General features: G+C 38.4%; 3 protein-coding genes and 1 non-coding gene across 6 annotated transcripts; 3 read left to right on the forward strand and 1 right to left on the reverse strand.

Moving 5' to 3' along the window:
• Nucleotides 1–10084: 10084 nt before the first annotated feature.
• ches1 (checkpoint suppressor 1) lies at nt 10085–48683 on the forward strand. Of its 2 annotated transcripts, none has more exons than XM_039693521.2 (6): nt 10085–10274; nt 28204–28754; nt 36340–36488; nt 38785–38843; nt 41947–42055; nt 43162–48683. In XM_039693521.2, the coding sequence occupies exons 2-6, from the start codon at nt 28218–28220 to the stop codon at nt 43658–43660; spliced, it is 1353 nt and encodes a 450-aa protein (XP_039549455.1). In that variant the 5' UTR covers nt 10085–10274; nt 28204–28217; the 3' UTR covers nt 43661–48683. The 2 variants fall into 2 exon arrangements, with proteins under 2 accessions (XP_039549455.1, XP_039549456.1); XM_039693522.2 differs by lacking the exon at nt 10085–10274 and adding an exon at nt 10504–10663.
• A 2009-nt stretch (nt 48684–50692) lies between these two features.
• Nucleotides 50693–63252, forward strand: gtf2a1 (general transcription factor IIA, 1). Of its 2 annotated transcripts, none has more exons than XM_039693524.2 (10): nt 50693–50941; nt 53354–53455; nt 53538–53694; nt 53825–53889; nt 56655–56730; nt 58963–59096; nt 60053–60154; nt 60229–60492; nt 60587–60676; nt 61669–63252. In XM_039693524.2, exons 1-10 carry the CDS (start codon nt 50912–50914, stop codon nt 61774–61776), a joined length of 1128 nt encoding a protein of 375 aa, XP_039549458.2. In that variant the 5' UTR covers nt 50693–50911; the 3' UTR covers nt 61777–63252. The 2 variants fall into 2 exon arrangements, with proteins under 2 accessions (XP_039549458.2, XP_039549459.2); XM_039693525.2 differs by lacking the exon at nt 50693–50941 and adding an exon at nt 51776–53229.
• A 7441-nt stretch (nt 63253–70693) lies between these two features.
• On the reverse strand, nt 70694–70809 carry LOC120494313 (U5 spliceosomal RNA). Its single transcript, XR_005625831.1, has one exon. It is a non-coding gene; the product is annotated as a U5 spliceosomal RNA (small nuclear RNA).
• An 8537-nt stretch (nt 70810–79346) lies between these two features.
• lrrc52 (leucine rich repeat containing 52) lies at nt 79347–121045 on the forward strand. Its single transcript, XM_039693528.2, has 2 exons — nt 79347–80387; nt 119842–121045. The coding sequence occupies exons 1-2, from the start codon at nt 79739–79741 to the stop codon at nt 120198–120200; spliced, it is 1008 nt and encodes a 335-aa protein (XP_039549462.2). The 5' UTR covers nt 79347–79738; the 3' UTR covers nt 120201–121045.
• Nucleotides 121046–121896: the final 851 nt, after the last annotated feature.

Genomic DNA, 121896 nt, shown 5'->3' on the forward strand with positions numbered 1-121896 from the left:
AGATCGTACTCACGCTCAGTCAGGATGTGCAGGTCCTCAGGTGACCCAGACCGTGTGCTCTATGCCTGTACGTTTGCTCAGTTTGATCTGGACGGTGTTATCTGATGTCTCTGTCATACATAGGCCTTTGCAACATTTTGTTGTTTAGGTGGCCGTTAAGGTGGTGGATCCTCATTGGGAAAATCTGAAAGAAAGATGTACATTTTTTTTTTCTAAGGTCAGCATGAGTATTGCTGTTGCTCATTCGTATGATTTGAACAAAAACAGACCAATTTTTTTAATGTCACCTTAAATCTTTTGGCTATTTTTCTTTCCCATGGAAACCATCCAGTACCCCTTAGTATCATGGCGGTGAGTTTATGCACACATTTTTTTTATTATTCATCATAGTAACTGAAACAAAACACAAAATCAGAGTGGAAAAAAAAAGAGGTTGATTGGAACTGGAATGAAACATTATATTGCGACAACATTATTGACCTTTGAATGGCTGGAACATCCAGTTGAGTTTAATTCACAACGTCATTCAAAATTCAAAGACTCGTGGTGACATTCATTACTAGTATTGCTTCAAATATGAAATGAGATAAACAACCGTATTGTTTTGACCTTATGTTGTCCTTGTGAAGCCAAGTCAAACCATGCATAAGAATTTCGCAGTGGTTCTCCTTTGAAAAGTTTTTTTTTTTTTTTTTGGCATTTGAATAATGTATCATTTTCAACGCTGAAAAAGCTATGTTTGCGCTTTTCCCCCTCCATTCTCCTCCTTCCCTCAAAATAGCATACAGAAGAGGGTTGTTGCTATGGTGATACATCCACTGGCTTTTGCAAGACATTTATAGCCATGCAATCCATGGGGGATTTAGCTCCCTGTAACTTTCTGTAATTTCCAATCTAATTATATCCCGCTGCTGTGGCTGGGCTGGAACATTGCATGGGTGAACTGGGATTGAGCTTTTGGCTTGCTTCTCCCCATATGGTGACAGTGCAGTGTGCCGTTACCCATGAAAGCAAAGGCTTCGGCATGAAATATCATTTACTCGCATGCATATGAAGATGATATCATGTCAGGGCCCTTTGCGAGTGTTTCATTGCCGTTGCAGATGGCAGATCATTCATGTAGTACAGAAAAGTCTTGAATGGTATTCGACTTTAACCCTTTCAGAGCCAGACAATAAATGTATTTTAAACATTCGGTTTTAAAAGCAACATCAAACCAAAATCCATGTAGTTTTAGTGTTATTTCAGTATTATGTATATAGTGTTTATTATATCTTTATTTGCTTTCTTTATTTTAGGTTCTTGTCATTTTTTTAATGTTTACAATTTGGTTTCAGTTTAGTTAACAATAACAATACCTGTGTTTTAGTGTATTTTATGGATGCTGTGATTATTCAAATTCTGACTGATTTTCTGACAACTTTGTAAAATCACAGTTTGTTGTAATCAAAAAGGTAGCCGTAACTCTCTAAATGAGTATGTCAAAACATAACCAACACCACCTGATCAACTTTTCTCTTTGTTCATCAGTGTGAGTTTTTGACAGTTAAAACTCAGATACAACAGCCAAACAAAATCTAATGTTAAAAGTTTAAGATAATGGTGTCTTAAATTAGATTTTCTCCTTCAGTGATTCTGCTTGTTAACATCAGGTGTCTTCAATAATGGTGAATCATCACTCAATGAATCACTTAATTAGCTCATTAACTTTAACACACTTGAACACAGGAGAGTTCATTTAACACTTCGTTTTTTGAGTTTTTGTTTTGTACCTTAACCTTTAAAAGAAAGATATATGTACCTTTTAATGAATGGGAACATATAGTATATGTACCTTTTTGACCCTCATTGTCCAAAACCACAACATTTTACATGTGTCCAGGTTACTGTAAACCCACTTAATTTTCTATATATAATTGTAATATTAGTTGTAGGATTAAATTCTCATTCAGCACTATTGCCTTTAATAACGCTCGAAGGAATTTGTACAAAAAACAACCTAGTTCGGCAAGTAAGATGTTTTATAACATTTTCACTGTCATTTTCTGCTTCATGCAAGCCACAGATATTCATTTAATATGACTCCTCCATGAGCAGCTGTGTCTCCACAAACTCATTATCACTGCCGGCCACCAATGATCAGAAGAGCTGACTCGGATCCAAACGCCTGTCTTCAGGGTTTAGTTGCATGAGTGATGCGACATGTTGTAATACAATCACGTTAGACATGACATATGAGTAACACTGGACATTAAGCTCTGATGCAGGTGATTACAGAAGTTACAGTATGGATGTGTGAGCAGACGATCGTCAAATGCAAATCCTGGCCAAATACTTCTAAATTTCCTTTTTCGGGCAACTTTGTTCATGTTGAGGACAATGTGAATAAATCTAAGTTTAAATTCAAAGAGACGAGATAGTCTATGCATGACCTGTAATTTTATTTTTATCCAAAATGAGGCGATACTCGAAAGCCGGAGGGCGCTCTCTCAGAAGGTCCAAACCCCATTCTTTGCTTTGACTGATGAAACCTGAAGACTATAAACACACGATTGTGACAGTATATGGTTTATGTATGCTTTTCAAGCAATCTCAAGGTATTTATTGACAATGAAGTGACTGAATATCTCAACAGAAATCGAGACTCATCAGACCAGGCAACATTTTTTCCAGTCTTCAACTGTCCAATTTTGGTGAGCTCTTGCAAATTGTAGCCTCTTTTTCCTATTTGTAGTGGAGATGAGTGGTACCCGGTGGGGTCTTCTGCTGTTGTAGCCCATCTGCCCCAAGATTGTCCGTGTTGTGGCTTCACAAATGCTTTGCTGCATCCCTCGGTTGTAACGAGTGGTTATTTCAGTCAAAGTTGCTCTTCTATCAGCTTGAATCAGTCGGCCCATTCTTCTCTGACCTCTAGCATCAACAAGGCATTTTCACCCACAGGACTGCCGCATATTGGATGTTTTTCCCTTTTCACACCATTCTTTGTAAACACTAGAAATGGTTGTACGTGAAGATCCCAGTTACTGAGCAGATTGTGAAATACTCAGACCGTCTGGCACCAACAACCATGCCACTCTCAAAATTGCTTAAATCAAATTTCTTTCCCATTCGGACATTCAGTTTGGAGTTCAGGAGATTGTCTTGACCAGGATCACACCCCTAAATGCATTGAAGCAACTGGCATGTGATTGGTTGATTTAAATTGAAGAGTTCAGGTGCAAAAGCCTCTAAATGCCATTTGAAATTTTCTTCTTTAATGATGATTTTTTATTATAAATTATGATTTATTATACTTGTATATTTAAGTTCAGTAATTTCACTTAAATAACAATTAATAGGTAATTATCATTGCCATTTAAGTGAAATTACTGAACTTAAATATACAAGCTTGACATAAATCATCATTAAAGAAGAAAATTTCAAATGGCATTTAGAGGCTTTTGCATCTGAACTCTTCAATTGCATTAAAGAGAAATTGAACTGGTGTTCCTAATTATCCTGAGTGTATACATGTATGCTATACTGTATGTATATTTATAGGCTATATCTTAATCTTTATATATGCCTGCTCAAAAATGTTCATTTTTTGAAAGTCTTGCTTCAGTTTAGAGTATGAGTAATAAACTGCATTTAATTACGGCTCTCGTTGAAACTGTTCTGATGAAGGATCTCATTTAAACTTGAACGATATTTAATTAGTGGCGTAAATAGCAGCGATGCTTCTGCCAGAGGGTGATGTCATTCCCACACAGGGAGAAGAAGAAGAAGAGGCAGAGGGAAGCATCTTTTATTTATACAGTTACAACCTAACATTTTTGTTAGTTGATGATCTTCCAACTTTTGATAGTAATTTGATTGCAATTAACACCAGCTGAGAGGGTGGGGGGGCAAACAAACACACAAACAAACAAACAGCAGATGAAGTCAAGCTCCTCAATTATATGTTGGTGACCAGATTGGCTTGTTCATTACTTCTGCAATGCCCATCTCAGCAGATGGAAGTCATCATTACTGAAACTTCTGCTCGAAGACTGCCATCACACACACACACACACACACACACACACACACACACACACACACGTTTCTTCCCTTCGCAAGCTCTGTTTGCTTTTCCTACCTCATTGACTTTGTTTATTGTTTGTCTCTCGGCACTGGGAGGCCTTTTTTAACGCACAATGCTGGAGCGCTCCAAATTGTTCTATTAAGTGGGTCATCATTTCCTATGGTCTCCTGAAAGACAAAAGAGCTTTTGTGCATCTCTTCCTGCAAGGCAAAAGCCCCCTGCCTCCATTCTCCTGTTGTAAAAGCGTTTCTGGAAAACAATCTAATGTCTAGGATTAATAAAGGAAGATTGTGAGGGGATTTGAATACAGGGAGCGCACATGATGAAGTGTTTCATGAATCGGATGGAAATTTTTGGGCACGGGCCCAGCTTGTCTGTACGCCACGATGAATAAAGTCACATTCTGAGTGCGATCTGGTTTGAAGGTCTGAGTGTTTAAAATGGACATTTTTGCCCTGGAGCTTGAGTCTATGCCAGTGACTCAGCCCTGTAACTAATAAATAACGTAGGATGCATGTGCTATGCAGGACACTTCTCTTTAGAGCAAGGAATGAAACGCAATTTGTGAATTTTCTCGCTTGCTTTCGAAGATACTACGACTGGAACTGCATGAGTGTTATGGCTATTTAAGCATGTAAGATCAACAACTTGTCCTGGAACAACATTGCTAACATTAACTAATCCCATCTTTTGGGTTAAGTTTATGCTTAGGAATCTTAGGATTTCCATCAAATATGCATTGTAAATGTATGCACAGATTTTAAAGGTAGCTAATGGGTCTGTTTAAGATGGCTAAATTGCATTGATCAGCAAAATGTACTCCAGCTTTGTCTGATATTTCACACCATAACTTTTATTTTTGCTAACAAAATGTTCTGCACACATCTTTGGGACAGTGCAGGATTGGTTTAAAGAAGTACATGCTGCATGCAAAAAATAATGACAACGCTGATAAACGGTAGCTAAGCATCTGATCGTAGCGATGTGGATGTTTGCACCGTCTGCAATTCAGCACTCCAGTTTAGTCAACGTCACATTTATTTATATAGCACTTTGTTCAATAGTTTAAAAGCAAGCAGCTTTACATTATTTAACATGAAAAACAGTGTTGGTGTCTCTTTTAATTAGAATTACAATTTAATTTTCTTCCATAAAGCAACTCTCCAGTGTGTTCATGTTTTTAATTGTGGACGTCCAACCTCGACGAACTGAACAGAAGAAATAAACTGGAGATGATTTCCATGTCAAAGAAGGCGGAGCCTCAGAGCCACACCTACCTATGACATCATCGCCACAGACCAATGGTAGTTCGAAGGAGTTTATGAGTAGGAGAATCTTCCTGGAAAGTGTGCTTTGGCAAGCTGTTTCGGACTCATGAAATGAACTTCTTTTTGGCTTGATTTTGTTCAAAATAATGTCACACTAGTTACATGTATAAAATTTGAGAGAGAAACGAAATGCATTTTTTATTATTATGTATTTTTAGGAACATCTGAGTTAACTAAAACCTTTTCTGTAATGAAATCAACCTTGAAAGAAAAGTTCCAAAAAAATGTGTTTTCAGTTTTCTGGATTCATTTTGAATGGTTTGATTAACTTTTAATAATCAAAAAGCATGTCTAAAATTAGTTAAATTCTTAAAAACAACAGTTTTAATTATTATTATTTTTTTAATTTTAATTTCTATATTGTTGTTTTTTTTTCTCACAAATTCTGTGTTGTGTGTTGTCTGGTAATCAAATCAAGACTTTTTTATAATTAATTAAAAAATTCAGTTTTGATAATAATTTACTTTAATTATTATTAGTGTTTAAGTATTATTATTACATTGAGATGTATATAAATTCTACTGTAAGGTAACGGTATATATTTCCGTCCAGTTAAACCGAACTTTTATTTTGACTGGTTGCAGTTAAGACCTTTGAACTTCTGTGTGTTTTATGACATTTTATGAAGGTAAAATGCTGAAGTGACTTTCAGAGCGGCTCTGGAGATGAAGTTCATGCATTCATGTTCTCATATAGCGAGGCGGCTGAGGGTAAAAAAATAAACACAGCGAGCGTCACGTGTAGCCTACTTCAGTGTGGTAGACCAAACCGTGTGTCTGCACCATTCATTCACACAAGCAGAATATGCAGGATTCATATTTAAATAGTATTTTTGCCGTTTAATTTTCACAGACACTGATATCGCGATTTTTTTTAAAAATTTAAGTTTACCTGCTTTGTGTTCATTCATCAGAAATTTGACAAATTTCGTGAAATTTTGTGTTATACAGTTAATTCCGGATTTATAACTAGATTCTGCAAGTCTGTCCGCGTTTTCTGCTTCGCGGAAATCATACAGGGCCTAAAACACATTTCAAAAGACAGAGGGATGGATTTCTTCAAGTCAGGTGAGTGAAATTAAGCCTATATGTATATTGTCTTGCTGTGTATAAAAGCATATGCTTTTTATGCATTGGATTATCATATTTGTTATACTATTCCTCAAAAGGTTTGAAAATTGTTGGATAATTTTTGTCTTTTCAAAATTCTGAATGCCATGCGTGTGAGAAAATGATGACAGATTTTTCATTTTTGAGTGAGCTTTCCCTTTAAGGCTCTTGCCTTTTTAAAGACCTTGATTTGTCCTACAGTCCATGAAACCATTTCATGGGGTCTTTAAATCAAGCCCACATTCCCTGCATCGCTCTATCTACAGTATTTCTCCAATAAATGTGTTAGGAAGCAACACATAATTTGAACCTCTGTAATGGTCTGAGTGAGAGCTTTCAAAAACTTATGTCACACCGGCATGTAAAGCTTTGGTCATGCCTGTGAGTGTGGCTCTATTACATTACATGATAAATTCTACTTTGCCGTTCTATTTATACACAGTGCTTAAAAGATAAAAATCAAGTCAGTTTCCCCCAAGGACCGGTCACTCTCTACCAGATAACCTGATTACTTCTGCGTCCTGTGTGTTTTCAGATGGTTGGCTTTCAATAGCACGCGTCGGGTGAGGAGGAGCCGTGCTGCCCAGAGGGTGTGTGGGCTAAGACTACAGTAAGTCAGTGATGTGTGTCCGCTGTGTGGTATGTGGACAGGCATGTGGGCATTGACACTGTGGTTCCTCCCCTCCATCTGATTAATGGCTCTGTGAGAAAGCAGCCACCCTTTCAGGCCTCTGACTTTCCAAAATAAACAACTCCTGCTCTCCGGATTACTATCGATCTGAGCCGCCGCCGATCTCTTTCCCCCTCTTTTTGCTTTCCCTGTAATCTTCCTTTCTCTCAGTTTATCTCCAACCTTTCAATCAATCACTCAGACAATCGTCTTGTCTTTCACCCTGCAATTGTGGCTCACCTGGAGTTGACGTCTTTATATATTTTTTTGTGTATGTGTGGAGGTAACCCTTTTATTTACCTGACGTACGTTGTGCTTAACTACTGTAAAAGAAGTATGACTGCCAGAGGAGGGATAATGTTATTAATGTCAGAGATCTACAGTGCCCTTGGTATCTTCTCAGCAGATTGGTATTTCGTCTTCTGCTGAAGCCTGTTATTACAGTCTCCTGAGAAACGCAGAAATGCACAGAGAGGCCTATTTCATGCACGGCGTTCAAAATATGCAGTGTTTTTCTACCCATTCCTTGCATATTTTCCCCCAGCCAGTGTCTGAGTGGTCAGTTGCCTGCCATCGTCTCGCATAGACGGGTTTTTGACAGTCTGCGTGAGGTCTGGTTCACTTTGCAGCTTACTCTGGCCTCCCACTTAAACTAGAAATGGTATATAATGCAAACCAGTAACAGTTTGTTACGATTTTATGTGCCAGTTAGTGACTGGTAAGATTGAAAAACCCTATACAATTTAAATGATGGTGCAAGTTGTAGATTTGCTAGCTAGAAAACAGTTATTTTACAGCTGTCCCGATGAAAGTGAATTGTGAAAATAGATGTAAAGTTTTGATTGCGGCATTACATTTAGATCTTCTCTGCATCACATTTCTTTTTAATTGTTTTTGTCTACTACAGTCAGGATTTACTAAAGACAGTGAAATATTTGTGCTGAAGGTGTGGGCAGGGTTATTTGAGGCTGATCTAAGGGTGCTTTCCTGGCTCATTTAAGCCCCTTTCACACAGCACGTTGATCCCGGGAAATTGCCGGGAAATTGCCAGAACGCCTACTGTGTGAACGCAAACACGACCCGGGATTGATACCGGCATCGATGCTGGGTTGGGGACCTAGTAACATTGCCAGAATCAGTCCCGGAGCGCTGTACGAACAAAAGCCAGGACCAATGCCGTAAGGGGTTTGTCATAGTGATGACGCTCGTGCCATTGCACGAAAGTTTGTGTTCGTCATCAACAAAGAAAGGACGAACAAATGTCTGCAAACTGGAACAAAGCAGAGACCAGGAGCTCCTCACTATCTGCACTGAAGCGGAGATCGTTCACCAGCGCTGTGGAACTGGGCGTGTACATGTTTTCGACGCGTACGTTACACGTCTCATCCTGACGTCATGTGTCTTTCCGGGATCTTTACGGGTTGTGTGTGAACACACTCAGAGATCCCGGCAAATCACTGGCAGTGTGAATGAACCAAAATCAAACAATCCCGAAACAAATGCCGGGTCACATTATCCGTGTATTTTCCGGAATCTGTGTGAAAGGGGCTTGGTTGAATCACACTAGAGATCGTTGTCCCCCTTGGTTCGGTTCGTTTGGGCAGGTGTGAATGCAGCAATCGCACTCAGGTGCGCACCAAAAGCGGACGCAACAAGCAGACCGAGAGACCCCCTCGAAGAGGTGGCCCCATTGAAGAGGTCTCACTACGCTTTCAAACGGACTCTGGAGTGGTTTGTTTGTGGTGAGAAATTGATCAGTCCTCGAACAGACCCAACTGCAAAAGAATTGCGCATTTTTGGACTAAACCAGCTGCCATAGTGCATTATGAGATGAGGACTAATGTTTGTTGACAGTTTGCACTTTTTGCATGGCAGCTCACGGACAAACTTTTTGCATGGCAGCTCACGGACAAAGAGTTGTGAGGAGGTGCGGAGCCTTGGTCTGATGACCATATTAGGTCCAAACTTTCAAGAACTCACAAGCACAGCAAAATCTTCGCTTTGTTTAGCAAACAGCTCAGGGAAATGGGTTTCATAGATGTGTGGAATTTTCCCACGTGTTAATTCAAACCAATCAAAGTGCAGTTATGGAAATACGTTCAAGACAAATCTGGCCAAGTGAATGTTGTCACGTGACTGCATTTTGGTTCCCATCATCAACTAATTCAACCAAAACAATCAGTGTGGTGTGAAAAGGAACCAAAATGCCTGAAAAAAGCTACAAAGTATAATTTTTCGCCCTTGGTCTGGACCAAATGAACCGAACTCCACCCTTATTGCATGTGCATTTGTAGGGGTTTCCCTCTCAGATGCTAAATTTATGGGAGGAGAGTATTTAAATGAATCGCGCAGGGTAATTTACTAAGTTTTACGCTTAGGGTGAGGCTTCCTCTGTGTTCTTTGAATTGCGTTTCGTCAGTAGATCACGCACAGAACTTTCCACTCCTGCGCTTTTTTTGGAGTTGCGCTCTCACGCTAATTTGCCCTGTGTAGTTAATCTGCCCCAAAGATGTGTTTTCAATGTAGACCGGGGATAGGCAACTTTGGTCCTCGAGATCCATTTTCATTTAGCTCCAGCCCTGATCAAACTCCCCTGCCTATATTGCTTTCCAGCAATCCGGAAGATCTCGATTATCTTGTTCAAGTGGGTTTCTTTGGGGAGGAGCTTAAAAAAAAAGGATCTCATGGGTCAGAGATGCCTTCCCTTGGTTTAGACCTAGCCTAATCGTCCTCAAGTTGTACTCGAATCCCCCTGTCCTGGTACGCTAATGGTTGTGCCACCTGCAGCCTCTGTAGCGAGCAGGGCTTCCCCCTGAGCCACAGTCAATGGCATCTTTGAGTCCATACAATGAGCACTAGGACCCAGAGAGCGCTGCATTTTCTTCCAGGGGTTGCCTAAGCCTCAGCGCACACACCCCTGCTTAGGAAAACTGAGATAGGAAAAGAGAGGGTGGGTGAGACTAGAGGAACGCAGCTCTGTTGTTGTGGTCACTCCGAGAACACTGCTCTGGCAGAAATGAAGTGCAGGAACTGACCCGCTGCCGTCGGGAGGAGAGGAATACATGTGGAAGGGCTTATTCAGAGTGGATCGGGATTAAAAGGTGACTCAATTTGTTGATCTGTAGGGCATGCACGCGAGTGTGTGAATGCAGGCGCGCACGCTTTTATGAGTGTGTTTATGGTAGAGGCTTCAACAAAAGGAGGCTGGAGTGTGTTTGGGAGTGTAGGGATGATCTTCAGAAGGATCGTGAAAATGAGTCATCGCTGTGCACGAGGGAAATACTTGTGTGTGTGTGTACGTGTGTACGTGTTTGGAGTGCTTTTCCTGTCTGGGAGGAAAGACAGCACTGGTTTTAGGGGGGAAAGTGCGCAAGGCTGATCCGTTCCATGCACAATATGGAGAGAATGACATGAGACAAAAGTTTGCTGTGGATTTGAGAGGAAACGCCACAGCCTCGTCATTAACTTCTCATCTGTTTTGGAAGCCCAGGTTTGTATCTGGAGCGTTTCTGCGGGGAAGACAGGTTTACCACATACCGCTTGTGATCTCTGCGATAGCCCGGACAGATGGTGGTAGGCGTGTGTGTGCATGCGTGTATGTGTGGTGTGTTGTGTCTGTCAGGCGGAAAACTAGTTAAGAGAGGCAGATCTGATGAGGACCACAGCAACAGCAGAGAGACGCCTCAGTGTGACTGGCTCAACACAGCTGATTGTACACATGAACGCGGCTCGCTTTTAATCGCGCTGCCACGTGTGCGTGCAATGCATTTGCGTTTGAGTTGAGTGTATTAATCTGCGCGCGAGTGTGTGGAGTCTGTTTACACACCGAGTTCAGCACATTTGTATTCTTGGGTGACTGTATCACAGTGCTATCTGAATGTTTTTCCATTTTTGGTTTTACGTCTATTTTGTGGTAATCTTTTTGAAATGTATGAGTGAAATGAAAAGTGTGTGTGTGTTTGGGTCAAATCTCCCTACAAGGACAGTATAACCTGACATCAGCTACAATGTGAGGACTAGTCAGCAGTCACACGAGAACTATGGCTTAATTAACCGACTTGAAGGGATAGTTCAGCCATAAATTAACATTTTTATCATCATGTACTCTCTTTCGTGTCTTTCCCAAACCTGCATGACTGACTTACTTCTGCAGAACACAAATATATTTTTGAAGAATGTTTGTAAACAAACCATGTTTTATACCATTGACTTTTTAAGTGCATGAAAAATACGTTTCTCAATCTTCAGTGTAGAAACCACAGAAGAAGAGAAACCTAATTTACCATTGTTGTCCTATGTATTTCAAATGACAAAAAAAAAAACAAACAAACAAAAAAACAAACAAAACTTATCTCAACTTTTGGAAGTGTTTGAAACTCAAAAAAGGTAATGCAATATAATATGATTTTTTTTTTTTTTTTTTTTACTGTGTAGAGTGAGAGAAAACAGATTTTCCAGTTTTTAAAAACCTTCAAAAAAGATTTTGCTTCAGGCAAAATCTCTGCTTCCACTCTTTATCACTCACATATTTTCAATCCATTGACAGTTTTACAAAATAACACCACTCTTGGACCACCAAACAAATACAATTAATTAATAAATAAATATATGTGGGTCCATGTGTATAGTTATTTTATATTTATAAATACACACATGCTTGTATATATTTAAGAAATATTTTCATATATGCTGTATATACATTTATATATAATTTATGTTATATATAAATATTTTATATATAAATAATATTTTTTTTCTTAAATATACATGCATGTATGTGTATTTTTACACACACACATACACACACACACACACACACACACACACACATATATATATATATATATACAGTGGACCCACATAATGTAAACACAAACTTTTATTTTGGATGCGATTAATCACGATTAATTGTTTAACAGCCGTAAAATAAACTAGAGATTTAACTAAAAATATAATAGTATCAATCACACTAAAATAACACTGATCTGTATTTTTGTCTTGTTTTCCCATCAAAATATCTAAACATCCTTAAGCAACATGCATTTATTTGACATAAAATAAATCTTTAATTAATTCAAGCATTTATAGCATTGAAATTTGTATTCATGTTTTAATCATATAATACCAATGCATATAATCATGTAACTGTGTCTTGATGCACTATTTTTCTTGATTGAAAGAAAATTAAACAGGAAACAAATCAATTTATACGCTATACAATTCAATAAACCTTTACAATGCAGTATACAACACTATGTGCATATAAAACAAGGTGTAAAGTCCCATCATGGTGAAGATCAGTACTGCTATGCGAGTCCAGTTTATCTAAAGACACTAAAAAATGAGTGTGACTGTGCTGATTATGATGTCATGCTCCATATAATGAGTCTGTGGACAAAAAATCGTCCGCACTAATGTGAGAACAGCCAGAACACTCTGTTTTCTTCTCTGTGTCCTTGAACTTGTTTCAGAGAAAAGAGCAAAGCGAGGATCGAGTGGGGTGTTTAGTTTCAGGGGCTGATGTCATGACTCATGATGTCATGCTGTAGTCTGACTGATTGCTCTGCAGCTCTGCCTCTGATTGGTCCATGGCCGCTTTTGGCCGTGTGAGTCAGTGACTTGATTTTATTTTTATTTTTCATAAATATTTACTGGCCGGTTGCCGGTGAAAGCGGATGGCACTGTGTTGGTCTTTGTGTAGTAAGGCAGCTGTGTATTTTAAGCATGTGGAGCACTGTGTGTAACATCCAAGCGAACCCTCAGTCAGCAGGAGATTGTAATGATTAGCTGTGGTTATCTTTACTACTGAACATGCAGCAGTAAAAGCCCAGATTTCATGTGCTTTTAGCCTCTCTGAGTGATGATGTCATGCCTTTGTGACTCATAAGAGATTGATCATCTTCACCAATGGGCTATGTCATTTTCTAAAATGGTATAAACAAGTTATTTAAATCAAGTTATTAGTGGTGCTTGCTTAGGCCATTATTATTATCGCTGTATGTGTTTGTGTTATTTATATACTACTATAGTATTTATTCATACTTGAATTATAGCTTTTAATAAATAAATTAGCGTTTATTTATTCACTTTATTTCAATTTGTACTAAAGTTTTAGTTCTCAATGACAACATTGGCTTATATGTGACCTTGAAACAGAACTTGCGTGTGCTTTACCGCCACAATAATTGGCCTCATATTTTAGATTTATGTGCTTGTATTATTGTCCTGGAAACCATATGAAAGCTGAAAAATGACTTCACTGCATTCTTTCTCTCTTCCTCCACTTTTTCCCCTCTTCCGTCTCTTGTGCACTGTAAAATTGAAAGTGTCAGCTCACTTACAGAAGGGGTCTGGATGATCCTTCAGACTAGAAGAAACCTCATGGGTCAAAGAACAGCCTGAGCTGAACATTTTTGATTTAAGATCTTATATTATTTAAGCTGAAGTGTCGTTTTTTTTTTCCTTTCATCAAGCTATTCATAGAAGAATTTCTCTGAAAAGTCAAATGTTTACTTTACCATTTGGTAATGGTGCGAAAATTTGCCATTTTTTCATCTCTGTAATTTGACGTATTTCTAAGTGATACGTCATGGACAAATGTACAATTTAATTTTACCCATCATGAATTTATTGCTTTTATCATGCTAAATTGCCTAAGCCATTTTGCTCACATGATGACGTCAGCGAATGTTTGTTGAGTGAGGGGGAAAAAAGCAAAAATTATAATATATATATTAAAAAATAGTACATAAAACACACTAACACTCGCTCTTCTGTTTGGGTGAGTTACTTTTAAAAGTAATGAGTTACAATATTGTGTTACTCCTTTAAAAGTAAGTAATTGAGTTACTTTTTATGGAAAGTATATGTACTTTTGCGTTTCTTTTTCTCAACTGGGAAAAAGTTCTGTTTTTGGCAAATGTAAAGGCCCATTCACACCAAAAGTGAAATTGATGAGTCTCAACCTGAAGGAAATGCAAATTCACAATTTGTACTGTAAAGAGCTAATATTTCAGCTGTGCTGCCATTCTGGATTGCAGAATAATCTTCATAACACTCTTCAGCAATAAAAACAACAACAACAACAAAAAAACAACTGTGCTATAATTTTTGCTTATTATTATGGTTGAATTTTTGAATTGGATCATTGAAGGTCAGCAGCAAAGACATTGGTTAATATATTGAGATTAAATACATAAAGAATATACGTGTTATTTAGCATTTTATTATTGCAGGGTTGCATTTGCATTTCACTACCATTTTTAGGAATACTGAATCTGTTTTTGTGCAAATGGGATGAGTAAATGCATGCTTACATTTAGTTTATAATGCTCACAAAGCGCACACTTTTCATGGTTTCCTAAATAACTTACGAAAATCGCCGCAGGTTAACGTGAGATCTTTTGCTTATCAGATAGACATCAGATAAGAGAAATTAGAGAGTTCCAGTAGCCTAACATTCATTGTGTGTTCAGCTGTACTAGTAATACATGCTGTGCAGTCACAGTGACTTAAGTTGCTTTATAGGAATGTATAGGGGTAATGTGAAGTAATCTGCAGTCATGGGATTCATTCATGCTTTTTGATGTCAGCTTCTGGTTATACGCTGTTCTGTCATTGAGCCTTGGCCACCCTATGTATGCAACTCTAGATCCCCCACTGACTCTCATCGATCTTTTACTGTAGGACAGTTAGTCCGTTATTTTATCTCAGGTGCACTCTGATTATTTCCAGCACAAACTTTGACACAAGAACAATCATTTTCTTTCTGGGTCAAAGCGGTTTCGGTCGCAAATAAAATCAAACCTGACTTTTCTCCTCCTTGCACTGTAAAAAATAAAACAGTAATTTTTACGGTAAAAAAACGGCAGCTATGGTTGCCGAACTTTACTGTTAAAAATACGGTAGGAACGTTAATGGTTTTACAGACTTAACTTAAAATTTACAGTAATAAACCGCATATCATTTTCTGATAAAATGTTAATTTACCAACCTTTTGAAAAACTAATATCTGTTTTGAACCATTGTAAGACACTTACAATCAACAAACATCACTGCAGTGATGAGAGTCACATGATCAATCAAAGCTTATCACCAGTCTTCCATTAGAATATTAATACTTGTATTAAGAAGCTGCACAGTTTGAACAAAAACATTAAACACCATCATGGTAACACACATGAAATAAAAAAATGCAATAAACATTAATTTAACAACATTAAAAGTAACATAAAACCCTAATGAACATAACTGATTAGAAAAAAAACAAGAAAACTACGAGGAACTTAGTTATTGCAACACAAATTCATAAAATGTGAAGCGTCACATTTACGTTTTTTCGCTTGTAAATTATACGAGTTGTTCTTTTTTACTTTCAAAAACTGTATTTTACAGTAAAATTATATCACAGTTATTTAGCGTATATAGTACGGAAACTTTGTTAACCAATTTACAGTTTTTTCTGTAGCATTTTTACAGTCTTTTACCGCTAAAATCACGGTTATTTTTTACAGTGAAGATGTCTATCACAGTTATTTACTGTATAGTACGGAAACCTTCTGTCAACCAATTAACAGTTTTGCACTGTTACCGTTAAAATTATGATTATTTTTTTACAGTGATTGCCAATGCACTGATTCCATTACTGGGTAGAGCATATCCAGGTTTATATATCCATTTCCCAGATCTCCATATCTCAAGCAAGAAGGGCCATCTTTCAGATCTCACATGTGGACATCTATCCAGTCACGTTTTCATGAGCTTGTCCCTCTGCACTTGAGCGTCTCCCTCCGCTCTGTCTGGACCATGCGTGGGCCTGTTCTTTGGCAATGCAAAGGGGAAAAATACCTTCCTGTATGATGTCAGGGCTTAAACACCAGAGCAAAGCATAACACAGTCTGAGAGAGGCTCTAAACTCACTCCCTACGAACAACAGCAGGAATGAGGATCATCTTTTTTTTCAATGTCGCCACTTAAGAGCAGCTCGGCGTTCATACCTTAATAGTCCTTTCGGCCGAGGCTGTGGCCGCTCCATTCATAGCGCTGGTCATCTGAGAACTGGCTTCTGATCGGGCCTGAACGAGCAGCTGGTGGTCACGAGTGCACTGTGGGTCTAGTTTCTCCTGTCTGAAATGTTACGGAAAGGTCCGCGCGCACATGCAGTAGAAACATAGCATGGCCGTAGCCTAGTATTTTGTGTATTTAATGAATAATTGAGTGAATCTACATTCAGACTTATTTCTTAGCTGGCGTTAACCGACTTACAAGAAAGTACTTTTAGAGTGTTGTGACAAGTTGTCAAGAGTTCGGAGAGAGGTTATTATAGTGACAGCAAGAATGTAGTGGCGTTTGTAGACCATGAAACTTAGCTTATGGTGTGCTGGTGCACAGTTTTATTTGGTGTGGGGATTCTGTGTTATGAGAAACATTACTTGTATGCTATAGGCTCCGGTTATAGACAATAATCTGTTTAATAGGGACAGTAATATATATATATATATATATATATATATATATATATATATATATATATATATATATATATATATATATTTATATATATTGACCTTGAATGTTTTGATATATATATATATATATATTACTGTCCCTATTTTTATATTTTATATATATTTTATATAAATATATATAACACAAAACATTGACCTTGAATGTTTATATATATATATAGTGTATATATATATATATATATATATATATATATATATAGTAAGATTTTCTTTTTAGATCAGTAAGATTTTTTTGTGTTTTTAAATGTCTCTTCTGCTCACCAAGGCTGCTTTATTTGATGAAAAAAAATGACAAACAGTAATATTGTGAAATATTGTGACAATTTAAAATGACTGTTTTCTATTTTAATATACTTTAAAATGTAATTTGAAAGCTGAATTTTCAACATCTTTACTGTTGCTGATTACACATCAGTTTTCAGTGTCACATGATCCTTCAGAAATCATTCTAATATGCTGATTGTTTTGCTCAAAAAACATAAATTATTATTTTCAATGTTGAAAACAGTCATGTACCATTTTTCCCCCAAAAATTCGATGATGAATAGAAAGTTCAAAAGAACAGCATTTATTTAAAATATAATCTTTTCTAACATACTGTAACTTTTGATCAATTTAACTCATCCTTGATAAATAAAAGTATTGATTTATTTGTATTTATTTCCCCCCAAAAAATTAAATATAATGTTTAATGTTACAAAATCTTTCTATATCAGATACATGGCTGTTCTTTTGAACTTTCTATTCATCAAATAATCCTGAAATAAAAAAGCTGAAAGTTCATCTTTGATTACAGGAATAAATTACACTTTTATATATATATATATATATTCACATAGAAAACTGCTGTTTTAAACTAATAATATTTCACAATATTACTTATACAATATATACACAACATACTTTTTTATAAAAATAAATGCAGCCTTGGTGAGCAGAAGAGACTTCTTTTTTTTAAAAACTTACCTTGGACTGGTAGTGTGTATGTCAAAGTGGTGTTTTTAATGTGATTTAAGACAAACCCAGTGTAAATTCATCAGTCAGCACCTTTGTATTGCTCCTTAAACCTGCAGTAAATATATATATATATATATATATATATATATATAAAATGGTGTAATTTTGCAGAATCCCTAAAGCAGTCATTTTTCAGATGCTTTTAGCTAAATTGTCTTGAAGTGCACTTAAAACAATCCCTCTGGACAATAGTGATGGGTCAGGGGTCACACTCAAGGGTTCAAAGTTCGCTTACTTAGCACTTGCAGTAACCTTCAGCTGGTTGATGCTGTAACGATTCCATTATGGAAGGAGAAAGCATCTTTTTCTATTGATGACCATTCAAAGGTATTTCAAGTCACTTACTCCGAGGGCTGAGCAGCTTCCCTTGAGGTAGATGGGAATGCTAATGCATATCTCTTTGCATGTATCCTAGACCTCCTCGGCCTTGATCCCAACTCTGAACTTTTATTCTTGGACACAATAACGGGTCAATTATTCTCGAGAAGCTGTTATTGAAGGAAAGCTCCTCTTTTGTCCCCTTATCGTGATGATTAAGTGCCCAAGGCTATTATGTGAGGGACCCTTATGAAGAAGAGCGGACGCGGAGTAGGAAGTGGCGAGCTGAGATTGTGTTCTGTGGTGGGACGCAGACATGCTGACTCCTCTGATTCATGCTCTGAATACACTCAGAGGAATCAAGTATTCACAAAAGTGTGCAGCTCACTCTCTGAACATCTGAGTTGATTTATCACCATACCCAATATTATAAATATGGCAAAACGGCTGCGTCATAGTCTAGTTCTCTGTGATGTAAATCAGTATATTGCAGATAATAGTTCAGGAACTAGCAAGGGCCTTAATCCAGTTACCCCCAACCAAAAAAAAACTAGAAATAACTAAATTAGAAACATGCTATTCAAAGGGAATGTTCATGCTATTCCCTTACAACAACATCTGTACAACACACCATGACCGATATCGTTCTGATAACATTTGTTTATTGTCCATCATCTTGTAGCACTTAAATCCATTCCCTGGAAAGTGCACTAGCGTACTGAACTAGTAAGTGGACTGAAACGCAGTGCTGGTGGATGCGAACGGGTTTGCTTGAACAAACTGACACGACAAGGACGCCAGGGACTGCGGTCGTCTTGCGGAAGCGGGCAAATTTGATGAACCGCAGAAGTGTATGGTGTCTCGAGTTCGGCAGATCACAAAGGGCACGGTTTGATGAATATGTATCTGGTGCTAGACTGTCAGCTCTCACGGTCCCCGTCTCATCTTCCTCTTCCACTCCTCCTCCTGTCCTTTAAGCTCAGATCTGTGGATGCACGGTCTCTCCCTAGAGCTTCTGTCTAATCATGGTACCATCATCCCTCAGTCACGTTACCCTAGCAGTGCCTGTCAAACAGCATACGCTGGAGGACGCGTTGACTTTGAAATGCTGCTAATGACTAGAGGATGTTCTTTTTTTCTCTCTCTCTGTCCTGATGGTCAAGGGCCAGTTGGGTAACAACGCTGGGTTGCTAGTCCTCGGTGGCAACTGCAGGGACAAACTTCAGGCTGATGGCGAGCAGCCCGTCCTCCTGTTTGCTGGAGATAAGTGGTGATGCCACGGGGCTGAAGTTTTTGTGGGTAGTGTCTTTTCAAACACCGCCTGCTTCAGGTTTTTTAAACCACCCCAAATTCAAATATCAGACTTGGAATGGAAAGCTTAGTGGTTTTGTAAACACTTACACTTCCTCTGCCCCTATTATGCTATTTTAAAGGTTCCTATTTTTGTCTTAGAGGTCTCCTGTAGGTTAACATGTATCCACGGTCGGAAACACTTTAATTTTCTCCCATTTTAAATAATGGGTGTACATTATTTCTAATAATTTGTCAATTATTCCGCTTTCTAAGGTTGCCACCTTAAGACGTTGATCAGATGTTGTATGTCAAGATATTTGTCAGTTTTTTGTCCTTAAAACGCTCTTGTGTATTGTACTAATTTCTTACGCATCTAAACCCAAACCGCCATTGCTAATTCCAAAACGTTGTTTCAGAGTTAGTAATGGAGACTTGAGAGAGAGACCGAGACCTTTTTTTTATCCTATTGTTTACTATATTTATTTTCTCGGTCAGGATCGTTGTGGGTTTTGGTTATTTTGCAGTGGAAGTCTGTAAGGACCTTTTGAAATAACTGAAATTATTTGGCGAAGTGAAATGGAACTGTAATGCGGTCAAGACCTGCCTGGAACTACTTTAGCCTAGCCAGGAGGCCAGCCCGAACCCCGCCCACAACATTTTTTGGTCGGGAAGTTTGGTCTGGACTCGATCCATTGAAGAGTAATTGATCAGGCAAGAAATGAACGGGCCAATCAAATTGCCAGGGCGGGCTTCATACGATGATGGACAGGTGATCTGCAGGGACGTAATCATCACGCTATCAAAGAGCGCTTAACTGGTTTCCCTCAAAGATGACTGCAGCTGGAGAATTGAGATGTATAGATTCCGCTGTCGCGTCAGTTGTAAAATAAATCGACAGTGCATTAATTTTAATAGACGAACAGAAAACTGCAATCATGGCATTTGTCGATCGGAACGATATTTTTGGCGTCCTTCCAACGTGATTAGGGAAAAGTGTAACTTATCAGCTGGCTCTGACGGTCGCTAAGAAGATGGGACGTAATGAAAAGCCTGTCGCACTCATGGACAAGTAAGTAAAAGAAGCAACAATTGTTATTTAACTTCTAATCTAAAATAAGTAAGTTCTGTAATTGAAAACTACGCTATGCAAAGGAGTTGACTTACTGCGTTGCTCTGATTGGTTGTAGTTCTACCGACTATCCAATTGAGTGCAGAGGTTTTTTTAATTCCTGGTTCGGTTAAGACACGCCTCACAATAAAAGCCCAACGGAGCGGTATCAGACTCATTTTCTTATTCGAAAATTAGAAAATGAGTATGACGAAGTCAGGCTAACTTTAGCCGTGTGTTTCTCTGAAAATAATCGCACACCTTAGAACGCTCGTCAACCAATCAGATTCAAGCATTCAGCAGCCCCATTGTATCATAGTACCGTAGTAACTTCTTTCATTATGGAAGAATGAATTTCATTTGATCTTTAAAACTTTGCAGACATTTTCACTTCTCACGAGTGAAGTGACGTGAAGGCCATGTATGATAACCCATACTCGGAAATTGTCCTCCCCATCCAAGTACAGTGGGCCGCCTTTCACTGCAGTGCCCGGGAAGCGATTGGGGTTATCGATCCCATGACCTTCAGGTTACAAGTCTGACTCTCTAACCATTAGGCCACAACTGCCCCAAATGAAAGGAATGAAAGGTAATATCTGAATAAGAATAGTAATGTCGTTATACCTTGGGTGTGGGGAATCTTTAAAGAGTAACTAAACCCTAAATCAACTTTTTTTAGTTAATGATCTGTAAGAATGGATCTTTATTACCAGTCATTGATTCGAGTAACTTTTTGACATTTGTGTATAAAGTGTTTTATTTCCACAATATATGGTGTAAAAAAGTCTTAGTGCTGCCCTCTTCAGGTTGAACGGTGGCTACCATTCAAGAGCTACGCCCTTGGCAGTATAAAAACCAGCTTGTTTCGTCAAAACCACTGTAGCGAGTCAGGAATTGGAATTGCGAGTATTGAAAACGATCAGGATAGAGTGTTTTAGCATCTATTTCGTCCCCTCTATCTCCGCTGGGGTCCGCCCACTTTTTCAGCATTTTTCAAATATTGCCAGTGGGCGGAGTCAGGCTCTGACCAGGGGTTTATTTACCCTTTAAAGGAATTTGAGGTTTAATAAAAACCCTATTGACAGCATCTGTGATCTTCTGATGATTACCATAGAAAATCAGTTCCACATGTCCCTCAGTTTCTAAAAATAAGTAATGAACTACAGTTGAAGTATTTGGGCCGTTGGATAGCACTGGAAATTAACATTAAAGATACAAAGTTAACACACTGTTTCCACACTTAAAAATCATGTGTTCGAAGGAGACCAACTTAATGGAATCACTGACCAACCTTGTCTGTCACAGTATACAATCTTTCATTTCTTGTCATAATCATAAATATCCAGTAAATTCTATACATTTTGCGTGTTAGATGTAAAGGAAAGTGACGTAACTATCTGTAAAACACAGTAAGAAGTTCAACCAAAAAGTGCCCACATCTAAATGACAATTTAGACCACTTGAAAGCGTTTTTTGCCGAATAATTAATCTAAGACTATTAATGTAAAGCATTAAATTACTTGCTCAATAACTTATTTTTAACTAGGAATATTGTATTAAAGTCAAATATTTTGTTAACCAGCCAACTACCAGGAATTGCTCACTCTTTTGCAGTATCATCTAAATGCTCTATTCATGCTTTGATGTAATGATAGAAATGATGGTATGCTGTTATTAAGTCACTCTGGATATAAAAGCTGAGAGGAAAGTCTTTTGGCTTCCATGCTCTTTGCCGATTGCTCCTTTCCCATCAGTTTGTAGTTCAGGTTAATAACAAAGGCCGTGTAATCGAGAGAAAAGCAGAGTGTAAGAAAGAAAGAAAGCGAGGGATCCCTCCGCAAAAGCGTCTCTTAGCATGCTGTCAGTGTATGCTGTGAATGCAGGGGCCCGGGGCCAGTGCTGTTTTAAGCCTGACTTCTGAGAGTAGAGGTCTCCTCTCTGCACCAAACTTTACTGGAAGACCCTCGGGCTGAGTGCGGTCAGGTCACCTTCACTAAGCTCAGATCAGACAAGGGAGCGGGGGAACAGGGGAGCAGGGGACTAAAGCAAATGAGTGCTGTAACTCTTCCAATGGTTAGTGCCTGTGGGTGAGAGAGGTTCATATGGAGCAGAGAAAGTTCTCGCCCGGAGTCTATTGCATTGTGACCCCCATAGGGAGAACTGTGCGCTCCGGCCCCTTTGGACAACGGACCTTCACCTTTTTTGCCATTGCTTATGGACTTTTCTGATGTTTCTGGCAGAAAGGATGGAGCGTATTCTTTGATCTGTGGACGGGTTGGCTGATTGGTTGGCTGTATGTACATGCCCTGGTGTGCCCTAACACTGTTGTCATGGGAACTGAGGAAATGGAAACTAAACAAGTCTTCTTTTTTTTGGTGCTGGAAAGGAGGGGGAAACTCCGATGTCTTTCTGTGCTGGTGTTGACATCAAGACAAAGGTCTATTATTTGTACTCTACGCACCAGAACTGAAATCTCATAAGCGAGATGTACCTCAGGGTTATGTGAATGCAGTTTATTGTTGGCTTTTTTGAAGGATTTGTTTAGCGGGTTTTGTGGGATTTAAATATTTTGAATGAACTCGAGTCCATTGAGACATTCGCTTTGCTTGGTTTGAATTAACTCACGAGAAGCCTTGCGCCACCTGTCATAATTGACGGCCTTTCATGTTTATCGTTTGTGATGCGTGCGTTAATGTTAAAACAAATATATTTTTGACAGTTTTCTTTGGTTTGGTGCTTGTTTTGTGCTTTGTTTTCTTTGGTTCTTGTTTTTTGCCGCTTATGTTTTGTTTGATTCTTGTTTGTTTGTTTTGCCTTTTGTGTTTCGTTTTTTGGCTTGGCCTGTCTGGTTCTTGTTTTTGTTATGCCTTTTTGTGTTTTTGTTGTTGTTGTTGTTGCTGTTGATTTTTTTTTTTTTTTTTTTTTTTTTTTTTTGCTTTGGCAGGTTCTTGTTTTTTGTGTTTTGCCTTTTGTTGTTTTTTTGTTTTGGTTTGTTTGGTGCTTGTTTTTTTTAATTTTAACTTTTTTGGCTTGATTTGTTGTTGTCCTTTTGTTTTGCCTGATGCGTTTTGTTTTGCTTTTTTTGGCTTGGTTTGTTCTTGTTCTTTTTTTTTTCTTTTCTTTCTTTGGCTCTTGTTTTCTTTGGTCTTTTATGTTTTTGTTGTTTGACGTTTGTTTTGTTTTGATTCTTGTTTGTTTGTTTCGCCTTTTATGTTTTGTTTTTTCGCTTGGTCTGTTTGGTTCTTGTTATGCCTTTGTGTTTTTTGTTTGTTTGTTTGTTGTTGTTTGTTTTTTTGCTTTGGCTGTTTTTGTTTTTTGTTTTGTTTTTTTGTGTTTTGCCCTTTATGTTGTTTTTGTTTTGGTTTGTTTGGTTCTTGTTTTTTTAGTTTTACATTTTTTTTTTGGCTTGTTCTTTTGTTCTTTTTTTGCTGCTTTGTTTGGTTCTTGTTTTGTTTGGCCTTTTTTGTTGTTTTTTGGTTCTTTTTCTTTCTTTTTTTTGCCTTTTTATGTTTTATTTTGGTTCTTGTTTTTTTATTTTGTCTTACCAAGTTAAGCATTAGTGCAAGTAGCAGTGCAAAAAAAAAGCTGACAACAAATTAAATGCAGATCAAGTCAAATTGTGTGTGTGTGTGTGTGTGTATATATATATATATATATATAAAACCATGAGCTTTAATGGAAGAAACCTGTACTGAATCATTTGTTTAATCCATGGTTATATTGAATAAATAAATGAAGAGTTCAGATGCAAAAGCCTCTAAGTGCCATTTTAAATTTTCTTCTAGAATGATAATTTTTATCAAGCTTGTATACTTAAGTTCCGTGATTTCACTTAAATGGCAATGATAATTACCTATTAATTGTTATTTAAGTGAAATTACTGAACTTAAATATACAAGTTTGATAAAAATTATCATTAAAGAAGAAAATTTCCAATGGCATTTAGAGGCTTTTGCATCTGAACTCTTCAAATCAAAAGTCAAATTACCCAATATGATTTATAATAATGTTAAGCTTTAATAGGAGAACGCTTTAACTGAATGATTTAAATTTGAGTTTATTTGAATATACCATATATTATATTATATCCATATAATTCATACCATACTATATATTTAATTGGTATCCAAGGTATGTCAAAAAACACCATAAGATGCTATGGTATTTCTTGTTCATTTGTTGTAACTGTATAGCGTGAGAGAGCTTGCAGTATATAGCAGATGCTGAGTTTTAACGTTTCCTTTGTTTACACTGAGCCAAAATTCCCCTAATGTTTACATTAGATTGAGGCACTAATGGGCATTTGGGCGAGCTGTTGTTGCTCCCATATTTCTGAGGGGTTATTAAGAGCTCAAACAAAAACCTCTTTCAAACTTTGTGATCGGTAAGATGTAATTGATTCTTGAGCGCAAGGGAAGTTCACTGGCAGCCCCAATGGTACCCTGTTCGAGGAGTTTGTTGTCATAGCAACAGTAAAATTAGCTGGCCCTTTTCTGTCAGATGTAACGTTTTGTGGCAGCGCAACTATGGATACATAAAAAGCAAAACTGTATAACGTGTGTGTATATGTGCATGTATATGAAAACACCTTCATGCTGTTACCTTCATAATAACTGACCCGCCAGCCCACTGCTTTTCTTACGGATTTATTTTTTTGGCTTTCATATTTTGGACAATTTGATACAGATTGATCATGATTTTATTTTATTTTTTTCAATAATAGCCTATATATTTTTGGAGAATATAATCAAAATAAATGAAGTACATTGGAACAACATGCAAATGCTGTTTTCTTACAATAACAAAGTGCACTGACAAAAATTTAGCGTAGAAACAATTTTTACTTAGAAATGCTAGTAAATTAAAGAAATGCAAAATTTAAATAGAAAAAACTGAAAAAGCAGATTCTTGTAAAACATACACAAATAATCTATATTTGCCATTTCAAAAAATCCTATTCATCAGATACCATCATTCTACCAAAAAACAAAACAAAAACATTTTATTAGTATTTTTTCTCTCTCTTAATTTGACATAAATTTCAATTATAGGCTAAACCATTTTTTGTATTTTTGTGAAACGGATTTTAGTTTTTCACAGTTTTTGTTAATAACATGCAGTTGATTCTAGCTGAGACCTCGGATGTGATGTGGATGTGATGCCGTCCGCATTTGTATAATCTGCCTTATAAACGCAGCCGTGGCTTGACTGACCCCAGGGAATCTCTGCTCCAGATTGCGAGGATGGATAATATTCTCGCTCTGTTGCCGTGGAGACAGATGCTGTATTAGCAATGCAGCGCTAGCTGTCAGCTGTCAATCAAAGCGAGGGAAGAGAGCTGCTGCTTTGACATGTAAACGCGAGTGTCAAAAGCAGCCCTGAGGCGTGACTGTGCATTTTCCAAGCAGTGCTCCGCTGCATATGCTGATATTGACTGATCGAAAGGCCTTATCAGGGGGCGCTGCCCCTGGCACATCCGTTGACATGTTAGTACGGCATATGTATAATTGTGTGTGGGTACGTGTTGGCATGGGTGTCAGAGAGAGAGAGGGTTAAAAGTGATGGGTAACGCTGTAGGGAGAGATTAACTGGATTACCTACTGTGACTTGGGCAGTGTGTGATAAGTTCGTATTTAGATTTTATGCATCTGGAGATAGTGTCAGGCTTCCTTGTACTACAATCCAACCTCGTGCTAAGCTTACCTCCTAGAAACCTCACAAAACAGGCTGCTGTCACGAGAACACTTTATCAGATTTTCCATTGTAATACGGTTGCATCCTTGTTGTAACGTGATTTTGTATGGAAAAGGTAATTGTTGCTTTAGATCTAATAATTGCGACTTCTCATAATTCTAGGAAATAATTCACAATTTTCTATATCTCGCAATTGTTGCTTTATTTCGCGCATTTACTTTTCCAAACTTTAGAATTTGTTTCTCTTTATTACATTTCTCTTTTTCATTTGCTCAAATCTTTCTCATTATGATTTTTTGACTCATAATGCAACTGTATTTATTTTATCTCAGTTGTCTGTTTATTTTTTACTCTTCTCGAGACAGAAAAAGCTGCCTTTTGAAGCTTGTTTCCCAAACAAAATAAAACAAAAAATTGAAAAAGGTAATTGCGACCTTTTTGCAATTCTGACTTTCATTTCTCTCTCGCAAGGTGGACTTTTTTTTTCTCAATTTCGCGATATAATCTCAAAATTGCCAGGAAAAAGGTGAGAATTGAGCAATTCTGAGAAATAAATAAAAATTCTGAAATTTGACAGTCAAACCCTTTTTAAATTTTGTAACCCTTTAAATTTTGTTAGCATTTACTTATCCTCATTTCATGCTGACCCCCTATTGTTTTTTTCTTCTGTGAAACATTATATATATATATATATATATATATATATATATATATATATATATATATATGAAGAGTTCAGATGCAAAAGCCTCTAAATGCCATTTGAAATTTTCTTCTTTAATGATGATTTTTGTCGAACTTGTATATTTAAGTTCAGTAATTTCACTTAAATAACAATTAATAGGTAATTATCATTGCCATTTAAGTGAAATCACTGAACTTAAATATACAAGCTTGACAAAAATCATCATTAAAGAAGAAAATTTCAAATGGCATTTAGAGGCTTTTGCATCTGAACTCTTCATATATATATGGAGAGATTAATATGTTTTAAATGTTCATTTGTACTGCCAATCTCCTAAAAGAACAGAAAGCACCTAAAGTATCAAAAAGTATCCAAAAGGTATCCAAAAAAGCACCTAAAGTATCATATTTCAAGTCTTCTGAAGCTTTTGAATGGGGCCAGACCCAAATTTAGCCATTATTCTTCTCTGTTGGACCCTTAAAAATCTAATGTTTGTGTTAAAAGCAGCTTTTTTTTTTAGTGGTTAAAAATTGCTACTAATTTAACTTGTGAGTTTAGCTGAAGTAGCTTGTTTGGAATTTGACTATTCATCATGAATAAACTGCATTTGTTCAGTGTGTCAACTCAGTCTTCTTCATGTTTGCTGATCTCACTTCTGAAATATGGAAGTGGTTGCCAGTTCTCACGCTGATTTCTAGTCTCATTTCTCTCTGGAGTACATGTTGGTTTTGAGGGAATATCTACAGATATAAGAGATTAAAGTAAATGTAACAAGCATTGATTTTAGCCTCATGTATTTGTTAACAATACAAGTCGGCACCATTATGACTAAAAAGTTTGCGAAGAAGTATTTCCTACTGAAGCAAGGCAGTATTTGACTCTGGCAAGCATATCCACAGCCGACTGGTTGGAGTGGCAGCATGCCCAGTGCATTATGGGTGTTGGACGTTTTCCTACCTAGCTGGCAAAAGGGAAGACAACAGCCTTTTTCCCCACCTTTCGAGTTTTATTGAAACCCCATTTTGCCAGCTTTGTAGTATCCCCTTTAAAAAGTTGAAATTATGGCACAAGTCCTAAATATGACAAATATTCAACTCATTATGACTTAGTATGTCATAATGGCAAATATATATTTACATACATTAATTTATATACTAAGTAATTTAGATTTTTAAATCTTAGTATGTCATAATTCTTTGATTTTAGTTTTTTTGTCATCATTTTTTACTTTCATTTACCAAAGCATGATTTTTTTGTTCTTATGTGGTGAAAATGGCCTTCCATACCAAAAGATTCAGCTTATATAAGAGTTCCAGTTAAGCCTTTTCACGAATTCTTGGTTAATAAGAAAATTGTCATTTTAAAGTGTGCTTCTTGTGTCTTTGCAGGAGCCGAGGGCTGCATGGGTCCAGTGGTCATGCCCCCAGGGAAGAAGGCCGAGGGCCCCAGCAGTGGGAGCGTGGCGCGGGGTCTGAGTCAGCTCTACCAGGACACCGAGGCCGCTGACCTCTCTCTGGCCCTCTCCGCCTCCCTCAGCCGGGCCGAGGACGAGGAGCTGACCAGCCTCAGCTGGTTGCACGAGAGCACGGATCTGCTGACCAGTCTGGGCCACTCCGGCCTGCGTAGCGTCAGCCCCCTGCAGGACGCTAACGGTGGCCGCGAGCCCTCGACCTCGCCGTCGTCCTCCCCCGAGCCCAGCGAGCCGCCCTACCACCTGTCCACGGGGCCCAGCCGCAAACCTCCATACTCCTTCAGCTGCCTCATCTTCATGGCAATAGAGGACGCTCCCTCTAAGAGACTCCCTGTCAAAGACATCTACGGCTGGATACTGGAGCACTTCCCTTACTTCGCTAGCGCCCCCACTGGCTGGAAGAATTCAGTGCGTCATAATCTGTCGCTAAACAAATGCTTCAAGAAGGTGGATAAGGATCGCAGTCAGGTGAGGGCTTGTGTTTCACTGAGCTTTACTCTGGCTTAAAGGGATAGTTCACTTTGAAATACATGTTTGGTATGTTTTAGCGTACCTCAAGGACATCCAAGATGTAGGTGTCTTTGTTTCCACAGTATTTTCGATTTTTAGGTCAAACCCTTCTTGTCTGTCAGTCATATAATGGAGGTATATGGGGTCCACCTCAAAGAGCATGCACAGAGAAGTCCAAATTAAACATGATTTAATGACTCGTAAATGTAAGTACACATTGATGGCCTAAGACACGAAAGGAGCGGTTTGTGTGAGAAAAAGAACAGTATTTATATAATTTTTACCTCGTGTAACCACAACCAAGTGATCTGAGGGCGCGGGGGCTTCGGTCTAAAACATACCAAAAATTAATTTCAAAGTGAGCTATCCTTTTAAGGTGTAAAAGAGCCGGTTAGTTTTTTTTAGCATTCATACTCTCATCTTTCCGATTGATTTTCCCATCCATAATTCTTTGGTCTGATAGATTTTAAATACTTTAACCAGATGTATGCACATGTTCTTTAACGCTTTTTTTTTTGTTGTTGCTTTTTTACATTTCCTACATCTATCTTTGTGCTGTCATTTTTTACCATTATTTTTTGGAGCAGTTGGTGTCCACGATTAAAAAAACTTTTATGGCAATTTTACATTTTAAGTATTTGAAATGTGTCATGTTGTACAGTGGTCAAGTAAAAAGACATATCTCTAACTTGTCAGGTTTAAGGATTTTTTTGTTTTGTTTCAAGAGATAATAATAAGACCCAAACTACTTAATGATGCCAAAAATCATACCACACAAATCAATAATAATTTGTTTTAAAAAAGTCAGACTTTTTTCATTATGTTTGTATCATCCTGACATTTTTATGTTGTTAATGTAAGGTACGACAGGAAAAAAAATCTCATTGACTCATTATTGCAATATTAACCTTAAATCAAAGTCCACAGTGACTTTATGGGAGATTAGTTTCCAGTTAGTCAACAACGAGACTAAAGAGATTTTTTTAAAGAGATTTTATGAATGTGGGCTGTGGATATGAAAACATGTCCATAATTATAATTAAAATGTAGTATGATTTATTATCAAAGCACAACTACAAACAAAATGTAATCATTGTGACGAATAATGATAAAGTCGCAGACTGACATCAACGCAGATGAGAAAATATTAATAACACCTTTTGCTCTGGGAGAGTGAGTTTGCATTGTTGTGTGTGTGTGTGTTTGTACCTGTCTAAGTCGTCGTGTTGTCTTATGGTTCTTAACTACGGCCAAAAGAGTTCGCCTTGTATATGTATTCCCATGACAACCGAGCTGTAGTTGACATGAAAGCATGCAGTTTCTGTAGCAACTGCAAAACTGATTGGCTGCGTTGCTATGTGTGTGAGTCGGTCTGTATATGTGTGTGTGTGTGGGGGTAAAATATGGGAACATTTCAGGGAAGTGGTATGAAGCACAGTGATGTTGATGATGGTGGCTAAAGTTCAGGTTACTTGGCCAGATGTATCACATTTCACTAAGTACAAAATAATCAAAGTAAGTCTCTGGCAGAATACCAAACTAATCTGCTGAAATTGACATGTTCATTGAACCCGTCTAATATGGGCTGTGAATTAACTGAATTAAATGTGAATGCATGCATTTCATTTAGTTTAATTTCCTACAGTGTTTGGAATGTTTTTTATATTATTATTATTTCTCAAATTTTTCACTGCGTGTCTAGTAAATTTTGACAGTAGTTTTTTAATGCCAAAATAGCATTACACTGGTGCAAACTAGTAAATCTGGCCCCAAGTATAATAATTCACAGTGTGTTACTCAAAAGCAGATTTGAAGACACTAAATAGTGTAGATCAGTCTCACCTTTCAGTAACACTTTACTTGAAGGGGTGTGCATAAGACTGACATGACACCTTCATAAATATGTTATGAATATGAAGGAAGTTTTATGCACGTTTATGACAACTGTCATTAAGTGTCATTCGCTCAATTATGACATTTTTAATGCAAATATGACATTGTTTGAGATGTCTTTATGACACCTTGACATAAACCAATACATCATAACCTGTCAGTGTCTTTGTCATGACAACTTGACATTAGTAAGACAACACAACCTGTCATAAACATGACATAGCAGATTAATTATAAAACTTAAGAAACCATTTAGCTTTATTGGTTAACATTACATTAAACTGTCAGGTGGTTGGTTTTCACATTGGCTGTCATGAAGCCATTATAACTCTTTAATGACAAATTCAATTAGTACCACTATAGTTGAGGTCATGAAAAATATTCATGACAAAGTTATAATGGCCTCATGACAGCCAATGTCAAAGCCAACCACATGACAGTTTAACTTAATTGTATGTCATGTTGTCATGACAAAGACACTGACAGGTTATGATGTATTGGTTTATGTCAAGATGTCATAACAAAGACATCTTAAGCAATGTCATATTTGCATTCAAAATGTCATAACTGAGCGAATGACACTTAATGACAGTTGTCATAAACATGCATAAACCCTACTTCATATTCAAGACATATGTCATGTCATGGTTATTAAGGTGTCATGTCAGTCTTATGCACACTCCTTCAAGTAAAGTGTTACCCAGCTTTCTTACAGGCCTCCAAACTTCCAGCCAAGACGCACAGGTGAAAGGTAACAAATGTGCCCGCGCTCTATTTTCTGCTTCGGTGTACTAATCAAATGCAATTTTCAGTGCAGTGTGTGTCTGTGTTTTAAATGGATAAAATGCTGAAAAACTTTATTAGCACTTTATTGTTTCCCTCTGCTGAAATCCACTAATAATGTTAGTCAAGGTAGCTTTTGCGAAAAGCTTATTTAGTTTTACATGACCATTTTTACCCTCTGTCTGACACTTGAATTTAAGTGATTTTTTTTACTTCTGTACCTTTAAGTCTTCTGCATGCAAATGCTATGGGGATCCATTATACATCTTGTTAATGTTTCCAATGATTTTAGTTGCTTAGCTGGGCACACGACCCTCCAAAAACAGGCTCATGGAAACTCATTTCCACATCTAGGTTTGTTTTAACCAAATAGCGTGTGTCATAAATGCCATGTGACTAATATATTTTTTAATGACGCTGATGGAACAAAAAAAAAACCATACACGTTCCCATACCCTTCAAGAAGCGATGGTTCATTTCATGCTTTTAAAGAGCTCTCCAAAAATATCTACTATCATATAATGAATAATTTATGATTTTCTGTTTGGTCAGAATATGTAGCAACATTTTAATCATGGTAGAGTGAGATTTGGTGTACTTACAGCTTCCACCAGGAGAGACTAACTTGACTATTCTACCAGACAACCCTTGGGCTAAACTCTTTGCGCAGGCGTACTTCCTATTAGTGTTCCAGTTTTCCATGATATGACCCTTTTAATATTCATGAAAATAAGGTTATACTTTATAAGCCATAAGTAGAAACCTTCTCCTCTAAGCATAGGCAATCATGTATCCTGGCTCTCTCAGCGTAGAGTCTGTGGCAGAAATCTGCTTTCCTCATTTACCACGGTTGGGAAAGATTAGCACATGGGTCTGGGCTGGTTTTAAAGCGCCATCATTGTCTCCATGTAGACTGGGAATCTGCTGCCAAACCTTCCGACCAGACAACCAGCCATCCCTCTCTTCTACTTGTTGCCTTGGAGACCAGTGAAACCACAGGTGCTTGTCGTCTGCTCCTCCTCTATCTCCTGTAGCGAGGGGTCGTGTGGTTCTGGCAGGCAGGTGAGCTGGAGCCATACCCGGATGCCGTGCCGGAGCTTGTGAATGATGTGCGTCAGTCTGTGATGTTGTTTTGCAGGCGTGTTGATAGCTAATTGAGGGCAGATGGAAGACTGGTAGGGGAAGTTATGAATGAAGTCATGGGGAGTGTATTTGAATTACCCTGCACCCCGGGTGGAAACGGCACGCTGGGCCGATGGCTCCTTGAGCACTGTGAAAAACACAAAAATACACTCAAACGGGAAATAAAGTTGCTTCCCCCAACCATTTGGCAATTACAAGCTTGTCGGCCTGTTTAATCAAACCTACCCCTAATTGCCGTGAGTGGTGTGTCGGCAAACACTGTCAATCACCGCAATGGCGACTGTTCTGTAACTACGATAATATCAGAGCGCTTTCATCATCCCGTCTCACTTATTTTTGTGCTTAATACGAGAGCCGAGATCAAAGACACACGGGTTCAATTTCATGCCTTGTGCGAGTTGTGTTTTTTGGTAAAGTGAAATGTGGCTCTGGAAGCCCCTGATGGAGGGCAGACAGCTTAATTAGGTGGAGAATGGCTTCTTTGATCTAAAAATATATGCCAGTGTTGCCTGTTGAGGCAGTTTTAAAGGTGCCTCGGTGTTCACTAGACAGCGAGGGTCTCGAGTGCAAGGTCTAATCCTCCACCTTGCTGTTCAGTTTCCTCAGTGCTTTGCAGATGTGTCGTCATTGATCATATACAATATGTTCCAATATACGCATGCCATGGGGGATGGGGGAAGGGGGGGGGACATGTCCCCCCCACTATTTCCCCATGTATTTCCTATGGAGATTCACAGACCGCATGCGAATGGGTCCGAAACGATCCGACCGAGTGCGGTGCGAAGAAAATCGTGTCCGTTTGTCATCCGGATGCGTTCAAAAATTTGAACTCGTGTGAAAAGCTACGGACTGTTCCTATCCGACAATTCCAGCGGAAGTTGAGCGTTGCTATGGTACTGATAAACAAACCTGAATTATTAACTTTTAATAAAATAAATAATGATTTTATAACGATAAGTTGTCATGTCATTTTTTATTTTCATGACTTTCTAACGTTTATAAGGGCAGTTAATACAATTAAATTGAAGGTAGACATTGAACTATTGACCACTATATCACATTTTTTAGCCGACCTGACATGTCAACGTCCTGAGCAACTTTCCTCACGCAGCATAACCCTCATCAGAGAGATCATACAGAACTGACAGAATCAATCTTTAATCTCTCCGCTATTTTTGTTCTACCCGCATCCGACGCTTTTCATTGTGTAGTACGACGTTTTTTTCAAACCAAAAAAACGAACCCGAGGCGTTTTTTTAAAAATGATGCTTTTACGCGTGGCGTTTTTCGCGTCGGTGTGAACACTTACATTGGCGCCCATTGTTTAGTCACGAGGCGTTAAACGTCGACAAATTGCGCGCGCGAAATTCGTCCCGGTGTGAACAGGCCTTAAATAACCACAATAACTTAGAAACGCATCTAAAGGCTGCAAACAGGTACTTGCATTGGTTTTGGTCCAGATGCAGGATATTCTTGAGATTCTTAATGATTCAGGAGTGCACTGAAGCATTCGTTTGGGTTCTTGGGGTGGTCCAAGTTGAATCCAAAGAAGTTAACTTGAAGATGATGTTGCCGGAAGGAGGAGGAGGAGGATGGTCATGAGCTTGATCTGACATAATCAGATACTTTTAAGGGTCCTTTTAGTTCACATCCCTTTGGTGAGGTGACCAATCTAAGATGAACTGGAGAAAGGCTTTGTTAATCTTATCTCCATTTGCATGTTCATGGTGGAATGGAGATTTTGTGCAGTCTTTACACAAAAGTATGGAAACAAATATCCTGATACAATTTCTCATTGTACAACATTGATTGTAATATCAAAAGAGGTTTCTTTTGATACCAAGAAAGAGGGGATTCGAAGACATTAAAGCTGTGATGCATCATCTTTGGATATGAACATTGGAAGTTACTCTAACCATAACTAAAGAATCATAACTAGTCATTACTAATAAAACATGCATAAAACAATGGAGAAATACTATAAACATATGGAAAGATTGTGTATCAATGGAGTACGTGTCCTTGTTTATTGGAAGTTTATCTCTATAGTCTTTGACCAAAAGGCTAGTGTTGTCTGGTCTTCTGTGCTGTCTTTGAGGGTTGCAGACACAGTCTCTTGCTGAGACCGTTCAGTGGAGCACAGGTGATAACAGCCTTTGGTGAGAAGTGATAATAGGGCCGATGACACCAGGGGAGAGGGAATGTTTTCTGGGGACTATGGCATTGATTAATTTGATTAAGGCCATTCGCTACATATGCTTCTAACTACCGCTCAAGAGCTCAAACCACACACATTTGCGATCTATGCCTTCGGGAAAGGCCAAATCGTTCAACTATGTCGGTAACAACAGAGCTTGCGACCATAGTTGCATAACGATGCTTTTGGAGAATGCACCCGTTGCTATTTCAAGTCACCCTGAATATTTTGATTAACTGGTTCAGGTTTGATTAGGTTGAGTTGGAGTTAAACTCAGACAGTAGCCCCCAAAGAGTAGGGTTGGCTACCCCTAGTTCAGAGGTATGATTCTTTCTTGGGCTCTGTAAAGTCGTAGTTTCCTATCCCGGACGAGCCCCCAATTTAAAGTGTTCCTGTACAGCAGGGCTGGTCTGCTTTAGCCTTCGAGGTCCCCTCTTCTGCAGAATTTAGACCACATCCACACGAAGCCAAAGCTTCCCCTATCCAATGTTGTTTTTTTCTCATTTTAAAAAAAGTCCGTAAACACGGTGGCGTTTCAAAAAATATCTGCGTACACACGAAACCACTGAAACGGACTGAAAACAATGTAGTATACATCCCAGACCAGTATGTGGCACTGTAATTCTGCCATAAAGATACACTAAAAATGCGAGAAGAAGACTTAGAGCATGCGCATAAAACCTTGCTTGCGTGCTGTAAGCAATACAGTAAAATAAATACTAGGATATGCAATAAAATTAGGCACCGTTTCTTTTTTTATGTTTTTCTTTTTTACCAAGAACTTTATCGAACAATTATAAATTGCCTGGTACAAAATAGGGAGTCAACATATTTGTGATTAGTTAGCAGACTCAGAAAGCTTGCCACAAAGAACCGGCAAAAGTAACGAATGTGTCAAATATAGACATTTTAATTGTTTATTAATAAACTAGTGTTTTCTGTGTCATTCTTGACTGAAAAGATGAAGCTGACGATGCTGACTCGCCACTTCGCAGTTTTGTGAACGCGCCTAAGGATGTAGCCTAGGCTAATGCACTTCATACGAATTAGGCTATAAGAGAGTTCTGTTTCTTTTCGTCTTGAATTGTTGTTGGATGTTGTTTAAATGTAGACATTTCAAGCTTTCTAATACTTTCTAATACTTTTTTTTCCAATACGACAAAAAATGTTATGTATACAGCTAAACATGTCTCTAAACGTGTGGATGGGGCCTTAGTTCAACCCTGATCAAACTCAGACCTGCAGACCTTGATTAGCTTGTTTAGGTGTGTTTGATTAGGATTGGAGCATGCAGAGTTGCCCAGCACTACAGTTACCCCCTTTTGGGATATAGGCTTTCAACCTTGTTCCAGGTGTAACCCGTCTTCTTGCTTTCCTCTTTCCCTTTTTCTTTGAGGACTTCAGGTCAGCGCTTTCCTGGTGATGTTTGATGCAGGCTTCCCGCTGTACAGTACCTTGGAATATTTTTAATCTTAATAAAGATACTGTGTAACATGAGCATAATTTGTCCTTTTTTTTGTATTTTAGAGCATAGGAAAGGGTTCTCTCTGGTCGATTGATCCTGACTACAGACACAATCTGATCCAGGCGCTAAAGAAGACTCCATATCATCCGTATTCCCCTCGGCTTCCAAAACCACCTACCTCCCCATCTGCCTCTCCTCAGCAATACCACAGGTAACGCCTCAATTTCTCACTCAGTTTTTTGGGTTTTTTTTTTTTTTTTTTTTGGCTGTCCATTTCTTTTTCTTTTTCCTTTCTGTTGTTTTCCTCTGCAACTACCAGTTATGGCTTTTCCCCCTCTTCATTGGTTTTCTTCTAGTACTTACATTCACACTTTCCATTTTGTGTGGCCCTGAAAATCCTAGTCCAGACTTTTCCGTCTCCAAAGAAAGAGCTTGGGCACAAAAACCTGTCTTGGTGTGGAATGACTGAGTGGATGTTAACTTTACCACTCTAAAAATAATTTTGATTGTTAAACAGTCTTCAATTAAATCAAACCTCAAGAAAGAGAAAGGAAGACTGATGGAAGCTCATATATACACCTTTATTTGTTGGCCTCTCTTATGACCTTCCTGTGAAGAACACATCGATTCACTGTCTGGGGGTTTTGGGTCAGTTCCTTGACTCGTTCCTGTGCTCTTCGTCAGCAACTGGACATGGTCCTCTGGGGAATCTGTGGGATGTAAAGAAGCGGCACACGCTTGCCCTTCCTGAGTCGTTTCTTCTCCTCTGCTGTTGCTGTGACGACCAGAGCACCTCCATGGCAACATATGTATGAGACAGGTGTAATAGAAGCACAAAGCTATTTGTCTGGCAAAAGAAGAAAAAAAACATAGATAGGACAGACAGTTAGTGCTAAGAAAAACAATATAGGCTTAGCAACACTAAACTCCATAGCAACAGCAGATGCTGGCTCCTGTTTTCTTGCTCTTGTGGGATGAGGGGGCTGCTCTCAGTAGCTTGTGGTCTCTTCTCTTTTGGGAAATTGGAAAAGTAAGTTACTGTGTAAACAATTTTCATCAGTTGAAGAACCAAACAATTCAATTGTAGTACTCAAAGCAAATATGTTACCACTACACCAAATCATAATTATATATTAACATTAGTTCTGTCAAATCGATTAATCACATCTAATACTGAACCATGCATTTATCAGCTGACCTAAAAAAATCCCTGGAATAACAGAGGCAGACGTAAAATGAAATCAATGTATTAATGTAAACATTTCCAAACCACTAAAAGGCTATGTTGAATTGTAATCGAAATTATATTAAAGGGTTAGTTCACCCAAAAATGAAAATTCTGTCAGTATTTACTCACCCTCATGTTGTTCCAACCACGTAAGACCTTCGTTCATCTTCGGAACACAAATTAAGATATTTAAGATATTAAGATCGCTCCTGCATACAGTCCATAGGCTTCTTGAGGGACTGGCTCTTGCTGTCCTCGAAAAGTCATTAAAGACATCGTTAAAATAGTCCAAGTGACTACAGGGGCTCAATCTTAAGTTTATCAAACGACGAGAACACTTTTGTGCGCAAAAAAACAACAAAAATAACGACTTTATTTCAACTATTCGTTTATTTCTCCCTCTGTGCGAGTCAGGTTACTAGTTTAAGAGCGTAAGCTTCTGTTATTGTACGTCACACGCATCACACACACATGACCAGCGTCGGCCAATAGCTCTACGCAATCACACTACGTTAACTGACTTACAGGCTCATGGAGAAGGAAGTGAATAGTTGAAATAAAGTCGTTATTTTTGTTGTTTTTTTGCGCACAAAAGTGTTCTCGTCGTTTGATAAACTTAAGATTGAGCCCCTGTAGTCACTTGGACTATTTTAACGATGTCTTTAATGACTTTTCGGGGACAGCAAGAGCCAGTCTCTCAAGAAGCCTATGGACTGTATGCAGGAGTGATCTTAATATCTTAAATATCTTAATTTGTGTTCCGAAGATGAACGAAGGTCTTACGGGGTTGGAACAACATGAGGGTGAGTAAATACTGACAGAATTTTCATTTTTGGGTGAACTAACCCTTTAATGAGATTAGATGAATGTCATCTGTGAACCCCCAACACACCCAACTCTCCCTATCACTTTAAAAAGTGATGCTCATGGTGTGTTTTGAGGTTTCAAAACTAAAGGAGTGTGAGTCAGACTAAATGTAGGGATGGTATTGACTGTTATTGAAAATAGAAGCCATTTGGATACATTGCTTTACACTGTCTATAACAAGTAATCAAATAATTGGATTTCCAAGCTTCGCCGGGATGTCTGTACTTGTTCAATTAGATTCTTTTGCCATACCTTGAATTTGCATTCCACCCAATCAGATTCTCATTCTCTTGAATTTCCTCCCCTCTGCCTTTATCTGTCTTTGACTAGGATTTCGGAAGTTCATAATTCAAAGGTTGTTTTGTTTTTGTTAGTTTATTTTTCATTATGTGATTGTGTTTATATCTTTTAGTCCTCCACTATGGCCAGGAAGTCCACTCTTCAGAAAAAATGGAGGAGTGCTCTTACAAGGTAATATCCCTTTTCTCTTTCTTAAAGACTCCATTATATAAAAAATGGAGTTTTGTTGCTTTTAGTTCATGTCTATTAGCTTTGAAACCTTGTAGCTTTTGCAGATAAACGGGTATGATGATGATTAGCCATTTAGTCGAATCTGGCTCTTGAGGATCATATGGGCCGTCTCTCGCCGGTCTTCTGCTTCCTTTTTCAACCGTTCTATGCTTAGGCCTGTGTCACTTTTGATGGTGTTGAGTCACCACTTTTGGCAGCCTCTTTTCCTTATTCCACTAACATTGCATTTTCCAAGGCCCGCAAATACCGGGACGAATATCAGCACGCGTTTTTCAACGTGTTTTTTGTGTTCACACCCAAGCGATTTTCGCTGATGATGAGCCGAGTGAACATGCAAATTCATTCCCTAACATTAGATGGCGCCGATTTGCTCTGCAATACGACTCCATAACAGTTCTCTTTAATCAAGATGTTTGTAGTCGCTGTCGCGTTTGTCATATAGTTGTTTATGTTCTAACACAAACAGCAGCTCTACATTCATCTTGCCTTGCATATTCCTTCATCTTATTTCTTCCTGGCTGTGTAGACGGCGACGCTACTTGGCGTATATCTTCTTCCCCGTTCCGAATGTGTGCTCAGCAAGACCGTTTTGTGTTTGAGCGCCCCCAAGTTGTGTTTTACTGCAACTTCAGAAGCTCCAAACACATGAGCAAAAGCGCCAATCTCATTGGTTCGGATAGTTTTTGACACAGCGCGTCAAACTAAAAAAAACAACCTGAGGCGTTTTTTTTTTTTAATGATGCTTTTACGCGTGGCGTTTTACGTGTCAGTGTGCACACTCACATTGGCACCCTTTGTTTAGTCACAAGGCGTTAAACGTCGACGAATATCGCACGCGAAATTCGTCCCGGTGTGAACAGGCCTTTAAGTGACATCTCGGGTATATTACAGTTTATAAGTTGGGGTCAGTAAGATTTTTTTCAGCGTTTTTGTCTCTTAAATTAGACTTTTAAAGTTCTATTTTAATCTATTAATTTGAATTTTCAGCATCATTACTCCAGTCTTCAGTGTCACATGATCATTCAGAAATCATTGTAATATGCTGATTTGCTGCTCGAGAAACATTTCTGATTTATTATCAATGTTGAAAACATTTGTGCTGCATAATAATTTTGTGTAAACCGTAAAACCTTTTATTTTTACATTTAGATTCTTTGATAATTTTTACATTTAGATTCTTTGATAAAGAAAGTTCAAACGAACAGTATTCATTTGTAGAATAAGTAGACATTTAAAAAAAAAAAAAAAAAAAAAACGTTTTTACTGTTAATTTGATCAATTGAATGTGTCCTTGCTGAATAAGTGCTCAGCCTGCACTACACAGATTTCGTCCAATCAAATGCTATCTGGAGTGAGAATGTCAATACCACCACCATCTGGAAAATCATGTTCATGGCTGTGATGTAGCCTATTAGCCATGTAAAACTGTTTTTTTTTTTTTTAAAGATGACAAGTCCTTTGATATGTCCCACCCAAAGAAATATATTTCAATACAGGAAAAATAAAGTGATTTCATGCAGCCTTTAAAAGTGCCTTGCAAGAGCTCCTTGATTTTGATTTATAAAAACAAACCCCTCTATCACACAAATAGCTGCTTTGCGCCTACAGATTACCTTTGTAATGTCTTGGGAATCATTATTTTTTTCCCACTGATTCTCTCATTTCCCACAACTGCTCCTTCATCTCTCTCTCTCTCAGTCCATCTGTTTCTCTCTCCTTCACTCCTGTTGGTGTCCCAGCCGTTTAAATGTCCATTCGATTCCAATCAGGGTGCTCTCTTTCCACTCCACCGCTAGCAGCTAAATGGAAGGAAATGGATACATTATCTGTCTGTAGTGGCTGCTCTCTCCTTCTCGTCTGCTCTTGATAATGGAATAATGGAGGCAGAGCCGCTTGTGAAAAGTGTCTGAGCAAGGCTATTGGCGTTTGACTGATGTGAATGTCTTGATGGCTGTCTACATAAAAGCAAAGAGCTCACTGTGTGTGTGTGTGTGTGTGTCAAGTGGTCGACTGGACAGTCTAAGCTCAAGGCCGCTTCACTTAAGCTTGCTATAGCCAATGTCATAGTGCTTACAGTGTGTGAGTGTCTGGACACCTGTGAAGGCTGTCTAGTGTTAGTTTGTCATGTCTCTTAAAGCAAGTTCACCCAAAAATTAAACTTCTGTCATCATTTACTCGCTCTCCAGGGATTAAAGGGGGAATTACTTCCCATGTGTTTGCCTGCTGCAAAACCGATACCGATTATTGACCTTTCAACAAATCAGTTGAGCAAACATTGCATCACCTAATTAATATTGACGGTGATTTGGTTTATAATGTGTTCCTCACAGTTTTCAGACCGTTCTATTGTCCAGCTCGCTCTCATGTCGTTCCAAACCTAAATTACTTTCTTCCATGAGATGTTTAGCACAATGTTCATGCTGCTCTTTTCCATGCAAATAAAATAAATAGTAATAATTCATACAACACATAGAGTACACCTAAAGTCTTCTGAAGCCATCCGATAGCTTTGTTTGAGGAACACATGATAGGATTTTCATTTTGGGTGAACTTTTCTTCTGTTCTTCAGATTTAAAAAATAGTCTGAAACAAAATCAAGAGGTAACTGACATAATATTTATCATTTTATTTTGTTTTTATTTTGTTCTATTTAGGAACCAAGTTGGAAGGGTCAAGGGTTTTATTGAAAATTCCCTAATTTGTCCAGGGACATCCAAAACTTGGATAAATGGGAGAATTTTAAAAAATATCTTGGAAAAGATAAAGATATAAGGATAAAGATATTAATAAGTCATGGCAATTTATATATATATATATATATATATATATATATATATATATATATATATATATATATATATATATAAAGCTCTAAAATATTTTATTAGGTAGAAAATGCTATTTGTGAGGAAAAAAATAATTCCACCACGAAACTACTGGAAATGTGTGTTCTTGTATCTGCTGTGATCACAGCAGTGTAGTCCAGTATTTGTTATGTGTGGTTTATGGGATGAGTTGTAATGTGGGGTTTGTTTTTTGGCAGTTCCACAGAGAGTGATACAGCACAGCTCACGTGTTGCCGCTCAGGGGCTCTTTACAGTTATCAGACCCCTTCCTTTGAGTCCTGTGAGCAAGAGGACCACCGCTGTGAGGTTAGTATCCTCCTTGGTGTTAAATAAAAATAGTTTTCTAAAGTGCTATTATGCTATTTCAAAGGTTCGTGATTTTAAGTTTTGGAGGTCTCCAACAACGTTCACATGTATTCAAAAACACTTTAATTTTCTTATAATATACAAACACATCACCAAATTTCGGTAAACTGTAAACTGAGTCAGTCTCTCTAAACTCCTCCTTTCTGAGAGCCTGCTCTGCTCTAATTGGTCAGACGGCCCAGACTTATTTTACTCACAGTGCGTGTCAAGAACCAAACACCCATTATCATATCTGGATTTCAGCTCTGAAGTCTTCCTCCGCACTTGTTACACAGTGATACGAACAAACAGTAATGATGGCGTTTAGTTGGTTTTACCCAATCAATTCAAGTCCTCATTGTTTGAAAGTGCCGAAAACAGGGTCTTCTCGACATGTCGACAACATGAACCAAACACTTCCATGCCTCAGCTACTACTGCAGTGTTTGAGGGTCAAAGTTGACGTAATCCGCGGGCAGTCAATGAAGGACATGGGCTGGCATTATGCAAATGTATGACGTTGGTATGTAACAGGAGGTGAGACTGAAATTGCTGACGACTCGTTTAGCAGTTCAAAATCAATTTTTGGGAGACAATAACTTTATTTGTTGTGAATTTTGATCTATAAAACAGACCTTTTACTTTGACAACCAGCTATATTATACAATACATGAAGCAAATACTACAATAATACCACAATAACACTGTTTTCAACTCATTTAATTCATATAAAAGGAGCTGACAGAGGAAAATGACGCACTGAAATATGCCAGACTCTTGGCAAAAATACATTTATGCCATTGTCGTCTTGTTTTGAGCATACACCTCATTGAATTTTGTTAGATATATGCTTAAAACAAAACAAAAGCTATTTGACAATGTAGCTTTAGCAAATTAGCAAATCTCAAAAATGGAACCTACCTAAATTCCCCCTAATTGATTTAGAATTTTAATTTCAGCCATTTATTGGTTTTCAGCCATGTGTATACCTTGAATAGGCAAGTCATTTTGAAATTAGCGTCTGTGTAAGTGTAATATATTTAATAACGATTCCCTCCGTATTAACAGATCAGCCCTGGGCGACTATCTGACACGGGGTAAAAACAGTCTGTGCAGCGACTCTCCTCCGCCCAGCGATGACCAACAGGAGGACCACACGTACAGCAGCTCCCAGTCCCCCAGCACAAAGGGGGACATCACTTCCCCCCTCTCCTCCTCCCCCACTCAGGGTTCCCTCTCTGCCCACAGCCACGGTCAAGAGGTGACGGTCACTGAGGTCAAGGAGGAGCAAAAAGACTTCCCGCTGGACGCTTCGCCACCTCCTTCCCAGCTGCTCCAGCGCAGAAGACTGCTGTGGACCAAAGGCCACCTACGGACCCCTGGTGACACACTTCCCCTGAAGAAGAGGAGGGCAGGAAATCTCCTGGTAAAAGAGGAGGAAGACGAGGAGATGAAGGAGGCGGCGGGGTCGTTGCTTCACCTGGCTGGAGTGCGCACCGGTTTGAATAAAAACGCTCAGCGTGCGTGTAAAGTTCAAAAGGAGCTGAAAGAGGAAGCCAGCGATTAGCAATGAACGAAAACCCCGCTAACACAGATCTAAATACTTCTGTTCCAGGAAATCAGGTGAATTCTAGTCAGTTGTTGCAATATCAATAAAATCACCGTTGTCCCTTGTTAAATTTGATTTCCCGGGTGAAAGGTTCTCATGTTCATGTTGTTTTGTGTGTGTGAATGCGAGCGTGTGTGTTTGTGTGCGAAGAGGGAAAAAAGCCATAGTAAAATTTGGGTCATTTGTGTGAAAAATGTTTGTTTTTGAATTCATCAAGCCTACGGAACAATTTAAAAGAATTAATCATGTTGTAGCAATCCTTCTGGTTCACATCAGAAAGCTGAACGGAGAGATTTCCTATGCTGCTCTCGAGTGTGCCAAAGATGAAACCTGTTGATGAAAGTGCAGCTAATCCATGCACACTTAGTAAGACCAGTAATAGTTTCAAAAAGTAGTGATACCGACCTATGACAAAAACCATCCGATGAATATTTGGGTCAATGACATGATAGTCATTTTTCTTGGTCCACATCTATCGATTAATTAAAAATGCTTTGAATTTCGAATGGGTCAAGTAATGCGTTACAATATTAGTAAAAAGTAACTAATTGCGCTACTTAGTTACTTTTACTTTTGGACTACTTTTTCTCACCTGGGCTTCCTTGTTTGTTTTTTAATAACAAAATAAAACCAAAGGTTCTATATTTGGCAAATGTAAAGTCCCTTTCACACCAAAAGTGAAATGAATAAGCCTCGGGCTGAAGGAAATGCAAATTACTTACCGTATTTGAAAAAGTAACATTTTAAAAGTAATCTGATTACTTAACTCATGTTACTTGTAGTGACATTATCTTTTATTTTTTATTATTGTTTCTTAGAAATAAGAAACATATATATATATATTTATTTAAATTAATAGTAGTAAAATATTTCGACAAAACTGCTCAACAATATTTGAAAAAACTTTTGTCGGAAAAATCTAAGTCCTGTAAGAAGACCTGCAGACTTGTGACTTTGAGTCAAGGTCAGTTAAAAAATAATAATTAGGAATGGTATTTATCTTGAAAAATGTATTTCATTTCTTAATAATGAATAACGTGCGTTTTCATGTACATGTACCCAAGGTGTACGGAAATATATTCTTCTTTTTGTATTAATGTTAAATTGATGGTTACACCATATGACATTTTAATGGTGAAAATGGTGTACACATACAAAGAGTAGGCCTACATTTCTCCTTAGCATGTTTTAAACTCGATTTTTTTTTTTTACTGTTGTTTTATGTTGGACACTCTGTCGTTGACCCATTTATTTATTAAGCAACAAATGTTTTGTGTATAATGGCCTGTGTCCAATGGATATCAAACATAAAGGTCAAATGCAATATGCCAATTCTCTCTTAGATGTCTGGTTTTCAAAACATGTCTGGTGTTAGTTCTTATTTGAAGCACACTAAAACTAATCTTTTAATTATGAAGCAATGTGTCAGAAATGTCTATTATGTTGCCGAAATGTTGGTATCTTTTTTTCATTACAATCCAAGCAATTTGTCCTATCAGGATAACACTGTAAAAAAAAAATACTCCCTTTTTTCCACAAAAGGCAGTTTTTGCCTGTTTTTCAGTTATTGCATGGGTGCTTGTACATAAGAAGAAGTATTTTCTTTTCTAAACGAAAGATCATGTAAGATAGATATTTAGCATGAGGCATGGCTTATTTTCTTACGAGAAAACAGAGAGGCGTCTCTAAAAGCGTAGGTTTCTTTCTTTACTCAATTTTTTTTAATCGTATCTCTTCTGCGGCAGACAACTCTTCCAAAGGAAGGGACTTCGTGAAAACCCATTAATGAACAGATCTGCCTTGTATTGAATATCAGGTGAAACTGATCTTGCCTTTTTCGTGGTCCTCAGTTTGGTGGTCCTTTTTCAATTCATTGATGTAAGTGTTCAAATGTTGTTAATAATCAGTGTTGGATGACCTATCACTCTGTACACCCTTTAAGGTTGTGCTTGGATGTCTGTTCTGTTCTTTTCGTAATGGTTCGATACTCTGTTAAAGTCATTTGCATTGTGCAACCTGCAGCGTTGATATCATAAATTGTACTGAAATAGTTTGACAAGGAATTAGAAGTGGCTTTAGGATAGTCCCTTATTAGCGATCGACCATGGCTTGCTTGTCTGTTTCCTTAATATTTTGTTTTTTTAATTACCCATCCCTCATGAACTTGAACTCCATCTGTGAAACTGAATGTCCTGTTGTGGTGGATGAGCCTGGCTCGTCATCTGTCAGCGTCATACATATGGTGCGTTCAATGTCAGAAAGATCGTAATTATGAGGTGAACACAGATTAAACTCCAGGATGTCGAAAATACGAATTGAAAGCTCTGGATTTTCTTTAATGCTGCCTTCACGTGCTATCGTAATTATCATAAATACGTGTTTCCTAGTTAAAAATTGGACATGATCACCGTCGTATTTACCACTGTGAAATTTGGAGATCATTTTGAAAGGCGGGCCATAAACTTTAAACATGGCAATGCTATTGTGCTGTTCATTATTCGTTTTTTTTCCTCAACAACATCGCCTTGTCATTAAAGTAGCACATATTCACATAGGCTACAATATGCTTAAAATGATATCCATATTATACACAGTGTAAATAGCCTGTATTTCAACCAAATTCCAGAATCGTCAGCAAACTGGTAATTGTTTAGGCTATCGTTGTCAATGATTGGGATGCTACATAAAATTTTGGCTTTAAGATTTTCCCAATTATTGGGAAGGATTAACCTGATATCCTCCTTAGATTCTGTTCTTTCAGACTACAAAGCACTTGTAATCGACAAGGTCGTAATCACGAGTTCAGAAGTGGGAAGTAGGAAATTTCCGATAGCATGTGAATGCAGCATGCCCTGATCTTTACAAGTTGGGGCCTGTCAGTGAAAAACGGTGGCACAATACTCAGGTATTTAGCAGTGACATTGTCAGGCTTATTTATTTACAACAAGATAAGCTAACCGCCTGCACAAAATATGATAGCATTTGAATATAATAATGTGTAACAAAGTGCACAATAGCTTTATAAATCAATTAAAAACATAAAAAAGCAAAACACAACTGATGCACAATCTTTGTTCTTCATTTTAGACGTAGAGTTTAAAGGGATAGTTCACTTTGAAATACATTTTTGGTATGTTTTAGCTTACCTCAAGGGCATCCAAGATGTAGGTGTCTTTGTTTCCACAGTATTTTCGATTTTGATATTTTTAGGTCAAACCGTTCTTGTCTGTCAGTCATATAATGCAAGCCTATGGTCCCCACCTCAAAGAGCATGCACAGAGAAGTCCAAATTAAACATGATTTAATGACTCGTAAATGTAAGTACACACTGATGGCCTAAGACACGAAACGAGCGGTTTGTGTGAGAAAACGAACAGTATTAATATCGTTTTTACCTCGTGTAACCACAGCCACTTCTAAGTGATCTGAGGGCGTGGGGGCTTCGGTCTGAGCAAGCGCCTGAAGTGATGTCTCGCGCAGTTGCGAAAATAATTCAACGTTGTCTGATCTATCGAAATCGTCTTGCATTGCGATTTTCTGTATGTCTAAATATGTTTAGATCTTCATAGTGAAAGGTAACACTTCTGAAATCTCTGTGTAAACAATGAGTGACGTATACGCGCGAGAGATCACTTCCGGCGCTTTCCAGCGCTTGCGCAGACCGAAACGCCCTCGCCATATAAATACTGTTCGTTTTCTCTCACAAACCGCTCGTTTCGCGTCTTAGGCCATCAATGTGTACTTACATTTACGAGTCATTAAATCATGTTTAATTTGGACTTCTCTGTGCATGCTCTTTGAGGTGGTGACCATAGACCTGCATTATATGACTGACAGACAAGAACGGTTTGACCTAAAAATATCAAAATCGAAAATACTGTGGAAACAAAGACACCTACATCTTGGATGCCCTTGAGGTAAGATAAAACATACCAACAATTAATTTCAAAGTGAACTATTTTCATGTAGTTTATTAAAAGGTCACTGCCATCTTGCTCCGACGCAAGTAACTTGAAAGTACCTGACGTTGTAAAGTCGACTTACAAACTCGTGAATACGATCTTCCCAGTCAGGCCTTGAACGCACCACCGCATCTTTCGCGATGTTTACACTCCACTTCCGCTGTATGTATGAAACGCTTTCTGAATGTTATGCATCCCTCGCGGGAGCGGAGCACAGATATACCGTTTTCAGTCCTTTGAAATACTCCAGCACGATATATTAGCACTTTTTAAAATATTAAAATAGGACTATTTGTCTTCGGCAGGGGGTCTAGGGACGGAGCGGCACTGTAAGGGTGAGTACAGTGTAAAATAAGTAACGTACGGCGAGATGGCCCTACTTTATTTGATTTGCATATATAGGCAATAAGCTGCTGCTACGGTTTTGCTTTAAATTTATGCCAGTCCCATAATAATATGCCATTTTTTTTGTGCGTGTGTACCAATAAATAACTAACACGATTTCTTTTTAACTGATTTAATAGCAAAGATTCATACAAATCCATGTAAGAGAAAAGGGGGAAACAAATATGCATGAATTATTTATTGGAAAACTCTCACTGCCTCTGAAATTATATGTGAAATAATATAAGGGTTTTTGTCAATGTTGTTGATGTTGTTTGTTTTTGCCAAATATGTTTTTGCCCTTGTACTTCCATAAGTCAGTAGTGGTCTGATTATGATTTTAGAGCACAATGGAATCATAATGAATATGTATTCAACCAGGTCTATTTTCAATACACTCAGATGCCAATGCTGTACGAGTATAAAGCTGTCTATTTCCTTGGTGTGCAATCATATTGCCAAAGAACAATATCAAACTATTTCATCAATACGTGTAAATAATCACATTGTCTATATGACAATAAATGTCACATCATGTTGTTACTTTTCCACATATTTCTCCTGAAACTTAAAATAATGTTTATGTAATGTATTGTCTTCCAGTTGCAATAATAAAAAAATATCAGAGTTTTAAATGAATAGTTGTTTTGATTTATTTGGTTTAGTCCAACCGTTATCAGAATTTGAGTTCTACATTCCTGAATTTAAGGATTGTATATATGATTATTTAATGCATCACCACCTTGGTAAAGAAACCATTGCATTTTTGTCCTCACTTTGTCCCGTATACAAAGGGACCAAATGTCCCCACAAAGATAATGCCAGTCATTTTTAGGTAGGGTTATGGGATAGATTATACAATTTCTACAGTATAAAAATCACTATGTCAGAGAGTCCCCATAAAACATTGAAACACAATGTGTGTGTGCGTGTGTTCTTGTGTATATATATGGTTTATGAGGACCGAAATGTGCGGTGGGTAGGTTTAAGGCAAGGGTTAGTGTAAGGGGATACAGTTTGTACAGTATAAAAATCATTGTGTCTATGGGGAGTTCCCGTAAAGCACAAATGCCACTTTGTGTGTTTGAGTGAGTGATTTTTGGATTATCTGCTGTCTAGAATGTTCATCCCATGTTTAAGGGGACTTGATTACACTGAGCTTGGGTGTGGCTAATGGGACCCAATGATGGCTTATGCAACTGGAGCTTTATTCATAATTAAAGGCAATAGAGGCTTAATCAGCAGCCACCAGCTCCCTGTGCTCGCTGGAGCCATTTCTGTTGCTATGCAACTCCAGGAGACAGAAGTAGTCAATCTGTGCTTGATACATTTTATTAGTCTTTGTGTTGAGTCTTTATGTTTAAAGGGGTATATTTTATTCCTATGCCAAAGAGAAATACAACAAATAGACCAAATAGTAAGCGTTTAATTTTGGGATAAAGCAAAATGACAAAGTGGATGAAATTAATTTAAACAGATGACATCCAAAACATATAAATACACTTTAAGATATTACTACTCCATATATCCCATTTTACACATTTACACAGTTTAATGCTGCTCAGAGGTGGCATAAATGCCTTAACAAGCAGTTTCTCAAAGCGCTATACACGCAATAAAAAAATACAGCAAAGTAAAAATGAAAAAGAAAAAAAAACTGCATTTGATACTGAGGGCTGAGGTGGGTCAACTGGCATAACTGAATCTGACTTTTATGCAGTATAACATCTTTACACTTAGCTACTTTTGAGCAGGCTGGCTTTACTTGTCTTTTCAAAGACACCTTAAAACTGAAAAAAGGTCTGAATGTAGACAATCCTCTCTCTGGAACGACCTACACAACTTCAGGCATCCTCAAAGTCCTCAATTCATTTATTTAAACTTCTTGAAATATTCATCTCCAAAAACATTGACACTGTTAGTTTTGCTATTCCTATTATTTAAAGTTTTTGAGACAAACAAAGATCGACAGACAGACAGACAGACAGACAGACAGACAGACAGACAGATAGATAGATAGATAGATAGATAGATAGATAGATAGATAGATAGATAGATAGATAGATAGATAGATAGATAGATAGATAGATAGATAGATAGATAGATAGATAGATAGATAGATAGATAGATAGATAGATAGATAGATAGATAGATAGATAGATAGATAGATAGAACATTCCAATGTTTTAATATTTCAAATTTATTAAGAAGTTGTTGCTTGTGGTACACATTGCCCTCGTGTGGTGAAAATGGTAAGTTCATTATGCTTATAAATTACTATAAGGTAAATTTGTTTTTGTTTTGACAAAGCATTGTCTAGAAGTATGAACAATTTATAAAAGCATTTTTTATAACATTAGACGTTAACATTAGGATGGACATATAGGCTAATAATTAGGAACTAGGAAATTTGGTTTCAACAATAATTACAATAACAAAAACAACCATAAACGCTTAGTAATCCACAATCGTAACAGTAGTTTGCATATCGTTTTTATGTTGACAAACACATTGTGACGGGCTGCATTGGCATATTTTGGTAAAGCCTCCACACTGACTCACCGTGTCGTGTTTGCGGTAAGAGCGCGCTGAAATCTCGCGATATTTCGCGCAGTGCCCGCTTGACCCTGCCCTGTGTCTCGCGCAGCTCCGTATATAAAGGCAGACGACTGGAGAAGACGGACGGCTGGGGAGCAGCAGCCCTGGGACTGTGAATAAGACCGTAAACAGCTGTGTTTTTATTTACAGAAACTTTAACCGGCAACTTTTTAAAACGTTTTAGATGTTTCCGTGCTTTTTTTAAATGATTTTTGGGGTTCTAGCTTGATACTCGCGGTGTGTTTCCCCCCTCACTGCGCTCATAATGGCGAGCTCGGCTAACTCGAACACAGTGGTAAGGATCAGACAAACGGCACTCATACTCCAAATCATCACACACGTGTCCAAGAACTGTAGTTAGACGCAGTACCAAACCCACACATTTAGCATTCGCAATAAATAAACATACTAGACACACGTACACATCAGATCTGATCCATGTGAGCTCTTTGTAGGGAAGTGTGTGAGTGTTTGCTGATAGAGATGTAACACGGCTGGATCTGCTGAAGGAAATATATCTGCTCTGATCCACTGCATTAAACTTTATTACGTGTTTTAAGACGTATTTCTGTTAAACTAACACGGGCTTTGTTACATGTGGCCTCGGCCGTGTAAAAAGCTGTGTTTGATGCGAAAAGTAAATTGTCGTGTAACTCGATATGTTACAGTTTGTTGCGAAAGCACCCTTTTAATCCCGACAAATGCATCTGAAATTAAACCAAATCAAGTGTATTTATCAAGTGAGAGGGCAGAATTGTGTTTGTTGTCCCTGCGTATTCGAACGAAAACCTTCCTACATCACATCAAATATTATTTTAACGAGTTGTACATTTCCCCCATATTACCGAATCCCATGTATATGAGCCCAAAAATCAGCCGATTATTACTATAAAACCCGTTCGCGGAGTCCTCACTGCGTGCAAACGCTGTGTCATCATGGCTACCGTCGCTGTTCGCTGTCTGCGCTTCTGACCCTCCTCCTTTCGGGCGCCTGGTTTTATACAGCCATAGCGGCGCTCTAATATAGACTCTGGCCGGGATGGGAAGGTGCTACTCGGCGCTACGTCACGGGCTCTGCATATAAACACCAGACCGCGCTTTAAATAGTGAGCGGACTGGCCGCGCGCCACGGACAGGACGCGACACACTCACACCGCGAGCCTCTGCCATCTTAGCTGAAGCGTATCAGCGCCATAGCGATGGTGGTTTCTCTGTGGGCAGAGAAAGACGGTTGTTTGCCTATTCCGGAATGACTTCTGCCGGAAATGCGTGTGTGTGTTTTTGTACGAACGTTTCTGTTCCCGGTTTCGTTGAGTGCAGGTGACCGTGGTCGCAGTGCTACAGTAACTTACACGCGCTATTTAAAGCGGATGCGTCGCGAGCTGCAGCAATAAACACGTTTTCTGAAACATGTGTCTATTTATAGTGCTTCCACTCGGGTCCAGTTACCAAATAGTAATTGGGAAGTCGGACTGATGTCCGTGGGTCGGTGGTGAAATAATGTAACGCTTTTTTAAGACGTAATTACGTCATTCTTTGTGTTCCTGAAGCGTTTTTTTTTACACCCTCTAATTACAAAATGTCAAATATAGTCACGTGTGTAGGCACATACTACCGTTTATTACTTTCCATTACGTGACGTTTTGAACGTTTATTTTAAGTTGCGTCCCAGTTCAGTTCGTTACAGATAATTGAGCACCTTAGAACCTAAATATATTTCAATAATTAATATATTTGCAAATATAATAAACTTTTAAAATCAATTCCAAAATCAGTTTTCTGTTTGGCTGAAAATGGTTTAAAACCAACCCTCATTTTTGTTGATAGTTGAAAACATTACCAATGTGTTTTTTTTTTCTTACACTTTTGCTATTAGACTAGTATGCCTGGTACACATTGTATGATTTTGGGCTGTCCCAGACAAAAGATGACCAGTCGTGGTGATTTCAGAGGTCGCGACTTTTAAACGGTGGTCCGACGTCGTACACTGAGAGGTTCAAAGATGGCCATTGTCATGTTCTTGCGACCAAAGATAGCCTGCATTTAATCTTCTGACATTGTCAGAAATGTATCATGATCATCTGAGTCTGTTTGTTTGCTGCTGTGACCAATGTCTAATAAAAACGCAACATGAAATGGCGAATGGATCAATGCACATGATACTAAAACTATGTTTTTTACCTTAAGCTCCATTTGCAAAATTGCCATCAGCGCACACAACCACAATTGCCAGAGAGAGTGATTCATCATGCTCTATTTGTTTACCACTAGCACATACTGGTGACATTTTATTCTTCTATACAAATGTCATAGCCTTTGGTTCAATATGTGTCGTCATTGGTCATACCCAAGTTTATTAGATCCATGTCGTACAAGTTTGATTTGTAATGATTTTATTTTATCGGATTGCTTAAATCGCACTGTCCGTAGCAGGCATAACAGACATTTGCCTCATCAGTCAATCACTGTTCACACTTCAAGTCAGCTCATTCATTGATTCTCAGCTCATTACAAATCATGTTGGCAAGAGACAATTCTCCGTTCACTGAGTCAGCAAGTGGAATCGAGGACTGATTCAGTCTGGTTTGTGAACAAATAGTTTATTGATCTTATTAACCAGTTCAAACTCTTCCTTGAAAACATGCATTCATGATATTTTGTAATTTAGTAGTTGGAAGGGGTTACATATTGTTTGCTTGCATTGTAGCCTAAACTGTATAGATCAGTAATGGAGGATGTCATCAATGAAGTACGGGAGCTTTTCCTGGACGAGGGAGTGGATGAGCAGGTCCTGATGGAGCTTAAAACGGTAAGATGTTTGCTGTTTTTATGAATCTTAACATGCTGGCCAGATGGACGGTTGATTTATACCCATCTTTCTTCCTGAGCAGTTGTGGGAGAGTAAGCTGATGCAGTCCAAGGCGGTGGATGGTTTTCATACAGAGGAGCAGCAGGCTCTACAAGCTCAACAGCAACAGGCTCAACAAGCTCAGATGACGCAGGCACAATCCCAACCGCAGCAAGTCCTCCTGCCTCCAGTGCAGCAGGGTGAGGCTGAGTTTAAGACGTCATTGTCATTGTACTGCTGTGCAAAACAATGAAATTTGTTTGACAAATTTACATAAAAAAAGCCCTAGAATAGCCAGTAAATATGCATTTTGATTTTCTGATTTCTCAGCTCCTCAGCAGCAGGTCATTGTTCAGGATCCTAAGCTTCTCCAGCACATGAGCGCGACAGGGATGGTAAGTGTGCTTCGCTTTCATGTTAGTGTTTGCAATAATAGGGGAACGGTTCATTTCCGGTGTTTTTTTCATTAGGGAATTGATTTACTTGCACATTAAGTCTGTGAGGTTAATCGATGGTATATGCTTAAGCATGCATTATTTTAACTTTTTTTTTTTTTTTTTGTAAAATCAGCGTTTAACAATGGAATTCCCTGTGAAAGCCAAAATTACCCATGATTCTAATTATTCTAAGAACCTGCCTCTCCCATAAAGCAGTGATCCATGTGTCACAGACAAGACTTAAAGGAGAACTCTGGTGCAAAATGAACCTTGGGTCTAATAACACTTTGGTACCTAGTCAACCGTTCTCTGAGATTTGTTTTCATGATAATCAAATGTAAAGAGTTTAATCTCTAAAAACTGTTTAGTACTGGGGACATTTAATAAGTAAAAAGAAATCGCTAGTTTATACCACTAACAAGGCTCAAAATAGCCCCACAGTAACATAATGAGGGTCCATACATGCAAACCCGAAGCATTGAGAACTTTGTAAGTGTACAGACTGTTTAATAAGAAGATATTTTATAAAGACAGTCCACTTCGTGTATACAGGCAGGAGCCATCTTGGTCTCATCTCGTCTCGACAAGTCGAACTACGAACGCTGTTCATACAGTTCAGCTCACTTGGCACGTCGTTCGTGGTTCGACTTACAAAGTTACAAAGTTGAAAAGAAATGAAGGTTTTTGATAAACATTCCAGGATTTTTCTCCATATAATGGACTTCAATGGGAACCAAACGGTTCAAGGCCCAAAAGACAGTTTCAGTGCAAACTGTTCAAAGGGCTTTTGGACCTTTGAAGCGTTTGGTTCCCATTGAAGTCCATCATTATGTTACTGTGTTTGTGTGGGGCTATTTTGAGCCTTGTTAGTGGTATAGACCATTTCACAAGATGTAAACAACACTGGTCCAGAAGCACTTCCTGTTTCAGTTTTTTAACACTACATAAATGCTGGGATAAAATACAACCTACAGAACATTTAAAACTGAATCAAAATGTTAAACAAACATCTTTAAGATGAGTGTTGTTTACATCTTGTGAAATGGTCTATAAAATAGCGATTTATTTTTACTTATTAAATGTCCCCATACACTTGCGTTATACGCTAAACAGTTTTCAGAGATTAAACTCTTTACATTCGATTGTCATGAAAACAAATCTCAGAGAACGGTTGACTAGGTACCAAAGTGTTATTAGACCAAAGGTTCATTTTGCGCTGGAGTTCTCCTTTAAGATAATCCCAGACTAAAATGCATGTTTGAGCTTTTTAAACTGGAAGCAACTTGCAGTGACTCATCTTAAAATGTTAATGCCGTTGTTTTGTCTCAAGATGCACACCAGTAATTTTTATTTATTTATTTTAAAGGCACGTTTATAAAAGCTCCTTAAATGTCCTGATTGAACTAAGGTCAAATCCTTGCTTAATCTAAGCCCTGTCACATGTCATGTAGTAGTAAATACAAGACAGGCTGAGAAAATTGAGATTACAAGATGTTTTAAAATGCCAACTTTTGGAATTTGCATTGATTTTTCTTGTGATCCTAACATTACAAAGGCGTGGATGAACTTTATTTTGAACAAAGTTCAAGATCACATCAGTAAGACGCTGTTCGTTTGTTTGCTTCATTTGACTGCAAATTCGTGCGGATCTAAGCCATTTGCTATAATCCTGAGTAAAAGCTTCAGTGATCAGCATCTGTTTTGTCATCAGTAAGACATTACGTTACACTTGATGTAACGCACGACACTGCAAATGACATTGAATATGTTTTTCACTTGTTCAAAAAATGAATTATGACTAGCCTGTAAGAATGACGCAACAAACAATGGTATATTCATTCATAAACTCTGTATACATGAAACACCACAAGATACTCTACTATCACTGTGGGAACTCCATGTACTTATGCCACTACCAACATTTATAAAGCATATGTAATACACGTCCAAATGACGTAACAATATTTTTCAACATTGGAAGTTTTCAATAAGAATAATGGATGGGACATTAGAAATTATGTTATTATGCAAAACTGTTACCCAATCATAGAATTAGGCGTTTACTTCCAAGTATTTAATGTGGCACACCCATCAAAACTGACTGTTTGAAAGAGTCAAAAACAGGATAGAAAATAGATTATTTCTTCTAAATTAGGGTGTTTTTTTGATGATAACTTAAATGGACCTCAGAGAAAATTATAAAATTGTTCAAAAATTTAGTTCATTACTCATTTAAAGTTGTTAATTACACAATCTTTGTCTCATACTTTAACAACATCCAATCCAAGTCTGTAATTTTGTGATTCACCATGTAGCTTGTTGGTTTGGTTCATGCCATATAACTCTTTATAAGCTTCTTTAAAATCCTTATGGGAAAATATGTTTGCAGAATTAAGGCCACTGAAACGGACCGTTACTGTTACTCGAATCCAGAAATCTGCCAGTCCCTTTAAAAATGAATGACATCAGTGGTTTGGTCACTGTAGTTGCCTGTGTATATGAACATCCCTTTAAGATCAGTGTCAATGCCAGCAGGTGAACAGATGGAATGAGGGAGGAGTTTTCCTGGAAAATGGTTTTAGACAGCGCTGGGGACTTTAAATTAGATTACATGGCAAATTCCAGTGAAGGATATTGTTCTCTCTCTCTCTCCTGCTCTTACCTGATCATTAATGTATGTGTGTGTCCTCTTCAATTCCTGTTTCAATCTTCTGTTCCACTAGAGTGCAGCAGCCACAGCAGCAACTTTGGCTTTACCTACAGGTGTAACACCATTTCAGCAAATCATCACACAACAGGGTAAGACATTACACTCTGACACGAATCCCATAAAGAAATGGCTCTCAATCAGGGGGCTCTCAGGCCCCGTCCACACTACTGCATTTTCCTTTTGCTAGAAAGAGACCTTTTGCTAAGTTTGGACCTCCCGTCCACACTAAAACGGGAAAAACAAAGACCTAAAACGGAGAAGTTTAGAAACGCTGCGTTTTGCGTTTTGAATCTCCGGAGGGCGTTTTAGTGTAGACGAGACAAAACGTAGGACTTCAGAAACGCTGACGCAGGTGCTGACGGTTGGCTCCATGATTGGGTGTTGTCAGTCATGACGTATCCTTCCCTCATTCGTCGATCACTGTTTACACCGGCACGCGCATGGCCAGTGTTGGTGAATGGTCACGTGATGCGCGTTTTCAGTCGTTTTAATGTGGACGGAGATCATTTCTAATACGCAGATAAAACGCTGTTGTGTACTGAGATCTTATTCGTTTTAATTCTCCGTTTTTAAACGAAAACGCAGTAGTGTGGACGGGGCCTCAATCAGGGGGCCTCAGCAAACTTCCAAGAAGCCTCAAGGTGACTTAAAATGCCATAAAATAAGGTCAAACAAACTACATTCACATGCGATTATATAGGGCCTCTCCTGTTTTTCTGTATTGGTCAGATTACTGAAACTCTTAAAGGGATAGTTCACCCAAAAATGAAAATTAAGTCGTTAATCACTCACCCCCATGCTGTACCAACCCTGTAAAACTTTCGTTCGTCTTTGTAACACAAAGATATTTTTGATCAAATTTGAGCGGTGGATCACTGCTACATAGGCTGGCTAAGGGATCGAAACTTGACGGCCCAGAAAGTCATTGAAGAAAATGTTTAAATATTTCATGTGACTACAGCGGCTCAACTATAAGTTTATCAAGCGACGAGAATACTTTTTCTCGACGCATGCGCGAGAATTGCGTTATTTTTCTACTACTGCGTCGTGGAAATCTCTTGAACTCTCGTCTCAGGCCCAGAAGGAAGAAAAAGAATAATTGAATAAAGTCGTTATTTTTGTTTGTTTTTCCGCACAAAAAGTATTCTCGTCGCTTGATAAACTTATAGTTGAGCCACTGTGGTCACATGGAATATTTAAACATTTTCTTCAATGACTTTCTTGGCCGTCAAGTTTCAATCCCTCAGGGAGCCTATGTAGCAGTGATCCACCCCTCAAATTTAATCAAAAATATCTTCATTTGTGTTCCGAAGATGAACGAAGGTCTTACGGGGTTGGTACAGCATGGGGGTGAGTGATTAATGACTTAATTTTAATTTTTGGGTGAACTATCCCAAGTTTCAGTAATCTGACCAATACAGAAAAACAGGAGAGGCCCGATATAATCACCATCCTAATCTTAAATACTAAGTTCAATGTACAGAAAGCTTTCTCAGTTTATATTGGAATCTAAATTAAACATTTAATAAATTTGTAATACCGCAGTCCAAATCAGATTTTTGTGCATGTCTGAATGAAATCCGATCAGATTTAGCTAATGTGAACAGCAAATATTAAAAGAGATTTTTCTTCTTCTTTTTTTTTTTTCTCTTTACAACCACTTACAATACACAATGTGGAAGTCAATCATTTTAGATAGTTGTTTCCATCCAGGGACACAAAATAATCGGATTTTGACTGACAGTGTGAACATAGCCTTTGATCCTTACTTGATTTTTTTTTTATTATATAACAAGTATAAAAATAACAGTTTTATGTGACATTAGTCAACATTAACAAATTACTTCTGTAGCATTTATTCATTTTAAAATTAATTGAACAAATTGTTTTACTAGCTAACATTATCAGAGATGAATAAAATGCCTGTCACTCTATGCAGTGTCAATGAAGTCACTGAAATCTAAATTTACTTCTGAATTCAGTTTTTATTTTATGGGATGTTGCCGTGTTCATTATAAATTTATCCACACACATCATTATTTTATAAAATAAAGAAGTGTCCTCATAATCTCTTCTCTGTTTAAACCAGTGTGAGTGCTGGGCATAAAAAAGTTGACAAGAGTTTCAATCAACCTGTCTCTTAGATTAAATGCGTATAGTATTTGTTTGAAATATAGTTTGCAACGCCCACATTGGATGAACCAATCAATTCCAATAGATTTTTTTTTTTCTTTCACAATGCCCCTTTCATGCTGACATTTAAGTGCATGTTAACGCATCAAGTTTGACAGGCCTAAAAAGCGTCTCTGTTGGCTATGCAGGTCAGATCCTGCAGGTGGTCCGAGCGGCCAATGGAGCTCAATACATCATCCAGCCTCAGCAGCAGATGGTGTTGCAGCCGCAGGTCCTGCCCCAGATGCAGCCTGGAGGTGTACAGGCCCCCGTCATACAGCAGGTTTGTGCTTCGTACCCTTCCCAACACTGACTCATTTGTTCTAGTCCGCTCACTGGCTCCTGCAGGGTGTGTTGTGATGCCGTCTGCACATGTATATGTGTGACTTGTTTCACCGTGTCAGCAGAGGTCCTTATCATAGATGGCAAATGCAAGAGGCCTGTCAGCTCTCTTGTTTGTTTAAATGATAAATATCAGAAGTGATCGAGGACCGCTCACAGGAAGAGAACTGATGGTAGCAGAGCAGGTTTAGCTGTTGCAGTGTCTGATTTGTGAACTGTCGTAAGTTGTAAAAACCCATAATTTATAGAATAAAACGCAGCTTTGGTTGCCAAAGCTTTACCATCGAAAAAGTTGGTAATATTAAGTTTTACAAATGTATCTGTAACACTATTTATTTAACTCAACTTTTTTTGTATTAAATCTTTTTTTTTTTTTTTTTTTTTTTTACTTGTGTGGTAATGTTGTATAATACTTTATTTACTTAAATATAATAAGCAGTTACGCGATTGGCCGTATTCACAATTATCACGTGTGTTGTGTTTATTCTGACTTATTCCACTCAGCTGATCCTCACACTGACCCTCAGTAAAAACTCGTTATATTATCATGTTTATCAAAATAGATCAAACTGATAAAAAAGACCCACTTTATTTGCATTGATAGTATATAGGCTTATGTTGAGCTAGTACACATGGCTCAGGACATTTAACCATGGTATTAAGCAGTACATAAAGTATTTAATGAACAGTGTTTCTGTTCCTCCTTGAAAACATCTGTGTATTTGACAAATGTTGTATTAATCCACTTCATATATGATAAAGTACACAAACACCTTGTGAGAGTCACTACGGGAACCAGAAAGTTATCTCACCCGTCGGTGGAAGCCTAGTAAAGTTCAGCTCAAACATGCCTAATGTCTCATGTCTAATGTCTTTTTTTTTTTTTTTTTTATGCAGGTGTTGACTCCTCTTCAGGGAGGCCTTTCTCAGCAGACCGGAGTCATCATCCAACCACAGCAGATTGTCCTCACAGGAAATAAAGTACAGCAGAACACTCAGGTCAGCACAACCTCCGGGATGACACTGATGAACGTGTGAGGGAGTGTGTATTGAGAAGTCTTGTGTGTGTTTAGGTCATGCAGGCGGCAGCGATGGCGGTTCAGCAGGCACAGGGAGCTGCGCAGATACAGGCTCAGCCTCAAGCACAGCCGCCCCAACAACAACAACAACAGACACAGCAGCAACAGCCCTCGCAGCAGCAGCCTCCCATGATGCTCCAGGTGGACGGAGCAGGAGACACGTCCTCGGAAGAGGACGAAGAGGAGGAGGACGAGTATGATGAGGACGAGGATGAAGACAAGGAGAAAGATGGAGGCGAGGATGGCCAAGTGGAGGAGGTATGTGCTGGACAGAGCGCTTTTGGTCCTGATCCTAGACCAGTCTTGTTTTTTTGTTTGTTTGTTTTTTTGACCGTTCTGTCTTTTAATTCAGGAGCCGTTAAACAGTGGGGATGATGTCAGCGACGAGGAAGACCAGGAGCTGTTCGACACAGAGAACGTGGTGGTCTGCCAATATGACAAGGTTAGGATTTGTTACCTCTCTTGCTAGTTTGCAATTATCTTTTATTCCTGGAGTTAAAACCACGTGGAAAGACTCCAGAAAATAAATAGAATTATTTTTTAAACCCTTTTTTCAAAAGACCCAAAACCAGTGTTGTGTAAATGGCCACTTAATTATTTAACATAATTTTAGTGTTGTCACGATACTGGAATTTCTGTCTTTGATACGATACCATGGAAAAAATATTGATGTTCGATACCTTTTTTCGATCTTTTGGGTAGTTTTGTTGCAATAGCTTACACACAGCAATAAGCCATGAAAAAATAAATTTGGTAATGAGCTGTTTGAGGGGTGGCATGAGAGTGCCACTTATCAGTGCTTTTGGTGTGAGAAACCTGTGAGTGAGTAAAATTATGCGCAGTACCCACAAGTTGGACGGGTGTTAAATTAGCACATGTGCTATTACACTTTAAGCAATGCATCTGGTTCGTCCAATGTTTTTGTTATGTCCATTTTTAATAAATAAAAAAAAATAAAAATAAAAAAAGCTCACGCTGAAATTCAGGACCTGTAACACCAACTCTATTCAACTGGAGCGAGTTAGGGGAGGCGGGTGTGTATCAAACTGTCAATTCGCCATCGGAAAGAAGAGTGAAAGACAAAGTACAGCTGGTTTTGGTGTATTGATACCGCAGAAAATGAGTATCGGAATGGTTTCTGATATTTCCGTATCAAAATATCGTCAATTTTTTGACACCACATGATTTAATGAGTGAAATTAGACATTGCATAGGAAAAAGTGAATTAGAACTTTATCATACTACCATTAATGTATTAGTCACTGGCGTAGTTACATCTAGAAATCTTATGCAAAAAGAATAACGTGATTTTTGCAAGTGAAATTTGACATTGCTTAGCAAAGTTTTATTAAATTACCAGTAAAAAAAACACATTAGACCCGTTTTTTTTTTTTAATTGTTCAAACGATATTCATACAATATCTTTTGCTTCAGATCCACAGGAGTAAGAACAAATGGAAATTTCACCTGAAAGACGGGATCATGAATCTGAACGGGCGGGATTACGTGTTCTCCAAAGCCATTGGAGATGCGGAGTGGTAAAAATAGAGGAACAAAACCCAAAACTGTCTACACTTAAGGCAAGACACATCAAAACCTGAAACAATGTATCAGGGGATTCCCACTTCGGGGGGGCTGAAGAGTAACGTCCCACTGCTACTGTGCTGTTTGAGTGATATCTGCACAAAATAATGTGCCATCCAAGAGATTTCCCCCCTCCCCCCTTTTAAAGATGGCCCTTTTACCTGTAGAGTCCATAACTTCACTTTTAGAACAATATTCCTGCCCCTCAGATGTGTGAAAATATATTAGGCGCAGGGAGCCAATTGTAGCGCCTGGCGCTAACTTAAGTCGACTCGGGTGTGTTAAGACGGCCTTTTTGCTGCAACCGTACGTGTTTGTTGGTGATTTCCGTAGCTAGATCAGCCATCTGAATCCGGTGTAAAGCGAACGGTCCCGACACGAGGACCATTCCATCGCCATTCGCCACCTTATACAAACACTAAAACGAGCAACCAAGAACTGTGTTCCAGTAATTTCCTTTCATATTTCCGACGTTTTTAGACCTTTGTATGTTTAACAGCAGAGATACCAATGAAAACGGGCGAGTTAAGTGTAACGTTGTCGATCTCACTAAATTTGTTGACGTGTTTGTATGTCTGTCACGGATTTTTCTAACGCTGTACTCTGGCTAAAGATCTGCTCTGTCGGTATGATGCATGTTTTTGGGCAGTGCATCACGGAGCTTGCGTCGTCCCGCGTGTGTTTGTGTGCAATTATCGCGTTTGGTGTCAATGAAGTGCTCGGTCAGACCACCCTTCCTACTTTACGTGCGGTCAGGCTTCTTTTACACATTTGTAGTTCGTATTTATTCCTGAAGCTCAGGCAGCATCATAATTTGGGGGGATGAAACCGAACTGTGCTCTTAATGAAAGAAGTGCTCCTCTACTGAGGAGGATTTCAACCTGATTATGTGCATTGTGGATCTTTTTTTTTTTTTTTTTTGTCCCTCCATTTTGTTTTATAGTATTTAGTGACCTTTTAAAGCCGTGCCCTAATACGGTCTGAGAAATGACAGATTGTGGCGTTCTGTGTCCATATGTTCAGCAGTTGCGAGTATTGGCATGTTTGTTGATAATGTTCATGCTAAGATTGTTCGATCAAATGGCTTGGACTACTTTGGGGCTTTTAAAAAAAAAATATTTTAGTGTAGTTCATCTTTACGCTCCTTGTTTGTGCCTTTCAGATTTATTTTAGATATCAGGTCTTGTCTAAAGGGGAAGAGCCTTTAACAAATCCATTGGCTTTGTGTTTCTAATGGTAAATAATGGATGCTCAGAACTACTGTCATGTGAGGGAACTTCATGTATCTTCATGTACTGTTTTACCAATCAAACTGCTCTGTCTCTGATTCTCATCTCTATGAAGGTTGTGTTATTTTAGTGGAGATCTTTAGTGTTTTGTTTTATTATTTTTTTTGCCTTTGCTGAACTTTATTAAAAGCACTATTAAAATTGACTCTCTTTGTTGAGTAACATTGGCCTTTTGCAACTTTGTCTCCTGCTGGTCGATGATGCCTTGAACTTTTTACTGAAGGCCTATAATGTACAGTGAATGATCACTGCACGTTATTTTAAAGTGTCTTAATAAATATATCTATATAATTTTAGAAATTTAATCACTTCAACTTTCCTTTGTCGTGTAGGTTGTGGATTATGGAAAGTACTAGTAGCCAAATAATTTTAAACTGCTTTAGGTTTGGCTTCAAACCCTCACTTTACACAATCCAGTCGTCATTCCCGACACACACACACACACACACATATAGACATACATACATATATATATATATATATATATATATATATATATATATATATATATATATATATATATATACACACACACACACACGCATACATACACACATATATACATAGACACATACATCTATACATACATGCATATACATATAAATACACACACACACACACACACACATATATATATATATATATATATATACACACACACACATATGCATGCATGGATACATACATACATAAATATATACTCGCACTATCCTTTAGGATTCTGTAAGGTTTCTTGTAATGTTATGAGAGGTGTCATGCTCACCAAGGCTGAATTTATTTGATCAAAAATATAGAAAGTGTAATATTGAGATTTATTCCTGTGATCAAAGCTGTATTTTCTGCTTCATTACTCCAGTATGTCCAGGAATGAAGCTTGATTTTTCTCTGTCTTTCTGGAGCAGATGATCTTCCTGAATGCATGTTGTGCTTTACTACAATGGTCCACTAGGGGGTGATATTTCCTATTAAACTAGTCTTACTCTAAAAACATTAAAAAAGTTCCTGCCTTTCAAGTACAAACAACTTGGATGTTTACGGCATTTCACCTTAAATTACATTAAATGTTTAATCCTGTATAACTTATAAAAATACGTTTTTTTAGGCTTTTTTGAACACGTTATTACTACATCATATACTCTATCTATCTATCTATCTATCTATCTATCTATCTATCTATCTATCTATCTATCTATCTATCTATCTATCTATCTATCTATCTATCTATCTATCTATCTATCTAATAGATTAACACTCAGCTTTGCAAACTGCAGCAATATTGATGATGATTGGTAGAGCAAAAGGTGAGTTTAAATACTTTATTTTACAAGTTAGAACAAACCATTGAAGGTGTAACCCTAAAAATTAAGAGTTTCTCTTTTGGCCTTTTGTAAATTTCGTCTTCTCATACCTACATTAACTTCCCTAGGCAGGTCATAAATGCTTCATCTGCAGTAAAACCTCACTCCATTTCAGTTCCACACCTCCCTTCTCCTGAATCAGCAGTTTTCTGCTGCAGGTCTACAGCGTTGCCACTGAGGTTGATTGAGCACCATATCAGCACACGTCTCTCACTCTCCCATGGGTCCTCTTTCCTCCATCACTTTGTCTGTAGCTCTTCCCTCGAATTTCCAACCGTGATCCATGTCCTTATACCTATAACTTCCTTCACCCAATCCATTCCCCTCCTCTGAGGTCACAATGCCACGCAAGTCTATACGTATATTCACCATCTGGGTTTATATGCCTCATCAATCTTCACACACACTCCATTAGGCTTCTAATGGAGAGTACAGCTGTGTTGATGCCTCGGATTCATTTGAGTTTTACACCTACAACACCATCAGCAGATTATAATGTCTCCCACTCTCTTTAATATAGGTGTGTTTGAGGAAAGTACAGCGGTAGCCCTGAGCTTTTATATTTATCACTATTTACACCCACTATACAGCTCTTCAGTGTCCTTTGACACCCTGGCAGGTTGTTCACATGTATAGTGCTGTGTATTCTTCCACGTGGACATCCTAGTCCAATCCTAGTTTACATTGAATACACATGTTACACAATGGTTATGCAATGGAGTGACTGGATGATTCAAACGGTAGCAGAAAGACAATAGTGGATTCAATACGGCAATGGTAATATTGGGATTCACTTCGGGATAGATACAGATTTACATTTGACAAACAATTTTAACTGCCCAGATAAAAGTCTCCTAAAATTGAAGGACTGTTAACTGGTAATTGACTCCTCTCTGACTGTAAATCTTTCAAATACATTCACCAAAAAGATTTGTTCAGTTACCTTGAAGTTGCATTATACAGATGCAGAGGTTACACTTTATTTTAAGGTGTCCTTGTCACAGTGCAATTATAGGCTTCATTTATTGAGTGATATTAACAACATATAGGTATAGGCCAACGTAAAATATGGTTTCCGATGCCAGCAACTGAGTTGTTTGCAGTTTTATATTTACAGTTAGTCTACTTGGTGAACTTTTGATGACGAATACCAGTCATTTCAATATGAATCAATGAGAACACTAAGCAAAGAACAGAAAAGATCTTCGCCCGCGAGTATATTGACGCCTTAATAATGAGATAATTATCATTTTTAAGTGCACAATCCCGTCAATTATTATTATTATGCATTACTTCGACATGTTTGAAGTAGTCTTTTTGTAATGGCTATGTCCTTACATAAGGTTATGGGTGTGGGTTTTTTTTAACATTGCATGTGCATGCTGCATATCACCTTGCTCTTTCCTGTCTCAAATGTTGCAGACAAGCCTGGGATACATGCATACATGCATGTGTGTGAGTGTGTTTTTGTAACAGTCGGCCTAACCACAGGGCCGCTGCCCATATCGTATCGTACTGTCTGTCTGATGTCAGTTTCTCCTCGTCTCATCTCTCCCGGTCTGAAGCAACCAGTGTCTTCCAGTTCTAAAATCCAGGATCAGTTTAGCTTTACTGCCTCGTTTCTCGGCCTCTAAGGCCATTAAACCCTCAAGGTCACTGGCCAGCATGTGAGCCAAGTCTGATCTTACAGTTACGGCGCAGATAGAGACGCCTTTTTATTCCACTACCAGTATTGATGTCCTCTCAGAAGAAACAAGAGAGAGGTCTAGAGCAGTCATTGCACTTTAGATGAAAATCAGGACAGCTTCCCCACTATCTTCGATCTGTCATCAACACCGTACACCATATCTCATCTGCGTTCGTCCTCGCATGAAATTCCAGATTTAGCAGATTAGTATGTGATTAGATTTCAGCTGCAGAAATTCACCAGATGTGACCGCACCTCAATGATCGACTAAACCAAGCAAAAAGCATTAGAGTGACGGCTGTGAATAAGTATTTCATTGGTTGAACCTATTGAACAAACGACTGAATGATTCAGTGTCTCGATTCTGAGCAAGATTCATCGTGATGCTGAATAACAGAAGCATGTTGTTCATTCATTTCAGATGCGGGGCAATCTTGTTCACAACCAGAGCTAAAGGTTGCTTTTAGTAATGATACAAATGCCCAACAGTTGACAAAATGGTTGAATATTGATGCTTTGCTGTCCAATGCAGTCTTTTAGTAGACTTCTTTTATTATTTAAACGTCTTTTATTAAAGGAAAGTAGAGCCAGACCGATATATCTGCAGGCCGATATTATCGGCTGATATTAGGCATTTTCCAAACTATCGGTAGTTATCGGCAGTTATAATGGCCGATAAATGAATATTTCAAAAATAAAATAAAAACGAACTAAACGCGCTTGAAACATGTCATGAGTGTTGGAGTTGTATAGTTTGTCCACCAGAGGGCACTCTACACTGTCCCTGACTGTTGGCAACACTCGTTGAGTTGGTCACGAGACTTACGTTGCTTGAATAACATTTAAACGTTCTCTTAACTCAAATGAGCATGACAAAATTTGTGACTATCATGTCCAGTTTTGCTGCTGTTAAATAAGCCGAGAGTGAAGCGGAATTAGCTAGTAATAGTTGCGTTACGTTGTTACAGTGTAGTTGACTGACTGTCCTTTTAACTTTTGACAATGTGACTAAAGTATTTCTTTAATAGCGCGTGACCGTTATAGCAATGAGACGTATCATCTCTCCCTTGCCTGTTATATTGAAAATGTATGTTTTACAATTTGCAGTATGACGTTATCCATTGCTAAATTATGGCTTATCATAGACTAGCTAACCACAAAGCTAGCTAATGCAAATGCTAGCTCATGCTAATGCTAGCTCTCATCAGTCTGTTCTGTTGTGATAATAAAAGAAACGTTTCTTTTTAAAATGCATCATCATATCATTTTAGTTAAAGGGTTAGTTCACCCAAAAATGAAAATTAAGTCATTAATTACTCACCCCCATGCTGTACCAACCCCGTAAGACCTTCGTTCGTCTTCGGAACACAAATGAAGATATTTTTGATTAAATTTGAGAGCTGCATAACTACCACATTGGCTCCTAAAGGACTGCCTCTTGACGGCCCAGAAAGTCAATGAAGAAAATGTTTAAATATCCCAAGTGACTACCGTGGCTCAACTATATGTTTATCAAGCGACGCGAATACTTTTTGTGCGAAAAAACAAACAAAAATAACAAGTTTATTCTACTATTTCTTTTCTTCCTTGTAGGCCAGAACGAGACTTCCTTAGATTTCCACGACGCATGCGCGAGATTTGCGATCTGCTCACACCAGCTTCACTACTTCAGATCGCAATTCTCGCGCATGCGTCGTGGAAATCTAAGGAAGTCTCGTTCTGGCCTATAAGGAAGAAAAGAAATAGTCGAATAAACTCGTTATTTTTGTTTGTTTTTTCGCACAAAAAGTATTCGCGTCGCTTGATAAACATATAGTTGAGCCACGGTAGTCACTTGGGATATTTAAACATTTTCTTCATTGACTTTCTGGGCCGTCAAGAGGCAGTCCTTTAGGAGCCAATGTGGTAGTTATACAGCTCTCAAATTTAATCAAAAATATCTTCATTTGTGTTCCGAAGACGAACGAAGGTCTTACGGGGTTGGTACAGCATGGGGGTGAGTAATTAATGACTTAATTTTCATTTTTGGGTGAACTAACCCTTTAAAACTCATAAATAACTACAAATAACTAATGTTAGGAAAATCTGTTAATGTTTTGTTGCGCGTTTCTGAAAAAAATAAAATAAAAAATATATTGGCCGATATATCGGAATATCGGATTTTAAAACCAAAAAAAAAAAAAAAAAAATTTGTATCGGCTTCAAAATCCTTATCGGTCGGGCTCTAAAGGATAGAGGCTTTTTGTCTGATTCAAAACTCAATTAATTTGTTTAATGATTATGTGAGAGAACAATTCACTCAGTAACTTGTAATACACTTAAAGGGATACTCCACTTTTTTTTGGAAATACGCTCATTTTACAACTCCCCCAGAGTTAAACTGTCGAGTTTTACCTTTTTTGAATCCATTTAGCCGAACTCCGGTTCTGGCGGTACCACTTTTAGCATAGCTTAGCATACATCATTGAAGTGAACAAGACCATTAGCATTTCTCCCAAAAAAAAAAAAAATTAACAAAGTGTTTTGATATTTTTCCTATTTAAAACTGGAATTTTCTATAGTTACATCGTGCACTAAGACAGACAGAAAATGTAAAGTTGTGATTTTCTAGGAACTATACTCTGGCCTGCTGCACTCATGGTACGGCAGTGAAGTTTCCTGATTATTACGCAAGAATGAGAGTATAGTTCCCTGCATATCAGCCTAGAAAATCATAACTTTACATTTTCCGTCGGTCTTAATGCACTATGTAACTATAGAAGAGTCAAGTTTTAAATAGGAAAAATATCGAAACACTTTGGTAATTTTTTGGGGAGAAATGCTAATGGTCTTGTGCACTTCAATGATGTGTGCTAAGCTATGCTAAAAGCGGTACCGCCAGAACCGGAGATAGGCTGAATGGGTTTAACTCTGGGGGAGTTGTAAAATGAGCCTATTTCCAAAAAAAAGTGGAGTATCCCTTTAAGGTGCGCTCATTTAGTTGTTGCTCGTCTAAATCAGTCATTCCAACAGGAATCCACTCATTATCTTTTAATTAGCCTTTTAATTCCACGGCGGATGCAAGCTTTGTATGTTTGAAGCACTTTCTGTTTGTCTGTGTGGCAAATTCGCATGATATAGCCTAGCGTAAACTCGCAAGTTTATATCCCGCAATTTTCAACTGGAATCCATTCAAATCTGGGTTTTGGTAATGTATTATTAAAGGTTGATAAGTTCCACAGTGTGGCTTTAATAGAAGTCTAAAGCATATAGCCTATAAAAATAGACTACTGACATGACGGACTAACTACATATCGCAAGTTATTTTGGCAAAAACGACATGTAACCAAATGCAAGGTTATTTTGCCAAGAAGTGGGTTATTCATAGCTGGACTATATGGGGTTTTAACCTAGACGGTGAAATGACGGCTATTGCTTGCTGGGAAGTTCCAGTACCTAGTGACCTAAATCACTGTCCAGTGGGTTAAAAATACAACAGTTCATGTAAACACAGACAGTCGGCGAGCAATAGATTCTTCAAAAAAGTAAAACTTCAAAGGACAGCTGAGACAGAATCAGGACCAGACAAAGAATAAATTAAGCCTCAGGGACCACAGGGAGTTTAAAGACAAAGGGATGAGCTCGAAACGTGCAGTTTACGGTCCCCGCCAGCAGGGGTCCGTAAGGCGGCTTTCCATCTGTGCCGCCTGCGGGCAACACTTCATGTGACTGTTGCACTTTTGACTGTCTGCCTCTGTTGTCGTCACTGGGACTGGGAGTCCTTGTTTTCTATGCATGTAGCTCTGTGTAAGCAATCATAGTAGACTACTTATTTCTACAAATATGCCACACATGTGCTACTTTACATGTTTACAGATTGAGCAAAAAGACCAGAAACTAGATCTTTGGCCTGGATTGACTAAAAATCCAACCTTGTTGAGATTCATGGCTTTTCTGACTGTATGTGAGTGTGTGTGGTTTATAATAATGCTTTTTTTCCCGTCAAAATAACATAACTTCCGAGTTCCAGCAGGATGTGATTAAGGTCCTAACAGCCAAAGGGATATTAAAGATATTAAAGGGATTGGGAAGTGAATGAAGTGATACTGAGGAGCTTTTCTTTTTCATGTATTTACTATAGTAATGCTATAAATTAGGTGTAATTACGTAATGCAACCCCATAGCAAGTTCAGGACTTGAATTATACGGCAACAGGGTAAACAGTGTGACGTGTGTGTGTGTGTGTGTGTAATTTTTTATGTAGTGTTGGGGATCAAAAATCAACTTTTTTTTCCGTTTCAAGTAAATGGACATTGCACAGATTTCAACATCCACTCAATCTGTTAAGCATATTTTTATTAGTTTGCAGATTATTCATTAGACAAAGATTAATGGTGTAATTCATATTCAAAATCTGTCAGTTATGTTATCACAACGTGGGTTCATATATCTGATACAATCTGAATCTATCCTGATCCGATGCATTTAACACGAGTAGATGCGTATCAATTACAAGTATTTACTTCCTCGTATTTATAGTCTGTTTTTCAACCATGTTAGGAAGCCCCGCCTTTCGGCAGGGCATCAAAAAATTAATTTATACTCATAGTGTTCTTCCCCACGGAAATCTTTAGTAAAAGGCGAAAGATTTATACGATCTGAGGAAAAACATGAGTGTACTGACTTAGTATTGCAAGCAGCAGGGATCACACCGACGACAACACACTTTACGACAACGGTAACAAAGACGTTCTTTATCACCAACACATTTTCAGCTCCATTAAACATTCGCACTATCCCTAAAGTGTTGCTGATATGTCTACCGAAGCTACACATTACAAATCTAATGAATAAACAGCAAAAATAAGTGTGAAATGTATCTCGTCGAGTTGCATTGTGGGTAGTCAGTGTCCTCTTCCTGGCACGTCATGGTTCATATCATTTACATACAGTGACGTCGGATGTCACTGAAACTTAACTTACAAAATCAGCTGCTAAAGAACCGAAAGAATTAAACAGTTTCTGAAAGAATATGATAATAGTCATCGGTGGGTAATTAGACCAAAATACTTAATTAATTAAAGCAAAGTCTACTGCCATTCAATACACATTTAAAACAGCGTGGAGAGATAAACATTATGAATCATCACCGCTACACGTCGCCATAATCTCTCCTACGAGTTATGTGTTGTCCACTTTATTGGAAGGGAACAATCTCATTAATTTAAGTTACAAATTCAAGGAATGTTTTCCACCGCGGACTGTTTATTCAAGCGCTGCGACACCCAACGGTGATGCACTTTTAACTTTCACTAAAGGTTATCGAGCGTGAAGAAATAAACACGAATAGGCTAAACAACGTCATTAAAATAATTGTAAATAACAAATAAAAATATTTAACGTCACCACTGCATTAATCACACTTTTTTGCATCTTCAAAACTCACGATCAAACGTTTTCCAAACGACCTCGCTAAAAATCAAAAATGTGTAGGCTAATTTTAAATATTTGGCTACATTATATCCTACCTATGTTTTATTTATGATCATTAATAGTGATCATGCAAACTAGTACCTCAGGTATTCCTCTGAACAATTTTAAATGATACTTTTATTCATCGATGAATAAATATGTATGTGGTCTATTTATTGTCCACATGTCATCACAACGCATAACACAACAAATAGAATGTTTCTTTCACTTAATAAGTGATTAAATTAATATTACATTCTTTTTATAACTGAAATATTATATTTAAATGTATTTTTTATATTAACACTTAATTAACACGTAATTAGCTATATTAACATTATTGTGAATAGTAGGCCATAGCGCAATTGCAATGCGTGTATGAACTAAGCTATCAGGGGCCTGTTTCAGAAAGGAGGTTAAGTGAAAACTCTGAGTATGTTAACCCTGAAATGAGGGAAACTCTGGGTTTTCCGTTTCAGAAAGGGAGGTAAGTTAAACCTGAGACAGCAGAGTAAGTCAAGCCCATTTCTGAAAGAGAGGTAACTTATACTCAGAGTCAGTTACCATGGTAACTTACTCCGTGAACCTAACCTGGTCGGGAGCAGGTTTTCTTCAGTAAACTCAGAGTTTCTTGCGGTCTCCTCCCCTTTTTTAAAGAGGAAGTGCTGTTAAACACCAACAATAATACTAAAATGTATTTACACATTCTTTAAGGAATAAATATTGTTTGTCCATGGTTTAATTGACTAAATCTGTTTTGTAGCACTTTGCCAAAAAATAAAAGGATTTAAAACGTTTGCTAAACTTTTATTTGATTACCACCGTTTTTGATAATATATTTCTATTAAATCATTAAAAAAATTGGAATAAAAAACATTTAATAGAACTCACTTATTTTTCAAACATAATTTAATAAGTTATTAATGATAAAAAATAAGATGTTAATCTTATTCATAATCAATTATTGAAGTTAGTTGATATGTTTTATTGAACAAATGTTTAATTTATTTAACTGTCATTTTAACTGATGATAATAATAACCGTAATTTAAGAATGCAGTTTATATATTTAATAATTGTTTAATACCATAAACCGTGATATTTTCTGAGATGTTTCTCAACTCTCCCCACATGGGGGAGTCCCCCACCCCACCCCCACAAGTTACTCAGCAACTTTTACTCATGTTTTAAATTAACTACTTTTTACTTGAGTGAATTTTTAGACTGGTATTTTTACTTTAACTTAGGTAAAATTTTATCAAAGTAATAGTAGCCTACTTTAGGTTGAATAACAATAAGTTTTAATTCTTTCAAATTCACAATATACAATTGCATGAATTATTCTTGAATTGATCAAAGTGTGTGGGAGAAGGTTACATAAAAAATATACCTTTTAAAAATGTATGTTAAATCCACTATTGTTTTATACTTAATTGGTTTATGTAGTAGCCTATTTAATGTAATTGCATCATATTTTATTTTAAATTACAGAAGAATTAAGAGTAATCCCTTTAATTAAATTACAATATTTAGATTACTTGGTAATTAAAAACACCTCTTTTTGTCTGGCGCTGTTGCCATGGTGACTCATAATATCTGTGCTCCATTGATAATGGCTTTTTATAGTTGTGGTGCAAGCGCTTAACTCAGAGTCGGTCAACTCAGAGTTGATTGAACTAACTCATTTCAGCTGTTCTGTAACCGAAAACTCAGAGTTTCCCATCTCAGGGTAAGTCAACTCTGAGTTCAAGCTTTAACTCAGAGTTGGTTGAACCTCCTTATTGAAACGGGCCCCAGGCTAATAATACCAAGCTAACTTACAGTATACATTAATGGTCATTGTAATGTAGTTCAAGCAGCATCATAACATGATTACGTATATTGTTATCAGGAGCTAAAATGGTGCTGATTAAAAGTATTTTGAGCCAATGGGATCGCATGGGGTCCCAACAGAGACCCAATTTCGAGGAGTAACATTCTTCAAGAGCAAGTTGCAGTTGGATGGGTAGATGGATGGATGAATATCTATGCAATAGACTGCAGCTCCATAGTGATATGACATACCATAGTAAAAACCTGTAGGCCTACTATTGAGTTACTAGACCAACATATAAAAAGCAAAGGTGCAAAGTCGTTTTTTTTGTTTTTGTTTGTTTGTTTGTTTGTTTTTTCAAATTTCACTAAATTTCATATTTCTTCTGGAATTTTAAATCACAACCACAAGTTTCACAACCTGAAGCTGTGCAATTTTGTGTCATCATTGTTGAGAGACAACATACTAACCTTACCAAGATGGCGTTTCTCCAACATTTCTGAAGAGGTTGAAAGAGGAATCTACGTATAGGTACACATCTATCATCGCAACTATACATTTTAAAGATGGCATGAAACCAAAGTTGAGATTTTCTTTTCTCTTTTGTTCCTATTGTGATGTAAAATGGTTTATCAACAAAGAACAAATATAGGACTTAATTTTGTCCAGTAGTTGATTGGATGGTTGTGGTTTGCTATTGGTCGATGTCATGTGAGTGACCGTAAACACATCGGCTTTGTCCGAAATCGCATACTCTCGTGAGTAGATATTTATTCTGAATAAGTAATTACTCCATGACCGCTAAAAAACGACTTTCTATATGAGACATGAGTGTGTGGCATAAATTTAATCAGACGTACTACATTCGACATGTTGTCGTTATCATGTGACCAACCAGTGTCAATTGTGTCGCTTCATTGCCATTCATAAATCCTCTCCCGTGGCCTCATGGGATAGTAAAGTGTCCATCGGATGCACACTACAGTATCTCGCCGGAATAAGTAGATCATCCAGGTACTGTTTGTCTTTTATGAGTAGGCTACTGTGAATTCTGACAATATAGAAATAAACCTGAAAAATGACTTTTTGTCTGTTTGGAGGAAGATTAGTCTGTGTCTAACATTTAGAGTGTTTTAAATTGATTCTTTGCACTTATTTAGCAGTTTAGTGTGAGAGTGACAGCTGGCTGCATTATTCTAACTGAAATCATTTTTGTTTGTGAATTTGCACAGATACTGACACAGAGAAACACACAAAAACCAAACACAGAAAAGATTTTTTAAAAATTAAAAAAACAGATTGAATCTTTCTCAAAAATCAAAATATATCAGCGATTTTAAATCCCTTAAGATCTCTTTAATATCTAAACAGAGACAGAGGAAACATCTTCTGCTTCTCAGATTATTCCCTTTAAAGAAATCTCCTTTAGAGATCTCGACAATGTCACAAACCTGAATTCCTTTTAATCATTCAAACTTTAATTTAAAGTTATGAAGCAAAGAACATGGCTTCTGCTGTGAATATGAATAGATAAAGGATAACTATTAAATAAAATATACAGTAACCTTTTCTTATGGCACGTGTAGATCTGACGGTTTCTCCATGGACTGTGCCATGCATCAGATCCTCTGATAGATGACTCACCCATTAAATAGTAACAAAGTCTCGCTCCTCAACTTCACCTGACACTCCGTCGTCTGCAAACTGACACGCTGGAGACGGTCCAGGGATGAAAGTTACACTAATGAGCTCAATCGTTCGGTTTTATTTTGGCGCTTACCCAGAATGCCAGCTTAGCTTTCAGGGCACCAGCAATCCACCAAAAGCCATCCTATACGAACGGCGCTCGGCTCTTCTTCCCCCGCACGCCCCTGCGCTCACATACGGCTTCCTCGCGCCTCAGTGTACCTCAGAGAGTCTGCTTGTAGACGAGAGAGTCTCTCAGTGGTGTGTTTCTTTTAAAGATTAGGTTTTATGACAATATAAGCTATGTGCCAATGGTGTCTAAAATGGTATATTCCAACAGTAATGAGCTTTTCAATCAGAGTAAAAACTAAGTCCCGCCATGACAACTCTGTGTGTTTGGCACTTAGAACATCATCATATCAATTACAATGCCAATGTTGTTGTTCTAGTGACAATGACAATGCTGTAAGGTAAGTTCTTCCATGACAACTCTTGGTGTGTTTGGCATATGGTAATGGATATGATGATGTGGATATGTTTGCTCTTGATGGAATAGATCTGCTACACTTCTGCACAATACATGAGCGGATCTAGGCAGGTGGAGCTGGGGAAGGTGGAGGGTTTCTGAAAGTGCACTTTGAGCAGCGAGCTCATTGGCTACTGATACAGCAGCAACCAACCAATCGGATGTGCCCTATTGAGATTGCAAGCAGACTCAGTTAAGCTTACAATCACATCATTCTATAGGGCACAGCTGATTGGTTGGTTGCTGCTGTATCAGTAGCCAATGACCTCGTTGCTCAAAGCCAGCGCCATCTAGAGTTTCACGGCAGAATTTTGTATTTAAAATAAAAAAAAAAATAAAAAAAAAATATATATATATATATATATATATATATTGTTAGATATAAGTTGCAATAACAAAATAAAGTCACAATAATGATTGTGAGATATTAAGTCACAATTATAACACATAAAGACACACTTGAGAAAAATAAAAGTCACAATTAAAAGTCAAATTTTGGGCTGTAAAGTTCCAACTGTGAGGAATGAAATTGTGAGATATGAAGTTGTAATTCTGAGAAATGGTCTAAATTGGGATTTATATAAAATCATATCGCAATATATAATGTCATGTTTATGACAAATAAAGTACCAATTGTAAGATAATACATTTCCAATGGTTATAATGTTGCAGTTGTTGTGAGATATGCGAGTTACATTGTGAGATAAATTCACGATTACATCAAATTTACTGAATCAAGTTGCAATTAAAAGTGCAGTTGTGGGAAACAGTAGCAAGATTCATATGTGAGAAATACAGTCAATATATATATATATATATATAAGTCACACTGACATAGTCACAATTGTTAAGATATAAAATTGCAGCTGTGAGATATAGTCACAATTACAAGAAGTCACAGTTATGTGAAATTAAGTCACAATTAAGGGCTATACAATTCCTACTGTAAGATTTAAAGTTTTAAGTATACGATTGGAAGTACAAGAAATTATGTTATGTTAAGAAATTATGATAGCCTAAAGTCACATTTTGAGATAGTCACAACTGCAACAAATAAAGTTGAATTTACTTTAATTCAAGAAGTTGCAGCTGTGAGATGAGAAATGAGAAATAGCTTTAATTGTGAGATATAACATTGCAAATTTTGATAGTCTAAAATGTGATAAAGACATACTGTGAGATATATATATATATATAGTCACAATCATGGGAAATAAAGACACAATTGTGGTATATAAAATCGCACAAGTCTCAGTAAGAATAAACTGATTCCTAATATGACTTGCCAAGTGTGGAAACCACGTCTGAGAAACGTCTTTTGCAAACCTCTCATTATTTTCCCCAGCTGTGCTTCTTAGTAAAAATGAAAATACACTCCAAATCATGGATGACCGCCTATATGACAACCATATGGTTAATTACTGTTGTGGAACCCGCACAAGCTTAAACCCTTAAGCAGAGTTTTGGACACATATTGTATCACATTGTACAACTAATTGGTTATTACTTTTCTCAGTCCCACACAACCAGCATGGAGTAATGCGCCCCAAGTCTTACTCAGCGAGTCTACCTGTGGGAGGCCTGAAAAGCTAAAGGCAAGTGTTACTCCACCACAATAAAAGTTACACAATCAAATGAATCATGGTTTTCACATGTAGGCTTGTTGGTGCAAAGCCCTGGGAGGAACAGACAGCGATCTTCAAATGAACAATCGTTTCACTCGATAATGTTATGCCCTCATTGTTGATGCAGGAGGACACAAAGATTCCCCCACAACAATAATAGAACAGGCTCCATGTTGTAGTCGCACATATCATGTTTCTTTTGGACCTGCGTCATCTCTCTCTCTCTCTCTCTCTCTCTCTCTCTCTCTCTCTCTCTCTCTCTCTCTCTCTCTCTCTCTCTCTCTCTCTCTCTCTCTCTCTCTCTCTCTCTCTCTCTCTCTCTCTCCCTCACACACACACACACACACACACTCCATCTGTCTCACCTCTCAGACAGAGACCGTCAAGATGGTCAAAGTCAGTGGCTGTACACTCTGTCCCTCCTCTGTTTCTGCTATGTCAGGGATGGAGACGTATGACGTCACTGCACACACATGCCCGAGGTACTGAGAAAACCTAGACAGACACACACACAAACAGATCTTTGTAAATGAACTGTCTTGTTTTGTCCGTTTAGACTATTCTACACTGGGCCTATACTACTGTTGCTTACTGTTTCTACAGATTACATCGTTTTACCAGTAGTCTTTTTCTGAGTGAACCATTCAAACGATTCGTCCTAGAACGCCGATTCATTTCGAAACGAAACATTGTAGTATTAGGTGTGTTCAACTTGAAGTGGCGCTGCGCAGACCGGTATGACCTCAAAATAGGAGAGTGATTTAAAAGCACACCACTCTCTTGACGCTTCAAATCAAACACACCTAGGCTGTGTCCAATATCGCCCCCTATATCCTTAAATAGGGCACTATATTAGGGGACAGCCATCTGTAGATGTGTCCGAAATCATAGTGGATTTTATTGAGTGCAATCATTCAATCCCACAATACCGTATGAACAACTGACACTCAACGGCTAGAGAATAGTCATAATGCACTATGAGGTCGGTGCTGAATGAATTCCCGCATCGCAGAAGATGCGCCCTCAGCTAAATCATCCATACGTCCAATGTGGGTACAGCGTAATATCATACATGATTATTTTTGTATTGATTATTAAATTGTTCACTTAAGTGTACACATGCTAGTTTCCATGACATTACTACTGGAGCTGCTAGTTTGCTAAGTTGCAAATGATTATTAAACATTTAATCTATTCATCAAGTCATTTAACTATTCATTCAACATATTCGTAAAAACAAACACTGATTCGTTAATAGATCACCACTATGTTGTGCGTGACGGGTGACCTGCAACGGTTTTGCGAGTTTACGAGTTTGTTTGGAAGGATTTGCGTTGGCCGAGCAAAAACAGACAACTGTAATTGGCAACATTTTGTTAGTTACACAATTTGAACTTTATTGTACTGTTATAAAAGAAAGAAATAGCACAGTTGGAATCGCGATTTGGCCATATCGATATGAGGTCAACGAGTTTACAACATTGCTAAGTGTCCTGTCCTGTTCGTACTTGACTACAATAGAAATGATGACCTTCTTCAAACTTTAAAAATGGAGATTGTGTGTCCTTATTTTAAAGATTCAACAAGGTTGCCATGATATGCACAAACATTAAATCTTTAACTTTAATCTATAGGCAAGCCTTTAATTAGAACATATAGGCCAGGTTCATCAAATCCAACTTTGGAGTTCCTTGGACCTTGACTTGTTCAGGAATGTTTGATTAGGATTGGACCTAATCTCTGTATGGGCAGTGGCTCTCCATGACTGGATTTAAAGAACCCTGATATAGACATGCATTACTGACTCTTGTCTGAATTGTTTTATCGGCCATAATATAAATAAATTGTAAATAAATGTTGTAAATAAATACTTATTTATTTACTTATTTATTTAAAAAAAGAGCCCAACCACCTGTGTGCTCCCTGAACTCTTGGCCTCTTTGTTGAAAGGGATTTTAGAGGTAGATCTAGTCTATACCCGGGTATTTTCCCTGTGTAAATTAGCGGGACACAGACATTGTGTCAGACTCTCCCTCTCTTCCTCTCTCTCACACTGACTCGCTCACTCACTCACAGCTGCAGAGAGAAGCAGCGCAACACACGCTGTACAGAAGCAGCACTCAGATGGTGCGCGTCTCGCAACTTCACTGCGTTTCAACACGGAATCAAACTTATGGACTTGTGAGAAAAGTCTGTTGAAGATTGTCATGTGTTTTCCACTGATATGCGTAAAATGGAAAACCAACTGTTCCCAGGATCCTAACACAACATCGCAACGAATTAGCTCGTGGTGATATCCACTGGAAGGACTAAAGACGCGCCACGCGCGGTCACCTTCGCTGTTGAGGAGACTTGCGAGAGGATCCCAAGAACAGCGTCTGCTCCGTAACACCAAAACGTTCCAGCAGTTACGACCGAACCGGATCCCGCAGATCAATGAAGAATGCGCGAGCAAACGCACAGTCGATGAAGCCGGCGGCGGGATCATGCGTGTTCTGCCCGAGCCGAGCGCGCAGTCACTGCGGCTGGTATTTCTCTTCGTCTTCGTCATGGATGTAGCGCCGTCCCCGGCTCTGACCGCCGGCTGCCCGGACCGCTGCGTGTGCGACGACCAGCTGGTGGTCCAGTGTGCCGGGCAACAGTTAAGCGACTTCCCCGTGGACCTCCCGCTGGCCACCCGGCAGCTGATCATCTCCAATAACCGGATCGGCGACCTGCCGGCGCTGCAGCTCAACTACCTGTCGGACCTGGTGTACCTGGACTGCAGCAACAACTCGTTGACGGAGATCTCCGAGTCCACCTTTGGGAACCTGCGCAAGCTCGCCTACCTGGATCTGTCTTTCAACAGCCTGGCGCAAATCGAGGACCGGACGTTTGGCCCGCTGGCCAGCCTGGTGATGTTGAGGATGACTGACAACCCGGGGCTTTCGGAGATCCAGCCGGACGCGTTCGCGGAGAACGCGGCGCTGCAGGTGCTGGACGTGAGCCGCAACAACCTGACGGCGCTCAACATCAGCTCGTTGATCGCGCTGCCCGCGCTGCGCTCTCTGGGACTCAGCGGGAACCCCTGGAGATGCGACTGCGACACGGAGGACCTGTGCCTCTGGGTCCAAATAGAGGGCTTCAAGTTCCAAGGTGAGACGCGCTTTTTTAACCCCACTGGGAACTTTACAAGTTCAATATGCGTTTAAAAAAAAATAAAAACTGGCAGCTGTGGTTGCCAGACCTAAAAACGGACAATGTTACAAGGATTTTGGTTATTGTAGGTTTCATTGAGTGCTATAATGTTATATAAAACAATCTATCTATGCGGTATTAAAATCTTTGTTACTGTGAAGTGAACTAATCACATATGGTTTAGTAGCCTAAATATTGTATCAAAATGGCTCCAGCAATTGTGTGCAAAGATGTGTTAGGAATTCTGGGAATTCATCCACATAAATTACAAGGTGATACTTTTTACTTTGTAAAATAATAATAAATAAAAAAATAAAATAATTTTAGGCCTAAGTTGCACTACATCAACATTTTGTCTTTAATTTTACTATTATTATTATGTAATAATGTAAATTACAGTCTTTTTACTGAAGCATTTTTTTAAAACTTTAAACATATTTAATTTCCTTATTTATAAAGAACACAATGGTGACTCTATTTCAAGTTGCAAGCCATTCCATAACAAAATTTTAAATTAAATGAAAATTGCACTGTAAAATAAGTTGCTGCCTTAAATTAAGTACTGTCAACTTGAATTACATTAAACTGACGTTTGCATTAAAAAAAACTTATTTTTGATGAGTTTGTAAAAACATATGTAATTTATTGATCATATCAGTTTTCACAGTGTGTTTTTACAGTGTATCGTAGATGAAAATTGCAAATTAGTGATTCATCGTTTAATAATTAAGTGACTTAACACAAAGTCACACACAGTACTAATAAGACAAGCACTGGAGAAGGTTTTGAACATCTCTTTCAGCTTCAAGCTGAAGTCTTTAACCGCTGCTGCATTAATGAATGTTACCGCATTTCCTCCAGACATCATTATTGAACATAATGGAGGTGCTAATTATTAATTAGTCATTTAGTTGATGTTTTCATACAAAGTGTCCTTGTGCAACTATTATACAGCCTCCCCGGGGTAATTTGGAGATAAGTGTCTCGATCAAGGGCACAGTGTGTCACCACTAACAGGCAAGGAGGTAACCGTACTTGCAATATCATTTAAGATTCAACCATTTCAAATTATTCGAGCACTAATCTACAGCCCAGACTTCTTATGACCAACAACCTTATTTTACAACCACTGGAATACATTAACAAGTCCTTTTGCTTCAAAATACACTGCTGAGTGTAAAAGCTCCTATTTACTATATAAAAAAAAATGTACAATGTTCTTTAAGGTGATTTCAATTCAGGTCCAGTGTGGGTGCCCAACAAATGACCTTACAGTGAAGGAGAGAGGGGAAGGGAATGAAAGGCCAGCTAATTATCTCCACCATTAGTCCTCAAGAGTGAGAGACCTTATCAGTCTTATCACTCCAGTTTGCGTTATCAACTTATTCTGGCTGTTAATTTGATCTGAAGACTCCATCTCTGTGGAACAGAGGGCAGAACATGCACCGTGGGTTACAACGTTACCCCTAAAGACGTGAAAGATGTAGACTTAGTGGGGAAAAACAAGATGTCATTGTGTAACCTTAGCTCCTTAGCTGGTTGTTTGCTCATTTTAGAGGGTTTTGGGTACCATAAACCAGCACCCTGAATGGGTTAGAGAGCAGAGACTAAATTAAACCTGTTAAAGCCAGTTTAGTCTTGGGGCAAATGCACTTAAATGTTAATCTCTTCACAAATGTGACATTTCGAGGGAAATGCTCATTGCTCATAGTTATTTAATCACGATGTGTTTGCTTCACATGATGTGTGTCACTGTATATTATGCTGGAATCTTGTTTTCAATGTTATTTTACATATTGCCAGAAAAGTTTAAAACCTTGTTTTAGTGCAAAGGTGGATTGACAAGTGAGCAGGTGGAGCTTCACTGTTGTCTGAAATGTATTTAGGACGGACTATAGCATTTACACTACAAATGGGTTTTGGGCTACCTCTGAATGTGGTTTGTGATATTTGATATCAAAACTTTTTGGTTTCTATTTACAACTTTATTTAGCAATGATTATTTGTTCAAATTGCACACAACTCTGATCTGGGTTTCCCATCTGGTCTTTAGGACTCGCTCTCTAAAGTGTCATTTTGAAAGTCAAGGTCAATATCTGGTAGATTGTCATAGTAATGATTTAAGCATCAGCAAAATGCCAAGAAGCGTTAGTATTCAAAATTGTTTCACTATCATCTCATTAACTATTATATTGTAGCTACAATGTTGTATTGTGTTCTAAATAACAATAAAAACGACGTCTGATTCGTTTAGACTCATTCCAAACAAATGTGATTAGAATAAACAGTGGTTCTCAGACAATATTCAAAGGTCTACGCTGAAATACCTCCTAAAAAAAGTCAGATGAATGTTAACAATACATAGATTTATTTATTTTTAGTATTTTAAATATTTTAAGTATATTACATGCTTTATTGGAGGGCCCCTGGATAAGAACCATTGGATTAAAACCACACTGTATTAAAGAGTAACTAAACCCTAAACCAATTTTTTTTAGTGAATGATCTGTAAGAATGGATCTTTATTAACACCAGTCATTGATTCGAGTAACGTTTTTGACATTTGTGTATAAAGTGTTTTATTTCTACAATATATGGTGTAAAAACGTCTTAGTGCTGCCCTCTTGAGGTTGAACGGTGGCTACTGCAGTTGAATTTTCCTATTGGATGTTAGCGGTTCTTCGTGACGTACGCACGTTTCAGCTCACTACGCTCTTGGCACGAGCTATGCCCTTGGCAGTATAAAAACCAGCTTGTTTCGTCAAAACCACTGTAGCGAGTCAGGAGTTGGAATTGCGAGTATTGAAAACGGTCAGGATAGAGTGTTTTAGCATCTATTTCGTCCCCTCTATCTCCGCTGGGGTCCGCCCACTTTTTCAGCATTTTTTAAATATTGCCAGTGGGCGGAGTCAGACTCTGACCAGGGGATCAGTTACCCTTTAAAGGTGCAAAACGTAAGTCTCTGAGTTTTTGCAGAACTACGCCCCCTCTGGCGATAAGCGAAACTGCAACTAGAGGTGTGCGCGCTCATGGATCACACACGCACGTTTGCACAAGCTGTTCAGAACCAAAGGTGCATCAGCCGCACACATCTTTTGTTACAGTCATGAGGTAATAAAGTTGTAAATCTGCAAGTCATTTAAAATGTATGAAAGGAAAGGCATTTGAGTAAATTACACACTTATGTGTGTGTGTGTGTGTGTGTGTGTGTGTGTGTGTGTGAGGGGGGGGGGGACGGGGGTGGGAGAAAATGTCGGTTTTTGTTTCCATCTATCTCCATGTTGAACTGTTTTATGTGCTTTATGTGATTGTATCATGGAAACACGTTCATGAACAATATAAGTTATTACTTTGTATAGGATCCCGTTTGACCCTAGAGCCGACCGGAGATCTCTCCATTTGTCGAAAGCTTCCCGATGTTGACTCTCGTCTTATTCCGACGCCTGGCACTAGACAGAAGTTGTATTTTCTTTGTCTTACGTGGAGCGGGTTTGTGTTGGGGTTTGGAATGAACTACAAGCTGGTCTCTTTGAATCCATCTTCTACTTTTGTGGAAAGTTGACTAAAGTTTTGTCGCTCGAGTTGTCTTCTCTGATACGGAGAATGGCGGCGAATACACAAACCTGCCAGACGAGCGTGAACGCGCATGACGTCACGCTCAGTCTCAAATTCGAGCCCGAATCCCTCTTATTTATTTTACTGTACAGGATTATAGAGGCAATCGCAGTGATCAGAGAAGCGCTGATTCAGCACATCAGGCAATTGTTTAAGCAAGCATGGGTTAGAAAAATGTCTATTTTTTACATGAAATATTGCATAATGCACCTTTAAATTGGATTTGTGTGTTTTTTCAGACACCAATTATGGATCTGATTTTGCAAATGCTAAAATAAAATATGATTTTGAGCCTGGGCTGTCTGAACAAAGCCTTCTTCTTCTTTTTATTTTATTTTATTGGTTCTTGTTATCAGCTGTTAAACCATAATGAAGCTGTTAAAGATGGAACATGGAAAGTATAGAAAGAATAACAATGCACACAATCTTCCCAATCCATCTGTCTAGAAATAAGCCAATGCCGTCTCAGAACTTAATAGAGAAAATTGCGCTTTTCCAGACGTTGAGATTGAACATAAGCCCTGGCCTCTCTGTTATCGGGGAGCAAAACCTCAAGAATGCCAAATCCTCATTTCGCTCGGTCTATTCAAAGATGTGCTCATTGTCTCTCTCCTGATTAGACTCTCTGACGTTTTGGTGTTGCTGCGTCTGTCCACTGAGAGCAGATGGCTAATTACGTCTTTTTTTAAAGTGGATATGAGAATTCTTGTCCCATTATATAATTCTGTCCGAGTGCTCTGACTGCACCAGCTTACAAGAGCGCTGATGCCTTTCCCTTAATCACCAAATACCACCAGCTTCAAACGAGAATGCCTGTGTGTGAGCATATTAAAGGGATAGTCCACCCCCCAAAAATAAACATTTACCTTCATGTCCTTCCAAACTTTCATGACTTTTACTTGTGGGACACAAACTTTCAAGCCTAAACAGGACCACTAAATTATCATAAAAGTATAAGAGTAATCCATATGACTTCTGTGCTAAATTCTGTGCTAAATATTTCAATGTGAAATATTTCATATTTCACATTTCATATTTCTGCATTCCAAAACAAAACGGTTAACGTGACTGTTGAACGTGGTTGAACACCAAGGAAAGGAAGGCAGCATTTTAAGCTTTCAGCAAAGCCCAAGTCTTCAGAAGATATTGAACTTGACTTGAGAGAAGGGATGTCTGATTTGTGAATAAATCGTTCTTTTGAGACAGATCTAGACTCATGACTCAGTGATCCGCACATTTAAAGGAGTAATTCCCCGCTGGCAAGATGGGCTTTTTAATAAAACGTGTCTGTATGCCCAGTATAAATGCATTTAAAAGACAACAGGACTGTGGCGTTCCCCTTTGCCATAAACCATAGCATCCAATATGCACTTTTGATTTTGACGCCGCCCCTCTGTCGGTCTGACTGTCTATGGGCAGTTACACAAAGATGCGGAAGTTTCAACAAAAAGTCCGCAAAATGGCTAATAAATAGGTAGATCTAGGTGTGATTGATGGCACAGTGGGTAAAACACATGCCTTTGGTGTGAGAGACCTGGGTTTGAATCCACTGTGAGACACCAATGTGTCCCTGAGCAAGACACTTAACCCCTAGTTGCTCCAGAGGTGTGCGACCTCTGACGTATATAGCAACTGTCAGTCGCTTTGGATAAAAGCATCAGCTAAATGAATAAATGTAAATGATTAACGCAGGGGAAGTGCACACTTTTACACAAACTGACCAACCTGATCTCACGGGAATTCGTACGAATTTTACGTCATTCGTACGAATTAGTACTATTTTTTTCTAAATCGTACATATTTTACGAATTGGCCAATTCGTATGAATGACCTACCCCTGACCCCGCCCCTAAACCTACCCATCACGTGGGTTTAGACAAATCGTACGAATTCGTACGAGTGAGGTTGTATGAATTAGACACTATCACTCGTATACGAATTCGTACGAATTGGTTGTGAGCAGTGGTGGAGGAAGTACTGAATCTCAGTACTTAAGTAAAAGTACAAATACCCAGATAAATATTTACTTTAGTAAAAGTAGAAGTAACACAATGACAACCATACTTAAGTAAAAAGTAAAAAGTACTTTATTTTAAATGTACTTTAAGTATTAAAAGTAAAAGTACTTGCATAACAATTTATTATATTAATGTCTATTTTCTAATGATTAATAAAACATTTAATTCTAACTCATTCAACCTAATACTCCAATAATGATGTTCAATAATGATGGAAAAAAATGTCACCATTTCTGAAACAAGCTTGCAATTAGGCAATATCATGCTTATCCTTACTACATGTTAATAACTACAGTATGTTTGGCAGTAAACGCGATTCATTTAGGTGTAATTCTGAACCTCTTGGCTTGCCATAATCCTAACCAAACCAAACATATATTACACACGGTGCGTTTACTATGCACGTAAAAACAAATTTTCGCGTATGAGTTGCGCTATAAACGCACTGCGTGGTGTGAGACGCATTTAGTGTGACCGCCCGGGTTGATATACTGTATCTATGGCAACCAAACGTCACTGGTGAGACAAACGTGCAACGAACGGACGGTCAGATTACGTTTTGGCAGGGGAAAAACTGATCAGAAAATGTAACGAAAATGTAACAGAAGTTGTAGAAATGTAGTGGAGTAGAAAGTATAATAATTGCTGCAAAATGTAACGAAGTAAAAGTTAAAAGTATGCACTATTTATTGTACTTAAGTAAAGTAAAGATACGTGAAAAATGTACTTAAGTAAAGTAACGAAGTATTTGTACTTCGTTACATTCCACCACTGGTTGTGAGATATAGCGTTGAACTGACATATCTTCAGTGTTGGGGAGTAGTTAACTACAAGTAATGACGCTACTAACTTAAAGCTACACTGTGTGATTTTTATTTTTATTTTTTTACCCCCATCTAGTGGTGAAAAGGTATATGACCATCCAGTGAATATTAGTTTCTGTTCCTCTCAATTCTGATTTCGTTTTAACTCCTACGGTGGCCAATGTAGTCCAAGATTAACATGGCTTCCAGTACGACCTCGTCCACGAGTGTTAACTCAAACGTAAACGCGAAAGGCGAAGCTTGAATTAACGGGTATGTCCCTCTTTGGTTAATGTACTTTCAAGATGGAGGGGCAACATTGCGACCGACATTAGAACCCCTTACCCGTATGTATTTTCAATGGCATATTATACACTCACGCGAATACTTTATTACTTCAACGAAGTAAATATACATTAATGAGCACATATATTTTTTGAAAGAACGAGGTGTTTTTAGCTAAGAATAAACTAAAAGAGTTACACAGTGTAGCTTTAAAGGTGCCATCTGGAACTAAAAATCAAAAAATATTCCATATTCCATAACAGATGGGGGCAGTATACCTCCAGAAAATGTGTTGTGCCGCTGCCGCACGCACTCACGTCTTCAAACAACACAAACGAGCGGTGTTTTGCTCTCTTTCTCCGCATATTATTCAAATCATTTGACACGATAGTAAAAGGTCGGAAGACCGCAGTTTCACGTGGAGCATTTGGAGATTTTTAGAGATCAGAGACTAAATGAACAACATCTCAACACTAAATGATGAAGACCGACTCATAGACGCCTGTCTCAAAAACAAGCTGTTGCATTTCGACGATATGGGAAAATAAAAGCCTGCAGGCTATTATTTTAAGTTTACGGTATTCGTTTTGTTCATATTACACTTTTATTGTTAGTTTGAATTAATTTGACAGACAGCATTCGCTGATGTTGATCAACCTAGCGAAATTCAGAGCTGCCAGCTCTCACGAATTCACCGTGAGACACATGCAATTAACACTTAGCAAGCAGGTTAGTTAAGCTCTCAGATTCTGTCAATTTTATTATGCAATTCAAACAATAAATACCGTTTTGGCGCTTGTACATGTTACACCACAGATCCCTAGCGCACGTGAACCGATCATCTCTAGCTAATGGAAAAGAACACGAACACTGTTGAAAGATACAGTATGCTACAACTTACCAAAATGTATTCCTCAAGCATAATGTCAACCAATCATTTTTTGAACTCTTCCCTGAACTGAAATGTAGTAGTGGGCTGTATTTCCACACGACTGACATCAGGTTCAAGTACACACACAAGCCGGCGCGAGCGCGACTCACTCGTGTACTGCAGTTTGGCTGGTGGTAATGTTGCCCGGCCGCATACCGCCTCCCATGGCCGGAACTGGTATTACGACACCTGCCGGGCCGGGGCTAGTCATTTAGCATGCTAATTTAGGTTTATATCTCGGCAGCACTATAACTTGTCAGTTTTTTAATTACATCATTGCACTTATTTCTTCTCATTCTTTTGATGCGTGTAGCTCATTTTTTGGATATTTTTACCTCAATTATTACATATGGCACCTTTAACTACATTTTTCAGTAGCTTGGCAGTAGCTCAGTTGCTTTTTAAACAGTGTAGCTTTTCCAGTAGCTAACTACTTTTTGCAGCAAGTAGTGGTGTAGCGCAAGCAAAAGCTACATTGCGTTTGTCGAGCCTGTGCGAATCAGCGTGATGAAAGGATATTCTTCTTCTTGTTAGATTACAAACAAATTTTCTGCCATTAGCGCCACCTGTTGTTTAATCACACATCTTGCGGCTAACGGTTCACTGACGTACAGAAGTTGGTTGACACACCCATATTATGATTAGACAAGACGTGACGGCAGATTTGGAGGATGGAGAAACTAACGTTAATTACCAATGGCCTTATTTGTCCAAGTTCAATCGGTATTTTTGAGAAAATTTTCTACATGCAATTTACCTTGGATGTATATTTTGTTCTTGCAATGTTGTAGGCTATTTGTTGCAATTTTGGACTTTTGACAAACAGTCTGAGATATTTGAATGTTGTGTGTAATAAAACAATACTCTTTGAAAACAATGTATTTCATTGTTTTAAACGCGTTTCTCACATAAAGCTGTTCTAAGATTCTAACACTTGGATTACAATGTAGAAGTTCTGTGGGCCATTTTTATGATATAAGCTTTAGTCAACATTCATTGTAGTTGTTTGAAACAAACCTGTACGGCTTTCTTTCTTGAGTGGAACACAAACTGAGAAATTCTGAAGAACGATGCACAATTGGAACTATTGTTCAAATGCACTCTCCTATGTCTACTTGTAACTAAAAATGGAGAAAAAAATGCTGTGTATGTAATAATACTCAATGCTGTGTGTGTGTGTGTTGGGAGTCTATTAAGTGTGTGTTTGCTGCAGATTGAGTGACCACTCTGTGTGATTCACACCACTTTAGCATCTGTGAGTCATTTCGTGTTTCTGCCTCCCTCTTTCTCTCTCACTCTGAAATATTCTCAAACAGGCCAGCAAAATGCTTCTATTTAAATCAATGTCTTAGTCCAATGCGGTGTGCTAATTACAGTTCTCAGCGCAGGGTTCCTTCAGAAGAAAAAAGGGCCTAAACCAATATTAAAAAATTGATGTCAACCTGTCTCGAGCTATAAATGCATGGGTGAAATCCTGATCAGTCAGCATCCTCCTTCAGCTTGGGACATTATTGATCTTCAAAGATATGCATAAAAACATTTATGTGAAGTTAAGCCCTTTCTTTGGTTTCATGCAGAATTCATCACTCACGGCTTGTGCTGTCCTAACAACACCTTGAAATTATTTTATGAATGTAATTTCCTTCCTGTGTTGGCATATTGAAACTAAAGGACATTTTGAAGGGCTTGTCCTTTTCATTAAATAACCTTTATCACAGCCTTGCAAAACTATTGGTGGATTGTAATTAGTTGACGTTTTGCTAGTTAGCACAACCCAGTTAGCCGAATAACATCATCTGGCCAAAAGTATCTTTCTCTATTAATTGTCAATCAAAATTATATAGGCCGATTAAATGAAATATAAGCAAGCAACATATATATTGCTAGATATTTTATCAACTCTGCTCTTGTGGACTTCTCTGCTGCTTTCCATTTCATTATTAAGCCCAATTCTGCCCAGAGTGAAAAGATGAAAAGATGAAGTATTTGTGACTATTTCAAAGTTATGCTTATTTTCTTTTAATGTTTGACTTTGTTTCTCACAATTTTGACTTTATATCTGACAATTTAATTTAATATATTACAAATCCAGTTTAATTTCTCACATTTTTCTTGTTGTTTGCAACTTTTTATCTCACAGTGTAACTTTATTTCTTACAATGTGACTTTTTGTCTTTCGATGTGACTTTTTACCTTGCATTGTCAATTTATATCTCCCAATTGCAACTTTTTTTTTTTCTGGATTTTGACTTTATAACTCATAATTGCAACTTTATTTTGCATAATTGTTTTTTTTTTTAATCATAGAACTGCGATTTACAACTTTGTTTCTCAAAATTGTGACTTTAAATCTTGCAGTGGAACTTCAAATCTCACAATTGCAGCTTTATATCTCACAATTGACTTTATATCTCACAATTTGTTTCAGATATATAATTATATCTCAGCAATTATATTTTTCGCAATTTTTACTACATCTTACAACTGTGATTTACAACTTTGTTTTTCAAAATTGTGATTTATTTTAAACCTTCAAAATTCTTTTTTTTTTTTATGTTTTTACTACGAGGCGAGAAATGGCCTCCATACGTCATAGTGCAGGATGGTGTCTGACTCCATATTGAAGTGTTCGGGACTGTAGGGAACATAATTTTTCTAGGTCTATAAAGTCTGCAAATTCCATCGGGGTTTGGTCGTTACATTATTTCTACAGTGACAACAAAAACAGGCCAAGCAGCTGTGTTATGATGTTTTATGTTTTCTGGCTTGATTACTTTCATTTCGTTTTTGTAAAGGTGTGCGTGTCCTCACATCTCCGTTCTCTATTTGTCCTGGGCCTCAGAGAGCCACAGTTTCATTAACTCGCACATCGAAGACTTCTTCCCTCTGGGATACCTCTGCTCTCATTGTTTAGTTTGTGTGAAGTGTGTTTCAATAAGGCATCTTGTGCTGAGAAATTCAGTTTCAGCCATTTGCTGAGTTCAAATGAGGTTTTACTTGATGAACATCACATAGGCCTGATTGCAAAGGCACATCATTGATTTTAGTTTGGAAAAGTTACATGCTGCTCTCTGAAGGCATGTTTTTTTCTGTACTTTGCTGAAGTGTTGACACATGAATGTTTGTGTGTGGATGATCAGATGTGAGAGGTAATTGTGAGTCCTCTGGCATAGTAAATGCAGCGTATGGGAGTGTGGGTGTTGCATACTGAGTGGATGCAGAGGCATGTGGCGACGCCAGATGCTTCTGCTAATAGGGTCTGATTTAAAGGCGAGCGTGGGGCTCACGGCAAGTTCGCTAAGTGCCGCCTCATTCGGTGGGCACAAAGCGCATAAAGAATGTGACAATTGTGCATAGTGCATTTAAAGACACCATTTACGCTTTATAATACGTGACACAAACTTTTTTATAAGAGTGCAGCTGTTTGTCAGAGGATGTATATCAGTAACAATTCATTTTTTAGTATCTAGTTCAGTCAATAAACTCTAGAGGGCGCAGGCTGATTGGTCCTTTACATGCAATCTGCAAGCAATTACATCATTACCACATGGCACAAGTTGATTGGCCTCTTCTGATCCTGCAGCCAATGGGATTGCTTGCTCAACATTCAAACAGTCTAGTTCAGAGTTTGCTGTTGGCTAGTCCTGCACCACATTATCAGAGTTTCTCTGAAACCCTCCACCTCCCCCAGCTCCACCTGCCTAGATCTGTTACAGGATTTACTGTATGTCTATTTATGCAGCAGCAGCATTACATGCTCACAACAGTGTGTCTGAGTGTCTACACTCACCTAAAGGATTATTAGGAACACCATACTTACTAATACTCTGTTTGATCCTCTTTCACCTTCAGAACTGCCTTCATTCTACGTGGCTTTGATTCAACAAGGTGCTGAAAGCATTCTTTAGAAATGTTGGCCCATATTGATAGGATAGCATCTTACAGTTGATGGAGATTTGTGGGATGCACATCCAGGGCATGAAGCTCCCGTTCCACCACATCCCAAAGATGCTCTATTGGGTTGAGATCTGGTGACTGTGGGGCCATTTTAGTACAGTGAACTCATTGTTGTGTTCAAGAAACCAATTTGAAATTATTCGAATTTGTGACATGGTGCATTATCCTGCTGGAAGTAGACATCAGAGGATGGGGACATGGTGGCCATAAAGGGATTGACTTGGTCAGAAACAATGCTTGTGTAGGCCGTGGCATTTAAACGATTGCCCAATTGGCACTAAGGGGCCTAAAGTGTGCCAAGAAAGCATCCCCATACCATTAAACCACCACCAGCAGCCTGCACAGTGGTAACAAGGCATGATGGATCCATGTTCTCATTCTGTTTACGCCAAATTCTGACTCTACCATCTGAATGTCTCAACAGAAATCGAGACTCATCAGACCAGGCAACATTTGTCCAGTCTTCAACTGTCCAATTTTGGTGAGCTCTTGCAAAATGTAGCCTCTTTTTCCTATTTGTAGTGGAGATGAGTGGGGGGGGGGGGGGGGTCTTCTGCTTTTGTAGCCCATCCGCCTCAAGGTTGTGCGTGTTGTGGGTTCACAAATGTTTTGCTGCATACCTCGGTTGTAACAAGTGGTTATTTCAGTCAAAGTTACTCTTCTATCAGCTTGAATCAGTCGGCCCATTCTCCTCTGACCTCTAGCATCAACAAGGTATTTTTGCCCTCAGGACTGCCGCATACTGGATGTTTTTCCCCTTTCACACCATTCTTTGTAAACCCTAGAAATGGTTGTACGTGAAGATCCCAGTTACTGAGCAGATCGTGAAACACTCAGATCAGCCCGTCTGTCACCAACAACCATGCCATGCTCAAAATTGCTTAAATCACATTTCTTTCCCATTCTGACATTCAGTTTGGAGTTCAGGAGATTGTCTTGACCAGGACAACACCCTGCCATGTGATTGGTTGAATAGATAATTGCATTAATGAGAAATTGAACAGGTGTTCCTAATAATCCTTTAGGTGAGTGTATTGGCTTTATGCACAGCTGAACTACTTCCTGAACTTCAGCCAGCTCCTTTGTTTCCTGTCTTCCATTATTGGACAAACTGATTAATCCAGGTATGTCTGATTATTGAGTCAGGCACACCTGGATTAATCAGTTTGTCCAATAATGACAGACAGGAAACAAAGGAGCTGGCTGAAGTTCAGGATGTAGTGCAGCTGTGCATAAAGCCAATTAGCAGTAGCAAGTCACTTACTCAGCAGCAGCAGCTTAGCAGATCTAAGGCGTTTCTCAATGTCAAGGAAGGATCCTCAGAAGCCAGAATTTCTAGGATGCTACGTCATCGACGTCCGTCGAAGGACTGTTCCAATGTCGAGGATCCTCAGAATTTCAACCAAGGACTGAGTCCTTCATTCGGAAAATATCCCATACACAGGAAAGGATGCATATGTGTAGCCTTCGCGCTCTTAAATCACCCACAATCCTATGCGCAGCTTTGCTATCTTGTTCAAAAAATAAAAAATGACCCTTGCCTAGCCTCTGAAGGAAATGACTTGGAAGGACCCGTCCTGCCAAGGAAGTATCCTTGACATTGAGAAACACCTCTAGTCTGCCAAAACCAAATATATTAACATTGACATACTGTAGGGTACGCACATATTAGTGCATTTATGCAGCACACAGCATTATTTTGGATGTTCGGTATGTTCTGTTGCTAAATATTTGTAATAAAAGTCGACCAATCAGGGGTGTGGTTCCTGTTTAACGACGTAAATTATTGCTGAACTACCATAGTACGATGCATTGTTGACGAAATCAACTAGCTAGTCACGACTGTTTCACAAAACTGTATTGTCCCAAAAAAAAAAAAAAAAACGTGTATGATTTCATGGAGGTGGTGGAGTAATAACTAATTTTAATGAATCTGTATGAGATTCATTTAATGCTAGATGTTTTGCTATAAATCATGGACATGTCATCTGAGAACTATTTCTCATTTTTCTCAGCAAGTTTTCTTTTTTTCCAGATTCAATCATAGGTCCGTTCTTACGTATTTGGAGCACGTCCGCACATGTGCTCTTCCCAAAAACGGTGCTTTAAATCTCTTGACGAACTAAAAGACGTAAATGACATTTGTATGTATTCTAAATAAAAGATACAGATTGTACTAAATGTCAGCTAGCTTATTTTGATCAAGATGATGTAAAAAAAAAATGTATTAAGTCCACATTTCATACAAACAAGAAATTATGCTTCCAACCACAGCTCGAGAGCTGTAGTTCCCAACACACAACTTTGCGATGCTGTTTGCGGATGTTCGTTAGAACTATGGTGTCAGAAAACACAGACTCGTTGTACTATGCTGATAATGACGGAACTTGACCATGGTTTGCTGACAATGCTTTCAGGAAACGCACCCCAGGTTGTGAACATATCACTATGCCTGTAGGTTTGGTGTTAAAATGCCAATGCCAAATCAGCATGATTTCTGAAGGATCATGTGACACTGAAGACTGTAATGTGACACTGAAGAAAGTAATGATGCTGAAAATTCAGCTTTGACATCACTGGAATAAAATACATTTAAAATATAATAAATATTTTTCACAATATTACTGTTGTTACTGTATTTTTGAGTCCCTTAAAAATCATGATAAAAATGCTCAAAGGCTTGTATTAGCAAGCTAAAATAGCACAGTTGCTAGAGTAAATGCAATTTTATCTCACATTTGCTGCTGTTAATACTACTGGTTTGGTTTTGGGTTTAGTGTAGGCGGTACATTACTTTTAAAGTTTAAAGTTCATCTGTTTTGCGTTAAAAAAAGAGAAAAGATCTGAATGTGCTTTTAGCACCACTCACTGGACATCTCATATTGAAAGTGTCACGAAACACGCATAAACAAGCAACGCAATCTCATTTTGTTGCCATAAACACATTTTTCCAATGAGCCTGCTGCACATGTCTATCAGAGTGTCTCTTTTACTGTCTGAGTGGGTGGTTCTTGGTCAAAATAAGCTACAATGTGGAACAGACTATGTTGATGATAGTCAAAAGCAAGACACTGACAACCACACAATCATCCTCTGGAGGCTCTTAGTGCTTCACAAGCCATATTTTTACTGTAAATTCACACTTAGTGTGTCCTCATTTTCCGATTGTTGAATTGTGGCTGCTCATTGTATCTGCCACTGCCTCAAGCTATTAGGAGCAGAACTTATAACCAAGGGGTCTCTTCAGGATAGGAAAGATTACTGCTGGCTCATCATCTAGTACTGTATCTCATAATAAACTAGTCTAGGTTGATTTGACTCTGTATAATTGTGATGCAGTGTGTCAGAACGCATGATGATATTTCTCAGTGGCTCTATTGTTTCTGGATCAGCTGTTCGAGAGGTGACGGTTCTCCACACTGTCAGCACTTTCACAGTGTTGACTAACAGAGAGAGAGAGAGAGAGAGAGAGAGAGAGAGAGAGAGTGAGAGACCATGAGGGAGAGAGGGATGACCATCTGACTGAGCAGGATTCTTCCTGTTTGACACACACTCAGAGAACTTTATTTCAGTCTGACTTCATCCAAATCACCTGTTTACATAGCTCCCTATACACCATTTTTAGTGTTTTTATGCTCCCGGACATTTAACATTCTCATCCTTTGGTGCCATATAGGTGACGCCATATGACATTTTGTCGAAATAATACACACATGGCACCCTTTAGCGTCAATATAACACGCACTGTTATGGCAGACTGGTCTCATGAAATGGTGCATGTATGACACGCCAATTCGTATTTCCATTTTTGGCGTGCCATCAACACACATAATCACTTTTCAGCGTGTTTATGAACACCGTTGACTTAACGGTACATTACTGTATATATAAATATATGACATACCCCAACCCTGTCCCTAAACCTAACCTTTAATACCATTTATGAGCATTCCCCTACAATCCTAGGAAAAAAAATATCGCTCCCCAGATGTAGACCTACATTTTGCTTCTTTTCGCTCTGACATTTAACAGCATGTACATACACTCGGAATCACTCGGACATTTAACGGCGTGAACATAGACGCGGAATCACTCGGACATTTAACGGCGTGAACATACACGCGGAATCACTCGGACATTTAACGGCGTATACATACACGTGGAATCACTCGGACATTTAACGGCGTGTAAATACACGCGGAATCACTCGGACATTTAACGGCGTGTAAATACACACGGACTCACTCGGACATTTAACGGCGTGTACATACAGCAGATAGCTCAAAATGCGCATAGATAACACGCCACTTGACTTGAAAGTGCCGTGTATGTTTACGCAAAAGTCATGAGGTCATGTTGGTTATGGGGTAGGTCTGGGGTTGGGTCTGCGTCTCATACTGATGCCAAAGTATGCCAGTCACCTTTATGACGCCTTGGGTTCTGCGCTTTATATTGACGCTAAAGGGTTCCATGTGTGTAGTATTTCGACGAAATGTCATATGGATGAGAATGGGCTCGAACTGTCCTCTGAGTCCAGACCTTCAATTCATTGAAAGGCACATCACAGCATTTATTTATCAAGAGGTCCATCAATGTTTGGTCAAGATCTTGTATAGATTATGTGAGAGCCCAGCAAACTTTCTATGAATTTAAATTTTTGGACTCAGAGGTGCCCATTCATGTGTGAAAATGACTCTTCATGCTCCCTCTCAACCATTCTTTCACAATATATGTAATGGATAATTTAAATGGCAAGGGTCTTCTTCTCAACTTTTTGGAAGATAACTCATCAATAATATCTTTATAAAATAAAACGTCTTCTAGTATTGTGAGTCACACTTACTTTGTACTTTCACTTCCTTTTTAACGCTTCTCAAACTAAATGAACCTGAAATGACTTGAAACATGAGTGTATCTGAGTAAATCACTGAGGATTTGATGACTAATTATCTGAAGAGTAGGTGAACAGATAAACAACATTTACAAATGACACACAGTAAAAGGTGATTGTAAATGTATTATTGTAGTATTCACAAAGATGCTAGACTGGAATGTAGCATAGTAATAAGATCTGTAATATACAAATCTCAAAGGGGAAAAAAACGCATATTGATTAACTTAGAAGGACAATAGATCAGTCCCATGACCTCCATCTGTCCTGGGAAAGTGACTGAATGCCCTCAACCTCACGTGTCTTCTGATATCTGAAGTATTTGTGCGTACAGTTGTGTTGTTGCGAGTTGTTTTGAGGGGGCAGATCTGGATTAGATTCAAATCTGCAGCAGCGAGAGCGATGCCTTCCAGCAAGAGCTGTTTAAAGGGAAAGAGAGCAGCCGTGTGTGCCACTGAGTGCTTGTGTTGTTCACTGCAGTAGTATTGCTTTCACCCGCTCCCAATCCCTTTACTTTTGCCCTGTTATTCGCTCCGTCTCCTCCTGATAAAGTGCACTGGTTGGCTGAAGGGAATCTGAACTGGTCAGGCTCATTTAGGCACAGAGCCAAAAAAGTGGGCGGGTTCAGGATGAGAGTTAAATATTCATGAAGAAAGGGATCACAGCACAAGGAGAAAAACCAGTTAGATGGGATACAGAAAAAAAACGATTAGGAAATAGATATGCAGAAGTGGAACATATGGTTGTTTGGCGTTTACAAAGCTTGGATATTTTCAGCCTTCTGTTATTTCCTCTTCCAGTCTATCATGTTGTAACAAATTTCAAAATAGATTTTTTTTGTCCCCAAAGGCACCACAGGATTTGATTTCAATTCAACAACGTTGTTTTTAGATGCGATGAAGGTGTGTGAGGTGTTTGGTAATGACCGTGGCAGCTCATGCTCCTCTGCGGTCTCGGAGGAAGGTCACCCGACAGACGCTCTATGTAATCTACCTGATGGTTCACTTTGATGTCATTGGAAGGAGCATATTTTACATGTTCTCAAGTGCTTTCGGAGGTCCTTTATTTAGGAAGACCTGTAGTTGACATTCAGGAGAGCTGTTGACCAGAAAGTCTGAATTTGCCTCGGTTGCCTTACCAAATAATAAAATAATGCAATTCTTCTCAAGTGAAAAAGAACCACGGTATACATTTACATCTCTGATTCAGTTGGCTTGTGATGTTACTATTAGTTATCATTGTAATTTTTTTCAAAGTTGCGATGTTGTCCGTCACAGTTTGGTACAGGCATCAGAACTGCATCTCCTCGCAGAAGATCTTCGTTTGTGTGTGTTTCCTGACGCTGTTTTGACTCCTTTACGCTCCTTCACAATTTCTCAGCTGGTCAAAATACCATCATATGTAGGCTATGCACTGAATGCTGATGCTGAAAATTTAGCTTTACCATCACAAGAATAACAAACATTTTAAGATATACTTGTATGATATCACGCAACGTAGATAAACTCTCACAATGAGGTATCCTTAAAGTTCACACGCTTGAATATCCAATACTCCGGAAACATGATTAACAAAGGGGACAACCACATCTACATGATATATACATGGAGCTAACAAAGGAGCTTGATGAAATAATTAATGAACACGAATTAACTAATCAGCAACTGGGAAACTAGGTCATGGAGGGAAGAACTGAAAACACAATGACAACACAGGAAAGACCAGACATGTTACAGAAAACAGTTATATTAAATCGTAATAATATTTGACATTTATTTTTATTAAAAAAGATTAGATTCTTACACCGTGTCCTAACTACACGCGACACAACGTCGCAACATGTGATAAAAGGTATCTTTTCCATGTTAATCAGAGTTTTTGTCCTAACCAGACGCGACGGCGACACTAAAAGTTTCTAATTTAGAAACGGTTCCTATTTCTGCGCCGTCGCGGCTGACAGATCCGCCCACACAGATCTCATTGGATGGAAGTTCTGCGTGTCATGAATATTTAATCATCAAACATGGACGACGAGGAACTGATTGTCGAAGTTCAAAGGGATTGGGTCACTGTGCCACAAGCAAAAACGGATAATTTACCTCAGATTTTGAAAGCATATAATATAGTGTTCAAAATGATTTCTATGGAAACATACAACTGTACTTCATAACAAAATTAGTCAATGACCATATATTGTTAATGTTTTGATTTTTAATAATGTTATTTCTTGATTTGATTATCTTCTTACCCATTTCCAATGCGAGTGCGGGCCAGCAGTGCGCTTTCACAGAGAGACTCCGCCCACACGCTGTTCTGAATGGCTGTGATTTTTGATTGACGTGTGGCGTCTTACAGTCGAGTCGCGTCTAGTGTGGACAGACACACTTGCTGTTGCTGGAATTTTATCGCGTTGCGTTTAGTTAGGACACGGTGTAAGGTGAAGATAAAAGTTTAACTCCAGTAGTGAACAGCAGTGTACCTCGCAATGTGACTTGTGACTTATTTTCACATAAATTGACTATATGTCTTGTAGTGGGATTTTATTGATTTTAAATAATTTTGAATGTTTACTCCAAGGCGTTTCCATGCGAAACAACACAGCTCAGCACAAAAACAGGCATTTATTTGCACAAGGTCATTGCAGGATAAAGGAAATACATACACAGAAACCCACATCGATACACAACTGTGATTGACACCACACACACTCACAAAAAAACACAATAGAGTTGTACGCACTTCAAAAAAAAACACTGCTGCCTGAGCAAATTCCTGTACAATAATCTTCCTCCCCACTGCATGCTTATCAGAAAGTCCATCCTCATTGAGATTCAGAATGAGAGTGGGGAAAAAGTCTCCCACCTTCTAGCACTTCATCCTCTTAAAGATTAACATATGCAATTACATAATTAGTAGGCTTTAAAAATAGAGGGCCGCTCTGCTGAATGCATTTGAACTCAGCCATGCTAGATTAATACCTGCACTACTGCTGGAGAGCTTTACTAGACATGTTTAGAAAATGTGTGTGCTGGCATTTAGGGCCCTATTGTACTGATCTAAGCGCGGCACAGACACGCTTTGACGGGACAAATGGTCGGCGCACCCGGCGCATGGTCTAAAAAGGTTATCTTAATGAGTTATGGGTGTGTTTTGGGTGTAATGTGCAATAAACCAGTCAGTCTCATCTCCCATTCCCTTTAAAAGCCAGTCGCCGGGGCAGATTTGTAATTTACATGGCAGAATTTGCAAGCGGAAAAACTGAACGCGTCTCTAGAGAGGAAATGGATCTGTTCACGCACGAGGTTAAAGTGCCCAAGCAGACCATCTACAGGACAAGCCGGATTCCACCATATCTTTATGTACACAATAATAATCTTTTACAATGTAATCCTTTTATTTTTAATATTTGGCATGTTTGTGTGCTGCTGCGTGTCCCTGTGTGTGTGTGTGTGTGTAAGGCCCCATTTACACGAAGGGAAAACGCAGATCAGTGTTGTAGTACTCGAGACTCGGACTCGTCTCGGACTCGGTCTCGAGACCATATTTTAATGGTCTTGGTCTTGTCATGGACTCGTGTGCAATTGGACTCGGAATTGACTCGTACTCTAACCTTTTTTTTTTTTTTAGGACGCGGACTTATTCCCGAGTCCACTCGAGTTCAATTCAAAATATTTTTCATGATTATTAATGTTTGTTAATAAAGTATTTCTTTAAATTGATTGACATGCCCAGTGATTGGTGATTTTCTAGTGCGCAACTGCGCATGACAAATTGTAATAAAATTACTTTTAACACCACCTACTATGTGGCCTTTTTACCCTAAACTGATCATATTTTTTAAACTAAGTAAATTCAGTAAAAAAAAAAAAAAAAAAAAGGATTTCTCTAAGTAAATAAAAGTAAATTAGGTAATCAACCCTCACTGGTCTCGGTCTCGACTCGGACTCGACCGTCTCTGGTCTCGGACTCGACTCAGACTCGACTCTCTATGGACTCGGTCTTGACTCGGACTCGACTCTCTCTGGTCTCGGACTCGACTCAGACTAGACTCTCTATGGACTCGGTCTTGACTCGGACTCGACTCTCTCTGGTCTCGGTCTCGACTCGGACTCGAGTGAGGTGGTCTCGACTACAACACTGACGCAGATATTTTTTTACACCAAAACCCTGTTTTTATCACAGAAAACGATTTTTTCTAAAATTTCCGGCCAAAGTGGAGATTTCTGAAAACGCCGGTTATGTGTTGTCGTGTGAACTGGGAGAAACGGCGTTTTTAGGCTCTCTCTTGTGGATTCTGAGGATTCTGATTGGCTTGCATGGCTTTATCCTTCTCCCTACACTGCCGCCCATAGGTTTGGCATAGTTATGATGGCACTCGACGGCGTATTTTTGCGGGTGTGTGAACGATGTTATTTTTGAAAACGGAGAGGGGAAAAATATTCGTTTAGCTAAATACCTGGCTTTGTGTAAACGTGGCCTAGAGTGTGCACGCATTGTGCACCCGCCTATAGGCTCATATTACTAACGTGCTCTTTAAATAACAAAAAATACTGCTCCATTGACTTTAGACCAGGTTTCAGTTGTTCAATGGCGCAGTCTATTACAGTTGCCTTTAAATAGCAATGCTCCATCAAGGCGCCTGAAGTCAGACCAGCACACCCATGGGCGCACAGATGTGCACAAATGCATTTGCTATTTAAACAACGTGGCGCTGGATGTGAAAATGATAACTGCGTCGGGCTGAAACTAGTAACAAACATTTGCGTTGTGCCTGGCACCGCATTGCGCTGGATGTATGATAGGGCCCTTAGTGTTTATCTGGACAGTGTCAGAGTGACTCATGCATTCTAACACTTGGAAACCATCCTAACCATAAACCATAAACTCGAACGCGTGAGCCACAGACAGACGTTGTATTTAAGTGTCTATACAGATAAATTAGCAACATATCCCCTTTAAGGGTAATTTTAATCAGTGTATGAGATCCCTGGTCATATTTGTCACGATTTTATGTGAGTTGAGTTTTGAGATCTTGTTTCCCCCTGTCTTTTGTGATTTTGGTTTAGTCCTGTTAATGTTTCCCGCTTTGTTTAATTAGCAATTCCCGTCACCTGTGTTCAGTTAATTATACCATCAGTCCCTGTTCATTTAAGCCCTGTGTTTTCCCTCAGTGTTTGTTGATCGTCATCTTTGAATGGTTTTGTGTGCATTGAGTTCCTGGAGTTTTCGTTCCTGTTAAGTAAAGTTTGAAAATAAATCAACTATACTGCAGTTCTGTGACCTCGTCTTCGGTCACCTGCAAAACCCTTACAATATTCATGATCAGTTATTAAATTTATATATAGCATCACAGTCCCGCCCACAGCCGGTGCCAGAAGTAAAAATTCAATACAATTTCTCCTTTGACAGTTGGGATATAAGCCATAACGCAACCATTCATGGTAGACTTAAAACCAGCTACGGCTGTGCTAAGTGATTGTATATGCTCATATAAACGCTAAAAGTTCATGGGGCACTAACCTTGTTTTAAGATAAATGCCTTTAATTTGTGATGTATTGGATAAGTACTTCATTAACCACAATCCTGAACAATCCCACAGTGATGCATCTGATTGGTGGAAGTCGTGTAATGTGTCTGAAACCCCGCGCAGACTGAAGATCATGTAATGACGTATGGCTAAGTTCATTGTTCGCACCTCAGAGACGCCCCCGCGGCATTGGATGTTCAGTTGCCAGATGCTTAATGTTTTAGCATGTGGAGCTGCAAATGCATTTGCTTCATTAAATCGAGGAAAAGGAGTTTCCCTGCACATTCACTACATAAAATTCACTGGAGGAAAAAGTTCACGTGCCGTCGTCAGATTTGGATTGGAAGTCACTCAAAAGGCTCTTTCACGGTGGCTTCAGTCGACTTTAGTGAGGCGTGGTGGTTTATGGGAGGAGTAGTAAATTAAAATATGTAGACAGGCTTGTACCCTTGACTTTTTTTGGATTTTCTCTTAGTTTTTTTCACGCGAAATTATGTTATGTTATGAGTTCAGCCGTAGCTAGTTATCCTCAGACATGCTCTCATACTCCCCAGATAGCAAACTGACATTGAATCAACGTGGAAATATGACATCGAAACAACGTTGATCTGACATTGTTTTGCTCATCGAATTAACGTTGAACCAACGTCAGACGCGTCATTCTTTCAAAACTAACGGAAAATCAACTTGAAATCAACTCGTTGTTTCAACGTTATGAAAGCAAACCAATTTTCGATTTTCATTTAGCTTTGAAGAATGCCGCGTCTGACGTTGGTTCAACTTTAAATCGATGAGCAAAATCAACGTTGTTTCAATGTCATGAGAGACGTTGTTTCCACGTTGATTCAATGTCAGTTTGCTATCTGGGTCTTTAGATATGGATTTTACAAAATGTCAATGGGAGAAATGAATTGGAAATTTACGTCCGGCACCAATGCTCTCTTGGGCTGTGGGCGGGACTGTGATGCTCTATTCCCTTTATTTGAGCTAAAATCACTACTCGCATGACATCACAGAAATAGCAAACCACAACCATTCGGTCAATACCCCATGACAAAATCAGTCCCGCCCTACATTTGCTTGATAAGTCGTTTCACACGTCCCAATTGGGAACAAACAACGCATTCTCACCCCAAGGCGTCACCTTTGACCATGCTTCAATATTTGACGTTTTAGGCGCCCTTTAGCGTCACTTACATGACGCGATCCTACGGCGTCATCTAACTGACGCTAAAGGAAAGCGTCAGTTAGAGGACGCGGTTAGGTTTAGGTGTGGGGTGGGGGTAGGGTACACGCGATCCTAGGGCGTCATCTAACTGACGCTAAAGGGCGCCTAAAGCGTCAGATATTGAAGCATGTCCAAATGCTTCCCAAGGCGTCAGTTAGGTGACGCCTTGGGAGTGAGAATGGGCTGGAACAAAAGTCTTTAAAAGTGTGAAAAGACCTTGAGGTGAATGGCTCAAAAAAGTGTGTCCATGAATTTTAATGAGTATCATAATGGAAGAAATAAATGGAAGGTTTTAAAATATTTGAGCACAGTTCACGAGCCACAAACAGGTGCGTGTGAGTCCTGTCAAAAGTTATTATATCTCTCTCTGTGCCACACAGTGCTTGGCAGGACTCAGTCGACAGACATCTGGTATTCGACAGCCGTAAGGTCTTGTTGAGGATACAAGCACATGTTGTCTGTTGGATACTGGTCATAGCATGCTGGGGTCCTTCCTTACCAGGCTTTTTAACTGGATAAACCCCATCCATCTTTCTGAACAACATGCAAAAATAAAATAAAAATACTAAATTAGCAATTAACCAGATTGGACTAACATGGAAAATTCATTCTGGATTTAGTCATGAAAGTCACAAAGCACCAAGAAATTAGTGAGTCATGTTTTAGATGATGTCATTTTTCCTGAAGCAAATTTTAAAAAGTATTCTGCATGTTTTTCACTCTCTCTGAGATTCCTCAGGAAACTGTAATGCCTGCTACAGCCTGTACTATCCTATAAGATCATTACAAATCACACTGTACGACACGGATCTGATCAACTTGGGTACGACATGGATGTAGACTGTACGATGATGACACCTATTGAATCGTTTATGATGTTAGTACAGAAGAATAAAAGCATGTGCTAGTAATAAACCACAGAGAAAGATGAATCGCACTTTGACAATTGTGGTTATGTGTGCTGAAAAAAAGAGGAGGAAGCGAAGGAGTAGAGTATATGGACACGGTCATGGCTAGGGGAAAGAGGCTGACTTTTAAGTAGTTTTAAGTTTTAGCATCATGTCACATTGATCAATATGCCATTTCATTTTGCAATTTTATTGGCTAGTCAATAGACTTTGGTCGTGGCAACAAACACGCTAGCCGGGTTTCCACTGCCGGGCTAGGGCCGGGCCAGGGCTAACAGCGAGCCGAGCCGAGCCAGTGGCCTCGGGCCTCAAGCTCTGGGCTTGTGTTTCCACTGGCGGGCCAGTAGCCCTGCCGCGCTGCCCTAAACCCCGCCCCTAACACACCTTTCTGGATCAAATGAAATACAACCCAACCCATTTTAGTGGAATTATGAATTTATTTATTTTTAAAGTTAGGAAGATAGCATGTATATTAACTCACCGGTCGTGGCTGCAATAGTGTCCGATTGTCTCGCGAGTCGCCAATACAATACAATACAATACAATACTGCGCCCGCAACTTTTTAATTTTTTCCTAAACTTGAAGTGTTGCTCGCTGAATGCTTAGCTTAGAAAGTTCAGCATCGATGTATTTTATAACGCCCTCGTCACTTCACATGCAGTCACATTGACGTTGTACCCTTTCTTCTGCCCAAATGCTCAGAAGAGCTTTGGTATCTTCGACAGACCAGTACAGGCGATTCTCCATTTCGAGCAGCGATTATTTTGCGTGATATAAAAAGTGAAATCATCTTGCTTCAGATCATAACGTTCCAAAACACTGATAAACGTACGCCTCTAGCCCGAGCTGGCCCGCTTTGGCCCAAGGTATTCGATGGGCCATAAATCCTGAGTAAGCCCCGATCAAGCCCCGGAAGTGACAGTGGAAACGCGACTACTGTGAGATGATCATCCTTAATGTATGCCACTGCCAGAAAATTATCGCAGGCTATCTTTGGTTGCAAGACCATGACAACGGCCATCTTTAAACCTCTCTCAGTGTATGACGTACACTGTTTAGGAGTCACGACCACAGAAATCACAACTGGTCTTTTTTTTTTTTTTGTCTGGGACAGGCCAAAATCGTACAGTGTGTACCGGGCTTAAAAAAGTATCTTAATACTGTACTGCTGATTCATGGGCCAATTGTTTTTTTTGTTTTTCACATCTATTTATTTATTCTAAAACACATTAAAATGTTGTTTTTTTGTGACAAAAAAGGGTCAACAGTCTGAAACAGAAAAATAACTGGATATTTAAGTAGCACAGCAAATGCTCAATGCTGTTTAAGAGGAAATAACCCAATGCATAAAAGCATGGATTCTATGCCCACCCCCGTTATTTGAAAGCTCTGCGTAAATGTAGTCGGAGCTGAAACAAGACTCACGGTAAAGCCGAGGGGCGTTCTTTAATTGAGGCTGACAGGACAGGCTCTGCACTGCACACTCAGCAATATTGACACTAACCTTGAGCAAAAGTGTCACTGAAAACATGACAGTTAACTGAATATTTCACAGCAATTAACACGAATATGGTGCTTCCGTTTATGCTGAATAGGGAATGCTTGGTTTAGTCTTTAAAGGGATAGTTCTTCCAAATACATCTTATTTTGTTTTCCATATGAGGAAAGAAAGTCATACAGGCTTGGAATGACATGAGGGTGATTAAATAATGACAGATTTTTAATTTTCGGGAGAATAATCCCTTTGGGTGAACTTGTCATTTGTTGATTGTATGATATGACATATGAGAGACCTTTTCAGGCTTTTATTGTTGTAAGTCCCCTGATGAAAAGAAACTTGATTCATTGGTTTTCTGTCGGACAGGTGGTTATTAATATCACTTCTCTCTGCCTGCTTGTCAGCTACCGTTCATCCGTCTCCAAAATGAAATCTGCTCAAAACATTATGCAGTCTGCAGTCGTGTACCTTTCTAGAACACTGTCCAATAATAACATTTTTAAAAAAAAAAAAAAACATCACGACTTCAGAGAAAATGTTAGTATTCGCAAGAACTGCTGATGAAAAAACAAGACACGATAATGACGTTTGTCTGAGACACTTAATCAGGAATTTAAAAATGCAGATGAAAAGCAGATGTTCCATTATCAATTCTTCTATCGTAGTAGCAGGTGTTTCTGTATAATACAAACAATGAAAATAACAGGAAGATGAAAGCTTCCTAGACAGCATGCCATCTGTGAACTGTTTCCTGTAAGGAACAGAAAGATACAGCCGATGTTGCTCTGATACAGTGTGTGTGTGTGTGTGTGTGTGTGTGTGTGTGAAGGTATGTGACAGCTTACACTGGAACATTAGCATCACTACATCCTTCTGGCACTAATAATGAAGTACTAATGATTTAATTAGACTAAGGGTACGCTTTATGGCCGTACCAATTAACGGTTCCAGCACCCAGAGGGAACTTTTTTTTGTGTGTGAGATAGTATGGAATGTACTATATTTATTCATATGCTGCCGGGCCAATTTGTGAAGTTAAAAGTAAAGTAAAAGGCTGCTGTAAATCCAAATAGGAGTTTTGTAACTTTTAGTTGATTCTTGTTTGCATATGCATGGTCATTACAGAGCCACAAAATTGGCAAAGTGATGGAAAAAATATTAGACGTGAGGAAAAATTCTATTCAAAATGCATTCTCTTGAAAAAAGTTAGCATTTCCTGATAAAAGTTAAAAAATTGTGTGTTCCTCTAAGAAACTATGCGTTCATAATATATATATATATATATATATATATATATATGCATTCCTCTTAGAAAATTTGTGATTACTCGTAAGTGTCCCCCTTAGCAAGCAAGAAACTTTTTGTGATTAATCGTAAACGTGTCGCACCCCCCAAGAAACTTTGTGATTAATCTTAAATATGTCGTGTCCCAAAGAAACTTTGTGATAAATCGTAAACGTTTCATGCCCCCAATAAACTTCGTGATTGATCGTAAATGTGTCGTGTCCTCAAGAAACTTTGTGATTAATCATAAACATGTTGTGCCCCAAGAAACTTTGTGATTAATCATAAACATGCCACGCCCCAAGAAACTTTGCGATTAATCGTTAACGTGTCGCACCCCCAAGAAACTTTGTGATTAATCATAAACGTGCCACACCCCCAAGAAACTTTGTGATTTTTCGTAAATGTGTCGCGCCCCCAAAATGCATTTTTTTGTGATTAATTGTAAATGTGTCATGCCCCCAAGAAACTTTTGTGATTCATCGTAAAAGCGGTGTGTCCCCCAAGAATCTTTTGTGATTAATCGTAAACGTGGTGTGTCCCCCCAGAAGCTTTGTGATTAATCGTAAACGTGTCGTCTCCCTAAAGAAACTTTTGTGATTAATCGTAAATGTGTCATGCCCCAAGAAACTTTGTGATTAATCGTAAAAGTGTCGCGCCCCAAAAGAAACTTTTGTGATTAATTGTAAATGTGTCGCACCCCCAAGAAACCTTGTGATTAATTGTAAACGTGTCATGCCCCTCCAGAAACTTTGTTATTAATCGTAAACGTGTGGCGGCCCCAAGAAACTTTGTGATCAATCGTAAACGTGTCACGCCCCCAAGAAACATTGTGGTTAATTGTAAATATGTCATGCCCCCCCCAAGAAATTTAGTGATTAATCGTGAATGTGCCGCGCCCCCAAAGAAACTTTTGTGATTAATCGTAAATGTGTCACGCCCCAAGACATTTTTGTGATTAATTGTAAATGTGTCGCACCCCCAAGAAACTTTGAGATTAATTGTAAACATGTCATGCCCCTCCAGAAACTTTGTTATTAATCGTAAACGTGTGGTGGCCCCAAGAAACTTTGTGATCAATCGTAAACATGTCACGCCCCCAAGAAACATTGTGGTTAATTGTAAATATGTCATGCCCCCCAAGAAATTTTGTGATTAATCGTAAACGTGTTGCAACCCCCAAGAAACTTTGTGATTAATCGTGAATGTGCCGCGCCCCCAAAGAAACTTTTGTGATTAATCGTAAATGTGTCACGCCCCAAGAAATTTTTGTGATTAATTGTAAACCTGTTGCAACCCCCAAGAAACTTTGTGATTAATCGGAAACATGTTGCGCCCAAAAAGAAACTTTGATTAATCGTAAACGTGTCACGCCCCAAGAAACTTTGTGATTAATCGTAAACGTGTCACGCCCCCACAGAAACTTTGTGATTAATCGTAAACGTGTCACGCCCCCACAGAAACTTTGTGATTAATCGTAAATGTGTCATGCCCCCAAGAAACTTTGTGATTAATCGGAAAAGTGTTACACCCCCAAGAAACTTTGTGATTAATCGGAAAAGAGTCGTGCCCCTCCAGAAACTTTTTTTATTAATCGTAAACGTGTCGTGGCCCCAAGAAACATTGTGATCAATTGTAAACGTGTCACGCCCCCAAGAAAATTTGTGGTTAATTGTAAATGTGTCATGCCCCCCAAGAAAGTTTGTGATTAATTGTAAATGTGTTGCGCCCACAAGAAACTTTGTGATCCATCGTAAACATGTCGTACCCCCAAGAAACTTTGTGTTTAATCCTAAAATGTGTCGCGGGCCCAAAAAACTTTGTGATTAATTGTAAACGTGTCGCGCCCCAAGAAACTTTGCGATTAATTGTAAACGTGTCGTGCCCCCCCAAAAAAACTTTGATTAATCGTGAATGTGGCGCATCCCCAAAGAAACTTTTGTGATCAATCGTAAACGTGTCACGCCCAGAGAAACTTTGTGATTAATCATAAACGTGTCGCACCCCTCAAGAAACTTTGTGATTCATCGTAAACATGTCGCGTCCGCAAACAAACTTTTGTGATTAATTGTAAACGTGCCACACCCCAAGAAAATTTGTGATTAATCGTAAACGTGCCACGCCCCAAGAAACTTTGCTAGTAATCCTAAACCTGTCACGCCCCCAAGAAACTTTTGTGATTAAACGAAAATATGGTGTCACCCCCAGAAACTTTGTGATTAATCGTAAGCATGCCGTGTCCCTAAAGAAACTTTTGTGATTAATCGTAAATGTGTTACGCCCCAAGAAACTTTGTGATTAATCGTAAACGTGTCGCGTCCCCAAAGATACTTTTGTGATTAATCGTAAATGTGTTACGCCCCAAGAAACTTTGTGATTAATCGTAAACGTGCCACGCCCCAAGAAACTTTGCTAGTAATCCTAAACCTGTCACGCCCCCAAGAAACTTTTGTGATTAAACGAAAATATGGTGTCACCCCCAGAAACTTTGTGATTAATCGTAAGCATGCCATGTCCCGAAAGAAACTTTTGTGATTAATCGTAAATGTGTTACGCCCCAAGAAACTTTGTGATTAATCGTAAACGTGTCGCGTCCCCAAAGATACTTTTGTGATTAATCGTAAACGTGTCGCGTCCCCAAAGAAACTTTTGTGATTAATTGTAAACGTGTCACACCCCCCGAGAAAATTTGTGATTAATCGTAAACGTGCCACGCCCCAAGAAACTTTGCGATTAATTGTAAACGTGTCGCACCCTCCAAGAAAGTTTGTGATTAATCGTAAACGTGTCGCATCCCCAAAGAAACTTTTGTGATTAATTGTAAATGTGTCACACCCCCCAAGAAACTTTGTGATTAATCGTAAACGTGTCGCACCCTCCAAGAAACTTTGTGATTAATCGTAAACGTGTCGCGTCCCCAAAGAAACTTTTGTGATTAATTGTAAACGTGTCACGATTAATCACAAAAGGAACTAATGAGACTAATTAACAAGACACACCTGAACTCGACTAACACAATCAGTAACCAATGATAAAAACAGGCAGAAGACTGAGGATGGCTGAATTAACAGGTTAGAAGAGTAACTAGTAAATAAGTTAATTGTTTGCACATCATACTTCAGCCCGGAAAGGCATTTATTTCAAATAAAAATGAATAAAATCTATTCATAAAGTGAAAGTAAACTGACAAACATCTAACACTATTTACACTTGCTGAAAATAGCATCTAACACTATTTACACTTACTGAAAATAGTATCTATTTACTACATGCAAAGAAAATACTGCTACTGTAATTTCACAAAGTGCAAATAGCAACTGCCATCATTTATTATTATAATAATACATTTTAGTATTAAATAATTTATTTATTTATTTGCAAATTCTGAGAAACAAAACCTTTGCTCGAGTATGTATGTGCATTTGAGTATGCTATGAAACAAGATGAACAGACAGACAGTACTTTCACAAGATGTTCAAACTCCAATTTGCAGCTCTATTTACCCTAGTGGCGTCCAGGTCATCTGAAGGAGGCATATCTGACAGGACTGTCCCTGGTGGCGTTGCCAGGAGTGACCCCTTTCCGAGACCATAATTACTAGAGATGACAGAAGCAGTATGACGAGGCAAGATGTCACTCTCTGTTCAGGTTTATCTGACTGCTATTAGACCCATGCCGGGTGTTCCACTAAAATAGTTCCCCCTCTGCCCGAGTGTCACACCGACTCTGACTCAGTAGAGCAGCACTGTTGCTACCCTGTTGTTTTTGCTCCAAGAACCTGGTGGGGCGTTAAAGAACAGGCTTCCAGGTTAACTCTGCATGCTGATGATTCCGTAGAAATCTTAATATTCTATATTGTTGAGCTTGGCATTGCAAAAGTATCTCGATGCTAGACTGTTGTTAATGTGGTTGCCAGGATGTTTTTCGGGGTTGCAAGGTGATCCCAAGACAAAAAGAGTTTAAAAGTTGGTTTTAAAAATTGAGAAACATTACAATTTAAAATAACTGTTTTATATTTTTTTAGGATACTTTAATGAATAGAAAAGTGTGTGTGTGCTGTTCAGGTGTACCCTATGTTTTGGGGACAAAATGTCCCCACAAAGATGGTAATATCCAAAAACCTTCTTTTTATTCCCATAAGGAAAACAGAATATAAACAACACCGAGTGATGCAGAACGTTTTCTGTAGGGTTAGTGTAAGGGGATAGAATATATAGTTTGTACAGTATAAAAATCCTTGTCTCTATGGAAAAAAACCCCATAAAATATGAAAATCTCTCTGTGTGTGTATATTATAGTCTCTTCTTTCATATGTATCCTTTATGAAGTCTACAGAGCTTTGCTTTTTTACACAGCTGTCATAATGTCCAATCTCAAACAACAAGAAAAATTGCTTTACCTTTGGGGTGAGGGGAAATGGTGACATGTGGGTAAATTGACGGTGGGCACAGTGAAATTATCTCTGTAATGACACATTCTGAGCAATCGCCCTCTTTCAGCATGCGTGTCAGAGATGATGACAAGGAATGACGCAAGAGACCGTGTTTTGAGCTAATATGCCCTCAAGGAAAGAAGGATGGATCGAGAGAGGTAAAAAGACCAAGAAAGAAAGGCTAATCATAGAGGGAGGACAGATTACACATAAATAACTGAGTTATGGTTATGGGACTTTTGATAATTGAGTGATTTGTCATCACACACAGAAACCCCTCTAGTCTGGGAGGTAATGTAAGGTCATACTTTTGGCAGGGGTTTCAAAGGTGTGTGTGTGTGTGTGAGAGAGAGAGAGAGAGAGAAAGAAACATTTGAGGGCCTCGAGATCCGTTCAGGATCACATTCTCTTTGCATCTTGGTTTGTTCGCTGCAAATGCTTTCTGCGTTAATCTTTGATCCACATTCATTTCTGTCACCACAGCGCAGACCAAACCATATCAGCCCTAGTTCATGTGCCTGAAACACAGCCAAATATAGCTCATGTGCATAAGCTCGTGCAATCTAATGTCCTGTCAGTGCTGTGAACTCAAAAAGTCTAATGATTGCCTTAATCAACGCATGAATGTGCGTGACTGAGCAGAGATTTACAAGCTCCTCGAGCAGTCATGTGCTAATAGGAAGACAGTATTTGTGAGATAACTGTGAGATGTCATGGCCTGTAACTCATGTTTTTAACATTTATAACATTTTGGCAAATATATCTAAGATTTGTGCATGCACTCTAAAAAATGCTGGGTTGTTTTAACCCAATTTTGGGTCAAATATGGACAAACCCGAAATGTTGGGTTAAAAATGTAATGTAAAAATTTAACCCAACGGCTGGGTTAGTCCATATTTGACCCAAAGTTGGGTTAAAACAACCCAGCATTTTTTAGAGTGTGGTCTGAAGGAACACTCAAAATAACTCTTTAAATGAACATAAATAAATGATGGAAAGGATTTCCACATGATTAACTTGCTTAATTTCAGCGTTATGCAATTCTGTTATTCCAGTTTAATGTACTTGCGTTGGGTCAACTTAATTTATTAAAGTTGATTCAACTTATTTGCCATGGTTGGGAACAGCTTAATTGGTTACTTTATTTCGATAGTCACTTTAGACGTTCAACTAATTATAAGTAACTTTTCAACTACATGTCAACTAACTCTCATTAGAGTATTAGTATATTATATTAGACTGTCAGTAGACTGTTAGGTTATGGTCAGGTGTTAGGCTTTGGGTTAGGAGAATAAGTTTACTTGTAGTCGCCAAGTTACTTATAGTCTGTTGAATGTCTGTTGGGGGACCAACAAAATAAAAGTGTTAGCAGATATTAAGCTGACAGTCTACTAATACTCTAATGACAGTTAGTTCACATGTAGTTGAAAAGTTACTTATAGTTAGTAGAATGTCTAAAGTGGACTATCAAAATAAAGTGTTACCGCTTAATTTAATAGTGTCAGCCCAACTAGTTTGCAATATTTTAGACAAACTGATATAATTCAGGTTTTCTAATTCAAATATCTATTCATCCAGTGCAATATAGTTAATTTTAGTGTCGCGCTAATCAATTTTTAGACTATAGCCAACTATTTACTACCAGTAGTACTTTTTAGCATCTTAAATGATAAAATTTACATGCAAATTTACAAGTATTGGTGAATCAGTCTTCAGCCTAACCATGCTCCACTCTTCTTCACAATGTAACCTACTGTAAATTAAATGGTTCTATAATTTCACTGTCATTGAATATTAAACACAACGCACTATCAAGTCTTCACCTTTTCTCATTTTCTCAAAAACACATAAAATAACACTTAATTTCAACTTTTATATTTTTATTTCAAAATATTGCAAAAGCATGCTGGGAAATAACAAGCGCCGCCCAGTTTCAGTTAATGCAACACAAACGGATTAAGTAAACTTAAATTTTACATATATTTAAGCAGATTGAGCACAATCAAGTTTGGACAAAATATATAGCAATTGTGTTGCTTAAACTCAACAAAATGATCAAAATGAAAAAAAAAAAGATCAAAGTGACAGTAAAGACTTACATTGTTAGAAAAAAAAAATCGGTAACTCTTTAAATTACAGCCCGGAATGTACTGTGTAATTTAGAGGAATTTACAGTGTAACATTCTGTAATTATAGTGTACCTATATAAAGTACTTACATGCGAGTTTAAGGGTAACGTTTGGGGAATAAAGGGGTAAGAATTGGAAAGATATTTATACTGTAAGTATTATAGAACTAAGGGGTACTTATTCTACTATTATGATATTGTACACTCTAAAAAATGCTGGGTTGTTTTAACCCAACTTTGGGTCAAATATGGACTAACCCAGCCGTTGGGTTAAATTTTAACATTACATTTTTAACCCAACATTTCGGGTTTGTCCATATTTGACCCAAAATTGGGTTAAAACAACCCAGCATTTTTTAGAGTGTACTTACCCTGTAACTACATGGAACAAGAGGGTAACAAGCTCCACTACATGAAACGAGAGTATCTTTCCCCAATTCCCCAATATTTAAGCAAAAGTTGCAAAAGTTTTTGTTTTCAGTTCACTTTTGTTAAAAAAAAAAAATTATAAATGCATAGATATGTACCTTGTAATTTTTAAAAAGCCTGTATGTATTGGTTCACCATTATCCAACATAAGGTACGCAGTGTATGTTCTTGCTAAATTGCTCCCAAATGTAAGATTGGTATATCATAATAGTAGGATAAGCACCCTTTAGTTCTATAATACTTACAGTATAAATAATTGTTTAATTCTCCTGGTTGTTACCCCTTTATTCCCCAAACTTAAAATATTGTTCCCTCATACTTATATTGTAAGTACGTTATAGGTACACTATTACCGAAGGTTGCGCTGTTAAATCACTTTAATTACGCAGTACTTTCCGGGCTGTAATCTAAATGTATTTCAAATAAATGCTTTTTTTTATTTTATTCTATACATCAGAAAGAATATTGAGCAGCACAAACATTAAGCTTTGGAGAAAGAAAAATACATTTAAAGAAGCCTTAGGCCGGATTCACATATTGCGCCTAAAAACGCGTAGAAAACGCTGGGCGCGCTGCATTCTCCTTTTTCCAAAGCGCCAGGGCGGTTGCGCTTCAGTTGGTTCTAGTCACATGACCTATTGTGTGCGTACGGTGCGCTTGCGGTGTTCTGAAAAGTTGAGATGTTTTTATCTCGACACGGTGCGGACGTGCATGGAAAAAACGAGCGCGTCGCACCGCGACCGCATCGCTTCCATTATGAGCGCGCATACCGCGCGCCTACATTTGAAGAAACGAACTTGAGCGCGCAAAAGACACGATATGTGAACCGGCCCTTACTGACCCCAACCTTTGATCAGTAGTGTATAAACTAATAAAATAAAGCTAAGACTGTTGACAGTAATGCACTTACAAGTCTATGGGATATGGAGAGATTATTAGTAGCTTATATTTTTCCGTTTATGCTGTAAATTCTATCCTTTTGCACTGAATATGTACCTTAAAGGGCATTCAAAGTTCAGACTTGGTCTTTTCATAATGTTTTAATAACCATCTAATCTGTAAAAACATAAGTGACCAAGTTTAAATACCTCCACAGAGCATTCCTTTAAGACGGCATGTGGCTGATATAAAAGCACGCGCGCCTCAAATAGTTCCACATTTGTCTTGTTTGTGCTGATATTACCTCATGGCTCATATGGCTGTAGTAGGAGACCAGCTTGACAGCAAATAAAGCCCAGAGGTCACACTGTCTCTGCTGGGGCAGGTGGTTATTCCTGGCCCCGTTCACAAGGGTATGGGACACACTAATCATCATAATGACTTGCATAATGTCGGTCTGCTATTTTTGTCTGTATGAAAGATTAGTTACCTGTAATCCCTGTCTTTAGCACCAGGTGCTCTTTTCCACACTTCTCTGTTGAACAATTATCAAATGTTGCTGTTCATAACATTAAGCAAGGAGAACGATGTGCATTTATTCTGATAAAACTGTATAAGGTTATGAGATGCATTATGTGAATGCTTGGATAAAGATTTAAACTGGGAGTGTGAGCCGCCTTTGAATGGGAACCATCATTTTAAAAGTCATTTCTAGACTTGGAGAAATCATGTAAATTAATAAACTTAAAATGCCATGGGTTTTTTGTTATAAAGAATTATATTATAGCTATTTTATCAGGTAAATTGTCATGTAAATCCAATGCGATACAGTACTAAAAACTTTCTGACATTTCTGTAGATTTTTCAGTCATCTGATAATGACTGATCGCAGAGTTTTGAAGTACATTTGGCTTGTCAAAGTGTTCATTAAATCTATGCTGAATGCAGAACTCTTTCCAGGGCAATATAGGTTTCAGAGGTGATTTATTGCCGGCTCTATTCTTTCACACTCTCTTCTCTTCTTTCTCATGGAGTGCTTGACAGAGTGCTTTTTAATTAAAGGTGAAGTGACATAATTTATCCTAACAGTGGACTATCAAAATAAAAAACTGCCAAACCAACAGGCATTTATTATTATCTTTGGGGACAAAAAGATATTCATTGATATGTCACAAAGGTGGAGGACATGAAGAAAATAGACTTCTTTATCTTTGCTTTTTGTGATCGCTCATTTATTTTAGGAAGGACCAAGCTAAAAAAAATATATGTTCTACAAACATTTTGCTAATGTTCCCATTAAGTTATTCAAAACATCCAGAAAAAAAAAAAACGTGGTTATGCAAGCGTTAAAGGAGTAGTTCACTTTTTAAAAAAAACTTTTGCTGATAATTTACTCACCCCCATGTCATCCAAGATGTCCATGTCTTTCTTTCTTCAGTCGAAAAGAAATTAAGACTTTTGATGAAAACATTCCAGGATTTTTCTCCATATAATGCACTTTACTGGGAACCAAACTGTTCAAGGTCCAAATGAGAGCTTCAAAGGGCTTTGAACGACACCAGACGATGAATAAGGGTCTTATCAAGCGAAACGATCGCTTATTTAAAAAAAAGTTTAAGTTTTATAAGCACAAATGCTCACCTTCCTCTGTTCTGTGATGAGCGTTCGTGACTCTCCTGTTCGAACTCGTTCATCAAAATGAACAAATCTTTTTTCAGATTTGTCTGAGTTTCAGATTTGTCGAGTCATGACCCGAGGGTCCTAGAGAAGACCCTTATTCATGATCTGGTGTCGTTTAAAGCCCTTTGAAGCTGCACTGAAACTCTCATTTGGACCTTGAACCGTTTAGTTCCCAATAAAGTCCATTATATGGAGAAAAATCCTGGAATGTTTTCATCAAAAACTTTAATTTCTTTTTGACTGAAGAAAGAAAGACATGGACATCTTGGATGACATGGGGGTGAGTAAATTATCAGCAAAAGTTTTTTTGAAAAGTAAACTACTCCTTTAAGGGAACATTACTTCTTTATTATTTTCCAAACATTATAGGAATTGTAACATTCTAAAACAAGTAGCAACATCAAAAAATCATAAGACAACTAAAAAACTAAAAAATCACGAAAACATATTCCATGAACCATATATAAATAACGTTTTTGTGCTAACCTTTCTGAAAACATTATTAAAGGAAACGAGAACTTTGAGAGGCTCTTGCCAGAATGTTGGGAAGTTTTGAGAAGGTTCCCTGTTAGCTGGTCATCGGCTGTGTGAAATGAGAAACTGCTGAAGATCACTTTAGTTCATTTGTGGCCAGCCTCAGTCTCCTTGAGCGTGTGTTTGTGGATCATTCTGTCAGGCTGATATGTTGAGCTGACAGGATGATGCTCTGTTGGGCTCAGGCTTTATGATGGGGATGATGATTACTGACCTGCTTCTTCCTCAGGGTCACTGCTGGAGGGCTCAAGTCAGTGTGTGCTGAGACAGTTTGTGCTTATGAGAGTGTAAGAAAAAAACACAAAGAGGAAATGGTGTCAGAGACAATAAACAGAACTTGAGTGTGTTTAATAAAAAACATGCTCTTGTTGGTCAAGATTTAGCAAGACATGTAATATTACTAATAATAATACATTTACTATATTTATAATATTTTAAGGACTGTATACGTTTAACACATTCACTGCACCTACGTCAACTAACACTCTCATTAGTGTTAGTAGGGTATTAGACTATATATATATATAGATATTTTTAAAGTTAAAGTTCAAAAGAATAGCATTTATTTTATTTTATTTGATTTATTTTTATATATATATATATATATATATATATATATATATATATATATATATATATATATATATATATATATATATATATATATATATATATAAGTGTTCAGAAGCAAAAGCCTCTAAGTGCCATTTGAAATTTTCTTCTAGAATGATCAATTTGGCAACACTTTAGAATACGGTTCCTTTGTTAATGAATAACTACATTAGAACCAATAAGTAACACAATATTAACAATCTAGTAACTAATGAGAACTAATGAAAAAGTTTATTAACAATCTAGTAACTACCATTACCTAAAAAAAACTCCTGATTAACTTGATTTCCCCTCACCCCAAAAGTAAATTAGGTATTAAAAAAATGTTGATTAACAAACTAGTAAGTAATAGTGCACAGATGAAAGTGTTACTACATACTTCTGTGGGAATTACTAATTTTTTGGATCCGTATTATAAAGTGAAGACCATGGGAACTAACTAGTAATGACTCAAGTGTTACAGAAATTTCCTAAAAGTATACTAAAGTTCACCAAAAATCTCAAACGCTTGAAATGACTTAAGTGTTTGGTTGCACAAATCATGACTAGATCATGTAGAAACACTTGAGTCATTACTAGTTAGTTCCAATGATCTTCACTTTATAATACGGATCCAAATAATTAGTAATTCCCACAGAAGTATCTAGTTTCTTTTTAGTTAATAATAGGGTCCTACTTTATATTTAGTGGCTTTAAGTACTATGTACTTACATTGAAATTAATAATTTGATACAATGGACTTATTGTGTACATACACTCTAAAAAATGCTGGGTTGTTTTAACCCAACTTTGGGTCAAATATGGACTAACCCAGCCGTTGGGTTAAATTTTTACATTACATTTTTAACCCAACATTTCGGGTTTGTCCATATTTGACCCAAAATTGGGTTAAAACAACCCAGCATTTTTTAGAGTGTACATGCTTTTACATTGTACTTATATTTTGAAAATACCTGCATGTAATTACAGCTGTAATTAATAAATGTAATTACATTTGTAATTACACAGTTGACCCTTCCCTTACACCTTAACCCACCCTTAAACCGACCTATACAACCACACCTAACCCTAACCCTACCCATATCATTCCTCAATAGCAACACATTTTTTTACAATACAACCTGAACAAAATAAGTACATTGTACTTATTTTAGGATGTAAGTACATAGTACTTAAAGCCACTTAATATAAAGTGGGACCAATAATAGTTACAAGATAATAAAACTTTAAAAAATAATAAACAAGATAATTAAACTTAACAAGATAATGTTAGTTACAAGATAATAAAACTTAAAACTTTGCTAATAAACTTTTTCAGTAGTTCTCTGGGAAGTATTAAAAAAAATAGTAGTTATTGATTAGTTAATAGTGAACTACCACTTTCATCTGTGCGCTATTACTTACTAGTTCATTAATCAGAGTTTCTTGTTAGTTAATAGATTGTTAATATTGTGTTACTCATTGGTTCTTGTGTTATTCTAAAGTGTTACCGATCATTATTATCAAGCTTGTGCATTTAAGTTCAGTAATTTCACTTAAATGGCAATGAAGATTACCTATTACTGAATTTAAATACACAAGCTTGATAAAATTGATTGTTTTCAAGTGGCACTTAGAGACTTTTGCATCTGAACTATTCATATACAGTATATATATATATATATATATATATATATATATATATACTTTGTTGTTGTTGTTGTTGTTGTTGTTGTTGTTTTATTCCTGCGCTCATCCTCACCCATCCACTCGTCTCTCTCTCCCTGTCTAGATGAGGGGCAGACGGTGTGCCAGGGTCCCCCGGACATGCTGGGCCAGCGTCTGGCGGAGGTGGGCATGCAGCTGCGGTCAGAATGCCACCAGGGCTTGGGTTACTGGGACTACCTGTTCTTCATCGCCATCGGCTTCGTCATCTTCAGCGCCGGGACAGTGTCGGCGTGGGTGATGGGTGTGCTCATGGTTCTGTACGAGCGGTACAGCAAGAGGAAGAGCGAGGAGCTCGACAGCGACGATGAGGAGGAGACAGTCATTCGAGGGGCAGGATGTGGAGGAGGAGGAGGAGGAGGAGGAGGAGGAGGAGGGGGTAACCATGGCAATGGGGACCTGAGCAAACCAGGCATGCAGGTGTGACCAGAAGACAGAGAGGGACGCTGGGAAATCTTTGATGAACAGACTCGCAAAGGAGTTTTCTTTTCTATAAAGAGGTTTTAAGTGCACTTTTTAGAATGTGTCAACATTAGATTTAGTTTAAGAGAAGGGCAGGACAGACAGATTAGATTTATTTCTATTCTCAGATCGTTGAGAGATCGTTGAGTGGGTCACAGTGAACTGTGGTTTTGACAGATCTGGGGTTGGTCTTCTTGGATAAGTAGTGCTCTCACACACACAACGCTCTCCCCAGTGTTAGTAATGTAGTTGGGGCAGGGTGACAGCACTGTGTTTCACATTTATGAGAGAGACTGCGAGATAGAAGGAAGATGGAGAAGGTAGAGAGGCTTGAAAACTAATCCGGTGGCTGAGCTAGAAAATAAAAGCTGAGATAGTTTAAAGAAAGGGATATAAATATACAAGGCAGTCTCTCCAGACTCATGCAGTGTGAAATGAACGAATGGAAGACGGACGACTCTTCTAAACTGTCTTCACAACTCCGTGGAAGTTGAAGTTGAAGTTCAAACGCTTTTTTTAAGGGGTCACAGACTGACTGACTGCTCAGATGATGGATTGAGAACATTATATTGCAGGGCTTAACAATAAGGCGGGCAGGCGAGTCGTTTTCACTTGCCCCTCGACAAAAACATCTGCATTTATTATCAATAAATGAATGAATAAATTAAAAAAGTTTGCCGTCTGTAAGATTTTGCCTTTATAAATTGATACTTTTAATCAGCAAGGATGCATTTAATTGGTCTCATTTAAAATGTTACTATTTCAAATAAATGCTGCTCTTTTCTTCAAAGAATCCTGACAAAAAGTAGCACGTTTTCACGACAAAAAAAAAAAAAATACTAAGCAGCACAACTGTTTTTTACAACCCGGTCTCATCCCAAGACGTCATATAACTGACATTTGGGACGTCTTTTGACCATACGTCAATATTCGCCTTTTTAGGGCCCCCTTAAACGTCGGTAGATGAGGTTATGGGATCCTAACTCTACCCCAGACCAAACCTAACCCGTCACCTAACTGACGTTAAAGGTAAAGCGTCAGTTGTATGACGGCCCGGGATCGCCATCTACCGACGTTTAAGGGGGCCCTAAAAAGGCGGATATTGACGTATGGTCAAAAGACGTCCCAAAACGTCAGTTATATGACTTTTTGGGATGAGACTGTGTTATTTTTTACAACAACAACAAAAAAACACAATTGCATGATTAATGAATGCAAGACATTTTGACAAGTCAGCACTGGCCTGAAAGTCTCCCACTTGACAGACCGTTCTTATTGTTGAGCCCTGTATTGGACGGGACATTATTGATCTCAGTAAGCCTGTATGCACTGCACCGAAAAGCCTTACACACAAGATGTAACCAGTCCAGCAATAACACCTCCAGGTGATACTGAGAGCAATAGAGGGAAATGTGTGAGTGTGTGGGTGTGTGAGTGTGTGTGTGGCTCGTCGCAGCAAAACCGCTATAGGTGGTGAAGAATAAAGTATGTCAGCATTCTGTAATTTTGGCAAGGCTTTAATTTTTTTTAATCAAATGTGATTTCTCCCGTGGCTACCACATGCCACTCAAGGGCAGAGCTAAAGTGACCCTTCTTTCCTCACATTGCACCAACAGCACTCAGGAGGGAATTGCGCCCACTGAGAGTGTCGTTTTAGTCT

The sequence above is a fragment of the Pimephales promelas genome, chromosome 13 (genome assembly GCF_988280905.1).
Source record: "Pimephales promelas chromosome 13, fPimPro1.hap1.1, whole genome shotgun sequence".
Lineage (NCBI taxonomy): Eukaryota > Metazoa > Chordata > Actinopteri > Cypriniformes > Leuciscidae > Pimephales > Pimephales promelas.

Excerpts from the sequence above, each read along its gene's own strand:
- ches1 (XM_039693521.2), top strand. The coding sequence starts at position 28,218 with ATGGGTCCAGTGGTCATGCCCCCAGGGAAGAAGGCCGAGGGCCCCAGC. Across the intron at positions 28,755-36,339 it reads TGGATAAGGATCGCAGTCAG|AGCATAGGAAAGGGTTCTCT; the intron begins GTGAGGGCTTGT and ends TTTGTATTTTAG. Across the intron at positions 36,489-38,784 it reads TCTCCTCAGCAATACCACAG|TCCTCCACTATGGCCAGGAA; the intron begins GTAACGCCTCAA and ends TATATCTTTTAG.
- gtf2a1 (XM_039693524.2), top strand. The coding sequence starts at position 50,912 with ATGGCGAGCTCGGCTAACTCGAACACAGTG. Across the intron at positions 53,695-53,824 it reads CCTGCCTCCAGTGCAGCAGG|CTCCTCAGCAGCAGGTCATT; the intron begins GTGAGGCTGAGT and ends CTGATTTCTCAG. Across the intron at positions 59,097-60,052 it reads AGGCCCCCGTCATACAGCAG|GTGTTGACTCCTCTTCAGGG; the intron begins GTTTGTGCTTCG and ends TTTTTTATGCAG.
- lrrc52 (XM_039693528.2), top strand. The coding sequence starts at position 79,739 with ATGCGTGTTCTGCCCGAGCCGAGCGCGCAGTCACTGCGGCTGGTATTT. Across the intron at positions 80,388-119,841 it reads AGAGGGCTTCAAGTTCCAAG|ATGAGGGGCAGACGGTGTGC; the intron begins GTGAGACGCGCT and ends CTCCCTGTCTAG.